Source organism: Sus scrofa, chromosome 8 (assembly GCF_000003025.6).
Source record: "Sus scrofa isolate TJ Tabasco breed Duroc chromosome 8, Sscrofa11.1, whole genome shotgun sequence".
NCBI classification, from domain to species: domain Eukaryota; kingdom Metazoa; phylum Chordata; class Mammalia; order Artiodactyla; family Suidae; genus Sus; species Sus scrofa.
The window spans coordinates 130670433-130814611 of NC_010450.4; the positions used below are offsets into that span (position 1 = coordinate 130670433).

General features: G+C 43.5%; 2 protein-coding genes and 1 long non-coding RNA gene across 9 annotated transcripts; 2 read left to right on the top strand and 1 right to left on the bottom strand.

The window, feature by feature from the left end:
- LOC110262191 lies at positions 5522-77645 on the bottom strand. The gene is made up of 4 exons (XR_002346875.1): positions 77184-77645; positions 70101-70177; positions 19735-19840; positions 5522-5669 (listed from the first exon to the last, which is right to left on the bottom strand). It is a non-coding gene; the product is annotated as an uncharacterized LOC110262191 (long non-coding RNA).
- On the top strand, positions 77775-102504 carry PPM1K (protein phosphatase, Mg2+/Mn2+ dependent 1K). Of its 7 annotated transcripts, none has more exons than XM_021101768.1 (7): positions 77775-77993; positions 84791-85305; positions 85966-86066; positions 93875-94040; positions 94197-94341; positions 95662-95796; positions 98389-102504. In XM_021101768.1, exons 2-7 carry the CDS (start codon positions 84863-84865, stop codon positions 98518-98520), a joined length of 1122 nt encoding a protein of 373 aa, XP_020957427.1. In that variant the 5' UTR covers positions 77775-77993; positions 84791-84862; the 3' UTR covers positions 98521-102504. The 7 variants fall into 7 exon arrangements, 4 of the variants coding, with proteins under 4 accessions (XP_020957427.1, XP_020957425.1, XP_020957426.1 ...); XR_002346874.1 differs by lacking the exon at positions 77775-77993 and adding an exon at positions 78007-78692 and having other exon boundaries at positions 93618-94040; XM_021101765.1 differs by lacking the exon at positions 77775-77993 and adding an exon at positions 78237-78692.
- On the top strand, positions 104595-120037 carry LOC110261965 (junctophilin-2-like). The gene is made up of 3 exons (XM_021100554.1): positions 104595-104603; positions 104886-105546; positions 119677-120037. Exons 1-3 carry the CDS (start codon positions 104595-104597, stop codon positions 119799-119801), a joined length of 795 nt encoding a protein of 264 aa, XP_020956213.1. The 3' UTR covers positions 119802-120037.

Consider the following 144179-nt stretch of genomic DNA (forward strand, 5'->3'; position numbering starts at 1 on the left):
TATTCTCCTATGTTAGTATATTATTACTATGTTACTTCGTAATGCATACATTATAACTCTACATTTATCTGGAGTCCACCTGCAAGCTCATTGTCCTGAACTGAGGAGAAAGAAGAAAAATGCTTCTGAATCCTAGAAACTGTTGCCGTTCAAACCAAGGGCTTCTAAACTTGTTACCCAATAACAAATTGAGGATGACCCACAGTTTGTACTTAAAACATTGCTTCACTTGTTTCGTTAACCTATGTGACACAGGTTATACCTACAACTGAGTAAGCAGGGACACTAAAGAGCCTCTAGAGACTACACTTTCTTTTTGAACTAGAAGTGGACTTCCAACAGAGAAAGAAGGCAGTGGCATTCTGAAAAACACAAAGGAGCAGAAACAGCATCATTTCTTATTCTTGTTCTCATTGTTAAGCAACTGCTTATGCTTGAAAATGATGATATAGAAGAAACAGAAAGTGCAGGCAACCCGTACTTCCTTTTCCTTTCAGTCCTTCCTTATCATTAGGCCAAATGTTAGAGTGTTGGTAGAACACGCAGGAATCAAGAAATGGAATAAAACAAAACAATTGGGTTCCTTTTGGGCGGTATTTCCGCTATTTTGATAAGAACAAAATACATTTGCATATAAGAGATACATAATATAAACGGCATAATTTCGACAATTTTACATAGGAATCAAATGCTTCTTTTGCCTTTATTCATTTTTGTTTTATTTTATTTTTCAGCCACACCCACGGTACATGGATGTTCCTGGGCCAGGGATCAAATCTGAGCCATCGCTTCGAGCTATACCACAGCTGTGGCAATGCTGGATCTTTCACCTACTTTGCCACATTGGGGATCAAACCCACACCTCCCGAGACAATGCTGGCTTCTTAACCCACTCTGTCGAAGTGGGAACCCTCTTGTTTTGCATTTAAAACTTGTATTGCGCAATGTAAAGATGAATGGTAAAATTCATGCAGATAATTTAAAATTCTATTTTTTCACACCTAGAATAACATTAAATAGCAAATAAAACACCATGACAAACTGAAAAAGAGACTGTGGAAGATGACCTTACTAAAGCCAAAGACATATCCAAGCAACAAAGGGGAAGACAAATCACCAAGATGTGAACACCAGAATGTTTACTGCTATTCTTTACAAAACAAACAACTGCAAAAGGAAGATGTCAGCAAACTTTTCTAGCAAACTGAGATCCCAGGAGTGCATGAACAGAGCCAGAGAGCGACCTCTCCGGTTTCAGCAAAAACCACTAGGTTTATTATTTTTTTTCTGGGATTTTACTGTTTTGGTAATATGAACCAAAGAAGAAGTATTAATACCACATGTGGAGACCCGTCAAATAAAGAAATCTGAAATATGTACTAAATGCTTTTTCCCCCTCTTTTGTTCACTTTGGATGCTGGGGGTAGACTTCCAAGTTTCATGATTTTAAAAAAGAAAATTATGCCCTTCTTATTAATTTCTAGACTGAAGCGAGGATAATATTTTGCTTTCTTATATGACCCTGAAAATGAGCAGCATGAGTTCCTCAAAAATAAAAATTTTTACCCTTGAAATGAAAAGATGGGGAAAAAATATTGTGAAAGAAAGGACTTCATATTTTAGCATCTTTAACTGCCCCTTTTTTGCATTTTTTGAACAAGTGGCTCAGAATTTTCATTTTTCCTTGGGCCCCACAAATTATGAAGTTGGCGCTAATAACTCAGGAGAACATTTTCTGGAGCCTATCCAGACTTATTCTCCAGCCTTTGTGCTAGGGGTGGGCAAAGATCTGATGTTTATCATCTAACTATCTCGATTTCTTCTTGCTTGAACTTTCGTTTTTCAGGCAAATACTCCATATTTAGACACTTTCTTCCTTTCCACCGCCCCCAGCCATGTGTCAATATAGGAACGACAGTGAAAGGTGGGAGGGAAAAGGTAAAGCAATGGATTCAAATTGAAATAGAAGGCGTTTCTCTTTGTAGTGTTCACCAGAAGAGTTTTATCTTCGTATCATGAAGTTTTGTGAGATTTTTTTTCCCGCTCTTGTAACCCTTAACCATGAGTAGTTTGTAATATGTGGGAAAAGTCAAATCAGAATATAGAAATTCAGTAAAATGATGTCAAAAACAGTAATCACAAGAGAAGGGTAAAATGCAAGATTGTTAAAAATAATGTTAGAAATTATGAGATCAGGAGTTCCCATTGTGGCTCAGTGGTGAATGAATCCGACTAGGAACCATGAGGTTGCGGGTTCGGTCCCTGCCCTTGCTCAGTGGGTTAACGATCCGGCGTTGCCGTGAGCTGTGGTGTAGGTGGCAGACGCGGCTCGGATCCCGCGTTGCTGTGGCTCTGGCGTAGGCCGGTGGCTACAGCTCCGATTCAACCCCTAGCCTGGGAACCTCCATATGCCGTGGGAGCAGCCCAAAGAAATAGCAAAAAGACAAAAACAAAAACAAAAACAAACAAACAACAACAACAAAAAAAAAAAACTCAAAAAAAAAAAGAAATTATGAGATCAGCAGCTTAAATAATCATGTATATATAGAGATTGCTACATATAAGTTCAGGGTAACCACCAAACAAAAATCTATAATAGATGCACATGCAGAAAATGGAAAGAAAAAGAGAGAGAAATCCAAGCGTAGCACAAAAATGGTCATCAAGGAGTTCCCACTGCGGTGCAGCAGGTTAAGGATTTGATGTTGCCTCTGTAGTGGTGTGGGTTTGAATCCCCAGACTGGCATAGTGGGTTAAGGATACAGCATTGCTGTAGCCGTGGACTATGCCAAGCTGTGGCTCGGAATCCACTCTTGGCCAGAACTTCCATATGCCATGGGTGTGGCCAAAAAAAAGATAGTTATCACATCACAAAGAAGAGAACAAAAGTAGTTGAAAGAAAGAAAAAAGAAGTACAAAAACAATTAACAGGAAGTTCCCATTGTGGCTCAGTGGTAATGAACCCAACTAGTATCTGAGGAGGTGGGTGTGATCTCTGGCCTCCCTCAGTGGATTAAGGATCTGGCATTGCTGTGAGGTGTAGGTTGCAGACACTGGGTCCAGATCCTGAGTTGCTGTGGCTGTGGCATAGGCTGGTAGCTGAAACTCTGATTCAACTCTAGTCTGGGAACTTGCACATGCCACAGGTGCATCCCTTAAAAAAAAAAAAAAAAATCTAATTAAGGAGGTAAAAGACCCATACCTAGAAAACTATAAGACTGTTGAAAGAAACTGAAGAGAACACAAACAGATGGAAAGATATAATGTATTCATGGTTTGGAAGAGTTAATATGGTTAAAATAACTCTGCCACCCAAGGCAAACTACAGATTCAACACAATCCCTATCAAAATACCAAAATCATTTTTCAAAGTAGAAAAAATAATTCTAAAATTTGTATAGAAACAGAAAATACCCATAAGAGCCAAAGCAATTTCAAGAAAGAACAGGAGTTCCCGTCGTGGCGTAGGGGTTAACGAATCCGACTAGGAACCATGAGGTTGCGGGTTCGATCCCTGCCCTTGCTCAGTGGGTTAAGGATCCGGCGTTGCCGTGAGCTGTGGTGTAGGTTACAGACGCGGCTCGGATCCCGCGTTGCTGTGGCTCTGGCGTAGGCTGGTGGCTACAGCTCCGATTCAACCCCTAGCCTGGGAACCTCCATATGCCGCGGGAGCAGCCCAAGAAATAGCAACAACAACAACAAAAAGACAAAAGACAAAAAAAAAAAAAAAAAAAAAAAGAAAGAACAGAGCTGGAGGAATCCTACTCCTTGATTTCAAACTACACTACAAAGCTGCAGACTATAGCACTATAGTATGTAGTACAGCACAGACTGTACTACAGTCATCACAACAGCATGGTACTGGCACAAAAACAGATACATAGTTCAACAAAGCAGAGTAGAGAGTCCAGAAATAAACCTGTGCCCTTATGTTCAATTAATCTATGACAGGAGTTCCACTGTGGCGCAGCAGAAACAAATCCAGCTAGTAACCAAGAGGTTGCAGGTTTGATCCCTGGCCTTGATCAGTGGGTTAAGGATCTGATTGCTGTGAGCTGTGGTATAGGTTGCAGACTCGGCTTGGATCCTTCATTGCCGTGGCTGTGGTGTAGGCCCACAGCTGTAGCCCTGGCCTGGGAACCTCCATATGCTGAGGGAGCAGCCCTAAAAAAAAAAATAAAAATAAAATAATTCTATGACAAAGAGGCAAGAATATACAATGGAGAAAAGACAGTCTCTTCAATAAGCAGTGCTGGGAATACAGACAGCTGCCTGTAAAAGATTGAAATTAGAACATTTTCTATCACCATGTACGAAAATAAACTCAGAGATCAAAGACCTAAATATAAAACCAGACACCATAAAACATCTAGAAGAAAATACAGGCAAAGCACTCTTTGGCATAAATTGTACCATATTCTCTTTTTGATCTGTCTCCTAAGGCAAAAGAAACAAAAGCAAAAATAAACAAATTGGACCTAGTTAAATTTAAAAGCTTTTGCATGGCAAAGGAAACCATCAACAGAACAGAAAGACAACTACTGAATGGGAGAAGATATTTGCAAATAATATATCTGATAAGAGATTATTGACCTGGGGGTTGGGGGATGCGCTGGGGGTGTGGGATGGAAATCCTATAAAACTGGATTGTGATGATCGTTGTACAACTACAAATGTAACAGATTCATTGAGCAATAAAAAAAATAAAATAAATGCAAAAAAAAGAGATTATGACCTAAAATATACAAACACATAGACCCCAACATAAACAAACTGATTTAAAAAATGAGCAGAGGGTTGGAATAGATATTTCCGAGGAAGACACACATGTGGCCACCAGGCACATGAAAAGATGCTCGACATCCCTAATCATCAGGGAAATGCAAGTCAAAACCACAATTTTATATCACCTCTCACCTATCAGAATGGCTGTTCCCCAAAAAAATAACAAATAGCAAGTGCTGGTGAGGATGTGGAGAAAGGGAGGTCTTGTGTAATGTTGGTAGGAATGCGAGTGGCAGAGCCGCTGTGGAAAACGGTACGGAGATATTACCAAAAAATTAAAAACATAACTACCGTATAATCTGACAAGTCCACTCCTTGGTATTTTTCTGAAGAAGTAGAAGGGCTAATTCAGAGAGTTCCCATTGTGGCCCAGCAGAAATGAATCCGACTAGAATCCATGAGGATGTGGATTCAATCCCTGCCCTCACTCAGTGGGTTAAGGATCCAGCATTGCTGTGAGCTGAGGTGTAGGTCGCAGACCCAGATAGGATCTGACGTTGCTGTGGCTGTGGCATAGGCCGGCAGCTGTAGCTCCGATTCGACCCCTAGCCTGGGAACCTCCATATGCCGCAGGGGTGGCCTAAAAAGAAAAAAACAAAAAACAAAAACAAAAACAAAAAAAACACTAATTCAAAAATATACATGCACCCCTAAGTTCACGACAGCGTTATTTACAATAGCCCAGATATGGAAGCAACCACAGTGCCCATCGATCCGAGCCTTGATTAAGATCATGTGGCAGGGAAGAGCTCCAGGATGCGGTGCTCACCTTCTCCCACAAACACATAAACAACTCACCTCCATGTAGAACAATTTGCACAGAAGTACTGAACACTGGCGAAAGATCTTAAACCTCCAAAGAGGCCAGGAAATCGTCCACATTACTGGTCGGAACAAAAGGAAAAAAAGAGAGAAAAAAAGAATCAGGATAGGACTAGCACTCCTGAGGAAAGGAACCCACATCCTGGGAAGCCGCCTAACTGACAGGGAGCTCTGCCGAGAGGGAGGGACCTCAAATCTCCGAGAAAAGGTCAGCAGCTGGACCGAGGAGGGCAGAGCAGAGTGAGAGCCGCACGGGTCCTCTGCAGCACCGGCTGGACACCACAGCCTGAGACGCTCAGGCAGCCCGGGCTGGGTGCTGAGACTCAGGCTCTGGGGCTAAGCGCGGGGGAGAGAACTAGGGCTGGCTGTGTGGAGACGGCCTGAGGGGCTGGGGAGAGGTGCCCCAGGGGAGGGAAGCTGGGAGGAGGTCTGGGCCCACAGGAGAAGCAAGGGGCCACTGCTGGGGAGGGGAGAGGAGGAGGCGGAGGCGTGGACCAGCACGGGAATGTCTCTCCCTGCACACACGCAGACTCCCAGAGAGTGGAAAGGCACCAACTGTGCAGGCTACAGGTAGCTCGGCATCTCTTACGTGGGTTAAGGGCAACGGGAGCTGAGTGTGAAGCAGCGCCTCTTGAGTGGTATACAGGTGGCAAACCACAGCAGTCATCTCAGTCACCTGGGCGGTGTGGCCAGCCACCACTAGGGGTTTGTGAACAGGCACCACTCTCGGCCCCAGTCACTTAGAAGTCAGCAAAAAACAGGGCGCTGCAACCGAGCACCACGTGTCCTTGCTCTCACTCCCTGGGAATGCACCTGCCTTGCTGCTGCCGCTGCCAAATTCTCCAGGTTCCACCTATATCTGCCTGATCACTGTCGCCTCCTAGGCCCTGCCACTAGGAGCAGCCTGTGCCACCTTCCCACAGGTCATTGCCACTCTCAAGGGCCCAGCAACCAGGCCCTGGCTACTACCCCTGCCCACTGCCTCTGTCTCCCTGGAAGCATGCACAGCACCCTAAAAATAAAAAAATAAGCTCTCACAAAATACCCAGGGGTGCTCTTGCATATAAATAGCCCTCTAAGACTACAGTAGTTGTTTTCCTGAGACTCACAGAATAAGAAAACTATAAGCCAAATTAAGAAGCTCAGGTACCATTTCCAGTTAAAAGAACTGGAGACTTCATCTGAAGGCGCAAACAATGAAACAGACCTCTGCAGTCTAACAGACACTGAGTTCGCAAAGGAGATAGTAATTGACAGAACATTGTAAATCAGCTATAATGGAAAAAATAAAAATCATCATTAAAAAAAAAAAACAAAAAGGAGATAGTGAGAATACTGAAGGAATTAAGAGTGAATATAAAGGAATTAAGAACAGATATGAACAGTAGTGCAGATTATTTTAGAAAGGAACTAGAAAATATTGGGAAGAGTCAAGAAAAATTATAAAATTCATTTTCAGAGACACAAGCTGAGTTAAAGGCCTTAAAGAGCAGAAGAATAATGCAGAGGAATGAATTAGTGACTTGGAAGATAGAATAATGGAAATCACCCAATCAGGACAGCAGGCAGAAAATCAACTGAAAACACTTGAAAGCCATATAGGAAATCTATGGGATGATATAAAGCAGGCCAATCTATGCATAATAGAGATTCCAGAAGGAGAAGAAAAAGAAAAGGGGATCGAAAATATATTTGAAGAAAATATGTCTGAAAACGTTCCAAACCTAAAAGAAACAGATATTAAGATATAGGGAGCACAGAGGGACCAAACAAGTTGAGCCCAAATGGGCCCACACGAAGACATATTATAATAAAAATGGCCAAAGTTAAAGAGAGGATTCTAAAGGCAGCAAGAGAGGAGTTCCCATCGTGGTGCAGAGGAAACGAATCCGACTAGGAACCATGAGGTGGCAGGTTCGATCCCTGGCCTTGCTCAGTGGGTTAAGGATCCAGTGTTGCTGTGGCTCTGGTGTAGGCCGGCGGCTACAGCTCCAATTAGACCCCTAGCTTGGGAACCTCCATATGCCATGGGTGCGGCCCTAAAAGACAAAAAAATAAATAAATAAAAAATAAAGGCAGCAAGAGAAAAACACAGAGTTAATTATAAGGGAACCCACATAAGGCTATCGGCTGATTTCTCTACAGAAAAACACAGGCCAGAAGAGAGTGGCAAGATATATTCAAATTAAAGGAAAAATTTTAAGCCTAGAATAATCTACCAAGCAAGAATATTATTTAACATAGAAGGAGAAATAAAGAATTTCTCCAACAAACAAAAACTAAAAGAGTACAGTAATACGAAACACATTATAAAAGAAATACTGAAAGGACTTCTCCAAATAAAAAAGAAGTAAGAAGAAATAGGATGGAGGAAACCACAATTGGAAAGCAATCACTTAAATAAGCCAGTATACAAATCTAAAAGGAAAAAAAAAAATCCTACTGTAAAAGTGACGATAAACACAAGGAGCAGCAAAAGAACAAACATGAAGATGTTAAAAAAGGACTTCAAAATCATAAAAGGTGGGGAAGAAAAGTAAAAAAAATCTAGACTTTGTTTTTAGAATGTGTTTGAGCCTATGACTCTCAGGCTAAAGCAAGCATATATAGGAAGGGGTTAACATACTTGGAAAATAGGGCAACCACAAATCAAAACCAAACATACCAGATATCACTTATATATGGAATCTAATAGATGGCACAAATGAACCCATTTACAGAAAGGAAACAAACTCATGGACTTGGAGAACAGACACGTGGTTTCCAAGGGGGAGGGGGAGCGAGGGGGATGGACCGGGAGTTTGGGATTAGTTGATGCAAACTATTGCATTTGGAGTGGCTAAGCAAGGAGACCGTGCTGAATAGCATAAGGAATTACAGTCACTTGTGAGAAACACGATGGAGGATAATGTGAGAAAAAGAATGTGTGTGTGTGTGTGTGTGCACGAGCACGCGCATGACTGGGTCACTTTGCTGTATGGCAGGTATTGACAGAAAATTGTAAATCAACTCTAATAGAAAAAATTAACATCTTTAAAAAAGAAGAACATGTGGTAATATTGGAATATAACTGAACCATTACTCAACCGTAACAAAGAATAAAACCTTGCCATTTGTGACAACACAGATGTCACGACATGGACATAATACCCTAGAGGGTATTAGGCTAAGTGAAATAATTCAGGCAGAGAAAAAAAATACAGCATGATTTCACTTGTAAGCGGAATCTAAAAAGCGAAACAAAGGAGCAGACATAACAAAACCAAAACAGAGTTATAAATACAGAAAACAAACAGGTGGAGGAGCCAAGAAATAGGCGAGGGAGATGAAAAGGTTCAAACTTTTAGCCACAAAATAAATGAGCAGGAGTTGCTGTTGTGGCGCAGCAGAAACAAATCCAGCTAGGAACCATGAGGTTGTGGGTTCAATCCCTGGCCTCACTCAGTGGGTTAAGGATCTGGCATTGCTGTGGCTGTGGCTGTGGTGTAGGCTGGAGGCTACAGTTCAGTGTCGACCCCCTAGCCTGGGAGCCTCCATATGCCGCGGGTGTGGCCCTAGAAAAGAACAAAAATAAAATAAAATAAAATAAATAAATGAGTAATAGGTATCAAATATGCGGTGTGGGGACCGTAGTCAGTAACTACATAACATCTTTATATGGTGACATATTAACCAATCTTATTGTGCTGATCAGTTTGAAGTGTATAGAAACATCGAATCGTTGCCTTGTACACCAGGAACTAACATAGTGGTGTATGTAGGTCAACTGTACTTCAAAAAACAAACATATAAACAAACTTATACAAAAAGAGATCAGATTTGCGGTTACCCAGAGGCAGGGAGTGGGCAAGAAAGAAGAGGATGAAAGCAGGCAAATGGTACAAACTTCCAGACGTTATATACGTAAGAACTAGGAATGTGCCTACTCACATGTACAACATGGTAAATATTGTCAACGCTGTTGTGTATTATACATGAAAATTCTTTTTTTTTCTTTGCTTTTTAGGGCCACACTAGTGGCATATGGAGGTTCCCAGACTAGGGGTTGAATAGGAACTGCAGCTGCCGGCCTCCACCACAGTCACAGCAACTCAGGATCCAAGCCGAGTCTGTGACCTACACCACAGGGCACGGCAACACCGGATCCTTAACACACTGAGTGAGGCCAGTGATGGAACCCACAACCTCATGGTTCCTAGTCGGGTTCGTTAACTGCTGAGCCATGAAGGGAACTCCCCTATACATGAAAATTCGTAAGACAGTAAGTCCTAAGAGTTCTCAGCACAAGAGAAAAAAAATTTTTTAATTTAAATTAAAAATTTAAACATTTTTTTAGGGAGTTCCCGTCGTGGCGCAGTGGATAACAAATCCGACTAGGAACCATGAGTTGCGGGTTCGGTCCCTGTGCTTGCTCGGTGGGTTAACGATCCGGCGTTGCCGTGAGCTGTGGTGTAGGTTGCAGACTCGGCTCGGATCCCGAGTTGCTGTGGCTCTGGCGTAGGCCGGCGGCTACAGCTCCGATTGGACCCCTAGCCTGGGAACCTCCATATGCCATGGGTACGGCCCAAGAAATAGCAAAAAAAGACAAAAAAAACCCACAACATTTTCTTAATTTCCTTAATTTGGTATCTACATGAGATGAAGGATGTTTTCTAAACTTCTTGTGATAATCACTTCATGATGTATATAAGTCGAATTATTATGCTGTACTACACCTTAAACTTACACAGCGCTATATGTCAACTATATCTCAATACAAGAGAAAAAATGAATAAACGCTTTTAAAAACTGTTTTATGAAAGTAAAACAAATCCTAGTCAGATTTGTTCCTGCTGCTTCATGACGGGAACACTCCCATTCATTTACTTACTTTCCATTTACTGAGTAACCCGCTTGTACAAGGTACCGCTTGAGAAATGTCACGGAATTTCCATTTCGAGGTGATTACATCTCACAGATCAGATGAGATATGTAGACCAGTAACCACAGGAAAGGCTGTGTATGAAGAGGCTCATGGATAGGAACGAACAAAGGATTACAGACACTCAGAGAGGCAAAGCCTCTCTCATTTTGGCCAAGGAGGTCAGGGTAAGTTTCCTGGAGGATGTATGTTGCCGCTGCGAAGTACCATCAAGAAGGTGGAGAGGGAGTTCCCTTCGTGGCGCAGCGGAAATGAATCTGACTAGGAAGCGTGAGATTGCAGGTTCAATCCCTGGCCTTGCTCAGCGGGTTCAAGATCTGGTGTTGCTGTGGCTGTGCCGTAGGCCGGTGGCTGCAGCTCCGATTAGACCCCTAGCCTGGGGACCTCCATATGCTGAAGGTGTGGCCCTAAAAGGACAAAAGACAAAAACAAACAAACAAAAAAAAAAGGAAGGTGGAGAATTTGAGACCTTCTTGGTGGCTCATGGGGTTAAGGATCCAGTGTTGTCACCGCTGTGGCTTGGGTCCCTGTTGTGGTGTGGTTTGATCCCTGGCCCAGGAACTTTTGTGTGCCTGGGGTGTGGCAAAAAAAGAAAAAAAAAAAAAAAGAGAGAGAGAGAGAGAGAGAGAGAGAGAAAATGAGAGAATGTGGAGAATTGAGAATTTTAATTTACAGAAATGGATGCAAAGGAATTGGACATGGAGAATTGGCATGAGCAAAGAAACATAGGTAGGGTGAGATATGTAGAGTGGGTTCCTAAATAACATTCAGATTTTAAAGTCAAAATGCCAAGGATCTTTAAACCCCCTCCTCTGAGGAGGTTGACTAGGCCAATTCACCTGGGGCCTGGCGTGGACATGTTAGTACAGTAACCAGATGGAGAGAGATAGGAGGCCTGGTAGGTTTGGGGGGTCAGGCCCTCCAGATGGAGTCTATTAAGCAACACTGCGAGGAATGGAACACTGCGCACCAAGATTTCTATTAAGCAACACTGCGAGGAATGGAACAGAGGCGCACCAAGATTTCAGTCAAATGTGGGACCTGATTATTTTCTATTTCAATCTAGAGAAATTTCTCAAATGCCAATTTAGCTCAACAAGAATTAGCAGAGCGCCAACCACGAATACCAGGTCCAAGGTTACATGCTCAGGAGCTTATACGTTTAAATAGTTACCCTTCGGATTTCCTACTTTAATGTAATTTTATTTGTCGTCATTCAGTTACAATTTAGGTATAGATTTTAAATAGCCATTCAGTGTTAAAGAGGTTGGGAGACAGAAGTAGAAGAGATTTAAGAGGAAGGAAACAGGACACCTTTGGAGCGAGTGTCGTGTGTCAGACTGCCATGAGCTTTACAGACTGTCTCATCAATGCAGCATGAATATTGGACAGTTTGGTAGAAATGGGGTGGGGGGAAGATATGGAGATGAGGCCAATTCAGAACGAAAGCTGATGCCTCAGTCTTATCGGTGAGATTAAACGTCTATAAATTCTTTACATTTGCCTCCCAAGTGTTTCATTGCATTTCACCACTGAGGCTCGGATGAGTTAGTGAACTTTGCTGAACTCCTGTCCTCTCATCTGAAAACCAGGAATAATTCCCTACCTTATGTCAAATCCCCAGCAGACTGCTTGCTGCCTAAGCAGGTGTTTAATAACGACTTCCTTTTTCCTGTTCCACTAACTGAAAGTGGCCCAACAGGTCTCTGTTTAACCTGAGGGTTTCTTTTAGTAAATTGATGAATCAGGAAAAAGTAGAGGCTATGACAGAAATACATCGGAAGGCAATGAGATAGCAATCTTAGCGATCCCAAAGCACAAATATGCCACTAAGCACAGGGTAAAGCATAGGGAATCTCTACATCCCATCTGAACATTGCCCCCTCAGGTTCAGAAGGCATGTCCGGAAGAATTTCATCAGTCCCATTTGACCATTTGTTTGTTTTGAGGTTTTTTGTTGCTGTTGTTTGTTTGTTTGTTTTTGCTTTTTAGGGCCGCGCCCATGGCATATGGAGGTTCCTGGGCTAGGGGTCTAATTGGAGCTGTAGCTGCCAGCCTACACCACAGCCACAGCAACGCCAGATCTGAGCCACATCGGCAACCTACACCACAGCTCACGGCAACGCCGGATCCTTAACCCACTGAGCGAGGCCAGGGATCAAACCTGCAACCTCGTGGTTCCTAGTCGGATTCGTTGCCACTGTGCCACAATGGGAGCTCCCCATTTGACTATTTGAAGGTTGATTTTAAGAGAAGATATAACACTAGGTAGAGTTGGTCGGTTTCTGAGTGTCAAGCCTCCACCCTATGCTCAGCCCTAGATCAGGTGCGCCGAAGGATTCACAGGGGATACAATCTCTTCCGAAACACAGTACAGACACACATAACACAGAGAAAAGAAGGATGTGCTAGAGTTAAGGGCTAAATGGAGCATTACTGGCAACTGCAGCAGGAATTCAGAGAAAAAGAGGAGGCCACTCCTGGTCAGTGGGGTTAGAAAAGAATGGCCTTGCAGGGATGCTAAAGAGAGAAGGGAGGGAGGATCCTAGGCAGAAAAAGCAAAAAGGTTAAAAGCAGGTAGCCAACAACTAACCTCGTGTGTCGAGGGGACAGTGAGTCTGGTTCCACACAAAGTTTGTATTTGGAGCAGAAGAAAACAAGTTTCAGTAGAAAGTGTGGGCCAAACACAGAGGCCCGGTAGTAAACCGGAGGTGCTGAGCCACCACAAGAGGTGAGAACACAGCACTTTTAAAAGAGCATCCTTGTGGAGTTCCCAATGTGGCTCAGTGGGTTAAAAACCTGACTAGTATCCATGAGGATGTGGATCCCTGGCCTTGCTCAGTGGGTTAAGGATCCGGCGTTGCCATGAGCTGTGGTGTAGGTCGCAGACGTGGCTCGGATCCTGTGCCGCTGTGGCTGTGCCATAGGCCAGCAGCAACAGCTCTGATTAGACCCCTAGCCTGAGAACCTCCACATGCCGCGGGTATGGCCCTAAAAAGACAAAAGACAGGAGTTCCCGTCGAGGCTCAGTGATTAACGAATCTGACTAGGAACCATGAGGTTTCGGGTTTGATCCTTGGCCTTGCACAGTGGGTTAGGGATCTGGTGTTGCCGTGAACTGTGGTGTAGGTCACAGATGTGGCTTGGATCCCGAGTGCTGTGGCTGTGGCGTAGGCCGGCGGCTGTGGCTCTGATTTGACCCCTAGCCTGGGAACCTCCATATGCCTTGTGTGCGGCCCAAGAAATGGCAAAAAGACAAAAAAATAAAATAAAAATAAAAATAAAACAAAATAAAAAGACAAAATAAATAAAATAATGTAATAAATGAGGAAGACAATTTCATCCACAGTAAAAGCCAAAGCCTCAGAGGGTCTACAGTCCAGCCACCAGCTCAGCTCTCCAATCCCAGTCCCAGATGCTCCCTTGCTTTCCTCCCTGGAGCCGCCCAGACCCCTTATAGTCCCTTCATCATGCCAAGCGTGTGTCATCTCAGAACCTTTGCACTCTCACCCCTTCTGCCTGGAAACTTCATCCCTGACATGCACGGGGCTGACCTCTCACCTCCTTCAAGTTTTTGCTCACATGTCACCTTCTCAGAGTGGCCTCTCCGGACCACACTATTTAAGGTTAGACACCACCCTCTTAGTCTTCTATTTTTCATTTTATTTTATTTTTTTGTCTTTTTGCCATTTCTTGGGCTGTTCTTGCAGCATATGGAGGTCAGGGATCGAACCCATAACCTCATGGTTCCTAGTCAGATTCGTTAACCACTGAGCCACGACAGGAACTCCCTGTTTTATTTTTTACATTGCACCTCTCAGCCTCTAAATACTATAGAATATACTGATTTACTGGGTTTATGTTGTCCTCTTCTTCTGCCCAACAGCATACTCCACGAAGGCAGGATTTCTGTCTGCTTTGCCATTAAGGATACCCAATGCCTCGGTATCTAGCACCCTCTCCCAACCCAACCGTTGACTGAACAGATCCGGTAGAACTCATGGTACAAACAGATGATTGCTCTGTTTTAGGGTCTAGGCATCACTGCCACTAACAGTGAGCAAAGAGGCTTCTCACTTAAAAAAAAAAAAAAATGACAGTGTCCAAAATGTGAAAATTCTCACAGCTGCCACCTTGACCTGTTGACTGGTTTTCCAGACACTCAGTTTTTCTTCCTCTTGAAATTGGTAACTTTCTGCAAAATCCTAACTTCACTGCTTTCTTTTTTCCAAGAGTCCCTTTAATCACAATAGCCAACTTGAGAGCTACTTCTACAGAAAAGGAAAATCAGTCATTTCTGTGTTCTTTAGCTATAAAAAATGTCTTTTTTTCTTCTTTGACATTTTCCTTGGCTCCATTATCATGTGTGCCTCTCTGCTCTGGGCTGAGGTGATCCATCTGCAAGCCAGAATTCTCGTGCTGATTCTGCCCAGAATCACCCATAAGTCAGTCAGCTTGTGCACTCACACTTTTTAATCCTCCTTCTCACATTAAGCCCCTGCTTATTTTAGCCTGGCAGGCAAAGGAGCAGCTGCTTGCCTGGAACCCCCTAGGTAGCTAAAGGCCTTATGTGTAGGGGCATGTGAAGAAGGAAGGAGTAAGCTGAACCTGACCCTAAAGTTTCCATCCTTAGCCTTTTTTTTTTTTTTTTTCCTTTTCTAGGGCTGCACCCACGCATATGGAGGTTCCCAGGCTAGGGGTCAAATCGGAGCTGTAGCCCGCGGCCTATGCCACAGCCTCAGCAATGCCAGATCCAAGCCATGTCTGCAATCTACACCACAGCTCACGGCAATACTGGATCCTTAACCCAACAAGGGAGGCCAGGGATTGAACCCACAACCTCATGGTTCCTAGTCGGATTCGTTAACCACTGAGCCACGACCAGAACTCCTCCATCCTTAGTCTTAGTTACAGAAACAAAGGTCTTTTTTCCTACTTGCAACCTGTCCAAAGAATGTATCTTCCCATCACCCCACGTATTGTACCTATGCTGATAATTATTAAATATGTAAACATCTAAGTTATTTTTATGTGGAAGGCATAATCAATATATATACTTTTCCAATATGGCCTTAAATATTCCCCCAATTTTCTTCGCTACTGATTTTTTTCCCTCTCTTTCCCTAAGTTATATATGTATTTTCCAAGTAGTTTTTTGTCCATTTAATAGCAGTAAGAGAAGTACAACTGCCTATGTCAGGTGTCAATAAGCTTCTGTATCTTGAAGGACTAGATATAGGGCCCTTAGGCTTTGCAGGCCATACAGAGGTCCTATGATGGAAAGAAGAATGACACCTTTGAGGAAAAACTATCAGTATTTGAAGAGAGCTCAAACACGCTAATGAGCAGATCCCGTTGTGGCTCAGCAGGAACTGACTGGTACCCATGAGAACGAGGGTTTGACCCCTGACCCAGTGGGTTAAGAATCTGGCGTTTCCTTGAGCTGGGGTGTAGGCCAGCAGCTGAAGCTCTGATTCGACTTCCATATGCTGCAGGTGTGGGCCTTAAAAAAAAGCAAAACCAAACAGACCAAAAACGTGCTAATGAGGGCTCACATTTGTGGAGTACCTACTAGTACTGCTAAGTACTTTACACGGATCCTCATGACAATCCTAAGTGGAAGATGTGTTGTTATTCCCTTTCTAAAGATTGAAAAAAAAAAAAAATGAGGCAGTTGGAAGTTCCCTGGTGGCACAGCTGGTTAAGGAGCCAGCACTGTCACTGCCATAGTGCAGTTTCAATCCCTGGCCCAGGAACTTCTGCATGCCCTAGGTATAGCCAAAAAGAAAAAAAAAAGAGAGAGAGAGAGACAGAGAGAGGTAACCTATCCAAAGTGATATAGTAAGTGGTAGAGCAGAAATGAGAATTGTTTGGAGTAGGATAGGACCAGGATATGCAGTGGTTCATAGACCATCAAAATTAAACATTTGGATTTTGAGGTTTTTTTGTTTTTTTTTTTTTTTGGCTTTTTAGAGCCACACCCTCAGCACATGGAGGTTCCCAAGCTAGGGGTCGAATTGGAGCTGCAGTTGCCGACCTACACCACAGCCACAGCAATGCAGGATCTGAGCCAAGTCTGCAACCTACACCACAGCTCATGACAATGCCAGATCCCCCACCCACTGAATGAGGCCAGGGATCAAACATGCATCATCATGGATACTAATTGGATTCATTTCCACTGCACCAGAATGGAACTCCGTGATTTTGATCTTTTCTTGGCCATGACCATGGCCTGTGAAAATTCTCAGGGCAGGGATCAAACCTGAGGCACAGCAGTGACTCAAGCCACAGCCGTGACAACACTGGATTCTTAACCCACTGCACCACAAAGGAACTCTAACATTTTGATTTTATGGTAAGAGAAAAAGGAAGCCACTAATGTGTTAATGAGGTAGGAAAGCCCTGTGTGCGTGCATGTGTGTGTGTGTTAACACAAATGTATTTGCATATGTTCATCTGAGCTGTAGCATGAAAACTAGGCGAAAGGGTGGGAACAGTGGATACTGAGACACCGGGAGGTAACTGCTATCGTGTGGGCAAAAGCCAATGGTGATATTAACAGGACCAGGGGCTTGGCCCTGGAGAAGGACAGAGTGGACGTGTTTGAGACACATCTTGGAGGGACAGCGGATGAGGAGTATGAAGAGACAACAAGAGGGAGGTGTCAAGAATGATCCCTCGGTGTCTGCTTGTCTACCTGGACAGAGGACAACGTCTCTCGCTGTCGTAGAGGACACAGCAAAAGGAGCAAACCCGGGCACAGGGAACAAGGTCATGACTTTGAGCAACGTGGAGACATTTCCAGTGGACAAGCTCAAGAAGACAGCTGTAGCTTTGCCTCATGGCCCAGCAGGTTAAGGATCCCATGTTACGCAGCAGCTGGACTTGCGGCTGTGGCCCAGTTTTGATCCCTGGCCCAGGAACTTCCACAGGCCGTGAATGCAACCGAAAAAAGAAAGAAAGAAAGAGGAGAGGTGTATTCGTGGGTCTGCAGCTCAGAGAAGTCTGGGTGAGAGATGTGGATCTGGGAGCCAGCGGTGGTAAGTGGCCACTGGGAACGGATGAAATGGAGCAAAGGAGAGGGAGGAGTGAGGTTACCTAACAGCCGGGGAGGAAACCCATATTTTCCTTGGCCTTGATTCAGCCCTTCACCCCTTTTCTCACTCATTGATCCACATCCCCGCTTCTGTGAGAGCAAAACAAGTCCAACTGGAGAATCACACCAAGAAAACGATAATGGAGTTAACACTGGGGACACCTTTTATCCAGCTTGAGGCAGTCCTTCTCAAAGGAAATAGCTAACCCAGCAGTTCTATTGTGTCTTAAGCCCTTAGTATCTCAGGCTTCAAAATGCATTTTTTTTTTTTTTTTTTTTTGGTCTTTTGTCCTTTTAGGGCCAAACCCTCGGCGTGTGAAGGTTCCCAGGCTGCTGCCGGCCTACTCCAGAGACACAGCAACGTGGGATCCGAGCCACCTCTGCGACCTACACCACAGCTCACAGCAATGCCGCCAGATCCTCAACCCACTGAGCAAAGCCAGGGATCGAACCTGCAACCTCATGGTTCCTAGTCGGATTCATTAACCACTGAGCCAAAATGGGAACTCCAAAATGCATTTTTCTTATACAATGAAAACTTAGAAATGAACACGCAGAAAGTAACTTGCCAAATAAGGCTCCCCAAAGCTTGGAAGAATTACTGCAGTTTCTGCAGGAGCTTGTGTTACAGATATGGAATAACTTGAGCACCCAGAAAGGTCGATTGTTCTTTATTTGATCTTAGTTTCTTTTATTTAATTAATTAACTTTTTTGGACATACCTGCAACATGTGGAAGTTCCTAGGTCAGGGATTGAACGTGAGCCCCAGCAGTGACACCACCAGCTCCTTAACTGCTAGCGCATCAGGGAACTCCAAACTCTTTTTTATTTTAAAGGTGTGATTACCAGAGCCATGATTTCATCCATAGCCTGCTGGGCATTGAAAATGCACCAAGGAGAAATACACATCTAGCTCTTACGCCATCTACTTACACTATTTTTTTTGTAATGGCCTCACCTGCAGCATATAGGAGTTCCCAGGCCAGAGACTACATCTGAGCCAGAGCTGTGACCAACACTGCAGCTGCAGCAACCTTTAACCCACTGTGGGATCTTTTAACCCACCGCACAAGCCAGTCATCAAACCTGCGCCTCCGTGGTGACCCGAGCACCTGCAGTTGGATTCCTAACCTACTGTGCCGCAGTGGGAACGCCAGCCCATGCTGTTATTAAAAATAGCTTTGGCACAGACGCTTATTTAACATGAGGGTTTTTGTGAGATACAAATCTGAACTTTAAAAGCAAGCAAGCAAACTGTTTCAGTTCGTAAGCCCCTGAGGATGACTGTTCCCCTAAGTTCATCCGTGAAGTTTCTTTTTCCTTGGGATGGGGAATTGAGAGGCTGCTGGGCCATGTGGTGATGAAAACAGGAGCAGTGAGCCTGTCAGCCAGACCAGTATATCTGGGCTGTTCAGCCACCAGGATCAACAGAGCAAATCATTCCAACTACAGTCTGGTGACAATCTGGTTGCCTCTATTAAGAGTGTGTGTCGAGTTGAGTCAGACACATCGCAGCAGGAAACAGGAAACAGATGGCTCGCTCCAATTAGGAGAGTCCCAACAGATTAAGTAAAGATTCTGTACCAAAGTGAGGGACGGACAGAGGAAGAGGTCAGGAGGGCGCGGTGGCCTGGGCCTTAAGAGGTGAGTGAGAGAATGGTTAACAAAACCCAGAGAGAGGAACTCAAAAAAAGCTGCCTGGCGAAGCTCTCCTGGAGAGGAGTTGGGATCTTGTATGCAGGGATCCTGCCAGCTTTAAGAGACCCAGTAGGGGAGTTCCCGTCATGGCGAAGTGGTTAACGAATCCGACTAGGAACCATGAGGTTGCGGGTTCAGTCCCTGCCCTTGCTCGGTGGGTTAACGATCCGGCGTTGCCGTGAGCTGTGGTGTAGGTTGCAGACGCGGCTCGGATCCCGTGTTGCTGTGGCTCTGACGTAGGCTGGTGGCTACAGCTCCGATTGGACCCCTAGCCTGGGAACCTCCATATGCCGCGGGAGCGGCCCAAGAAATGGCAACAACAACAACAAAAAGACAAAAAAAGACAAAAAAAAAAAAAAAAAAAAAAAAAAGAGACCCAGTAGGGAAGCCACAAGCAAAGACCCTCACCTCACATTCCTTGCCCCTTCCTGGAGCCCCATCAGCCAAGAGCTGATTCAGGCCGCTCAGGTCAGCCTCCCAGGTCAGAAGGCAGGTGGAGACGGACAGGGAGGACCTGGAGAAGCAAAGCACAGCAGCGTGAAGAGGAGGACAGGCAAGTCAGTGACCCAAATCCATGGACAGAAGTCATGGAGGAGAGGGAGGGTGGGGCAGTGGTTTCATATAAGGAAGCCCAAGAGGTTGATTCGAAAAGTTACACATTCGTTTTATTGTATTGTATTGTACTTTTTCTTTTTAGGGCTGTACCCACCGCATATGGAGGTTCCCAGGCTATGGGTCTAATCAGAGCTGTAGCCATCGGCCTACACCACAGCTCACGGCAACGCCAGATCCTTAACCCACTGAGCGAGGCCAGGGATCGAACTCGCCACCTCATGGTACCTAGTCGGATTCGTTTCCACTGCGCCACGACAGGAACTCCACACGTTAGTTTTATATGTCCATCATAATATGGCAATAGCAATCCTCAAACCAGTAGAAATGATCAAATTAAAGTGGATGACTAGCTCTTGGAAATTTTATAGAGATTAGGCAGGAGCAAATTATTTCTAAGGTCTCTTTCAGACTTGTGCACAATGATCCTGTTATTTGTTGAATAGAAAGTCAAGTAAAGTTAGCTTCTTGGCAAAGGTATGAAAAAAAGGTGGATTTTCTTTGTTTTTAGTAAAATGAATATTTGAAAACCCACTACTAAACTGAAAAATCCCTATACACAAAAATCTTCATCACAGCAAAGAGCAAGATGCTAGACCAAACTTCATTTTTAATAGTTGGGAAATAGTTAAGAAAATTATAATACTCTGCTCACAATTATTTATTTTTTATTTTTTGGCCACCCTGGGGCATGTGGTGTCCCCGGGCTAGGGATCAGATCCAAGCTGCAGTTGCGACCTGCACCAGGTCGCAGCAACACCAAGTCCTTAATCCACTGTGCTGGGCTGGGGATTGAACCTGTGTCCAGGTGCTGAAGAGACACCACTGATCCCACTGCACCACAGTGGGAACTTCCTTTGCTCACAATTTTAAAAAAATGCAAAAAAAGTCTTGAATGAAATTATCAAAAATTAGTTTTATTAAGATGGTAAAACAATGGACTCTTTTCTCCTTATTTTTCAAGTTTTCTGTAATGCGTGATCACATTTAATTAAAAAACTTTATTATTTACTTACTTATCAGTATTATTATTTATGTCAATCACAGTGTTTCATTTATTTTAATTGTAATTTAAACATATTACTTTAAAATGCAATAAACATTCTATCTTTGGGAGGGTTGAAATTTTTCTACATCTTTATTTGGATGAAGGTTATAAATGTATACATAATAAAAATACTTGTATTATTTATGATTAACACAAGTTATGCATATTTACATATGTACATTTATATATGTTATACCTCAGTACAAGTTTTTAAAATTGTAATCCATAATACATTATCTAAAGTCTACTGGATAAGTGAGGCCAACTGTAATTCTTTCTATCTTTACTTTCTGCATTTTTTTTTTAGGCCTTCCCTAGGGGAGGTGAACGTTGCCCAGTCAGGGATCAAACCCGCACCACAGCAGTAAGCCTAGCTACTGCAGTGACAATGCTGAATTCTTAACTCGCTGTACCACAAGGAAACTCCTACCTCCTGCATTTTATCAACACGATACAGCATGATATTCCTGAATTTAATCTCAAAGACAAAAAAAATCTTATAGCATTCCTCTTTATCAGTGCCTGTTTACTGGAAAACCCTTGTCTCTGGATATAGTATCAGACCATCTTCATTGACAAATTGGAAGCCGTTGACAACTGCCCTCAGCCCATGAAATTTTTAGTAGTAGCACTAAAAATAAAGAGAGGAAATACAGACAGAGACTGGGGACAAACTGCTATTTGAAAACACAAGAAAAGCTATCTTTATTCATACTTGTTATTTTCATAGTACTTTTTATTTGGGAATTCTTCACAGTGGAAACTACCTGTGGGGCACAGACAGCAATGAATACAATGCCATTATTTAGTTCACAGGAAGTGGAGATGCAGTAAGGTCAAATCTTTCTCAGAAATTAGCAGTCAGAGCCAAGCCAGAGCTAAAACAAGAGAGCTTCTGAAACAGTCCTGAGATTCAGATGTGCTAGTTATTCTGTGCTTTTAAAAGACCGGGTCTCAAGAATGTCATTCTTCTCGATGGAAGTTTTCATTAAAGGTGTGTACGTTGCGATTTAAATTTTTTAGTCATTATTGGAAAGAGTATGTCTAATATCTCAGATTATGGGAAGCTCTCCCCCACACTGCCTGACTGGACATATTTCCTGTTGAACAGGGATATTCTAATTCAAACAAAATGTAAATTTCAGGAATTGCTTTGAAGCACAGCTTAGCTTCCTCTCTATGACCTGGAACAAGGCCCATTTGGAGATGCAACGTGTCAGCGTAAAATCGGAAGTATTAAACAACTTTCCATTGTACCTTGACCTAGTTTCCAATGTAGACATAAGACTTTTTCACTACGAGCTTGTAAAGCAAGTCACTTATTTTCCCATGTTTCTCATTCTTTATGATTATCACACAAGATGTTTGAAAATACTAAGTAATAATATTAAAGACTCTAAATATGTCAAGTGCTCAATTTTTCCCTGACTTCCTTTTTTCCAGCTTTATAAAGATGTTACCCATATATAATAACATATAAGGTCTATAACATGATAATTCGATACATGTGTAAATTGCAACATGAGGGAGTTCCCGTTGTGGCTCAGTGGTGAACAAATCTGACTAGGAACCATGAGGTTGCAAGTTCAATCCCTGGCCTTGCTCAGTGGGTTAAGGATCTGGCATTGCCGTGAGCTGTGGTATAGGTCGTAGATGCAGCTCGGATCCTGTGTTGCTGTGGCTGTGGTGTAGGCTGGCAGCTACAGCTCTGATTCAACCCCTAGCCTGGGAACCTCCATAGGCCATAGGTTCGGCCCTAGAATAGACAAAATAAATAAGTAAATAAATAAATTGCAAAATGATTACCACAGTAAGATTGGTTAACATTTCCACATCCTCACATAATTAGCATATTAGCATTTTGTGTGATACCTGATTTCATTTTTTAAAATATTATTATTATTATTGTTATTGCCTTTTTAGGGCCTCACCTGTGGCATATGGAGGTTCCCAGGCTAGTGTTCGAATCGGAGCTACAACTGCCGGCCACAGCCACAGCAACATCATATCCAAGCAGCGTCTGTGACCTACACCATAGCTCATGGCAATGCTGGATCCTTAACCCATTGAGCGAGGCCAGGGATGGAACCCACAACCTCACAGTTACTAGTCAGATTCATTTCCAATGCACCATACCAGGAACTCCTAAAAAAATATCATTATTCTCTTTTTGTTAGCAGAGTTGTGTTGCATTCCTTTCAGGAGGCCCTCCGGAAGAATCCGTTTTCTTGTCTTTTCAGCTTTAGAAAAGACCTTGCCACAATCAAGTGCTAAGATTGACCCCCTCTCTCAGCTTGTGTTGTATGCACACCTCTGAACAAATCACTGTGCCCAGGAGAACCTGTTATTCTTCCAAGGCTGGCCTGGCTAATGTTCCTACTTCTAGAGCTAATAAGTAGATTTAACTATATCTGAACTGCACAGTGTAATTAATACTTGAAGGGAATAGTGCTCCAGGGCAAACAATTACACAAAAACAAGCAAACACACAGACACAAAAAAAACCCAGTTGTCGAATTCACGGAGATTAAGAGAAAACACATTCTCGTTATTGATAAACAGTCAGCCAGGCTGCTCAGTCCAAGGTTTATTGAGCGCTGAGCACTAGGTGCTGCAAAAGATGCAAAGATAAGCCAGGCAAAGCTCCTCGTCTTTCGGAGCAATTGTCGAAAACTTTGCTTTCAAACTTCAGTGTGCATAATGTTTTTTAGGGACCTTGTTTAAAATGCAGGTTCTGCGCCCTCTTCCAGACTTATTAAATGAATTTTTGGCTCTGGAGTCTGGGAGTCATCATTGTTTTAAAGCAGGTGATCACTGAACGATACTTTGAGAAACAAGTATAAAAGCTTTCAACACATAAACATGAACACACACAAAAAAACGATGCAAGGGATAGGTGGAAATATTAGAGGGTTTCAAATTGTGTGCTCCTGAGTAGAGCAAGCCTGGCTTAGTCTCCACTGTGAGACATTAACAAAGATTTGGTGGTGATAATGAGATGTGTTCTGGGCTTTTATAGGCAGATGAAAAAGAGCAAAGCATCCTAAGTGAAGGAAACAGCTTGAGCCAAAGCACAGACCCCTGGGACCTCTAGGAATCCTTTTTTAAAGAATGGTCTGAATAGGATAAAAATTGCATTATTAGGGAGTTTCCATTGTGTCTCAGCAGTGGTGGACCCAACCAGTATCCATGAAGGCACAGGTAATTTAAAAAAACAAAAAATAAAATAAAAATTGCGTTGGTGATAAGACTATAAAAACTTAATGCCACTGAATTGCTACACTTAAAATGGTGAGGTGATACACTGTGTTAGGTGTATTTTACAACTTTTTAAAAAAGTAAGTTAAGGCCTGTGGGGAGGGATTCTATCCATAATTTTTGTAGAAATTTGGTTTGCATCTGGAAGCCTTGCTAGTTGGAATCCCCTCAACACTTAAAACATGGCAAATGATCAGGGACACGGTCTTTATCAGCAGGAATGTTGTGCAAATATTTGCTCCCCATTCAGGCACAGTCATCAGAAAGGACACCGGCCCCTGGCGCTGGGGCAGGATTCTGGAGACTCCTGCTGTGCCAGCTGGAAACCTTCTTGCAGAGGTCCTGGGGGAGGGGTGGGGCATCCAGGGAAGTGAAAGGGCACGTGGGCATTCAGGGGAGCAACTGGTTTATCAGCTGAAATGCAAGGGTTTTAACATGTCCAGAACTGGTCTGACTGTATCTGCGTAAACTGGCTGAACACCAGCAACATTCCTGGGTGTTTTGAGCACTGTGTTCTATTTCTAGCACCTATTTTGCTGCAGGAAAGCTTATGAGGAAAGCTGGATTTGCCTTTTCCTAGCCCATCTTACAGAAACACATCTCCTCTACAGTTTCACTTTTCCTCCTCTCCAACCTTCCTACCTGCCAGGGATCCCCATACACACACCCCTAGGTGCCCAGTCCCCATGAGTATAGTTCAACAGTCACCTGATTCGTTACTACTGAGCCACAACGGGAACTCCCTAGCCTTTGCTATTCTGTCAGTTTTGCTATAACACTTGTTTTGAAAGTGAGAATTTATTCCAGTGCAATTGATTTATTAGGAAATGATTTGAGCATAATGCAAAATTTGAATTTATGTGCAATTTATCTGTGAAAAGGCTCGGTGGATGTAGGAAACCACACCCAGCTGAATCGTACTCTGAAATTGCCAGTTGACACCGAGACCACGCTTCCCCTGGACTATTCCCAGCCAATGGCTGAGGGCAGAGAGACCTAAGGCAGGCCTGTTCCTAGGAGAAGGGGGAGGACTCACCTGACATGTCACCTTGGCTCAAAAATTCCCCAAAGACTTTGCCGAAGGTTTTTCAAACGTGCACTGAGGTCTAAGACTTTTCTGAGCCACCCTGCCTCCCTTCTCTTCTCCACAGGGGTTAGACCTTGCATTGCCATCTAGCAGCTCTCCTAGCCTCCTCTGGCTCTCTTCCCCTTTCCCCTCAGGTATTCTCCCCAATAAATCTCTTGTTCGTCTTAGAAAGAAAGAAAGAGAGAAAAAGAGAGAGAGAAAGAGAGAAAGAAAGAGAGAAAGAAAGAAAGAAAGAAAGAAAGAAAGAAAGAAAGAAAGAAGCAAGAAAGAAAGAAAGAAGGAAGGAAGGAAGAAAGAAAGCAAGAAAGCAAGAAAGCAAGAAAGAAAGAAAGAGAAAGAAAGAAAGAAAGAAAGAAAGAAAGAAAGAAAAAAAGAAAGAAAGAAGGAAGGAAGGAAGAAAGAAAGAAAGCAAGAAAGCAAGCAAGTAAGCAAGAAAGAAAGAAAGAAAGAAAAAGAAAGAAGGAGGGAGGGAGGGAGGAAGGAAAGAAGGAAGGAAGGAAGGAAGGAAGGAAGGAAGAGAGAGAGAGAGAGAAAGAAAGAAAGGAAGGAACACATTGTACCTAAATGTGTTCCAGGATCTTCCCAAGTCCCGGATCAGCGTCTCCCTTACACACCTACCCAAGCTTTTCCCTTACATCATCTGGCCTGACAACCAGCCAAGAAACAGACCTGATAAATCAAGATGAAGATTTGCGCTTCTCATCAAGACATGTGGAGGCATCTGTTGTCCAGAGTGGTAAACATATCCCTGCTGCTATACTTTTCAAGAGAATGGCTGGTGGGGTGGGGGCTATTTTGGACAGCAGGAGTCATGTGCGACATCACTCATCTCTTAAACCACACCATGGGGATATCCACTCACGAATGACATCTGGTGCAGCCACCCCTCAAGTATCTTCGCCCAAATGAGGTGAGATGACTAAGTAAAATAACATTCACCAAGAATCCAAAAACTCCAATGACTACAACCTCATTTCTTTTTTTTTTTTAATTACTCAAATGAATTTATCACATCTGTAGTTGTATAATGATCAGAACAATCCAATTTCACAGGATTTCTATCCCACAGCCCAAGCATATCCCCCCACCCCCCAAACTGTCTCCTCTGGAGACCATAAGTTTTTCAATGTCTGTGAGTCAGCATCTGTTCTGCATAGAAGATCCGTCTGTCCTTTTTTCAGATTCCACATGTCAGTGAAAGCATTTGACGTTGGTGTCTCATTGTATGGCTGACTTCACTTAGCATGATAATTTCTAGGTCCATCCATGTTGCTAAAAATGCCGGTATTTCATTCCTTTTAATGGCTGAGTAATATTGCATTGTGTATATGTACCACATCTTCTGGATCCACTCCTCTGTCGATGGATATTTAGGTTGTTTCCATGTCTTGGCTATTGAACATAGTGCTGCAATGAACCCTGGAGTACATGTGTCTTTGCGAGTCATGGTTTTGTCTGGATAAATGCCCAGGAGTGGGATTGCTGGATCAAATGGTAGTTCTATTTTTAGTTTTCTGAGGAATCTCCATACTGCTTTCCACAGTGGTTGCACCAATTTACAATCCCACCAATAGGGTTCCTTTTTCTCCACACCCTCTCCAGCACTTCTTGTTTGTAGACTTTTGGATGATGGCCATTCTGGCTGCTGTAAAGTGGTCCCTCATAGTGGTTTTGATTTGCATTTCTCTAATAATGAGTGATGTTGAACATCTTTTCATGTGTTTTTAGGCCATCCATATGTCTTCTTTGGAGAACTGTCTGTTTAGACCTTCTGCCCATTTTTTGATGGAGTTGTTTGGTTTTTTGGTATGGAGCTACAGAAGGTGTTTGTAAATTTTGGAGATTAATCCCTTGTCAGTTGATTCATTTGCAAAGATTTTCTCCCATTCTGTGGATTGTCTTTTCATTTTGTTTAGGGTTTCCTTTGCTGTGCAGAAACTTTGAAGTTTGATTAGATCCCATTTGTTTATTTTTGTTTTTCTGAGAATATGTTGCTGTTGTTTATGTCAGAGAGTGTTTGGCCTATGTTTCAACCTCATTTCACTAACATGATCTCAAATGTGTCAGGATGTGTTCTGTTTCTAACCCCTTTCCTTCCCTACAATCCCTCTTAGTCAATGAAACAATGGAATTAAAGGGGTGAAGTAACTAGACACAGTCAGGTATCCTGGAGGATTCCTGCTGTGCCACAGCAGGTTAAGGATCTGGTATTGCCACAGTTGTGGCATAAATTGCAGCTGCAGCTTGGTTTAGATCCCTGACCCAGCAACTTTGATATGCCATGGGTACAGCCATTTAAAAACAAAAAAAATCAGGTATCCTGAATTGGATACTGGAACAGAAAAAAAAAAAAAAAAAGATATTAGAGGAAAAACTGATAAAATACAAATAGAGCTTTTAGTTAATAGCATTGTACCCATGTTAATTTCTTAGCTTTGACAAACATAGCATTGTTATATAAGATACCAGCATCAGGGGAAGCTGCATGAAGTGTACATAGGAACTCTGTACTAGCTTTGCAACTTTTCTGTAAATAAAATTATTCCCCTCCAAAAAGAAGTTTACAAGTTCTCTGATGTTTCAGCAGGTTAAGGATCTGGCATTGTCACTGCTGTGGCTTGGGTCAATGCAGTGGGACAGGTTTGATCCCTGGCCCAGGAACTTCCTCATGCCCGTGGGCTCGACCAAACAAACAAACAAACGAACAAACAAAAAACAAAAAGAAGTTTATTTTTAGGAAAGGTCAAGAAGGAAGAGAGAATCTAGTCTATAATTACTCTCTATTCAAGGAATGATTGCAGTCCAACGATACCACTAACCTCCTCATTATAAAATCTTCCTCCTGGTCATTCAAAGCAAGGTCAACTGGCATTCCAGGTTGTTTTTCGTTTTTTTTTTTTTTTTTTTTTGGTCTTTTTGCTATTTCTAGGGCCGTTCCCGCGGCATATGAAGGTTCCCAGGCTAGGGGTCTAATCGGAGCTGTAGCTGCCAGCCTACGCCAGAGCCACAGCAACATGGGACCCGAGCCGAGTCTGCAACCTACACCACAGCTCACGGCAACGCCGGATCTTTAACCAAAGATCCGGCGTTGCCGTGAGCTGTGGTGTAGGTTGCAAGGGCAGGGACCAAACCCGCAACCTCATGGTTCCTAGCCGGATTTGTTAACCACTGCGCCACGACGGGAGCTCCGCATTCCAGGGTTTTAGGAACAGTCCATAAGACATAATTGTTAGAAATATTGCACAAAAAAGCAATCAAAAAAATAACTTTTTTTTTCTTTTTAGGGCCATACCTATAGCATGTGGAAGTTCCTAGGCTAGGGGTCGAATCAGAGCTACACCACAGCCACAGCAATGCCAGATCCAATCCGTGTCTGTGACCTACACCACAGCTCATGGCAATGCTGGTCCTTAACCCACTGAGCAAGGCCACATCCTCATGGATACAAACCAGATAGTCAGGCTCATTACTGCTGAGCCACAACAGGAACTCCCAAAACACTAAAACATTTTAGATAAAATATGTTTATAGTGACTTAGATGACAAATATGAAAAGAAAAATTAACCCCAATAATTGTTTTACTTCTGGAAATACCTGTGGATTTCATCAAACTATTGCTTCAAGTACCTCCAGGAATGAGACCAGGGAAAGGAAGGGAAATTTATACATTTGGCTCTATATACTATTTTTTTTTTTTTTTTTTTTTTGTCTTTTTGCCTTTTCTTGAGCCATCTCCTGCGGAGATTCCCAGGCTAGGGGTCCAATCGGAGTTGTAGCCACCAGCCTACACCACAGCCACAGCAATGCCGGATCTGAGCCGCGTCTGCAGCCCACACCACAGCTCATGGCAACGCCGAATCCTTAACCCACTGAGCAAGGCCAGGGATCAAACCTGCAACCTCATGGTTCCTAGTTGGATTGGTTAACCACTGTGCCACGACGGGAACTCCTCTATATACTCTTGTATTGCGTGATGTTTAATTGCTGCTATTTTTTACAATAGGAATATATTATTTTTATAATTTTTTCTTCACCCGAGGGTTCACTCTAATGACGTGAATAGTGTTGCATGTTCTGTGGGTGTGGACATGAGTATGATATGTATCTATCATTATAATGTCATAAGAAGTATTTTCACTGCTCTAAAACACTTCTGTACTCCGTGAATATTCATCTCCCCTTTCCCCCAAACTCCTCGCAACCACTGGTCTTTTTCTTGTCTCCATCATTTTGCCTTTTCCAGGATGGCATGTAGTTGGAATCTATTTTTCTTTTTTTCCTTGAAAAGAGAGGTTCAAAGCCTTTACGTCTATGAGACCACCCATGGCCCACCCATGCACGGACCGTTCAGGCTCTCAGTGGCAAACTCCCCCACTAAATGTTGCAGCTTTTCTTCCAGTTCTGAGCCCTGTCCCTCGGTCCTGCCCAACAGCCATGTGGAGGTTCAGCAGGACACCTGTTGGGTATTTGTTCACAGGAAGGCCACGAGTTTTGTGCCCCTTGTCACCATGAACCCAGATTCCTGTTGGGTGTGTTGTAAACAGAGAGGTCATTTCTTCAGGACCCCTGTTCTGAACACATCCCTGTAACTTTTTGGGGGGGTGGGCGGGAGCATGCCTTTTGAATGTGAAATTTCTCCTGGGCCAGGGATCAAACCTGAGCCAAAGTTGCAACCTGCACCACACCTGGGGCAATATCCAATCTTTAACTCGCCACACCACACAGGAAAGTCCACCCATACAGCTTTTTTTTTTTTTTTTTTTTTTTTGTCTTTTTGACACTTCTAGGGCCACTCCCATGGCATATGGAGGTTCCCAGGCTAGGGGTCGAATCGGAGCTGTAGCTGCCAGCCTATGCCACAGCCAAAGCAACACGGGATCCGAGCTCCATCTGTGACCTACACCACAGCTCACGGCAATGCCGGATCCTTAACCCACCGAGCAAGGCCAGGGATCGAACCTGCAACCTCATGGTTCCTAGTCGGATTCATCAACCACTGAGCCACAACGGGAACTCCCGTACAACTTTTTAAACAAAGATTTTTTTTTCATTAGCATGTTGTTCACCATGTAGACAAGATAGCTGTGTTTGAAATGAAAACACAGCAACTAATTATAACCATAAAATAAAAGAACTGCAGTAGTCAAAAAGAAAGAAAAAGAGGGAAGGTAGTTTTTGTTTTTGTTTTTTGTTTTTCTAGGGCTGTACTCACAGCATATGGAGGTTCCCAGGCTAGGGGTCTAATTGGAGCTGTAGCTACCAGCCTACACCACAGCCACAGCAACGGGGGATCCGAGCGGCGTCTGCGACTTACGCAACAGCTCACGGCAACGCTGTATCCTTAACCCACAGAGCGAGGCCAGAGATCGAACCTGCAACCTCATGGTTCCTAGTCGGATTTGTTAACCACTGAGCCACGATGAGAACTCCCAGGAAGGTAGTTTTCTAGAGAATACTTCCAAGATGTTCATGGCGCTTATCATATTATAAGATGATTTTTTTTTTTTACTTTTGTATTTTATGTTTTCTATGGTTAACATGAATTTTTCCATAATTAGGAAATTTTTAAAATTAAAATTACAATCTATACATACATGATTTATCGACTTTTGTAAGTATATTATGATGCATATTCCTATGTGGGTCTTCAAATTAGAGTAAATGGCAGTTTCAGAATACAGACCATAATCTAACTCCAGAAAAAATTCTATGTAAAAAAAATAGGCCTGGAGTTCCAGTCGTGGCGCAGTGGTTAACGAATCCGACTAGGAACCATGAGGTTGCGGGTTCGGTCCCTGCCCTTGCTCAGTGGGTTAACGATCTGGCGTTGCCGTGAGCTGTGGTGTAGGTTGCAGACGCGGCCTGATAGCCTGGATCCTGCGTTGCTGTGGCTCTGGCGTAGGCCAGTGGCTACAGCTCCGATTCGACCCCGAGCCTGGAAACCTCCATATGTCGTGGGAGCAGCCCAAGAAATAGCAAAAAAGAAGAAAAAAAAAAAAAAAAAAGGCCTGAAGACCCTGGCCATGACCCATAATTGGTTTAGCTTCCTTTTCAAAGTTGTTGGGAAAAAACATTTAGCTGTGTACAAGGTTGCTTTCCAAAATTCTAGAAGTAATGACCAGGCAGATGCTGTTTGACTATTCCAGTGAGGTATCTGAAACCAAACATTTGATCATTTGTTAATTTTTCAAAAGAAGAATTTCAAACCTCTGGTTTTCTTTCCCTGTGGTTTCTTTTCTCATCTCCCCTTGAATATCCTTGAGACACCAACAAAAACTAGCCCAAATCAAATCCAACCTCAGTTCCTTCCCATTCCCAGAATTTTCCTCCTCCTCTCCTTTCACCCTGGAATTAAAAGCTGAGCTTGATTCTCTCCAGGAATATCGGTCAGATCTGGAGGGGATTTCACTGCTTCTAGGAAGGCACTAGACCAAGGTCACATTCGCAGAGCCAAATGGAAGTCAGCCAGGCAAAAGGAGAAAACTCAGGAAGAGCAGGGTGACAATAACGGCGCCGTAGAGCAGAGGAGAGATTAGCAGCTGAGTGTAAATTTGGCAGGGTGTCTAAAGGGGATTTGTAGGAAAGTTTGCCCTGTAAGGTGCTGCATCCCCCAGCCCCACCCCAGTGCAGCCCTCCACCCTTATTCCCAAACCTCCAAAAACCTCAGTCCTCCATTTACTGGCTGTGTGGCTCTGAGCAAATATTGATTTACCTCCCTGTTTATTGACTTCCTCATCTGTAAAACAGGGATGTGGTCACGCCGCTTTTGTTGTCAGGATTAATTGAATCAATCCTGTTCCATCACTGAAACAATGCCCATTGTAAGAGCTACACAGCTATGTATGAGTTAGCTACTGTTTTTCTGAGCCCTCATAGTCCAACTAAAGCTGCTTTTAATGTACCCTGAGCAGACTGGCTCAAAAGTAATCCTGTAGAATTTTTTTTTTTTTGTCTTTTTAGGGCTGCACTTTTGGCACATGGAGGTTCCTGGGTTAGGGGTCTAATCGGAGCTGTAGCTGCCGGCCTAGACCACAGCCACAGCAATGCGGGATCTGAGTCACGTCTGGGACCTACACCACAGCTCAGGGTAATGCTGGATCCTTAATCCCACTGAGCGAGGCCAAGGATTGGACCTGTGTCCTCATGGATGCTAGTCGGGTTCGTTAACCACTGAGCCACGACAAGAACTCCAGTCCTGTAGAATTTGAGCTACTATTTCAAATGAGGTGACCACCATCTCCCAGCCTTAATCAGTCACCAAGTTCTGTCGCTCCATCTTTTAAAATGCTTCCACCCTTTCCTCTCCAATGCCTTAGTTGATTTATTGACTCTTCCACAGGTGGCTGGTAAAGTCACCAATTGCTCTTCCTTTCCTCAGGACCGTCTAGCCCTGAGGTCCTTCAAAATGGTGCTAGAGATTCTCTGGAGTATAGATCTGTATGCCTTACTCCTCAGCTTAAACCCCGTTGAGTATGTCAACAGTCACTGTGTTTAGCCTGCAGCGTATGGAAGATCCCAGGCCAGGGATCAAATCCAAGCCACATCTATGACCTCTGCCAGACCTACGTCACAGCTGCAAATGCTGGATCCTTAACCCACTGCGTCAGGTCACGGATCGAACTGGCAATGCCACAGAGACAAGTGGGAACTCCAGCAGTCCACTCTTTTCAACTCAACCTCTGACCTTTTCAAGGCCTGCTATTTTCCATCAATCTACGTCATCACTATCAGCAAACACTTTGCACTGTTATGACTCCAGGACTTTCCATGCATCGTCTTTCTCTGGATTGATCTTCCTATTATTCTTTAACTAGTAAGTTGCTACTTACCTTCAAGACACTAATAAAAAAAATCTTCCTTCTCTGTAGTTTTTCTCAGCAACTCTAGGCAAAGTTTGTCATTTCTTCCTCTCTCTTTCCATTTTAGTTGGTCCATGGTCCTGCCTTTGCAGTTAACAGGCTATACTGGAATTATGTCTTTATGGGTCTTTCTCAATAGCCTGTGATTTACTCAGTGACAGAGGCTGTGACTACTACTGTGTTTGCCACAACCATGCCCACATGCCTAGCCCATCAAAGATGTTTAGAAACAGTGTGACGAGTGGATGAACGAATAAATGAGTGGATCAGAATAACACCCCAGGTGACACTGACATTGATGGGAGAGTAAATACAGTTTTTAAAAAAGTAGCAAATAGGATTCAAGGTCCACCACTGTGACTTGGGTTTTGTGACTTGGGGCAAATTTCTTATTCTTTGTGCCTCAGTTTCCTCATCTACAAAATGGCAACAATAAACCCTTATGGTTGTGTGATGATTAAATTTATTTATAAATGTAAAGTGCTTAGAAGAGTACCTGCCATATAGCAAGAACTCTGTATATATTAGCTGTTGTTTGGAGAGAGAGAATCACTGTAAACTCCACAAGAGCGAGACTAAGCCTTGCGTTTCCAGTTCATTCCTTACATCTGCTACAGTGCTCCATGGAGAAGAGCCACTCAGTAAAGACTTTTGAATGAATATCAAAGTAATAAAAAAAAAAAAGAACAAAAGGGAAGAGAATGAAAAACTAAAAAGGCCACATGGGAATGCATTCGGCACAAAGAACACCGATGTGGCCAAGTCACCTCAGGTCCTCAACACTGGGCTGGGTGATGAGGTGTACTTAGAGGTCCTGAACCTTTTATTCAATCCTCATGGGAACTTTGCACGCCTCGGTCAAAGTGTTCATTTTAAAGACAGTGAGGAGGAAAGATGTACTGTATACAAGGAGGGATTTATTTTAATTTTATTTTTAAGGATTTTTATTTTTTCCATGATAGTTTACAGTGTTCTGTCAATTCGCAACTGTACAGCAAAGTGATCCAGTCACACACACACATACATTCTTTTTTCTCACATGATCCTACATCAGGCTCCATCACAAGTGACTAGATAGAGTTCCCAGGGCTATACAGCAGGATCTCTTTGCTTATCCATTCCAAAGGCAATAGTTTGCATCTATTAACCCCAGATTCTCAGTCCATCCCACTCCCTCACCCTCCCCCTTGGCAACCGCAAATCTGTTCTCCTAGTTCATGAATTTCTTTTCTGTGAAAACGTTCATTTGTGTCGTATATCAGATTCCAGATATAAGTATCACATGGTATTTATCTTTTTCTTTCTGACTTACTTCACTCAGTATGAGAGTCTCAAGTTCCATCCACATTGCTGCAAATGGCATTATTTTGTTCTTTTTATGACCGAGTAGTATTCCATTGTGTATATATACCACATTTTTTTTCCCCACTGTACAGCACGGGGACCAAGTTACACATATATATGTATACATAATTTTTCCTCCCATTGTCGTGTTGTGATGTGAATATCTAGACATAGTTCTCAGTGCTACACAGCAGGATCTCATTGTAAATCCATTCCAAGAGCAATAGTTTGCATTTGTTAACCCCAAGCTCCCGATCCCTCCCACTCCCTCCCTCTTTGTATGGTATTTGTCTTTCTCTGACCTATTTCACTCAGTATGAGTCTCTAGTTCCATCCATATTGCTGCAAATGGCATTATGTTGTTTTTTTTATGGCTGAGTAGTATTCCATTGTGTATATATACCACACCTTCCTAATCCAATCATCTGTTGATGGACATTTGGGTTATTTCCATGTCTTGGCTATTGTGAATAGAGCTGCAATGAACATGCAGGTACATGTGTCTTTTTTAAGGAAAGTTTTGTTCAGATATATTCCCAAGAGTGGGACTGCTGGGTCATATGGTAGTTCTATGTAGAGATTTCTAAGGTACCTCCACACTGTTCTCCACAGTGGCTATACTGGCTTAAATTCCCACCAACAGTGCAAGAGGGTTCCCTTTTCTCCATAACCCTTCTAGCATTTGTTATTTGTGGACTTATTAATGATGGCCATTCTGACTCGGGGGTGGGGTGGTATCTCATGGTAGTTTTGATTTGCATTTCTCTAATAATCAGTGATATTGAGCATTTTTTCATGTGCTCGTTGGCCATCTGTATATCTTCCTCGGAGAAATGTCTATTCAGGTCCTTTGCCCATTTTTCCATTGAGTGGTTGGCTTTTTTGCTGTTGAGTTGTGTAAATTGCTTGTATATTCTAGAGATTAAGTCCTTGTCCATTGCATCGTTTGAAACTATTTTCTCCCATTCTGTGAGTTGTCTTTTTGTTTTCTTTTAGGTTTCCTTTGCTGCGCAAAAGCTTGTCAGTTTGATTAGGTCCCATTAGTTTATTTTTGCTCTTATTTTTGTTGCTTTGTGAGACTGACCTGAGAAAATACTCATAAGGTTGATGTCAGAGAATGTTTTGCCTATGTTCTCTTCTGGGAGTTTGATGGTGTCTTGTCTTATATTTAAGTCTTTCAGCCATTTTGAGTTTATTCTCATACAAGGTGTGAGGGTGTGTTCTAGTTTCACTGTGTTCTAGTTTCACAGCATGCAGCTGTCCAGGTTTCCCAGCATCACTTGCTGAAGAGACTGTCTTTGTCCCATTTTATAATCTTGCCTCCTTTGTCAAAGATCAGTTGACCATAGGTGTCAGGGTTTATTTCTGGGTGCTCTATTCTGTTCCATTGGTCTGTCTCTCTGTTTTGGTACCAGTACCACACTGTCTTGATGACTGTAGCTTTGTAATATTTTTTGAAGTCTGGGAGAGTTATGCCTCCTGCTTGGTTTTTGTTCTTCAGAATTTCTTTGGCAATTCTGGGTCTTTTGTGGTTCCATATACATTTTTGGATTGTTTGTTCTAGTTCTGTGAAAAATGTCATGGGTAATTTGATAGGGATTGCATTGAATCTGTAGATTGCTTTGGGTAGTATGGCCATTTTTACAATATTAATCTTTCTAATCCAGGAACATAGAATATCTTTCCATTTCTTTACATCTTCTTTAATTTCCTTGATTAATGTTTTATAGTTCTTGGCATGTAAGTCCTTTTCCTCCTTGGTCAGGTGTATTCCGAGGTATTTGATTTTTGTGGTGCAATTTTAAAAATACCACATTTTCTTAATCCATTCATATGTCAATGGACATTTATATTGTTTCCATGTCTTGGCTATTGTGAATAATGCTGCAGTGAACATACAGGGGCATGTATCTTTTCCAAGGAAAGTTTTGTCCAGATATACGCCCAAGAGTGGGATTGCTGGGTCATATGGCATTTCCATATTTAGTTTTCTGAGGTACCTCCATACTGCTTTCTGTAGTGGTTGTACCAATTTACATTCCCACCAATAGTGTAGGAGGAGTCCAGGAGGGATTTAATAATAAGACATTAAGAACCAGTGAAGCTTGTGTTTTCTTCTTCAGTCCATGGACTCATGACCTGCCAAAGTCACCTTTTCTGGTCCTTAGTTTGATCTGGAAAAAAATCAAACTCTAAGTACTTGCATGCCTACCTGCAACCTATATAATCATGTCTTCAGCAATCACCTGTCATCTGCATCTCAGGGCCAGAGTCAAAATGAGATGTGTAAGGGTGATGTCTTGCTTTAACACTGTCATACCATAGTACCACAGACTGAGTGGTTTATCAGCCACAGAAATTTACCTTGCACAGTTCTGGAGGCTGGAAGTCTGAGATCAGACCAGCATGTTTTTTTTTCTTTTTCTTTTTTGGCTGCACCCATGGCAGATGTAAGTTCCCGGGCCAGGTTTCAAATCCTAGCCAAAGATGCAGCAATGCTGAATCCTTAACCCATTGTGCCACAGTGGTAACTCTAAGTAAGGTTCTAATGAGAACCCTTTCTGGGTTCTAGTTGGCTGACCTCTCATTTTATCTTCACAAGGCAGAAAGAGAGTTAACTCTCTGGCCTTTTCTTATAAGGGCACAGATCTCATCACGAGGACTCCACCCTCATGATCTAATTACTTCCCAAAGGCTCCACCTCCAAACACTATCACACTGTGATTAGGGTTTCAACCTATGAGTTTGGGAGGCGGAGCAGGGGGAGGGGGTATAAACTTTCAGTTCTTTGCAAGTGATTTGTTTCTTTATGTATGAGGAGAAGGGGCAAAGCTTCATCTCTCCCTCTCTTAGGTTTTTAGGTTTTCTGCTGGGGCTCTTTAACAAAAAAGACACATTAATAAGAGAAAAACAGTTTATTAATGCATACAGTGCACATCATGTGCGGAAAATTTTAAAATGAAGAGTAGCTCAAAGTGGGTGGCTCCTGTTGTGGTGAAGTAGAAACGAATCCAACTAGAATCCATGAGGATGAGGGTTCGATCCCTGGCCTCACTCCATGGGGCAGGGATCCCATGTTGCTGTGGCTGTGCTGTAGGCCAGCGGCTATAGCTCTGATTGATCCCTAGCCTGGGAACTTCCCTATGCTGTGGGTGTGGCCCTAAAAAGAAAAAGAGTAGCTGGAAGTGGAGGCTTAGAACTCTGGCTTATATAGCATGTTCAATAAAGAATAATACATTTGTAGAAAAGTCATAGGACAAAGGAAAATAGTTTTAGGATTCCAAGTGCACCAAACTGTGGGAAGGTAGATATATGGGAGCAAAGTAACGAAGTAAGGTTTGTTTGCAGATTCCTTTGCTTCCATCTCAGGGCTCATAGAGTTTATATCCACAAAAATGGAGAATTTATATCCTGTCTGCAGGCAGAAAAAGGGTCAGGTAGGGAGAGCCTTTCCTGTTCACTGTTTTTAACTGCTTTAATCTCCAAATAATTTTTAGGTCAAAGAGGCATTTTGGGGGTAACATATTCTGGTCCCTTTCATTTACTATGAAAAAAGGCTAAGAGAAGGAGAAAAATGAATGGAAAGAATTAATCCATCTCAGTCCACCAGTTTGAAACCCAAACTAGAAAAATAAAGAAAAGAGAGACGGCATAACCAGATTATAAACTCCATAAAGAGACTGTCAAAGTATAAGTTTCAAAAAGTTAAAAATATCATTCTCAAATGAATACATAATGAACACATGCCAAAGGTTTTATTCAGTTAATTAATAGGGAGTCCGCAAGATGGTAAAACTGGTTCCATTTAATGAAAGACTGTTAGAATAAGATTGCAACATTAGATACAAAACTGGTTAATGTCCTTCAAGGCAATAATTATAACCTTTGGGGTTATTATTTCTATTGGATAAAAATTATTTGCATCTTTATGGAAAAAAACATTCAACTTCACTAAGATTAGGACCTTTAATCAAGAGTAAATAGTAATTTGAACAAGGTATATCCCATCTAGAATATGAAATATTTCTTGGGTGTGCCTGATAAACAGTGCTCTCCCATGACATTCAAAGGACACGCCACTCACATTTTTGCTTTATTTCCAAGGTTCACAAGTTTCTAAATAAAAAATATTTTTTCTACTTTCTTCACTGCTGTGTTACTAGCACCTAGAAGTAGGGCTTGAAATTAGTAGGCTCATAAAAAAGAATGAAATAATGCCATTTACAGCCACATGGATGGGCTTAGAGGTTATCATACTAAGTGAAGTAAGTCAGCCAGAGAAAGACAAATACCCCATGATATCACTTATATATGGAATCTAAAATGTGACACAAATGAACTTATCTACAAAACAGAAACAGACTCACAGACATAGAAAACAGGCTTGTGGTTGCCAAGAGGGAGGGGTATGGGGGAGGGATGGATTAGGACTTTGGCATTAACAGATGCAAACTATTATATATACAATGGATAAACAACACAGTCCTATTGTATAGCACAGGGAACTACATTCAATAACTGATAAAACATAACAGAAAAGAATATGAAAGAGAAAATATATGCATATATATGTATAACTGAATCACTGTGCCGTACACTGGAAACTAACACGGCAATACAGTAACAGTTCTAAGTCAACTATACCTTAATTTTTTTTTTTTTTTTTGTCTTTTTGCCATTTCTTGGGCTGTTACCTCGGCATATGGAGGTTCCCAGGCTAGGGGGTCTAATCAGAGCTGTAGCCCCTGGCCTACGCCAGAGCCACAGCAACGCGGGATCCGAGCTGCGTCTGCAACCTACACCACAGCTCATGGCAACGTCGGATCCTTAACCCACTGAGCAAGGGCAGGGATCGTACCTGCAACCTCATGGTTCCTGGTCAGATTCGTTAACCACTGAGCCACAACAGGAACTCCAACTATACCTTAATATTTTTATTACAAACAAAAAAAGAAACTAGTAAGCTCTTGGTAAATAGCTGTGGAATGAATTGTTATGTTCCTTTCTTGGTTGTTTCTAACTCTGCATGCATTTTCCTTAAAAGTCATGTTAGGAGTTATGGTAGTTAGTTCACTGGTCAGCCCACAAATCTTTCCATCCTGCAATGGCACCAAGAGGGTCTGGCAGTCAAGGGCGAGATGTTTTCAAGAGAAATACATTCATTAATTCAAAATGGAGAGCCAGGGCCACATCTTCTCTCCCACCTCTGCACTTACATCCCCTCAGCCCCACCTGCCACTTCTACTCCAAGGACTTTTTCTCCTGAAAGGTCGCTGTTGCTGGGGAGTGGTACTGGTCACTGCTGCTGGGCAGTGGTACTGGTGTCTGTTGCTAAGCCGTGGTACTCCCCCTGGAAATGCTGGGAGCTTTATGTGAGAGCCCACAGCAGGCTGAGGGTGCAGAGAAAGAAGGAGCAGGAGCAGGCGGTCTTGGGTTTGAAGATGAGGTGCTGTGGGGCCTGGAACTCTGATGGTGTAACTCCAAGCATTACCCTCAGTCTAAGGCTTTTAACTACCCACCCTTTCCCCTGTAAGTCCCAGCAAGGACCTGCTGCTTCCCTTAGAATATCACCATCTCAGGTTCTGACCGGAGTCTGTCTCTTCTGTAAACCACTGAAGGACACAAGCAGGTCACAGGTGGGCCTAAAACTTTCCACCCTCTAATCATGCCTTGGTCTTTAGGATGATCAGCCTCTATCCCGAAGTCCCCAAGAGTGGCCTCATTAGAACAAAAGATGCTCCTATCACTCAAGGGACTTAGAAGCTGTATACCAGGAACCAAGGATTAAAGACCAAGTATAGATTCATCATAGCCAGCTTCAACACACAAAAACACCTCTTGCTTCTTCCATACCTCTGCCCACTTTTCCCACTCCTCACCAGACTTTTTTTTTTTAATCTTTTTAGGGCCATACCCGTGGCATATGGAGGTTCCCAGGCTAGGGGTGGAATTGGAACTACAGATGCCGGCCTATACCACAGCCACAGCAGTGCAGGATCCGAGCTGTGTCTGCGACCTACACCACAGCTCACGGCAATGCCAGATCCTTAACCCACTGAGCAAGGCCAGGGATCGAACCTGCCACCTCATGGTTCCTGGTTGCATTCGTTTCGGATGCACCATGACAGGAACTCCTCACCAGACTATGTTTTGAAGCAATCCACCTTACAAAATTTCATTCATATTTCAATATTTGTCTCTAATAGATAAGAACTATTTAACATAGCAATAATACTATTACCACAGATTTTAAAAAGTTAAAAATAATTGAAAAGCTTTGTCTCTTACGACTATTGTTACATATTTCTAATTTGCCCTCTTTGAAGGTGCAACAATTTACCCTCCCACCTTCAGTTTATAGCAGGGCAGCCCAGATATTATCAATCTTTTTCATCTCTACCAATCTATGTCTCTCAAAAATGATGTCTTTTTCTAAATCTCATTTCTTTGATTGTTAATGAGATTGAGTGACTTCTCATTTTGTATTATCCATTTATGTGTCTTCTTTTATAAAATGCCTATTCAGAGTTCCCATTGTAGCTCAGTGCGTTAAGAACCTGACTTAATGTCCTTGAAGGTGTGGGTTCAATTCCTGGCCTTGCTCCGTAGGTTAAGGATCTGCATTGCCTGTAAGCTGTGGTGTAGGTCACAGATGTGGCTCAGGTCTGGTGTTGCTGTGGCTGTGGGATAGGTTGGCAGCTTCAGTTCCAGTTTGACCCCTCGCCTGGGAACTTCCATATGCCACAGGCGTGGCTGTGAAAAAAGAAAATAAATAAATAAATAAGATGCCTACTATGCTACTTCCATAAAAACAGACTAAGAGCAGATTTTGGTGCACCTCAAAATTGAGTGGAAAGTACAGAGATTTCCCATTTGCCCCGCCACTTGCAAGGGAGCTACTGTCATCAATCTATCTATTGACACGGAAAGCTATTCATTACATATACATGTGTATGTGTCTGTTATATACATGTGTATATATGTATATATGTTCATATATACATAATAGTAAAAACAAAATTAACAGAATATGCATAATAAATAGGATATCATTTGAGCTTTAATATGTATATTTATAATTGCATAGAAAATACTTAGAAAGGATATGTAACACACTTTACTATCATCCCCACTGTATGTGGAAAAACAGATGCTCTGAGAAGTTAAATGACTTAACCCAAAACGACCAGCTGTAAATGGTGCAGCCAGGAGAGTGAAAACCAAGTCCATCTGGCATGGAACCTGGCTTATTAGTCCATCTTAACATTAAGTAGGACAGTCTGCGAGGAAATGCCAGGAGCCATTGGCAGAATGATGCAAAAGCTGGGGTTGTGGGTACACTGGTTTTAAGGAAACTGTGTACAGAGCTGAGCTAGTAGAAACGCTGGGGAAAAACAAAACAAAACAAAACAAAGGAAACGCTGGGGGAGGGGACACTGTGGAATCAACAGTTCAACCTCAGTAAAGAGCAAAGTCAACCATTTTCCATATCAGACAGCCAAGGTTAAAATCCTGTTTTGGAAAAAGGACGCCAGCTACTGACCTTCAAAATAGTCAGTAAATTGGGTCATTTCAAGATCTGGCCATAATCTTGCAAACTTTGTTATCTATGGAGTTGTTTTGGCTTCTCCAGCGCTAGACTATTGGACACTACCTCTTAGCCAAGGCAGAAATCCCACCTAGAGATTTATTTGTGGATATTTTTTCATCTGTACTAGCTCTATAAATCCTGACCTTTTATGAATCATTGGTGGAGGAGCCTGCAGGCATAGGGATAATTGCCATTTTATTTGAGGGGGCTGACTTTTTATTTGAACAGTTTATTGCAGGCTATATTGTTTTATGCATGCTTATTTTAAATTTACGGAAATGGTGTTATATATCTCCAACCAGTGTTTATATTTTCCCACTCAGCACCATGTATTTAGGAGTCAACACGCAGCTTTACCTACATCTAACCTGACGTCACTAACAGAGCCATTAGACCTCGGCATGGACAGCGCATCTTACCTCTCTGCTAGCCCACGGCTTGAGTGCCCAGAGAGACTCCAATTCCTTTCACCCCGGGGCTGCAGTGCAGGGAACATCTTTGCACAGGTCCCCACATAGACCCATGTAAAAAAATGTTTTAATACATATACCAGGAGCTGCATTGCTGGGTCATAGGTTATGCGTCCTCTTGATCAGACTACATCATGCCAGATTAGTCTCCAGAATGGCAGAAAGATGAGTGAGGAGAGATGCCCACCAGCAGAGAAGGACAGTGTGGCCTTCTTTTCCCACATGTCTTCCGACCCTTGGCAGGATCCACATTTCTAATTTTTTGTCAGCCTGAAAAGTGCGAAGTGATATCCCTGTGCATGTTTCAGTTTGTACTTCTCTGACGACTAGTGATTCTTGTTAGTGTGGGTTACAGCGACCAACCCATAGCAAAGCAGATGAACCGAGAAGGGTCAGATTGATCCTGCTGTTGCAGGTACATACCTTGTCCTGTTCCCTGGGTGGGCTGATCCCATTTTTTAAACAAGCTGATTGAGACATAATTCACATACTGTAAAATTTATCCATTGAAAGTGCACGATTCAGTGGTTTCTAACATACTCACAGGGTTGTGCCACCATCACCACAATCACCCTTAGGACACTTTAATCAACCCCCTAAGGAACCCTGGACCCATCAGCATTCATTCTCCACTGCTCCCCAAAACTCACACCTGTCAGCTCTCAGCAACCATGAAGCTTCTTTCTTTCCCTTTCTGTCTGTCTGTCTTTTTAGAACCACACCTGTGGCACATGGAGATTCCCAGGCTAGGGGTCAAATCAGAGCTGCAGCTGCCAGCCTTCACCACAGCCACAGCAACGTGGGATCCGAGCCATGTCTGCGACCTACACCACAGCTCACGGCAATGCGGGATCCTTAACCCACTGAGCGAGGCCAGGGATCGAACCCGCATCCTCAAGGATACTAGTCGGGTTCGTTAACTGCCGAGCCACCCTGGGAACTTCCATGAAGCTAATTTCAATCTACATAGATTTGCCTGTTCTGGCCATTTCATATAAATGGAATCACACAACGCATGGTCTTTTTAGACCGGCTTCCCTCATTTAGCAGAATGGTTTCCAGGACCATCTATGTCATAGCATGTACGGCGCATGTGCTTTTATTGCTGAGTAATACTCCAGTGTGTGGCTACGGTATTTTCTTTATACACTTATCAGCTGATGGACATTTGGGCTATTTCTGCTTTTTGGCTGTTATGAAAAACGCTGCTGTGTACATGCATATACCTGCTTTTGTGAGGATGCATCTTAATTTCTCGTGGGTATATACCTAGGAATGGCTAGGTCAAAGGTAACTATGTTTAACACTTTCAGCAATTGCCAAATTGTTCTCCACAGTGGCTGCACAATTTTATATTCTCACCAGCAATGCATGAAGGTTCAAATTTCTCCAAATGCTTATAGACACTTTTTTATTTAATGATTGTTATTTTTTCATTATAGCTGGTTTACATGTCCATCTTTCTTATGATGGCTCTCCTTGTGGGTGGAAAGTAGCATTTTATTGTGGCTTTGATTTGCGTTTCCCTAATGCAATGTATATTGTCTTTGGAGAAATATCTACTCAGATCTTTGCTCACTTTTTTTTGGCTTTTTTTCTTTTTTTTTTTTTTTTGCTATTTCTTTGGGCCGCTCCCGCTGCATATGGAGATTCCCAGGCTAGAGGTCGAATCGGAGCTGTAGCCACCGGCCTATGCTAGAGCCACAGCAACGTGGGATCCGAGCCGCGTCTGCAACCTACACCACAGCTCACGGCAACGCCGGATCCTTAACCCACTGAGCAAGGGCAGGGACAGAACCCGCAACCTCATGGTTCCTAGTCGGATTCATTAACCATTGCGCCACGACGGAAACTCCCACTTTTTATTTATTTATTTATTTATTTATTTATTTAATTTAGCTTTTTAAGGCCACAACTGCATCATATGGAAGTTCCCATGCTAGGGGTCGAATCAGAACTACAGCTGCCTATGCCACAGCCACAGCAACACTGGATCCAAGTGTCTGTGACCTACACCACAGCTCATGGCAAAGCTGGATCCCCGACCCATTGAGTGAGGCCGGGTTCGAACTCTCATCCTCATGGATACTAGTCAGCTTCATTTCCACTGCACCACAATGGGAACTCCCTTTGTCCAGTCTTTTTTTTTTTTTTTTTTTTTTCTTTTTAGGGTTACATCTGAGTCATAGAGAAGTTCCCAGGCTAGGGTTGAATCAGAGCTGCAGCTGCTGGCCTACACCACAGCCACAGCAATGCCAGATCCGAGCCACATCTGTGACCTACACCACAGCTTATGGCAATGCCGGATCCATAACCCACTGAGCAAGGCCAGGGATCAAACCTGCGTCCTCATGGATGCTAGTCAGATTGGTTAACCGCTGAGCCATGACAGGAACACCCCCTTTTCCCACTTTTAAAATGGGTTATCTTTCCATTATTGAATTACTAGAGTTCTTTATATATTCTGAATGCAAATGATCCAACAGTTCCTAGGTATATACTCAAGACATTTTCCTCACAATACTTCTGACACCAAATGTGAGGGTTTTTTTTTTTCACCAACCAGTTCTCCCTGGGCACCAAATAGGTGTTCTACAACTCAATTCCATTCTGATACTAATTAACCTGGAGTTAGCAAAGTCCCATGAGCTTGCCCTTACTTCATGCTACCACTGTACTTCTTACCAACCAGCTACAAATCAAGGTTCCCATGACCGTACAGGTTTGTAATTTGCTAGAATGGCTTATGGAACCCAGGAAAATAGTTTAGTTTCTGCTACTGATTTATTATAAGGTTACAATGCAGGAATGGCCAAGTAGAAGAGATTCACAGAGCAAAGCAGGGGGGAAAGGGTGCAAGCTTTCACGCCACCCTTCTAGAACCTCACATGTTCATCAACCTAGAAGCTTCCAGAACCTCACTGTTTAAGGGTGTTCATGGAGATTTTGATTGTGGAGGCATGACTGATTAAATCATGGCCATTGGTGATAAGCTCAATCTCTAGTCCTCTTCCCTCTCTGGAGGTTGGAAGTGGGATTGAAAGTTCTAAGCCTCTGGAGTTCCTGTCGTGGCACAGTGGAAACAAATCCAGTTAGGAACCACGAGGTTGTGGGTTCAATCCCTGGTCTTTCTCAGTGGCTTAAGGATCTGGCGTTGCTGTGAGCTGTGGTGTAGGTTGAAGACACGGCTCGGATCTGGCCTTGCTATGGCTGTGGTATAGGCTGGTGTCTGTAGCTCCCATTCGACCCCTAGCCTGGAAATCTCCATATCCCATGAGTTCAGCCCTAAAAGGAAAAAAAAAAAAGAAAGAAAGAAAGAAAATTCTAAGCCTGTAATCAAGTCTTGGTCTTTCTGGCAACCAGCCCAAATTATGAAGCTATCTTTGTGGCCAGCAAGAGTCACCCCATTAGAACAAAAGATATTCCTATCACTCATGAAATTCCAAGGGATGTAGGAGCTCTGTGTCAGGAACTGGGGACAAAGACCAAATATGTATTTCTTATTGTATCACAGGTAGACATAATTAGATTAAACAGGAGTAGAAGAAAGAAAACAAATTCCAGGTTCATTACTAATTCTGTTTAATTCATTTCCCATATGAATAAACATTACATATGTGTAAGCTATTCTTTTTTTTTTTCTTTTTTTCTTTTTACCATGGTTCTTGCTGTATACGGAAGTTCCCAGGCTAGGGGTTGAATTGGAGCTGCAGCTACTGGCCTATATCACAGCCACAGCAACACCAGATCCAAGCCACAATTGCAACCTTTGCCACAGCTTGCAACAACGATGGATCCTTAACCCACTGAGCAAGGCCAGGGATCAAAAACCACATCCTTGTGGATACTAGTCAGGTTCTTAAATTGCTGGGCCACAATGGCAACTCCTGTGTAAGCTATTCTAAACCCATAGAGAAACTTCAAGAAGCTTACAATCCTAACACAAATGAGTGAGATGGAGACTGCTAAAACTGCAAAATACCAGAAGCAGGAATTGTTTGATAATTTCAGTGTTGCCAAGGCCTAGAAAGTGTCTGACACAGTAGCTACTTCACAAACATTGGCTCAATATAACTGAACTGAGATAAGAAAGTAACTAAAAGATGTGGAAGAAATTATAAAGGGACACAAAAGTATAGGCATCTCCTGCTCCAGCTGTTCCACCAGTCCATGAATTCAAATAGGGGCAGAAGATGGGGAAAGTGGGGGCAAATGAAAAACATGAAAAGAGATGAAAAGGAGGACTTTAAAAACAGATCAAAGATACCAGTGTTCACACAAAGAAGACATGGAGGGGAAAGCCAGGTAGACACTTGCCCGTGGGGATTTGGAAATTTTCAAAGAATTGTGGTTGAAATAATCAGGCTGAACTCTTTTTTGCGCCGATAATTAAGGCTTTGGTGGATCTGAGGGTTGTTTTACTAATTTTTTTAATCAGCCCTTCTGTTTTGTGCCATACAAGGTGTGAAGTAAAGAACAGCAAACGTTGAAAGGTCTAAAAAGTCAAAACTGCTGAAGAAGAAAGGAACCAAAACCATGTTCTCAAATGAGAACAGAATTATTTAGGTTAATTTTAAGTTCTGTTTTCTTTTCTGCCTCCATGACTCAGAGGTGAACTAACTAGTATGCCTAGGAATTTTTTGATAGGGGCCAATTTCACATGGTATTTCCTTGATGCAGTTTCCCAGAGCACAGTTCTTGTTTTTTTTTTTGTTTTGTTTTGTTTTGTTTTGTTTTGTTTTGTTTTGTCTTTTTAGGGCTGCATCCGCAGCCAGGCTAGGGGTCAAATCGGAGTTCCAGCTGCCAGCCTATACCACAGCCAAGAGCAATGCCAGATCCAAGCTGCAACCTACACCACAGCTCATGTCAGCACCAGAACCTTAATCCACTGAGCAAGGCCAAGGATAGAACCCATGTCCTCATGGTTACTAGCCAGGTTTGTTACCACTGAGCCACAGCAGGAACTCCCCACGGCACAGTTCTTGATGCAGCAAAGACTTTGCAAGGAAAGGAAGGATTCACTCATTCATCCATTCATCCATTCACCCATTTATTTAATAAATATATTTTGAGAAATTGGCTCTGTTCTAGGTGTAGGGGATATTACATTGCTATAACTTTCCTCTTAGAATGGCTTTTGCTGCATCCCACAGGTTTTGGAGTGTCATATCTTTGTTGTTATTTGCTTCTAGGTATTTTTTAATTTCTGCTTTGATTTCTTCAGTGATCCATTTGTTGTTTAGTCTCCATGTGTTTGTGTTTTTTGCAGTTTTTTCCATGTTGATCTCCAGTTGCATAGTGTGGTGGTCGGAAAAGATACTTGATGCGATTTCGATTTTCTTAAAAGTTACCAAGGCTTGATCTGTAGCCCCGGATGTGATCAATCTTAAGAGAATGTTCCATGTGCACTTGAGAAGAATGTGTGTTCTGCTGCTTTTGGATGGAATATCCTATAAATATCTATTAAGTCCATCTGGTCTAATGCTTCATTCAGGGCCTGTGTTTCCTTATTGATTTTCTGTCTGGATGATTTGTCCATTGCTGTAAGTGGGGTGTTAAAGTCCCCCACTATGGTTGTGTTATTGTCGATTTCTCCTTTTAAGGTTGTTAGCAATTGCCTTATATATTGTGGTGCCTTATATATTGGGTTGCCTTATTTATATATTGGGTGCGTAGATATTTTAAAATGTTCTATCTTCTTCTTGGATTGATCCTCTGATCATTAGGTAGTGACCTTCCTTGTCCCTTAAGATATTCTTCATTTTAAAGTCTATTTTGTCTGATACGAATATTGCTACTTGAGCTTTCTTTTGATTCCCGTTTGCATGGACAATTTTCTTCTATCCTCTCACTTTCAATTTGTATGTGTCCCTAGAAGTGAAGTGGGTCTCTTGAAGACAGCATATATATGGATCTTGTTTTTGTATACATTCAGCCAGTCTGTGTCTTTTGGTTGGGGTATTTAGTCCATTAACATTGAAGGTAATTATTGATATGTATGTTCTTATTGCCATTTTATGAATTGCTTTGGATTTGTTTTTGTTGCTCTTTTTTCTTCCCTCCTTCTCTTGTTCTCTCCTCTTCTGGTTTGATGACTATCTTTAATGCTGTATTGGAGTTGATTTTTCTTACTTGTTTGTTTATCAATTGTAGATTTTTGGTTTGCAGTTATTCTGAAGTTTTGATGTAAGAGTCTATGTATATGTGAGGTTGTTTTAAGTGTCCTGCATTTGTACCCTTCTCTTCTCATGATTTCTGATTTTGGTGGCATAATTGTGCATGGATGATTTTGTATCTTTACTGTATATATACCTTTACTGGTGAGCCATGTCATTTGTGGTATTTTTGTTTCTGGTTGCGGCCTTTTCTTTTCTGCCTAGAGAAGTTCCTTTAGTATTTGTTGTAAAGCTGATTTAGTGTTGCTGACTTCTCTCAGCTTTTGCTTATCGGTAAAGCTTTTGATTTCTCCTTCAAATCTGAATGAGAGCCTTGCTGGGTAAAGTAATCTTGGTTGGAGGTTTTTTCCTTTCATCACATTAAGAATATCATGCCACTCCCTTCTGGCCTGCAGAGTTTCCGCTGAAAAATCTGCCAATAACCTTATCGGGGTTCCCTTGTATGTTATTTGTTTCTTTTCCCTAGCTGCTTTCAAGAGTTTCTCTTTGTCTTTAATTTTGGTCAGTTTGATTATTATGTGTCTCGGTGTGTTCCTCCTGGGGTTTATTTTATATGGTCCTTGTTGTGCTTCCTGGATTTAAATGAGTGGTTCCTTTCCCATGTTAGGGGAGTTTTCGGCTATTATCTCTTGGAATATTTTTTCTGTCCCCTTCTCTCTCTCTTCTCCTTCTGGCACCCCTATAATATGGATGTTAGTGCATTTAATGTTGTCCCAGAGTTCTCTGAGACTCTCTTCATTTGTTTTCAATCTTTTTTCTCCTTTCTGTTCCACATCTATAATTTCCACTAATCTGTCCTCCACCTCGCTTATTTGTTCTTCTGCCTCCTGTATTCTGCTGTTGGCTGCTTCTAGTGACTTTTTTATTTCAGTTATTGTATTTTGCATCTTTTCTTATTTAAGTTTTATATCTTGTATCTCTTTGCTCAGTGTTTCCTGTAAGTTATCCATCTTTGCCTCCAGTTTATTTCCAATGTCTTACATCATCTTCAGCATCAACACTCTAAAGTCTTTTTTCTGGAGGCTGAGAATCTCCTGATAACTTAGCTGATTTTTTAGGGTTTTTTCTTTCTCCCTCATCTGAGTTATAGTTCTCTGTCTTTTCATTTTTATAGGTTTTTGGTGTGGTGACCTTTTTACAGATAATAGTTGTAGCCTCTCTTACTTCTGGTGTCTGCCCCCGCTGTGGCTGAAGTTGGTATGGGGGCTTGCTGTAGGCTTTCTGATGGGAGGGACTGATGCCTGCCCACTGGTAGGTGGAGCTGATTCCTATCCCTCTGGTGGGTGGGGCTTTGTCTCTGGATGGGATTAGAGGTGGCTGTGTGCCTGGGGGGGGTCTTTAGGCAGCCTGTTTACTGAGGGGCAGGGCTGTGATCCCACCTGGATTGTTGTTTGCCCTGGAGCTTCTCAGCACTGATGGGTGGGATCTGAGCCCATCTGCAACCTACACCACAGCTCACAGCAATGCCAGATCCTCAACCCACTGAGCAAGGCCAGGGATCAAACAGGCTACCTCATGATTCCTAGTTGGATTTGTTAACCGCTGAGCCACAATGGGAACTCCCTATGTTGGGTTCTTAACCTGAGGAACTCCCATAGGGCAATTTTAAGAGCAAATATTTTGTAAATATTTGTGAATAAAATCTATAGCCTTACTTATATTTGCTTACATATATAAATGTGAGCAAATATATATGTAATATATATATGTATATATACTTATATTTGTATAAATAAATATAAGCATATATATATCACTTTCAGAGGCTCCTTTGGTTACAGACAATAGAAAAAACTGCTATAACTTGGGAAACATCATCAAAATTTCCACTAAAAGCAGCACTTTTAGAAGCAAAATCACCATCACAAATGATGGTATTGAGTCATCAAATATTTACTGAATGACTAATACTTGTAAAATATTATGCTAGAGACCGTGGTAGCTACAATGACAAATGTGTGTGTGTGTTATGATCAGATTTGGCAGCTCATGACAGAAAATCCCCAAATTAAAATAACTTAAAGGCTATCGAGGTTTATCTCTCATATGAAAGAAGTCCAGAGCTGAGCCTTCCAGGGCTGTCATGGTTGCTCTATGTTCACCAAAGATCTGACCTCCTACCCTACTGCTCTGCCATCTATACCATGTCGTGTCACGATTCAAGATGACTCTTAAGCTCTAGTCATCATGTCCTTAGTCCAGGAAAGGAGAATAACAGAAGGGCGTGCCTCTGTCCTTTGTATTGTAACTTTCTGCAAGTCCACATGTTTCCAATTACATCTTATGGCATGAATTTAACAGCACAACCACACTAATTATAAGGGAGGCCTGGAAACAATACTTTTTTTTTTTGGCCAGCAGTATGTCCAAATAAAAACCAGAGGTCTGGAGTTCCCATTGTGGTGCAGCAGAAACAAACCCGACTAGGAATCATGAGGTTGCGTGTTCCATCCCTGGCCTCACTCAGTGGGTTAAGAAACCAGTGTTGCTGTGAGCTGTGGTGGAGGTCACAGATGTGGCTTGGAGCCCAAGTTGCTGTGGCTGTGGTGTAGGCCTGCAGCTGTAGCTCCGATTTGACCCCTATCCTGGGAACCTCCACATGACCCTAAATAAAACAAAAAAACAAAACCATGGAGTTCCCACTGTGGCTCAGTGGTTAACGAATCTGACTAGGAACTATGAGCTTGCAAGTTTGATCCCTGGCCTCTCTCAGTGGGTTAAGGATCTGGCTTAACCATGAGCTGTGGTGTAGGTTGCAGATGTGGCTTGGATCTGGCATTGCTGTGGCTCTGGCGTAGGCCAGCAGCTACAGCTCTGATTAGACCCCTAGCCTGGGAACCTTCATATGCCATGGGTGTGGCCCTAGAGAAGACAAAAAAGATACACACACACACACACACACACACACACACACAAACCAAAACCAGAGGTCTGTACTCATAGACTTCAAAAACAAACTTATGTTACCAAAGGGGAAAGGGGGGAGTTGCTTTTGGCACATGCACGCTATTGTATTTAGAATGGATGGTCATTGGAGACCTGCTGAGTAGCACAGGAAACTCAGTGTTCTGTCATGGCCTACGTGGGAGAAGAATCTAAAAAAGAATGGATACGTGTATATGTATAACTGAATCAATTTGCTGTATGGCAGAAATTAACACAGCATCGCAAGTCAGCTATATTTCAGTAAAATTAAAAAAAAATCAGGGTCTGTTACTAAGAAGGAAGGTAGCGTAGACATGGAATTAGGCATTTGGCTGTCTCTACCACAATACATAATGGAGCTTATCTTCTGGGAGCAACTATGTTAGTTTCTCAATAATGGCTATACTAGTAAATCTGTTAATTTTTTTAGTAGTCTATTCCTATTGTCATCACTTTGATTAATTGTTTGGTATTTCTTATGTATATATATGTATATATCATCATTTTTCATGTTCATTCATATTTAGTTCCTATACGCTTAGGATTTACAAATTCCTTGAAGGCAGAGAACATCTCTCTCTCTCTCTCTCTCTCTATATATATATATATGTACAAACACACACATATATGTATGTTTATATATCTGTATCTATATATCCACAGAACTCACTACATCTAAATGGTGATTGAAGTCAACTATTAAGACAGTCCACCTTTCCTCATGTTCGTTCTTTGGAAAATATACGAATAAAGAAGTTCATAATAGAAATTCCAGTTCCTATATTGTGTGTATAACCCGTCTTGACCTTTCAGGATCAGGTGGATCTCCACTTCACCTTGTTAGACTTCTGGTTTATGAATAACTCCCTCCTGGTACAAAGAAAGCAATGGGTCACCATGTATTCTGGACCCCAAGGAATACTGTCGGCCTTACACTTAGGTCAAGTGAAAAGTTCTTAAATAGTATTATCAAGGTTCTTTTCTTCTCTAGTCCTCCATTATTCTGTCAGATACCCCTAGAATTCTCTTATTACAAATTCATTTTTTTGTGTTAATAAGCATCTATCTTCTCATTAAATGCATGGAGGGAGTATCTTTATATGCTATTCACTGGTCATTCACGTTTTAGAGTATTTTGGGGAAAAAAAGACACTGTCGTGGGTTTGTACAATGGCCAGTATCTCCAATCTATTGATCTTGCCAGCTTTTTAATTAAATTATTTATTTATTCATTTATTGTCTTTTTGCCTTTTCCGGGGCCGCTCTCACAGCACATGGAAGTTCCCAGGCTAGGGGTCTAATCGGAGCTATTGCCACCGGCCTACGCAAGAGCCACAGCAAGGTGGGATCTGAGTGGCATCTGTGACCTACATCACAGCTCACAGCAAGGATCCTTATCCCACTGAGCAAGGCCAGGGATTGAACCTGAAACCTCATGGTTCCTAGTTGGATTCGTTAACCACTGAGCCACGACAGGAACTCCTTGCCAGCTTTTTAATTTCCATGGCACCACCCATGCCCTCTCTTCTCTGTTTATCCAGCTTGGATTCCAGGTCCCATTGTTATAATTTCTCACCTTCCTTGCCCCTCTCCTGCTTTGTCATACCCATGTCGCTAAATCCGAACCTGGTCAAATCTAACTCTTCATCTAAATCAGCAGCTGCATGCAAGTAGCTGAATATGGCCCGAGGAGGACATAAACGCGTGCTAGCAGGTCTCACAGCAAATTCATGAACCTAACCTCAAGTGGGTCCTTAGAGCTGTCTGGCTATGCTGCTCTCTCACCTGAGTGTCCTAAATTCTCCACTATCCTAGATGACTAATTTGCTCCTTTTTTTCTTCTTTGCTTTTCTTGCAAGTCAGTCACTCATTGGCTTCAAAATTATCCTCATCTGCATGTATACATGCGGCCATGTTCCACATCTTCAACAAACACTCCTGTGTTACTAGTTCATTCCTATTCCACCTTAAAACCTTAAAATGGGAGGGTTTTATTTATTTTTATTGCCTTTTCTGGGGCTGCTCCTGTGGCATATGGAGGTTCTCAGGCTAGGGGGTCTGATCGGAGCTGTAGCCACCAGCCGAAGCCACAGCCGAAGCAAGGTGGGATCCAAGTGGCATCTGCAACCTACACCATAGCCCAAGGCAATGCTGGATCCCTAATCTGCTGAGTGAGGCCAGGGATCAAACCCGCAACCTCATGGTTCCTAGTCGGATTTGTTAACCACTGTGCCACGAAGGAAACTCCCAGAACGGGAGGGTTTTAATTTGTTCCCTTATTCCTCATTCTCTCTTGAACTCATGCCAATTGGGTTTATGTGCCCCACCACACGGACACAAGTCTTGACTGGGTTTTCAATGACCTCTATGCAGTCAGGTTTAATCAGTTCATTGGCCTCAATCTACTTAATCTCTAACTACATTTGAGACAGCTGCTTACATCTACCTTCTTGAAATTTTCTCTATTGCTTTCCTCTCACTTTTTATTGGCTTTCCTCCTACCTCATTGCTACTCCTTCTTGGTCTCCTTTGCCCAAAACTCTTCCTTTTGCCAGCTTCTAAATTCTGCAAAATCCGGAGTTCCTGTCGTGGCACAGTGGAAACAAATCCGACGAGGAACCATGAAGTTGCCGGTTCGATTCCTGGCCTCACCCAGTGGGTTAAGGATCAGGCATTGCAGAGAGCTGTGGTGTAGGTCACAGACACGGCTCAGATCTGATGTGGCTGTGGTGTAGGCCGGCAGCTGTAGCTCCAATTAGATTAGATCCCTAGCCTGGAAACCTTCGTATGCTGCCTGGGTATGGCCCTAAAAAGCAAAATAAATACATAAATTAATTAATTCTGCAGAAATCCCAGGGCTCTGACTTCCAGGCTCCTCTCTTCTCCATCCTTCTCGCTCCCTGGGTAATCTCATCCACAGGGCTTTAGATTCCATCTACACACTGATGCCTCTTGCCTTGACTTTTCCCTGGAACCACAGATGAATACATCTAAGTCCTATGCAAGACCTTCCTCGTAGATAAGCCAAGCATCACAATTTAACACCCCCAAGGTGAAACTCCTGATTCTCTTCCGGCTCCGCTTGGAGGATTTTGTCTATTTAATCTTCTAGTTGCTACCCCTGCCTGCTCACGGTTCCTTCTCTACACAGCAACGTGAGTGATCCAAACACTTCTCAACACTCACCTACTCTCTCTCCCCAGGTCTTTCCACACTGAGAATAAAGCCCAAATTCCTTTTCTTTTCTATCCTGTCCTTTGTTTTCCTTTTCCTATCTTCTCTTGGTCTTATAGATGCCTTACAGACTCTGCCTTCTCTCTCTTTTTTTTTTTTTTTTTCTTTTTTTTTTTGTCTTTTTGCCTTTTCTAGGGCCTCTCCCTTGGCATATGGAGGTTCCCAGGCTAGGGGTCTAATCAGAGCTGTAGCCATCTGTGACCTACACCTCAGCTCACAGCAACGCTGGATCCTTATCCCACTGAGCAAGGCCAGGGATCAAACTCGCAACCTCATGGTTCCTAGTCGGATTCGTTAACCTCTGAGCCACAACGGGAACTCCGACTCTGCCTTCTCTCTGAGCTCAGTTCTGCATAACTGCACTCGTTATCTCTGTTCCCGTCTTGCTGGCTTCCTTGCCCCTCGGCTGCAGGGCCTCTGTGCTTGCCTTTTCTTCCGCCTGGAATAATTTCCCTCCAAATATACGCAGGGTCTGTTCCCTCCCTTCATTAGGGTTCCTGCCCCCTGAATGCCAGGCTTTCCCTGGCTTGTGCCCCTCAAAGAGCACATATTCCCTTCTCTAGCCCATTATTCATCGTTTATGTTTCTACTGACCATTCGTGGTTATAGCTATTGAAGAATACATTTATCCGTCTTGTTTTCTGTTCCTTTCTCTAGAATGTATGTTCCACGAGAGCATAGACAAAAATTTTGACAAAAATTTTGTCTATTTAGTTCACTGCTATAGCTCCCAGAATAGTTTCTGGTGTATAGAAGGATGGATTAAATAAAAATTATTTGAATGAGTGAACAGCCACTTATTGAACAAACAAAAGAGAGAAGAAAGAAGAGACTTTCTGTGAGCAGGAAACCCTGTCAGAGACAAGCAAGCTCAGAACTAGGTAGAGTGTTCTAGACAAGGTCAGGGAATAATAAAAATTCCTAACATTGATAGATTGTCTAAAGTCAAGAAGGACTCTGATCTCATATGGTGTGAAGAAGTAGGATGAATCCTTGGCTAAGATACTAGAAATCTGGCCTAGATCCCAGCCTGTAGTTACCAGCCCTATGGTGCTGGACACATCTCTTTGCCTCTCAAAGTCTGTATTTAATTTTCTGAAAAATGAAGGAGAGAAGAAGAGGAGAAAAATAGTCCAAAGATATCTCCCAGCTCTAAAATTCTTGGATCATAATGACTTCTGGAATGGTCGAAAAACTTCTGGGGCCTTTCCTCCCCCAAACTGTAAATGCAGTCAGTGAGTTAGGAAGGCAGAGGTGAAAAGTCCATGGTGGGCGAACACGACTCCAGTATGATCCTTATCAACAACCAACAGTGTGCTCTGCCTTCTCCCACCGGGAAAGCAGGCCTCTTCCTGAATGAAACGTTCTCTCTCACTCATTTCCAAACAGGCTCACAGTAAGTTCACCTAATTCCAGGGCCAACAATGCAAAAGGGGCAATTTCTGTTGAATGTTTTCCTTTCCACCGATGATCTTGCCAGCAGACTGAGTTGAAGGGAATTCACTACTCGGGTTCAACGTAAATTCTAGGCTAACTCTTCATTTTCTCCTGCTTGAGTGCCTCAGGGTGATGTGCTTGCTCCTTGCAATTTCTCTAAACGCTGCGGGCCCCTAGCAGCTGATACGTCTAAACCCTAGCTGGTAAAGCAGGAAATGTTCTTTTTTTCTCTTTCCGTTTACTTTAGCTACCACCTACGTTCTTTCCTAGTGCACGAAGGAGTCAGAAATTTATGCTCAAGTGTACAGTGTATTTTACTTGTGGAATGCAGCAAAGCAGAATCAAAGTTTTTGTTAATCGGCAAAGCCAACTCTGGTTAGAGTAAAATCTTCAAAACACAGATAAGTAATTCTAACACTGATGAATTATGTACAGGGAGACAGTGTGGTGAGGGGGGGACAGACTTTGGAAACTGAGAGTCCTGGGTTTGAATCCCTGCTATTCCACTTATTACTGTGTGGCCTGGGGCAAAGTTATTAATGGCTCTGTGCCTCCAAGGTTCCTCAGCTGTAAAATAAAGATAACGCTATCACATCAAAGGGCTATTGTCTGAACTTATGTAAGGTTTCTGTAAAAAGTTGATTTCTAACAGGTAGTAATACAGGCAAAGATATTTATAGGGCAGCAGGAAGAACATATAAGGTATCAATGAGTTCAGCTTTCACTTTCCTATTCTTGAGAGGTAAATAATATAAACTCTGGGACCGGGTCATAAAGATTCAAGTTCCAGGATGCACTTACAAACTGTATGACCTCAGGCCAACTACCTAATCTGTGCCTCATCTTTTTTTTCTTTTTTTAGAATTTTTTTTTTTTTTTTTTTTTGTCCTTTCTAGGGCCGAACCCGTGGCATATGGAGGTTCCCAGGCTAGTCGGAGCTGTAGCCTCTGGCCTACACCACAGCCACAGCAACTTGGGATCTGAGCTGTGTCTTCGACCTACACCACAGCTCACAGCAATGCCGGATCCTTAACCCTCTGAGCGAGACCAGCGATTGAACCCACAACCTTATGGTTCCTAGTTGGATTCGTTAACCACTGAGCCATGACGGGAACTCCATGTGCCTCATCTTTAAAAGAAGAAATAATAATAACCCTATCTCATGTTAGGGGTAGATGGGTTCATACATGTAAAGAATTTAGAACCATGCCCGGAGAGAATAAGCATTTGTAGGGGTTAGTGTGACGGTTAATTTTATGTGTTAATTTGACTAGGCCAAGGTGTTTGGTCGAACCTGAATCTAGATGTCTCTGTGAAGGTATTTTTCGATGGAATTAACATTTATTTATTTATTTTTACAGCCCACACCTGCAGCAGCACACAGAAGTTCCCAGGCTGGGGGTTGAATGGGAGCTGCACCTGCTGGCCTACCCACAGCCACGCAACACAACAGGAACTCCAGATGGGATTAACATTTAAATCAATAGGTTGATTAGAGCAGATTATCCACACAATGTAGGTGGGCCTCAGCCATCCAGTTTACTTTGGCCTTAGGAGAAAGACTGACATCCCCCAAGGAAGAAGGCGTTGCCTCCTTGGGACTTGAGCTGCAACATGAGCTCTTTCTGGGTCTCCAGCCTGTCACTCAGCTGCAGGGCCTCTGTGCTCACCTTTTCTTTGCCTGGAAGACTTTTCCCCGAATAGATGCACTGTCTGTTCTCTCCCTTTGTTGCGGAAACTGCAAAAACTGTGGCAACGGAAGGAGACAAACAGCACTCAGAGATATGGAAGAGCAAGGTTTATTCAGCACCGGTGCGGGCTCAGAGGTGTCACCTCCAGAGTCTGAGCACCAGGTCTTTGTCCTCAGTAACTTTTATACACTACAAGGTCTTGATTTTCCCAGGTAAGCATCCCGGACCTCCCCCATCCCCAAGCAAACAGTGTTCCTCCCTAAGAGACTGAGCCAGCAAGGTTACAGAAGCAGCACTGATCAGCAATGCTGGGTACCTGATTAGCAGGGCTGCTGGCTTGGACAGAGGGCACACAGTTGTTACATTATTACAAGAAGGGTGGCATAGTGATGAGCACAGCTGGAAAGGCTTGCAGCTGCCTTCTTAGCCAAGGGGGGGCTGTTCTTTAGTTAAAACTCCATTTCATTCCCCCTCTTGATGTTCAGGGTGCATCTGCACCCTTTAGAGATCATCATCAGTCATAACCCTTTGGTAGCCTCTGATAAGTAGCAGGTGGGAGGCTGTTTTTCTTTCAACCATGGTTCTTATAAAACCTTTTATAATATTTATCAGGAGAGATACAAGGCAGGGAACAAGTAGGCACCCTGTGAGTATAACCATGACTATTCCGACCATTGTCTTAATTCCTCCCAACCAAGAGAACCATTTACCAAAGAGACTGTCTGCATCCCATCCTTTCCAAGTTTGTACAGGCTGGTTTAGTCATGCGGTCAGCAATTTCTTCTACCACCTTTCCGGTGTCATCTATTTGTAGACAGCAATTACTTAAGTTAAATTTTCCACAAACCCCCTCCTTTAGAAGCAAGTAAACAATCCAAGGCCAAGTGATTTTTGTAGATTGCACTGTGCATTTTAGTTTGTTGTTGGGCCAATATAGTCAAGGCCCTTGCAGTGTCATTTGTTATAAGTTCCAAAACCGCCTGTAGTCTGATGATGTGGTTCAGCATATAGATAGGGGTGCGATATCCCCAAGAGCCATCCTCTGCCCAGGTGGCAGGCCCATAATATTGAATTATCCATTCTGGGAGCCATTTATCATCTTCCCAGTCTCCAATTTGAAGGGCCCTCCGGTCTCTCTGGGCACCCTGTGCCCTATATATAGGAACTCCCAGTTGCTTCCCTAGTGACAGTGGGAGCAGGAAGAAGGAAGGTCTGATTGTTCCCAGTACACATGCCCCAGCCCAAGTTGGGGGGAGTATGGAATAGGCCATTTTTCCACAAATCCAATATAATCCCTTTGGTGCCCGCCACTGGATATTAGTACTGATATCTTCCCATGCTTGTCGAAGGTGGGAAAAGTTAGACAAGGGATTGGACTTGGGCTCTGAGCGATTGTAAGATGACCACCATTGAGTCTCTTGGGCAGTCAGAGTATAATACCTCAGGCCTAAACATGTTAGGCTTCCAACTGAAACATTAAACCATCCTCCCCGCCTCGCAAGACAATTTCTCCCTATAATAGCAGTTCTGAGGAGCCATACCCCATCGGTGAGTTGGGGGTATGCAGTCTCATTATGAGGCTCTAATGGGTCCAGTTCTCTGGCTTGCCAAGGCCAGTGGTCTCCTGTGTTCGTTCCCCCGCTTGCATAACAAGAGGAGACCTTGAGAGTTTGTGCAATAGTTTCTGCCAGGGCTAAGAACAAGTTCTTAGTTGTGGCCGGAATGGGAGGTGGGGTGTTTTTTATCTCTTCATAAAAGGAATGAAAGACACTGTGAGAGGCAGCTTGGAGCGCAAACGTGATTCTCTGGAAATGTAGCACAGCTGCAGGGTCAAGCCCTCTTCCGTCAATGCGAATGCTTATTTTGAAACCCTCCTTCCATTTGGGCTCACAGGCAGCCGATTCCTCAAGCTTCAGCCATGCATTGACTGACCAGCTTCCTGGGTGGTCAGAGCAGGGCTTTGAGATCGTCGTCTCCTTCTCTGTATTGTCAGACAAAGAGGTCTCTCCGGATCGAGGGCAGTCTCCCACTCTCCACGGTCATCAGCTGTGCCAGCCGGTTTTACTCTAGAATGATGGATCCAAGCATCTATTCCTGTTACTTTAAGAGCAGTGGGGGTGGTTAGAATTACAGTATAGGGGCCCTTCCATACCGGCCTCAAAGGCTCCTTTTTCCAGTCCTTTATCCACACCTGGTCCCGCGGCTTGTGGGGGTGTACTGTTATACCTAAGGACACAGGTATTCTGTCTGTGACCCATTTATGTATCTGAGAAATAGTGAGCCCCAGTCCTTGTAGTTGTTTATGTAATTCCAAGTCTCCCAACTCCCGGGTGTTTCCTTTTAAACTGATTAGTGGAGGTGGCCTTCCATATAAGATTTCAAATGGCAAGAATCCTCTTCCCTCTCGGGGTGAGCATCTCACTTTTAGGAGGGCCACTGGCAACATGTCTATCCAGGGCAAGCCAGTTTCCTGACATAACTTTGCCAGGGTCTGTTTAAGTGTTTGGTTCATGCGTTCTACTTTCCCTGAACTTTGAGGGTGGATCTGTAAAGCTTTTGCCACCTGTTGTACTGTTTCGGCCACAAATGCTGGTCCATTATCTGACCCAATGGTCAGAGGCATTCCATATCTGGGAATAATGTCTCTCAGGAGTGCCTTGGTTACTTTCCTTGTCTTTTCAGTTCAGGTAGGGAAGGCCTCTACCCATCCTCCAGGCAGTTATGGTCTGGGGGCCCCTCTTCATCTGGCAGAAAGGTGGCTGGGTTCAGAGTTCGTACAACCTCCAGTTTCACCCGTGGATTTTCACATAGTAACCCTTGATATTGAGTCATTCGTGCATGTGTGAGCCAATGGTGGCCCCTGGTATCCATTAGGGTTACAACTGAGTGCGGGACTTTAACATTGAGGTTTTGTCCCAGAGTCAACTGGTCAGCCTCTCTTACCAACAAGGTGGTAGCTGCCAGTGCTCGGAGGCAGGGAGGCCATCCGGCAGCAACTGAGTCAATTTGTTTAGACAGATATGCCACTGGCCTCTGCCAAGGCCCAAATTCTTGAGTTAAGACTCCCAAAGCCATCCCATTTTTCTCATGAACAAAAAGGTTAAATTCTCTGGTTACATCAGGAAGTCCCAAGGCTGGAGCCTCAGTGAGTTTGGTTTTGATTGTCTGAAACGCTGTCTCCTGGCTTGGTCCCCATTTAAGGGGAGCCTTTTCTTCCCCTTTTAGAGCCTCATACAGAGGCCTGGCCAGGTCTGAAAACCCGGGGATCCATATCCGGCAGAATCCTGCTGCCCCTAGGAACTCACGAACCTTCCGGCGGGTGGTAGGGACAGGAATGGCACAAACTGCCTGCTTTCTTTCAGTCCCCAGCATTCGCCAGCCCTGCATGATGTTGAAGCCCAGATACTTGACTTGTTTTTTACAGAATTGTGCCTTTTTCTTTGATACCCGATACCCTCCATCAGTAGGGAAAGGAGAGCTCTTGTTCCCTCTAGGCACTGAGCCTCCGTGGTGCCAGCTAGTAAGAGGTCGTCAACATACTGTAGCAAAACACAGCCCAGTTTTTGTCCAGGAAATTCAGCCAGGTCAGCAGCTAAGGCGCAGCTAAAAAGAGTGGGAGAGTTTTTGAATCCTTGTGGGAGTCTAGTCCAGGTGAGCTGTTCCTTTGTCCCTGTATGTGGATTCTCCCATTCAAAAGCAAACAAGGGCTGACTGGCAGGTGCCACCCAGAGGGAGAAAAAAGCGTCTTTTAAGTCCAGGCAAGTAAACCACTTAGCAGTGGAGGGGATCGGCCCTAGCAGGGTGTATGGGTTAGGGACGGACGGGTGTAATGTGACTGTTGCTTCATTTATGGCTCTCAAGTCCTGTACTGGGCGGTAGTCCTGTGTTCCCGGTTTTTTCACGGGCAGTAAAGGGGTGTTCCAAGGGGACGGACATTTTATTAACAGTCCATGCTGAAGCAGCCTATCCAGGTGAACCTGGATTCCCAGTCGAGCTTCTCTGGGAATTGAGTATTGCCGTAGCTTTACCGGTTGAGCTCCGGGTTTTAGATCAATCAAGACAGGACCGTGGCATTTTGCCAGTCCTGGTGGGTTTCCTTCAGCCCAAACCAATGGGTATTTAGTCTCTAGTTCCGGGGGAATGGTCCCCATTTCTGAAGGGGAAGAGTACAGCGCTATTCCTCTTCCCTTTCTACAGCAAGAGCCATGATTAAAGGAGAGGGGGGTTCTGTCAATTTAAGTTGGGCCGATCCATCAGTAGAAAAGGAAATCTGTGTCCCCATTTTAGCCAGCAGGTCTCTTCCCATCAGGGGGACTAGGCAGTCAGGCAGGTAAAGAAATTCATGTATTACTTCATGGCCTCCTAACCGACATCGTCGAGGACTGCAGAAGGGCCTGTGGGTTTGGTTACCTGTGGCCCCAACAATGGTGGTTTCTTTCCCCGAGAGGGGAGCCACAGGTTGTGTAACCACAGAAAGTTCGGCACCTGTGTCAACCATAAAGTCTATGGGTGGCCCCCTACTTGAATTCTGACCATAGGCTCTCGGGGGCCCAGTTGGAGAGAGCCTGGTCCCCCCTAATCAGACTCAGCTAGGCCGATCGGGTTGGTGCTGAATGGCTCAGATCGGTACCGGCTAGGTGGGGCCTTGGTCTTTTTCTCAGGACGGTTGGGGCATTCATTTTTCCAATGTCCCTTTTCTTTGCAGTAAGCACATTGGTCATGTTCCAGGGGACTCCTTTTCCCTGGCCTTGTGCCTTGTCCCCTATGGGGTGGTCCCACTGGGGGCACCGGTTTTGACAGGGCGGCTGCCAGAAGGGTCACTTTTTGTTTCATTCTCTTTTCTGCATCACGGCCGGCCACCTGGTCTCGGTTAATAAAAACCTTGTTGGCTATTTCCAACAGTTTAGGGGCATTCTCGCCTGCAAATCCTTCTAATTTCTGTAGCTTTTTACGGATATCTGATTGGGCTTGTCCCACAAAGGCAGCATTTATCATCTGTTGGTTCTCAGGGGCCTCGGGATCAAAAGGGGTGTAGGTTCGGAAAGCCTCACATAGTCTCTCATAGAATTTGGCTGGGCTTTCATTCGGCTCTTGTAGTATCTCATTGATCTTAGCCATGTTAGTAGGCCTTTTAGCCCCAGCTTTTGCCCCCTGTAGTAAGGCCTGCCGGTACCTCTCTAGGTTACGTTTCCCTTCTTCAGTGTCATAGTCCCAGTGGGGGTTTTCTTCTGGGAAGGCTTCCCTCACCCAGTTTGCCAAGTCTGCTCGACCCCCTGCATTGGCCTGAAGCCATTTTTGGGCTTCTGTGACAATTCGCCAGCGCTCTTCAGTGTCAAATAGAGTAAAAAGGAGTTGCCGGCAGTCTATCCAGGTGGGACAGTGTGTCTGGAAAATGAATTCTAAGAGATCAATCAGCCCCTGAGGCTTTTTAGAATATGAGGGAGTATGGTGTTTCCAGTTGAGGAAATTGGCAGTGGAAAAGGGCTGGTAATAATAAAAACGTCCCCCCTCTTGTATGGTCCCATCGGGGGCGACTTGCTGTGGTCCCCGTGTCTCCCGTAAGGGCATTTGTAATGCTGGAGTGGCTGCTCCCTGAGCTGAAGGGAGACGCCTGCTCATAGGTTCTGGAGAATCTGGCTGCGGGGGTAATATCGCCTCGGGAACTTCAGAAGCAGAAGGAGGAGGAGAAACAGAAGGCAGTGGGCTATCTGGCATCTGGGGACCTTCAGCTCCTGGAGGTGGGGCTGGCAGCACATAAGGTGGTGGCATAGGGGGTGAGTCCTCAGGTTCCCCTTGATAAATAGGTGGCACCTTCTTTTGAGACAAGGTTTTCTTCTTGGACTGGGCTACTAGCACCCTACACGGTCCCTGGTCTGTGGTGCAGAACCGAACCCATGGGGGCCTCAAATAGGCAATTTCTAACCATTGATCAATATATGGAAATGGGTCTGGGTGTCCAGGGTCTCCTGTTATAACATTATATACTGCTGCAACTGTGAACACACCTAAGGTCCCTTCTGGAGGCCAGCCAACACCAAAGGAGGGCCACTCTAGGGTACAGAGGGTACCCAGTTTTCCAGGACTCAGCTTAACACCATAATCTCTAGAAAATCCTTTCTTAAAATTCTTAACCATATACTCTAAGACAGTGGGCTTGGAAGCCGATTTACCCATTGTGTAAAGTCCCACCCTGTGACGGTGACGCAGGACAAACAGTGAGGACAAGGCCTCAGGTAACAATCGCTTCGTCCGCCTGACTGCTCCCCCAGAGGAGATATTTCAGGCGCCTCTTAGCATAGGTGGGACTGTATAAACCCCAACGTCAGGATCCCCCCGAAGACGGCCACCATAAGCCGTATGAGGGTCGCCGCGGAACTGCAGCTTAGGACTCACTCTGGTTCCGTAGTCCAAGGACGGTGGAGCACAGGCTCTCATTCTCTCCAGTCAGTCACACACACACACACACACACACACACACACACACACACACACACACACACACACACACACACACACACACACACACACACCAGAATTGACAAGCCTCCGGATGCCAAGGGAGCAAACCCTGACCTGAGTGACCCTTTGGTCACTGAGAGGTGATCAGTCTCTCCTTCCGCCGTATGGCGGGTCCTGACTTGGGCAGATGTCCCCGGGGCACTCACCAGTCTGACGTCCTGTCCAGGAACCTGTTTCCACTCTCCTTCTGAGTCCGTTCGGGAAGCGGTATGGGCCAAGGCCACGGCCCAAGTGAGGGTCTGGGTCCGGCAAAAATGGCCGGTGCGCACTATCCACCTGTCACCGAGGCCGGCGACCGTGGCCTCCCCCGGTTCCCCGACAACGGTGGCACAAGAGGCCAGCTCGGTTGTCGGCTTCCCGGCCAACGCACCAAAATGTTGCAGAAACCGCAAAAACCATGGCAATGGAAGGAGACAAACAGCACTCGGAGATATCGAAAAGCAAGGTTTATTCAGCACCGGTGCGGGCTCAGAGGTGTCACCTCCAGAGTCTGAGCACCAGGTCTTTGTTCTCAGTAAGTTTTATGCACTACAAGGTCTTGATTTTCCTAGGTAAGCATCCCGGACCTCCCCCCATCCCCAAGCAGACAGTGTTCCTCCCTAAGAGACTGAGCCAGCAAGGTTCCAGAAGCAGAACTGATAAGCAATGCTGGGTACCTGATTAGCAGGGCTGCTGGCTTGGACAGAGGGCACACAGTTGTTACATTATTACAAGAAGGGTGGCATAGTGATGAGCACAGCTGGAAAGGCTTGCAGCTGCCTTCTTAGCCAAGGGGGGGTTGTTCTTTAGTTAAAACTCCATTTCACCTTCAGATGTGGACTTGCCAGCCCTCACATCACACAAGACAATTCCTGAAATCTCAGTCTCTATCTGCACACACACACACACACACAAATTGCTTGTTTCTCTGGAAAACCTTAATACAATTACCAATTATTATTTTCGTTTGCAGCACAAAGTGATGCTCTATTCTGACTGAACAAGCAATCAGGAATCACATGTCAAACTTTCACTTTAATCCTTTCATTTCTGAAGGCTTAAGAAAACTGAAAGCTGAAAACTAAGGTTTGCCTTCAACCGAGGCAAGGGAGCAAGGGGGCGGGTTTAGCAATGAGTGTCTCTTTAGGGAAGTAGTGGGTCAGAAGGTTGGGGAAGGGCAGGACCAGCCCATAGACAAGTATGAATTCCAGCCTTAGAAGCTCAGGATTTTTTTTTTTTTTCCTATTGGAAGATTTGTGCAACAGTGTTGTAAGATCAAAAACAGTACCAGTGGGAGTTCCAGTCGTGGCTCAGCAGTAACAAACCTGACTATGAGGATGCAGGTTCGATCCCTGGCCTTGCTCAGTGGGTTAAGGATCTGGTGTTGCTGTGGCTGTGGCATAGGCCGGCAGCTGTAGCTCTGATTCGAACCCTAGCCTGGGAATGTCCATATGCTACAGGTGTGGCCCTAAAAAGACCAAAAAAAAAAAAAAACCAAAAAAACAAAAACAAAAACCCAGTACCAGGGGGTACAGGATGAATTAGGAGGAGGGAGAAACCAGGGAATAAAATAACATGTAGAAAATGTTATATAACTTTGCATCAGGCAGTTACATACAGTTTAACGAACACTAAGCATCTGTGTCCATCTGGTTCTCCTTGGGTCACATTTCAGGCCATCTTTTAGGGATGGAGCAGGATAGTTATACAGGTGGTTGCAGAAGTCCAGTAAGGGACCATAGAGAGGGAAACCTAGGGGACTTTGGGAGATCACTGTAGGTTAATAATTGCTCAAGAGAGCCATCAGAACAAGGCAGGCTTGCTCGACTAGTGGAGGCGTGAGATATGCTTCAGGTCATTGGATGAGGACAGGGTGAGGGCTGCATTCAGGTTCAGTTTCTAGGGCTGGAGTTTAAGGACCATCCTTCTGTTGATTTGGATAAGCACGATGACAGTCCTAGTTTGACCTTATAGGGTCAAATACTCTCTTACCAGATACAAGGAAGAGCAACTACTCAAAGAAAAAGAGGCAGTCTTTTCCGACCCCCACTCCCCGTGGATGATAAAACTGTAGCCCACCTAATCCTGGGGCAGAACCTCCTTGCCTGCCTGCTTGCGTCTCTCACATAGTCCTATCTTAATAAATCTATTTCTTGCCTATCAACTTGTCTCTCACTGAATTCCTTCTGTGCTGAGGCACAAAGAACCCGAACCTCTGTTAAGTCCAGACACTGGGTGAGTGATTCTAATTTAAAAACTTTGGGTTCAAGTCCCAATCTGGGTTTAAACTGGGTCGAGTCGCAGCATATGGGTTCAAATCCCAATCTGTGTTCTAGGTTCAACCCATAAGTGCGGTAGTTTCCCAATGACCATGACTGCCCTTGTGTAGACAGGCTGATGTCTCCCCCTTGGTCTCTTCCATTTTTTCCTTTGCTGCAACTCTGCCCTCTTCCCAGGTCTCAGCTTCCTACCTCTTCCCTGGAGTCTATACAAAGGTGGGGTGGGGGTGGATGACAGTATTTCTGTTGTTGAGACCTGGGGACATCTTATGAGTTTATTTAGATGAAAGTATCTTCAAGAAAACCAATCTCTCTCTCTTCTAATTTGTCATAGTATAATCATTATGGGCTATCAGTTTTTTTGAATCTTCAAAACTTTTTCTGGTGGTTTTTTTTTTTTTTTTTTTTTTTTTGTATATAAAATGTAGAACAGCCAAAGCCAAAGTAACTTTTAAATGGTAAATGCTAAGCTGGTTTTCAAGTCTATATTTAACATAGCCAGCAAAAGAAACATAGTTGGGTACTTTCCCAGAATATGCTAATTAGCTGGGGAAAAAATACTTTCTCTTCTGCCCTTGGAGCAGAAACTGACCAATAGAAAGGCAGTTCAGCACCTACACCCACTCTGTAAAAAATAAGGATGTGTGCTTGTATATGCCAATAACTCCTGTTGTGGGTTGCCTGACAACCAGTGACAGACGTTGCCTTTCAACATCTTTTACGATGTTACCTTGAGATTCTGACTCTAAATGAGACTCAGAAAAGAATGAGTTTAGAAAACTCGATATTTCCAATAGGTTATAAGCTTATACACTTCAGAAATTACAGACTTCAAAGACAATGGCAGTTTTCTTTAAACTTGCCAGCATTTTTCTGTTGTTTATCCACTTGTATGAGACTAGCTTTTTGTATATTCATTTCATTCTACTGTCAAGAAAAGTACTGACTGTTCCTTATGAAGATTGCAAGGGCATTTCTGGCCTCCTTCAACCATATCCTAATAGCAGTACATTAGCAGATGCTACTTGGCAATAAACATTGACTTTTAGATTCTTGAAGATATAATTTTTACCATGTTCCTCTGTACCATTCCCCACGGCTAGAAGGGTATAATCTTAATGTGTTTATATGTTGCTTTATAGGTAGACCAAACATTTTTTTAAATTTCTTTTGTCTTTTGAGGGCCACACCCACAGCATATGGAGGTTCCCAGGCTAGGGGTCTAATTGGAGGTGCAGCTGCCACCCTACGCCACAGCGACAGCAACGCCAGATCTGAGCCTCATCTGCGACCTACACCACAGCTCACAGCAATGCTGGATCCTTAACCTACTGAACAAGGCCAGGGATGGAACCCGAAACCTCATGGTTCCCGGTTGGATTTGTTTCTGCTGTGCCACAACAGGAACTCCAACTTTTTTTTTTTTTTTTTAAACTGGCTATGTATAGGTTCCTCTAATGCACTTCAAGTAAAATCATCAAAGAATAACACTTTATTTTTATGGGACACTTAATTCTCTGCTTAATTTAATTCTTGTAGCAATTACGAAAGTGGGCCAAGACAGGTTATATTTAGTGCTATTTTACGTCTGATGAAACAGAGGCACAGCCAAGCTAGCTACTTGTTGAGACTGTCCATTGGTCAAAAGCAATGTTGGAACCCAGGCTTCAGACTCAAGCAGTTTATGTTCTACGATTCTAAGACATTTCTCAAGAGTTAGAAATTTTTTTTTTCTTTCTCATTCTTTCTAGCCTTGTATAATATTCAGTAACTCAATAATCCTTAAGAGAGACAGAGACAGAAATGGGATGATGGAAACACAAGGCTCCTAGGATAAACCTTAGAGAAAGCCACACTTTTCCAGTTATAGCGTTCATCATGCTTAGATGTATGCCCACTGTTTCCTCTGCCCCTTCTCAATTTTCATGAGAACAGAGACATATTGTTTGTTCATTGCTTTAAGCCCAGTAAGGGAACTTCATGAATATTATTGAAAAAAAATGAAAATTTCTTTTTGACTAAAATTGCCTCAGAAAAACTCAACCAAATGATCTAAATTTTTTTATTTTTTAAATTTATTTTTATTTATTTATTTATTTATTTATTTATTTATTGCATGGCGGCCCCTGTGGCATACAGAAGTTCCCGGACCAGGGGTCAAATTGCAGCTGCAGCTGGGGCCTTCGCCACAGCCATGGGAACACTGGATCCACATCACATCTGCGAACTATGCCACAACTTGTGGCAATGCCAGATGCTTAACCCACAGGGCGAGACCAGTGTCAAACCTGCATTCTCACAGAGACAACATCAGGTCTTTAAGCCACTGGGCCACCACAGGGACTCTTCAACCAAATGATCTTAAGTTGGAGCTATTACCTGTATTAGTCAAGACAGTCTAGGTTGAGTTGGCTCAAGATGCAGTAACAAACAGTATCAGTGGCTCAAAACAACCAAGGTTTATTTCGTGCTCAAGCTATGTGGCCATGATGGGTCGGCAGAGGAATTCTGCCCTTCAGACTTAGTCAGGAACCCAGATTGAAGGAGCAATCTTGTCTGGAAATTTGCTGGCTGCAATGGCAGAGGGAAGTAAGCCTTGCAGGGCTTGCAGAGGAACGTTCAACTCTCCAACTCAGAAACCCTGTCACCGCCACTCAGAATTCATTGACCTAAAGTAGTCATGGGTGCTCTGCCTTCCTGTAGCACCAGCCACTAGGGGACCAGAAACTGCCTGGGAGGCAGAGAGCAGGGAATACTTAGCAAATGGTGCTAATGAAGGACCACATTTCATTTCCTTGCTTTTGAGCTTTTGCAATTTAAGTAACAAAATGCAATTGTTTGTAACCTTCCCTACAATATATATACATGTATAAAATACAGTTTTGCTTATGACAGCACTCTCTGGGAATGATGCACAGTGAAATTAAATATATGAATAAAGTCAAGTATTTGATTAAAATCAGAGGCGGAATGGAAAGATAAGTCCAATCTCTATAACACGAGTACTGGATGAAGCTCATTTATTCCACATTTGTGGAAAAAATTAACAGTTATATTCTAAAATAAAATCACTCCAACAACCTTTAATAGGGGCCAAAGACAAGATGTAAAAACTCTTTGTGTCGGTGCTTTGGCAATTATTCTGGTGACATAGAAAAGTGACAGCTGGGCTAGCAACTCCAGATAGAATGGCCTGAAGGAAAAAATACACCCTGGCATCCCATGTTTTAGGCATGCGGCCCGAAATAGCATACAGATTCTTACCTGGAAAGCTGCTGATTCTAATTCAGGAAAAGAAAAAAATGTTTCCCTCTCCCCTGCAAGATTCTCCTGTTGGGGCCCTGGAAATTAAAGTGAGAAAAGACAAATTAACAACCAAAAAAAAAAAAAAAACACCTGGTCGGTTTTCATTACCTAAGTATGCATAGAAATTCTATGAAGAAATGAGACCCTAGGAGTTGCCGTTTTGGCTCAGGAGTAAAGAACCTAACTAGTATCCATGAGGAGGCTGGTTCTATCCCTGGCCTCGCTCAGTGGCTTAAGGATCTGGCATTGCCCTGAGCTTTTTTCCATGTTTGGTGGTGTAGGTTGCAGACACGGCTCAGAGCTATGGCCCAGATTCACCCCCTAGCCGGGGAACTTCCATATGCTGAGGGTGAGGTCCTAAAAAAAAAAAAAAGCCAAAAATAGACTTAAAAAAAAAAAATGAGATCCTAGGAGACCAGATGATAGAGGTTTATATACTATTTTATTTTTATTTTATTTTATGTACTATTTTAGGCTAAACAAAAGGAAAAAAGGATTTGGGCTTCTGAGTGGGGGAGGCAAGTTATGGGAATGAGAGGAAGAAGTGGGCAGTAAATAAGGGTTGTCTTGTTATGTAGATAAAGAGTCTCTCAGGTGATAAAAGTTATCTCTGGGAGTAGCCCTCTTCCTGGTACCACCATTAAAGTTGGAAATGTCCCTTATAAATGTAAATTTCTTTTACTAAAGGGGAAATTAATACTCTCTTTTCTGGCAGGGGAGGTGAAGCCTTTTTTTTTCACCTTCCCTGGTTCTCAGTTGCCTTTAGCTCAAAATCCTCCCAAGGGGCATATTTTAGGAGTTGCAAGCTCTGGTGCACTTCTCTGAGTATACAAAAATATCCACCTCTAACGTTTTAACAAGAAAAGTGTTGATGGTTCATTAGTGAATATTAATGAAATGATCAGTTCATTATCACAAAGCATTTGGCTCCCAGAGCATTGGTAACTAATTAGGAAAATGTGTAGTGTTAAATTAATCAAACAAGGAGGCCATGGGACTGAGATGGTTTTAAGGCCGCAGTAGCCTAAGTAAGCAAACCAGAACCTGAGCCTGCAGTGCCCTACGGCTAAGAAACAGAAAGGGGGAGTTCCGGTCCTGGCGCAGAGGAAACAAATCCAACTAGGAACCATGAGTTTGCGGGTTCGATCCCTGGCCTCACTCAGTGGGTTAAGGATCCAGCGTTGCCATGATCTGTGGTATAGGTCCCAAATGTGGCTCGGATCTAGCGTAGACCCCTAGCCTGGGAACCTCTATGTGCCATGGGTAGGGCTCTAAAAAGACAAGAAATGGAAAAGGGAACTAGCAATGGACAATCACAAAGCCAAATAGACTTTCCCGAATGAAGTCATTGCTTAAGCTGTAGCCAATCAAATCATTTTCTTGCTTGGCTTTCACATCTCTATAAAATCCTGCCTCTAGGTGTATTCCTAACCACTTCTGGTTTGGTGCTGACCAATTCTTATCAATTTTTGCTCAAATTCTTAAAATGTGTACTATGCCTCAGTTTATGTTGTAACAGTTCTGAAAGGGATGGAGTAGGCACAGGTAGTTGTAGGAGCCCCAACAAGGGACCACAGATAAAGAGGGAAACTTAGGGGACTTGGGGAGATGACTGTAACTGTAAGTTCGTAATTGCTCAAGAAAGTCATCAGCACAAGGCAGGTTTGCTCGACCAGTGCAGGTGGGGGATGGGATGAGGCCTGCATTCAGGTTCAGAGGACTGCCCTTTTGCTCATTTGAATACACACCTTACCAGATACCAAGGAGCAGCTACTACTCCCAGAAAGGAAGAGGCGGGCCTTTCCAACCCCCAGGGCCCTTGGATGATAAAACTGTAGCCCACCTAATTCTCAGGCCAGAGCCTTTGTGCCTGCCTCCTTGCATCTCTCGAAATTGTCCTATCTACAGCTGCATGCAAAGCAATGAAACTAGAACACACCCTCACACCATGCACAAAAATAAACTCAAAATGGCTGAAAGACTTAAATATACGACAGGACACCATCAAACTCCTAGAAGAAAACACAGGCAAAACACTCTCTGACATCAACATCATGAATATTTTCTCAGGTCAGTCTCCCAAAGCAATAGAAATTAGAGCAAAAATAAACCCATGGGACCTCATCAAACTGAAAAGCTTTTGCACAGCAAAGGAAACCCAAAAGAAAACAAAAAGACAACTTTCAGAATGGGAGAAAATAGTTTCAAATGACGCAACCGACAAGGGCTTAATCTCTAGAATATATAAACAACTTATACAACCCAACAGCAAAAAAGCCAATCAATCAATGGAAAAATGGGCAAAAGACCTGAATAGACATTTCTCCAAAGAAGATATACAGATGGCCAACAAACACATGAAAAAATGCTCAACATCGCTGATTATAAGAGAAATGCAAATCAAAACTACCATGAGATATCACCTCACACCAGTCAGAATGGCCATCATTAATAAATCCACAAATAACAAGTGCTGGAGGGGCCGAGGAGAAAAGGGAACCCTCCTGCACTGCTGGTGGGAATGTAAACTGGTACAGCCACTATGGAGAACAGTTTGGAGATACCTTAGAAATCTATACATAGAACTTCCATATGACAATCCCACTCCTGGGCATCTATCTGGGCAAAACTCTACTTAAAAGAGACGCATGCACCCACATGTTCATTGCAGCACTATTCACAATAGCCAGGACATGGAAACAACCCAAATGTCCATCGACAGATGATTGGATTTGGAAGAGGTGGTATATATACACAATGGAATACTACTCAGCCATAAAAAAGAATGACATAATGCCATTTGCAGCAACATGGATGCAACTAGAGAATCTCATCCTGAGTGAAATGAGCCAGAAAGACAAAGACAAATACCATATGATATCACTTATAACTGGAATCTAATATCCAGCACAAATGAACATCTCCTCAGAAAAGAAAATCATGGACTTGGAGAAAAGACTTGTGGCTGCCCGATGGGAGGGGGAGGGAGTGGGAGGGATCGGGAGCTTGGGCTTATCAGACACAACCTAGAATAGATATACAAGGAGATCCTGCTGAATAGCATTGAGAACTTTGTTTAGATATTCATGTTGCAACAGAACAAAGGGTGGGAGAAAAAAAAATGTAATTGTAATGTATACACGTAAGGATTCCCTGACCCCCTTGCTGTACAGTGGGAAAATTAAAAAAAAAAAAAAATTAAAGCTGTCAAAGGATCATTAAAAAAAAAAAAAAAAGAAAGTGTCCTATCTTTTTTTTGTGTGTGTGTGGTGTGTCTTTTTGCCATTTCTTGGGCCTCTCCTGCGGCATACGGAGGTTCCCAGGCTAGGGGTCAAATTGGAGCTGTAGCCACCGGCCTACACCAGAGCCACAGCAACTCGGGATCTGAGCTGAGTCTGCGACCTACACCACAGACCTACACCACAGCTCACAGCAATGCCGGATCTTTAACCCGCTGAGCAAGGCCAGGGATCGAACCCGCAACCTCATGGTTCCTAGTCAGATTCGTTAGCCACTAAGCCACGACTGGAACTCCACAAGTGTCCTGTCTTAATAAAAATATTTCTTGCTTATCACATTGTCTTCTGCTGAATTCCTTGTGTGGAAGTATGAAGAACTTGAACCTCAGTGAACCCAAACACCGGGTGAGTGATTCTAACTTAAAACTGTGGGTTTAAGTCCCAATCTGGGTTTAGGCTGGGTTCGAGTCCCAGCACATGAGTTCAAGCCCCAGTCTGTGTTCTGGCTGGGTTCATGCCGTTAGTGCTGTCAGTTTCAGTTTCATTCAAGTGGTTCATTAGCCTAAATCTCAAATGGTTTATGTTCTCACTTGACAGTTTATAAAGCTCCATGCTACCTACCCACCCACATCCTTATGACCTGTCCCAGATGTAATTTCCTGACAGTCACCACTATCAAATAGCTCAATTCTTTAAAGTATAAAGTGAAATAAAAAGAAGCTCAAGTTAACGAAGGTACTGAGCGTTGCATCCACATCATTCTTTTGGATATTATGCAGTGATTTCCCCCATGCCGAGTACCTTTATACCACCTTTAGCCACGATTTAGAGATTCAAAAGCAGAAGTATAAAATTCAGAAGATGGCAACTGCTGGCTTTATTCTTATTCACCTGTGATTGGATGTGGAATGGTATGGTTTTCAAATATAAGACCAAGGACTGTACTAGCACCAAACATAGGCCTATTTTTCAGGACAGTGTAACTGACCTTGCTTATTATAGGACTGTGGATTATTGTCTATTATAGTAAAAGGATGTAGCAAAGTCATAGTATCAAATGCTGGACATGTAGTCTGCAACTGCTTAAAGGAAAGTCAAAACAACCAGACATAATTCAAAATGTTTTAGATTTCCAAACTTAAAATTTCCCATGTCAACAGTTCCTTGTGGCCAAAAGTTTTCGCATTTGTGAGAGCAAAGCCCTTCATTATCTGGTCCAAATGTTTGAGGTAGTGCAATCATGATGAATAGCTTTAAAAATAACTTCGTTGTATTTAAAACTCAGCCACCAAAATGCTCTACCAAAGAAAAGGCCATCGCCAAAAGATATTGGAATGTTCATAATAGAACTATCTGTAATAGCGCCAAACTGAAAACTACCCCAACTTCCATCCGGATGAGTTCAAAATTGTGGTATAGTCACAGAATGAAGTAAAATGAATAATCTACAACTACCTGCAACAATATGGAAGGATCTCACAAGCATTAAGAAGCCAAACAAAAGAACGCATTCAGTTATGATCATTATACAACTACAGATGTAATAAATTCATATGAGTAATAATTAAAAAAAAAAAAGAATGCATTCAGCGGATTAAAGATCCCACGTTGCCTTTGTGAGGATTCGGGTTCCATCCTTGGCCTTGCTCGGTGGGTTAAGGATGCCACGTTGCTCTAATCCAAGGCATAGGTCAAAGATGAGGCTTGCATTTGGTGTTGCCAAGGCTGCGGTGTAAGCCTCAGCTGCAGCTCAGATTCGAGCCCTAGCCCAGGAACTTACATGTGCCACAGGTGCGGCTGTAAAAAGAAAAAAGAATGCTTACTTTATGCTATTGTTAGGGGACCATTGACTGAAAGGGCCCACCTTGCCCAGGCCACAGTAATAGCTACTTCCTTGAGTTGTCTCACTATAGGAGGCCCTGATAAGGAACTCCTATATTATATATATTATATTATATTATAATATATATCATAATATATTATATATATATTATATTATATATTATATTATATTATATATATTATATATATTATATTATAATTATATTATATATATTATATTTTATATATATATTATATAATATAATATATATAATATATATATAATTATATTATAATTATATTATAATATATATTATAATATATTATAATATATATTATATTATAATGCATTGCGGCATTGCGCTGAAGACCAAAGGGAGGCTTAGGGAGGGGTCAGTGGGAGGGAGGAGACAACCAACCTCCCAGAATCCTTGGTGCTGGACCAAGTCTCGGCTGAGGGAGGTAGGTGCCCACCACCAAGAAGGTCCCTGCGCCAGACCAAGTATGGACTGAGCAAGACGACTGGCCAGAGACAGCTGGGAAACTAAACCCATTCCCATAAAACCTGAGACTGTGAGCCACTTGGCAGAGCGCTTCTCCTGGGTTCCCTCACCCTGCAGCTCTCCCTTCTCAATAAAGTCTTTTTCCTTGTCAGCTCATGTGTCTCCTCGAACAATTCATTTCCAAGTGTTAGACAAGAGCTCATTCTTGGGCTCTGGAAGGCCTCCCTCTTCCTGAAACAATTCTATAAAAACCAAGTCAAAGATTTGGCAAAACTAAGCTATGTTGTTGAAAGTCAGGTTAGGCAACAACCGGAAAGCAGTATTATAAGGTTCTTTGTTGTTAATGATTTTTTTCCTGATTTAGGTGGCAGATACAGAGATGTGCTCAAATTGTAAAAATTCATAGAGCTATAAACAGCTTGGGATATGTGCACTTTTCTCTGTGTGTGTGTGTGTGTGTGTGTGTGTGTATAATTCAATAAAGTTAAAAAAAAGTCCAGGAGTTCCCACTGTGACTCAGCAGTAATGAACCTGACTAGTATCCATGAGGACACAGGTTCTATCCCTGGCCTTGATCAGTGGGTAAGGATCTGGCGTTGCCATGATCTGTGGTGCAGGTTGCCGACGTGGCTTGGCTCCCACTTTGCAATGGCTGTGTTGTAGGCGGGCAGCTGTGGCTCTGATTTGACCCCTAGCCTGGGAACTTCCATGTGCCGTGAGTGTGGCCCTCAAAGACAGAAAATTCCAGGAAGCCCATGAAAACTGAATTTCAACCCAACACAATCTTCAATCTCATTACTAGAACTTGGGGGCCGTCAAGGTGAGAATCACTCTGTAAATAGAGTACTCAATGAACAGGATTCCAAACAGTTGTGCCAGGACCAGGATACCGAATGGGTCAAAACAAGCCAGTGATTTATCTTTAAAGTCTCCAGTCTCTCTGCTTTTCTCTATCTCCAGTGGTATTGCCAGTGTAAACCAGGTCGTCTTCCACCTTGAATCCCCTCTGATCCTATCTCCTAACCTGTCTCCCAGTAACCTCTTCTACCAACCAAAGTGATTTAAAGTCTGAACCCCATCCTTTTACTCCTTTTCTTAAAATGCCTTGAGAGTCTCATTAAATTTAAAATGTAATGCAAATTCCAAATCTTGGCTACACTGTCAGGCCTGATGACCACAGAGCCTCTAGTCCTTGGGCTCAGCGCTCTCCTTCCCTCTTAAACTACAACCACACTGGCCTTCTGTTTTTCCAAAATGTCAAGCTGTCCCACTTAAACACCTTTGCTCTGCCGTCTCCTCTGCCCAGGACAATCATTACCTTCCAGGTTCCAAGGCTTCTGATCTCCCCACTCTTTGTTTAAATGTTATAACGTTCTTATATAACGACCCTCCATATTGAACCTCAACCTCCTATTATTTTCTATATTTACACCTTGTCTACTTCCTTCTTTGATTTATTATGTTATTTGCTTATTTACCTCTTTGTTTTCTCCCTCTTCCGCCTCATTAGACTGGGAGCTTTATGAAGGTAGCTATCAAGTCTGCTTGGGTCAAAATCGCATGCCTGGTATGCAAAAGGTCCTCCACACACGTGGAAACACCTGTCGAATGATGAATCGACTCTCTCGAGGGATCCCGAGATGTCTGTTCAGTCACGAAGAACGTCGCACGGTGAGTTTTTCAAAGAACAGCAATGGCACCAGAGGCCTTTCAACCTTTTTGCCTGGCATAGTGTTGGCATTCCGTTCTTGCTTTCCTGGTCGTCACACTAGGGCCTTATTGCCTCAGGCGGCACACCCCCTCTCCGCGAGCCGCCGGTTTGGTACCACATGTCTCGACCCCACCCATCGCGGGGGCGCTTTCTCATTGGCCAGCTCACCAACGCCTTCGGGAGGGCGGATATCTTCCCTCGGCAGCTACTGGTCCAAGTCTGCGTCGCTCTACCGTGAGGGGCTGAAAGGCAGCCAAGTCAAACGGCACTCGCGGGGAGGCTCGGTCCCATCGGAACCGGTGATTGGTTGAGACTGAGGGCGGGCGCCCCGCCTTGCCAAACGCGGATTGGCCAGAGCGGCGGTCAGAAAGCAGGAACAGCCTTTCCCCCCCTCCCACTAGCCCAAAACCGGGGACAAATTCTCGAGGTTTTCCAGCTGAGGAGCCAGTCGGTGGCTGTTCTAACTGCTTGCTCCAGAGATTGGAAACAACGGAGAAGGCAGTCGTATTGACGGAAAGCCCATCTCCAGCCGTCCGCTGGCTCATTAAAAATTTCCCAGGGACATTACCATCACGAGGTAAGAGCCTGGAGCGTGTCCTTCATTTATTTGTTAACCGTTTATGGTATTATTTACAGGCGGGGTCGCATCCCACCGCTCTGGATCCGCGGAATGGAGAGTAAACGGAGGAGGGTTCCCCGGGGAGGGGAGAGGAACGCGTCCGAGCCCGGCTGTCAGTCTGGGTGCTCTGTGCGCCGCTTTTTTCCCTTTCGAGGTCTGGAGCAGCGTGTCGGGGCGGGGCTCAGCCTCACCCTGGCTGAGCCTCGGGCTGCAGGCCTTTCCTGCACAGACTCTGCGCTCGGCCTGAACTTGACCGCAGGCTGGAGGCGCCTGCGGAGCGAATGTGGTGGGCTGGGTCGGAAGGAGGAAGAGACCTCGGAAGGGACGACGGACGCGAGAAGACAGCACCTGCCTGCTCGTGTTTCCCTTTCGCGCGGCCCAGAGTCGCCCAGCAGCAAACCCCGGACGCGAGGATGCCGCGGGGCTCGAGCTCCGCGCCGTCGCTGCTGCCGCGGCAGGGCTGAGGGCGACGGGGCGACAGCCGGAATCTGTACGCGGAGCGGGTGGTTGGCAGGCGAGACCGCGCGGCGGAAAGTGCGGTACCCCAGCCGCCTGCAGTGCCGCGCGGTCCGGACGCGGTGCTTCCTGCGCGTGTTGCCCTGGCCACTCATCTGTCTGAGCCCGGGAGCCGCGCCCAGGATCGCCAACTGTCCAAAGGTGAGCTTTTCAGGGGATCAGAATAGAGAAGGATGCAGAGCCCTGGGTGGTGTCGATCTGAGGACGTGGGGTTTGCTTTGCCAGAAGAGCACTGTAATCTCAAGGCCTCGTGGCTGTTGTCTCTTTTAGCAGCCGTTTTCGGTAGGGATTTCACAGGGCGTGACAAAGACGAGACTCCGGGTTGCAGCAGCCAAGGAATTTGGAGTCTCTGAAGCTCCACTGGCTTTTCTGGGCTTCAGACTGGGAATGTGCAGCAAGGCCCCTTCAGTCCTCGGCACCATCCTCCGGGGCGGGGGAGGAAGGAGGCTGTCGGTGGTTTCGGACTGAGCAACTAAGGTGACAGATGATGATGGTTTTGAAAAACAGCTATGGTGTCGTAGACTAGGAGAAAAATAAATGTACCATTGCGTATAAAAGATCTCGGTTATAATTGTTCGGTAGTGCGTTCTCGCTGATTTTTTTTTTTTTTTTCCCCACCTTAGTCATTTTCTACAGACCACCGAGGTAGGCACCTCCCTTGACTGGACTCTTAGAGAAGAGGAGGGAGGTGCTGGTGATGTAGTGTAGAATGTACAGGAAAATTCTTCTTAAATGATGGTTTGGAGTGTGATCTGTGAGTTGGATCCACCTTTACTGAAATGTTTTAAAAGATATTTGTGGAATTAGAATTAATGAATATTTTTCACTGCTCCCCTGTTCGTTTCTCTATTCCCACATCTAAATATATATCCACAACAAACCTAAGGGGATTCATTTGGGATCCTTTTTTTTTTTTTCACCTCCTGTAGACTAATATATCTCTTCCTCTTGCTAATAAAGAGGATAGTGGAGTCCACGTTTCCTGAAGTGCATTTGGGAGATTTCCAGAGCATTTGAATTTATCGGGGTGGATTTGTTATTTTTTTATAGTGTCGTTAGGAAATATTTTCAGAATATTAAAACTGCCTGTGTTTTCATTGTGGAAGTTACTGATGTAAAGATACCCGAGTGGCACTTTATAATGGACAGATATGAACACTTCCTAAAATGTCTTTGCTCAAGGGATAGATGTAAGCAGTTTTCAGTAGTACTGGTCTTCATAACTCTTGGATAATTTTGGCATGTGCTTAACATGATGGCAGTAAGCTGTCCTTTTGACCTGATTTCAACAGTCAAGGGCAGTTTAACTCAGATCCCAAGTGCCTCCTGCCAGAAACCATGAGTGCCTCCCTTGTCCAAAAATACATTTGGATAGCTCTGTGTTGTTGAAAGCATTGTGGGATTATAAAGTTGGCATAGATATCTTGTAGATACATAAATGGCTTTTCTGCACGACTCCCTCCCCCAATTTTATTTTTACATCAAGGGTATACCTCAAAGTTTGCTACAAACCAAACGTATTTTTTTCCCTTCCCAATGCTCTTCACCTGAGAGTTCCTACTCTCAGAATGTGGCTTTTCACCAGTGCGCTTACGTAGACTCACAACGTATTGCATTTAACCCTCTTTGCTGAGAATCCCATGTTGGTCATTATTTCAATCAGGGGTCAGCCAATCAGGGGTCAGCTTTGTTCAGTAGTCCTCATTCTGTGTCAGAACTTTAGCGTATCATTAACCAAAGCACTGAGGAAGAGGAAGATGCAGGCCTGGTCAGACAGATGGATGTTAAAATGATGACAAAGGAAAGTATTTTCGGCATGTATATATTGAGAGTATGTAGCATATAGGCACTCACACATTTAAAAAAAAAATCATGTGGATTTCCCATCGTGGTGCAGTGATTAATGAATCCGACTGGGAACCATGAGGTTGCGGGTTCGATCCCTGGCCTTGCTCAGTGGGTTAAGGATCCGGTGTTGCCATGAGCTGTGGTGTAGGTCGAAGACTCGGCTCCGATCCTGCGTTGCTGTCACTGTGGCGTGGGCTGGTGGCTATAGCTCTGATTGGACCCCTAGCCTGGGAACCTCCATATGCCACAGGAGTGGCTCAAGAAAAGGCAAAAAGCCAAAAAAATTAAAAAAAAAAAATCATGTGAGTAAAGTCAATTCTGAGCCACACATTTTGGAAAACGGTTTGGGCAAGGTGACAGATTGTCAATTTTTTTCCCTATGGAATATGACCGCCAGTGTACTACCATTTTTTTTTTTTTTTCCTTTTTTTTTTTGGCTGTCCCAAGGCATATGGAGTCCTGGGGCCAGGGATCAGTTCTGAGCCACAGTCACAACCTAAGCCACAGCTGTGGCAACGAGGGATCGCCAATCAAACCTGCAACCCAGCTCTTCCAAGTCGCCACCATCCCATTTCTCCACAGCGGGAACTCCTAGGTTGCTTATGTAAATAATCTGCTAGGTAGCTAGGATTCCAATAAAGTTATTTATTTTCTTGCTTAGTTTAGTTTTAAAATTTTATTTTTCCTAGTAGAATGTGTTGTGAAGCATAATGTGTTCTTGGGCTCTTTGTTTATTTAACTTTTGCTCTGACATTTGTGTGTCTCCAAATGGTTTTCAAGCAGAATTACTTCCACCTTTGACCCTTTGGGATTACTTTGAAAAATTGGATAAATATGTGAAAAATGAAAATAAACCAGTCTCGGTATCTGATTGAGAGATTGATACACAGGGTTCCTGAATAACGTTTTTTTTTCTTGGTTTTTTTTGATTTGCAGGATGGCAAAAATGGGTGCCAATTTTTAATTGCTGAACTGACATGTAATATTTCTTAAGTGTTTTTTAGTTTGTTCTCTATTTGTTACAAAGAACACTCTTCTTTCTTTCTTCCTTTCTTTCATTTTTCTTTGAAGGCTTTTGTTTTTTCTCCCGCAGTATAATTTTGACCTGCTAGTCAGTGCCTAGTTATTTCCATGGGCATCTGGAAAGCTGGGGGCCTATGGTGGCTGATTCATAGTTTGAAGCTCTGAAGGAAACTTTTCTTGATGCGCAGGTTTTAATTCAAAGTTGTTATTTAGCTTGGGAACACAGGTCGTCTTCGAATTGTTTTCCTGGGGAATATGGAAATTAGTATGATTTAGTGACATTGCATTTGACAGAGGAGATGGAACCACATTTTTAGACACTCCCCTGCTTGCATAAATGATGCTGACCTAAGCTATCTGTCTAACTGGGTTACCTACCTATGCCAATAGCCTTAAAGTATGCCTTAAAGTAAATGTTTCCCTGTGACCATTCTGCTTACTTTCTGAGATGATTATGCAGATAATGAATGAGGAAAGAGGCCCAGCTGGGTACTGATTTCAGTTTTTGCAAACTTAAACTCCTCTTAAACATTCTTTTTTTTTGTCTTTTTGCCTCTTCTAGGGCTGCCTCTCGCGGCATATGGAGGTTCCCAGGCTAGGGGTTTAATCGGAGCTGTAGCCACCAGCCTACACCACAGCCACAGCAACATGAAATCCAAGTTGTGTCTGAAACCTATGCCACAGCTCAGGGCAACGCCGGATCCTTAACCCACTGAGCAAGGCCAGGGACCTAACCTGCCACCTCATGGTTCCTAGTCGGATTTGTTAACCACTGCGCTATGACAGGAACTCCAACTCCTCTTAAACATTCTTAAATAATGTCTCCAGTGGATATATGTTCCATGACAGAAATGCAGCTGTTTCTTTTATTTATTTTACTTTTGGAAGATAGGGAAAAAAGAAGAGCTGCAGAAAAACTTTACTCAATATTTATTTGTTTGTAATTCTACAACTCTTGCTTAGCCTGATAACAAAATGGCCCAAGGCTGAATATGGTATACATGCTTTCAGATTGAAGCCAAAAGAAGCCAACTACTTTCCTAATTTCTGGTGCACTCTTCAAATGTGACTGTTGTCTGATAAACATATTTAAAGTTTTATTTTTTTCTATGTGGTATAAAGCTGCTTTGCGAATTATCTCCAACGGTAATTAATACGTGTTCTCTTACTTGCTAGATTGTATTATATTGTCAAAGTTCTCCACAAGGTCACCCTTCTATGACAGTTTTTGTTTTTGAATAAAATGTGACTTTCAAATTGAAGTCGTTACCACCTTTTTTTTTTTGAATGGAATATGTTGCTTCCCTTTGATATTTGGTAACCAGAGCTGCTATGTCTTCCCTGCCCCCAGTATTGTCATAGAAGAGAATTTCAGTCTTTTTGGTCTTTTAGGGCTGCACCTACATACAGCACGTGGAAGTTCCCAGGGTAGGCTCCAATCAAAGCTGTAACTGCCAGTCTATGCCACAGCCACAGCAACACCAGACCTGAGCCAAGTCTGTGACCTACACCACAGCTCACGGCAACCCCAGATCCTTAACCCACTGAGAGAGGCCAGGGATCAAACCCTTGTCCTCAGGGATCCTAGCGGGGTTCGTTAAGGGCTGAGCCACGCTGGAAACTCCCAAGTTTCAGTCTTTAGTACATGTTATCTAAAAGATATGTATCCAAGAAGGAGTGACCTCCTAAGTCTTTTGTGATCCATTAATTGTTTGGGAGGCCATCTTCATTCTAAATTTTGAGAAGACAGGCCTCAGACGTCTTCCATTGCTTAGGTGTCTAAGGGTGTTCTCAAATTTTAATACTGCTTTATTTACTGAAAGGAGTGATGGCTTTTCCTACACCATCGCTCGTCTGATGTCCAAAAACTTACTTGAAAGTGATTGATGTCTGTAATGCATTTTCTTACAGATGCACTCAAGCTGGGCTCTTTATGTGTGTACGTTTGTGCCTTTTGGGGAGATTCTTTTTTTTTTTTTTTCCCCCGGCTGCACCCGCTGCATGTGAAAGTTCCCAAGGCAGGGATGGAAACTGAGCCACAGCAGTGACCCAAGCTGCTACAGTTACAATGCCAGCTCCTTAACCTGCTGAGCCACAAGAAAGCTCTCAGAGGCACATTTTTTTAAGTTCATTTTTTATTGTGAAATAATTCATACGTAATTCAAGTGTTGAATTTAGCATAACACCTGCACACCCTCCACCAGCATTGTCAGATTTACCATCTTCGAGATGGTTTTTTTCCTTTTTTTTTTTTTTTTTGCATTTTAGGGCTGTAGCCTTGGCACATGGAAGGGTTTCTAGTCTAGGGGTCCATTTGGAGCTGCAGTTGCCTGCCCACTCCACAGCCACAGTAACGCAGGATCCGAGCATGTCTGTGACTTACACCATAGCTCATGGCAATGCCAGATCCTTAACCCATTGAGCAAGACCAGGGATCAACCCGTGTCCTCATGGATACTAGTCAGATTTGTTACCTCTGAGCTGTGATAGGAACTCCCAGGATGGTTTTTAATTCCTAAAGTGATAGAACAAAGTCCTGTGGAGATGAACTTCTGACCTTATCTGTATAGCAAACTGCCAGAAATACAGCCCTTCCTGCACGGTTGCAGGAGTTCCCCTGCCAACACCCTGGGGAGGCTTTCAGACGAACTGCAACTGTTAATGTAAATGCATAGATCAGCAGCTCATTCATAAGGGCTGCTTGTCATAAATGTCCTTCCACCCAGTCCCTGAGGTCCCACCTGTCACAAGTGGTTTATCCTTGCATATCTGGGAGTGTTCGCCTGAGCCGGTTTACATAAACCAGAGTTTCAGAATATGTCAAGTTTAGTAAGCTGACATATCTTAAAGCAAACAGCTTAGATCTTAGGTTGTATCTTTGCCAGGACATGGGCCCTCTTTGAGTACAAAATTATCAGAAATATTCCATTAACTAGTTTTTTTTTTTTTTCTTTTTAACTCTCCTAAGAGACTTTGTTCTTGCTAATATCTGCCCACCCTTTCTTTAGAGCAATGGAGTCGATGAAGGGAAGACTTTATCTATCTGTTTTCTATAGTCTCACTACTCAAAAGTCTGGGCCTGCCATCACCAGGGAGCTGGTTTGCATCTGAATCTACAGGTGAACAAGCTCCCCAGGTGATTGCAGGTCAAAGTTGCAGAAGCCCTTGTTCTACATACGGGCACCTGGGCGATTTTTGGATAGAATATAAGCACTGAATCCATCCATTTTTGATCCACTCTTTTTAGAAGTAGGCTGTTAGGTGCCACCTTTACCAGACTTCATTCTTGTTGATATTTGATGATGTAATTTCGAATTTAGATTTGAAATTACTGATGGGAGTTTCTCTCTCCGTCTCTTTCCACTCAGTTGCATCAGTTTTCTGGAAGACAGCCCGTTGTTCCACTGACCTTTTTCTTCATTCCTGAGCCCGCTGGAGTTATGTCCACAGCCGCCTTAATTACTTTGGTTAGACGCGGCGGGACCCAAGTGAGAAGCAGAGCGCTGCTCAGCGGCCGCCTGCTGCAGGACGGCAGGTGGGGGGTGACGCCCACGTGCCCCGGCTCCACGTCGGAGCCCAGGTGTTCACGGTTTGATCCCGATGGTAGCGGCCGGCCGGCCACCTGGGATAATTTCGGCTTCTGGGATAACCGCATAGACGAGCCAATTTTGCTGCCGCCCAGCATCAAGTACGGCAAGCCGATTCCCAAAGTCAGCTTGGCGAACGTGGGCGGCGCCTCGCAGATCGGCAAACGCAAAGAGAACGAAGACCGCTTTGACTTCGCTCAGCTCACGGACCAGATCCTGTACTTTGCGGTGTATGACGGCCACGGCGGGCCCGCCGCTGCCGATTTCTGCCACACCCACATGGAGCAGTGCATCCTGTAGGTACCATGAACACTGACCTGCCCTCTTTGCAGTTGGACTTAGGCTTCCTGCTGAAATTTTCGTCTTTTGGCCAGGATGTTCGCAGTTACCATAATTATCTTAGTAGTTTGCAGAAGCTCAAGCATGCCATTTATTACTGATTATTACCATTTCAGAAAGTTTTTTTTTTTTTTTTTTTTTTTTTTTTTGTCTTTTCTAGGGCCCCTCCCATGGCATATGGAGGTTCCCACGCTAGGGGTCTAATCAGAGCTGTAGCTGCTGACCGACACCACAGCCACAGCCACGCCAGATCCGAGCCGTGTGTGCGACTCACAGCTCAGGGCAACGCCAGATCCTTAACCCACTGAGCAAGGCCGGGGAGCGAACCCACAACCTCTTGGTTCCTAGTTGGATTGTTTCCTCTGCTCCACGATGGGAACTCCAGGATTCATTTTTTTAAAGAATGGAGTCTTGAGCTTTTATTGTTTTTTAAAGGCTTGTCTCTGTGCCTTATTTCTCAATCTGATTGGGTAATATGTGGGTTTTAAACATCAGAGGGGCAAGTCTCAGAGGAGGTCCTTTGTGTGGACTGACTCTGCTAACTGGAGGGACCAAGAGGAAGGCAAGAAATAGATTGTAAAATGGTTTTTTATGATTCTCCTTTCCTCTCCACAAAGGGATTTGCTTCCTAAGGAGCAGGACTTGGAGACTGTGTTGACCTTGGCTTTTCTAGAAATAGATAAAGCCTTTGCAAGGCACGCCCACCTCTCTGCTGATGGTAAGTAAAACAGTGTCATTCCTTAGGGTCCTGGGGAATTTGGGGTGCAAAGGAAACAGTTTAAGCCTTTTAGGGGTGGGGATTTCAATGTCCATGTATTTGTAAGGATGCTTATGTTGAAAATGATTTTTAAAAAATAGTCACTTTAAATGCCGTTTAGAATCCAAACGAATGGTCGTACCTCACTTTTAAATAAAGTATCTTGGAGATTGTTTTAGAAATTGAAGCTCCAAAATGGTTCTGATAATTGCATTTCAATTTTAAAAAGATTTAAAAATTTTTGATCTGTTTGATCACTCATTTTATGGACAAGAGGTCCATACTATGAGAGGGTTTATTGTTTTGGGTTTTTTTCTTTTTTTTTTTTTTTTAGTGGAATCCCATGAGCAAGTACTGAAATACACTACAGGGTAATCTCGGTTAGCCAGGGAGTGATTGCCAGAGAGACAAGAAGAAAATTGCTAATTGGTCCTTGGTAGGAAAGGACAGTGGGTAATATGCACTACTGCGTAAAATTAGAAGGAAGATATTTTTTCTTCCACTTCTTAAAAAAGCTTGATCTTGCAGCTTTTTTTTAACCACAAGGACATGTCAGCTGAGTTTCAGAATTTGTTTACTCTACATCCTTAAATTTTGAAAATAAAATGTTTTGGATTTTGAATAAATGTATCCAAACCGTTTCAGGAAAATGTAGCTCATGGTTTCTAGCTAGCTGGCCTCCCAATTTATTGCTCATTAATGTTAAGATGGGAAACTTCTGTAGCAACCATTTAAATATATGCCTGTAGGCCTCTTAACATTAAGGATTTGAAAATGAATTGTGCAGTAACATAAATCTGTGTCTGCTTCATCCTTTTGTTTAAAGGAGATCAAAGTGGACCACAGCAGTGTTATTTTTATAATTTTCAGTGCGTATTTCAGTGCTAGGGAGCGAAATTCTCCTCTTTACAGATAAGGAACTGAAACTCAGAGAAGTAAAAGGTTAGCTTCAGAAACAGGCCTGGGATTTTCCTGGCACCCACTGAGGCCTCTCTCATGGGCATATTTAATGATTAAGTATAAGAGAAGATGACTGTAGGATGGCCTATTTGCCAGCATCAGGGATTTTTTCTCCTCTTTTTCAAGAACCTTTTCATCACCATACTTCTCTGAAAAGCGTTGGAGTCCACTCTCTTTGTTCAGGGATTTATTTTTTCATTGTACGTTTTTCAGGCTCATTTTCTCTTCCTCATTCCTTTGGACTTTTCCCCTTCCATCTGGCCTCTTACCTTAGGAAAATAAGGGTTGAGAGAAGGTAATTGTTAACAGAAGATTCTGTTCTTAATGAGTAAAACATACGAAGGCGAAGAATACATTAAAACATTTTCTTAGTGTTTTATAGCTGAATATTGGTGTGCTCTTATTTCATCCATAGCCAGGTTGGCCGTATCTCACGCCATGCAGTTGATCGGCTGTAGCGCAGGTGGTGTGCCCCAGCTGTTCTGTAAACAGGTAGAGCTTACTGGGCAAGGTTTTCAGATTCAAGCTTATCATGGGAATGTGGCCAACCGTCAAAAAAACACTACCCCGTTATAAGCGGAGTCAGCCTTTTTGAAAAGGATCTAATTGGCGAAGATGCTTAAGGCAGTGATAAATTTGGTCTAAAGATGTGCGAGGACGCCTTTCATTTATTAAATAATAAATTACAGGGAGAGAATTTACTTGTCTACCTTAAAAGAAACTTTGTAAAGATACCAGTCAGTTGTGCAAAGAAGTCACGTGCTTCATTTCTAAAAATGACATGAAAATGTGTTTATTCAACTTAGCTCCTCTGTCATATACTTCAAAGAGTCAGTGATCTCAGAACTTTCGTAGGATACGCTAGAATTTATTTTTCATTCAATGGCTGTTTGCTTGCAGCTATAACAGGGCATGACAGAATGACGCTTAGTGGGCAACTAAAAGAGAGAGGGTCTTTTATGATGTTCTTAAAGCTTATTTTGCATGTATTCTTATAGATCAATTAGTCTGTGTGGTTTTTTAAAAGTAAGTATTCTGAGAACAACTTTTTTTTTGTCTTTTTAGGGCCGCACTTGCGGCATGTGGAAGCTCCCAGGCTAGGGGTTGAATCGGAGCTGTAGCCACAGGCCTGTGCCACAGCCACAGCCGCCCCAGATCCAAGCCACGTCTGCGACCTACACCACAGCTCACGGCAACTCGGGATCTTTAACCCACTGAGCGAGGCCAGGGATCGAACCCTCGTCCTCATGGATGCTAGTTGGGTTCTCTAACAGCCGAGCCACAACAGGAACTCCATCTGAGAACAACTATAAACTTTTTTAATAAGTTGCCAAGGCTTTCAAAGATGGCGAAGATTGATATTTGGGGCCTATTTTATCAAATCTATTAAAGCCACTAAAAATAGAATGCTGTCTATGTTTAACTTCTCAATTTGTGGATTAAAAAAAAAATAGCACTGCAGGTTTCAAAGTCACTATTTAAATTAAGCAATTTTTTTCTTTCAGTTTTTAGTAAGAACTGAAGCAGTGTCAGTATCATAAGGGTAGATAATATTCTTTTTGGCATAGCTATGAGTAGGATCAGTGCCAGTTAAGCATGATTGTGACGTAAGTGTAGTTGGCCCTCTCCAATTTCTTTCCCCCTTTCTTTTAGCTTCAGCTCCATTTGCCCTCCTCGAACCCTTCCTGTGAGAAGTTTGAGGGTAGGGACCATGGCTTATTCATTTTCAAATCTCTAGTGTTCAGCATCCTGCAGAGAATCTGGAAGGTACTCCATCATCATTATTTGGATTAAACTGATCTCCATTGGCTATTCTTTCTTACCAAAGTTATTACTTATTCCTTGATTATCCAGTAGCTGATGTAACCAAATTATTCATATAATGTATGAGTTATCACTTCTGGGGTTTTGAGTTTTGAGTAAGGAAACCTGAACAGAGATTGGTGAAGCCATAGGAATGAATCACTAATGGTGGAATTTCAGGTAGGGAGAAGTGCCCCACGTATATCAGCTTTCTTAAGAGAAAGTGGAAATAATAAGGGGAAAATAAAACTCTCATCTTTTTAAGACTTTGGTCAAAGCTGTCATATCTGTATAAAATACTTCAAATTATTTCATAAGCATTTAAAGTATTTATTGCTTCAGTTGAAAATGGGGGGTAGTTTGAGGATGATAAAACGAGAATGCCACTTAACAAGAAATGGCCATAAGAAATGGCTGGCTATTTTTATTGATTTGTTGTAGACGCATTTTTGAACTGACCATAATTTACGAGTAGCTAATTTCATCATCTTTAAATATTTCATATTCATTACAGACCAGTCATGTGTGTTTTTACAGTTAATGAAACCAGACAGTAAGGTCAAATGATATCCCTTGAGTCTATGGTTGACGAACAAATGGTCACTTAAACCAGGTGGTAGAAAACTTAGATGATATCCCATATATCCTATAAACTCTTCAAAGTGTTTCTAGATTGCTTAAGATTTGAAAGCAACAAAGCTCCCCAAGAGACAAATGGATCAAAAAGAGAAGACTTACTCTGACGTTCAGAGTGGGAGACGTTGGTGGCAGCCTTGTGAGTCTCATTGGAAACTTCCATGCTCTTCATATGACTTGATCTCTTTATGGAAGAATTAAAGTACAAGATAACCAGTGTGAGAAATGCAGTGTTTTTGATTTCCCTTCTCAGGCTGGAGGCAGCCAAAAAACAAAACAATAGAAACAGTACTGAAGAGATGTTCTTATTGGGCTGTCACTGCTTCAACTCATGAATTTGATTTAGTGTTTCTCTTTCATTCCTGTCTAGAGCAACCGTTTTAATAAATACTGAAACTGTATGGGTTTATACATATTATTGTTTACACAGTTGAATAATTATGGGGGGGTGTTTTAACTTTGAAAAGTACAGCTTTTACTCTTTATGTTGCCATTCAAAATCTTGATGGTTTTTCTTTTGATATGTCAACCTGCAACACTGGGGGAAAGAGAGAGCTGCAGAAATTCCCATTTGATGAATTACATGAAATTGTAAATATTGGTTAGACCTCAAGTCTTACTAGCCTTTATTCAGGCAATTGATTTAGTCATTCTACTCAAAAAAAGAAAAAAAGCCTTCTAGATACTGCAATCCTGCATTAAGCACCATTAACAAATAAGACATTCCTTGTTATCTGGTAAAGGAGGTGCTTTAATTCCTTCTTGATTTATATGTAAGTCCCAGTAATTTGATGGTATATTGTAGTTTGCATTCTTTTTAATATACTTTGTCAGATACAAATTATTTAGTGTTCTACCCACGAATTTTCCCTTTGGTTAGTGGGACAATTGTGATATGGATGCCAAACGAATTGACAGTGCATTTTTTTCCAACTCAGTAAAGGTACTAATTTACTCTTCAAGACTAACTATTTAAGTGAGTGTGAGTATGTAGATGTGTGCCTATGTCACCACACATGGGTCTTAGTGCACATGCACTTGTACATCAGTTTTCCTGCCTTCGGAAGCCACACAACTAAGTGTTACTCCATGATGAAAACGTAGACTCAGCTACAAAATACCATCAACCTGGACAAACTGAGCTTTAGAATCATTGATTTGGCATCTCCTGGAATATGGTACAATTGCTAGTGAAATTCTCACCAGAATAAAAACCCTTGGCCTTATTTTGCAGCTCTTTCTCTACCTTCCCTTGTGTTGCAGGTCTGTAACGTTTGAGCACAATTCCTGGGTGAATTTCCTATTTGCCTCTGTGCGTGTTATTTGTGGCAGAGAACAGTGCCGGGTCAGCAGCTCTAGACCTGGAGCCCGTGGACACTATATGCTGGGCTTCAGTGGCAAGAGAGACCTGCTTAATTTTGTCCCAGGTGATGCAGTCCAGCGGTTCCTAGCCTGGACTACTGGAAGGTTCCCACATCCTCTTTGTCCCATTAGTTGAGATGACTTGCAGTAGAAAATGTCCAGTGAGTGTTCAGAACTTATTGAAAGATGTCTTAGTTTTATAGTTTTGTTGTTAGGGAAAAAAGTGAGAATTTTTACTTCCATGTTAAATGCAAATAAATGCTGATTTAATACTTATATTGTTAGATGCTTAGCAAACCAGAGCCAACGGTTTTAAAAACTTTCCCATAAATCCTGGGATTTTGGAACTGTGAGGTTGGGTTGATTAAAAACTCAAGCTCTTTTAAATTCTTACGTGGCAGAGCTGTGAATTACAATCCTGAGGAGCTAAACTTGAAGTTTTCTCTTATGAAATGTTAACTCTTCTGATGTCGCCAATTAAAACCCACTTGGTAAAAAGCTGCCCCTGACAGTTTAAACAAGGAAGGGGGATACGAAACTCCCTGGACAGGCAGCATCTGGGCAAAAGCCCGTGTTTGCTTGCCTGCCTCTTCTAATCATTTGAAAGGATTACAGTGGTTAAACTGCAAAGATTGCTTTGCATAGGGTTTTCGGGAGCTCAGGCCGACATTTGTAATATAAACTTAACTGATGTACTAAAACATCTGTGTTGTACAATGAAAAAATTTAGCATTGCCAAGATAACGTTCCTTTGACACAACAGTTCCAAAATCAAGAGATGAGTGGGAAGCTAGTGCAACTACAAACGCTCTTTCTCAATAAAGTAAATTCAGCATGGATATAAAAGATTAAGCGAGGTTTATTCCTTTTTTCCTTTCCATTTTACTTATCTGATTAAAGCAGGCATTTCAATATACTGATTGGAAAATGTATGCATGTATATCTTGCCAAAATGCATTACTGCTGTTTTTAAAATTCTCTTAAAAAAAAAAAAAAATTGGGGCGTTCCCTTGTGGCCTAGTGGTTAAAGATCCAGCATCGTCACTGCTGTGGCTCGGGTTTGATCCCTAGCCTGGGAACTTCTCATGCTGTGAGCGAGGCCAAAATAATAAAATTTGTAAAACATTTTAAAAATAAAAATATATTTTAAAAGTATTAAAAAAATTCAGAAAGACAGCCTCAATCAGTCAAATTAATAGCATACTTCGTTTTTCGTAAATCTGCTTTTGTAATCAAAATCATCTTTAGATGATCACCTGAGTATTTTACTTAGATGCTGGAAAGCGTTAACCATGTTACTAAAGACAATACCTGCTTTAAATGTTATCTTTTTCAATTTCTTGAATTTCCTTTACTTTTTAGCCCATAATTTCCAGTATTCTCACTTGGACAAGGCTCAATGCACCCTTAAAAATTTTAAGAAGTAGTAAAGAACTTAGGGCAGACACTGTTAGAATAAACCTACAAAAGAGGAAGAATGTACTTTGTTTTGGTTTTTTTTGTCTTTTCTAGGGCCACACCCGCGGCATATGGAGGTTCCCAGGCTAGGGGTCTAATCGAAGCTGTTGTTGTACCACAGCCACAGCAATGTGGGATCCAATCCGCGCCTGCGACTTACCCCACAGCTCACGGCAACGCCAGAGCCTTAACCCACTGAGCAAGGCCAGGGATTGAATCCGAAACCTCATGGTTCCTAGTCAGATTTGTTAACCACTGAGCCATGAAGGGAACTCCAGGAAGAATGCACTTTGGATGGAGGAAGTAGTGGCGCCTTCAAGCCAACCAACATATAATTTTGTTATTGGTCGGAGGAAATTATTCTTGGAATGCTGTGGGCCCAGGGCGTGACCACAGAAGCAGGCAGTGCTGTCCTGCCTTTGGGTACAGACTGATGGTGTTAGATCCTGCCTGGACCAGAAGTGTGACCTGTAACCTGGCTTATGGGAAACTGGAATGAATTTCCTCCTCTGCCTTGCACATGTTCTCCTAATGTAATGATGGCTGTAACTTTGTTTCAATTTTGGGGAGGACAAAGATAAATAAGAAAAGAATGTGAACCTTTAATCATTTTAGGATTTTTTGTTGAACTTTTAAAATTTTTTTAAAGGCCATACCCACGGCATATGGAGGTTCCCAGGCTAGGGGTCTAATCGGAGCTGTAGCCCTGGGCCTATACCACAGCCACAGCCACAGCCACACCAGATCCCAGCCACATCTGCGACCTACACCACAGCTCACAGCAATGCCAGATCCTTGACCCACTGAGTGAGGCCAGGGATCGAACCTGTGTTCTCATATATACTAGTTGGGTTCATTAACCCCTGAGCAACAACGGGAATTCCATTGTTGAACGTTCGTAAAATTAAAACAGTTGTAGAAGGAAAGAAGATAAAATATAGCACTCGAAGAGCCAGTGGTGTGCACTCGGCATAGCCTGCTTATCCCATTAACGAAGGATACTGTCATAGGATGGGGATGAGAAATGTAAGAGAAAACCGAAGCGCATAGATTACAGAAAAGTGGGCTTTCCTGAATGGGCTCCGCAGAGCTAGAGCATGGTGCCATGTTAGTCAGTCTAATTAACTGTAATACTCTTATTTGTGACACGTGGTATGCACACAAAAGTGTCATAATAATAAACTGAACTTGACTATATAAGTGGAAGCCATTTGAAGACAGTGGTGCATTTTTTTTTTACCAAATTAAGTTAGCAATTTTTTCTTTTTTTTTTTCCTTTTTTGCTTTCCCGAGGCATATAGAGTTCCCAGCCAGGGATTAGTTATCAACTTTTTCTGTTTGCATGGAGCCTTGTTACTGAGTTAAGTACTTCTTTCTCTGCATGCTCTTACTTACATAGTTCATTTGCATTTTATTTGCATAGCTCTAGTTAAATTAGAATGATGCATTTCAGCATTAGTTTGACATGCCTGTGTTTTATTTTGTAATAATAATTCCATTGCCAATCATTTGACTGTCACTGACTGTACTCTTTATCATAATGTTTGCAGCAACCCTTCTGACTTCTGGGACTACTGCAACAGTAGCCCTGTTGAGAGATGGCATTGAACTGGTTGTAGCCAGTGTTGGGGACAGCCGAGCTATTTTGTGTAGAAAAGGAAAACCCATGAAGCTGACCATTGACCATACTCCGGAAAGAAAAGATGAAAAAGAAAGGTACCACTTCAACTCAACAGTCTTTCTAAGAGGGTGGTATTTATGTAGTTCGAGATAGAAATGAAATCTTGCACTTTAAACTGATTTCATGCTTAAGTTTAACCACGTTGGTTTTCTAAGTATCACATGATAGTTTTGAAACTTTTTCTTGAGCAGGATCAAGAAATGCGGAGGTTTTGTAGCTTGGAATAGTTTGGGGCAGCCTCACGTGAATGGCAGGCTTGCGATGACCAGGAGTCTTGGAGATTTGGATCTTAAAACCAGTGGTGTGATAGCAGAACCCGAAACAAGAAGGATTAAGGTAAGGAAGGGCTTGCAAACACTTGTGCACAGGCGAGGAATGAATGCACGGTTGTCTCCAGCTGCAGGCTTTCCCAGAAGCCTCAACTGAAGCCAACATGATTTTTTTTTAAATAAGTAATTAGGAGTTCCCATGTGGCTTAGTGGGTTAAGGATCTGTTACTGTCACTGCAGCGGCTCGGGACACTGCTGTGACGTGACTTTGATCCCTGGCCTGGGAACTTCTGCATGCCGTGGGTGTGGCCCCCACCCCCAAAATGGAAAGATAAACTCTTCAGATAAAGTAAGAAACTACTTTCCTGGCGTAAGTGTTGGTTTTGTTCCACTGAGCTGTGGAATTTGTCTGGAAACGTGGCTCTACTGCCCTTCCTCACCTGCCCCTGGTCATCCAGCGCCACCGTTACGGGGAAGCGGATCCTGACTTCCCTTTTCTACCTACTTCTCCCTCTGTGACATCTTCCGCTTGCTCCTAACCATTATGGTACCCTGACACTTCACCTGTGCGCCCCCCGGCCTGCTCTAGCGCCTGGCATTTTATAGTGTAGCCTCCCAATAATGGCAGCAAAGATGGTTAATTAATTGAATAATTTTGTAGCTATCCCATTTATATTCATTTTGTCTATCAGATACTTCTATAGGGTCTGCTATGTGCCAGGCTCTGTTCAAAATAGCTACTCCTACTCCATTTTACAGAGAAAGCAAATCTAGAGCGTGTAGAACTCAGCTCTGTTTGCCCAGCTGAAAAACAGAGGCAGGTTTCACATCCTGAAAGCCTGGCTCCAGAGATAGCGCTCTCAGCTATCCCATCAGCATTTGGCTATCTGGCTTCTTCCTCTCTGTTGTTAGTAATAAATGGTAGCTTTGTCCTCCATGGTTTATTGCTATTTTGGCCCTAAATACAGGCCTTCCATTTTCACTGTGTTCGCCTACAATCTCTGAAACACAGATGACCACTAAGCAAGCAGATAAAATCTTTGAATTATAAAGATTATTCTAAAGCTGAGTCTAGTTTATTTTATTCTATTTTTTGTCTTCTGTCTTTTTAGGACTGCATCCGCGGCACATGGAGGTTCCCAGGCTAGGGGTCGAATCGGAGCTACAGCTGCCGGCCTACACCACAGCCACAGCAACACCAGATCCCAGCCACGTCCTCGAGCTACACCACAGCTCAGGGCAACACTGGATCGTTAACCCACTGAATGAGGCCAGGGATCGAACCTGCAACCTCATGGTTCCTAGTCGTACTTGTTTCCTCTGCACCACAACGGGAACTCCAAGCTGAATCTAGCTTATAATGCTATGTATTTGGCTCTGATTGCAGCTACATCACGCTGATGACAGCTTCCTGGTCCTCACCACAGATGGAATTAACTTCATGGTGAACAGTCAAGAGATTTGTGACTTTGTCAACCAGTGCCACGACCCCAGTGAAGCAGCCCATGCAGTGACTGAACAGGTGACACAGCAGAGCTTCTGCTAGAAAAGTCCGTCCGAAGTGGGGGAGGAGAGAAGGCCAGAGTCGGCTGCAAGTCTCGGTGCAGCTTAGATGGGCTACCACTGGCCGGAGGTTTCTTTGAAATCTTGGGTTTTAGGAGTTCCCACTGTGGCTCAGCAGTTAACAAACCCAACCAGTATTCATGAGAATGTGGATTTGATCCCTGGCCTCACTCAGTGGGTTAAGGGTCTGGTGTTGCCACGAGCTGTGGTGTAGGTTGCAGACGTGGCTCAGATCCCACACTGCTGTGGCCTTGGTGTAGGCAAAAAAAGGGAAATCTTGGGTTTTAGCTGCAGTATTACAATGAATGCCTTTTTTACACTTGACTCCATATTAGTTCCAATTAAAATTTTTTTTACAATTCTCCCAAGTCATTAAATAAAATTAGCATGTCAAGGAAATGAGCTATGTTTATTTTTTGGCCTTTGTACACATCTTCTTGAGATGACAGTAACTGTGCTGGTAAATTATGACCACAGTAAAGTCTAACGTCACTGACTATGTGTCAGGCACTCTTCTACTCATATCTGTTTAACTCATGTAAGCATCACCATAACTCGCCAAGGCTGGAGCTAGAATTATTCCTCCTTCAGAGGGGAGAAGAGCAGAAGCACAGAGGCTGAGACATTAAATAACTTATTTACGATCACAAAACTGTCCTGTTGCCCAACTGGGCTTCAAACCCAGACAGATGGTCCAATGGTTTAGCCACTGGACCGTTTTAAACTAGACTGCTCCACGGAAGTACCCAATATAGAAACACTATAGCATAGTCAACTTCTAGTTTATAAAAATGGGCGTGTGAAGACAAACAAATATAAAAAGATACATGGATGAGTGGTGTGTCAGCCAGCCAGAGCTAAAATTTGGAAGCTGGATAATATCCAGTAAAAAAAAAAAAAAAAAAAAAAAAAAAAAGGTAAAATTTCCATGTGTTAATACTCTGTGGGATAGGGAGTTCTCTTAAGTTATAACATCACTGATGGTTAGAGGCACCCGTTAATTCATACAGCTCTTTTTGCATCGCCCAATTTTTACATTTGCAAATGGGGAACCAAATTTGGTCCAAACTTTTTTAAGGGCTAATACTTGGAATTACCATATAAGACCTTATTTAAAAAGCATTATTTGCTTGAAAACAAATGGCTAAGCATGAATTATTCACTTGGTTACAGTGCGTGCTCACAGGATTAAGGAAACAGCCCAGTTCCATGTGTGACTACTTCTTTCCTAATTTCTTTTTTTCTTTCTTCTTTTTTTTTTTCGGTCTTTTTAGGGCCACACCAGCCACAGCATATGGAGCTTCCCCGGCGAGGGGTTGAATCGGAGCAGCAACTGAGTGAAACCAGAGATCAAACCCGCTTCCTTAGGTTCATTGCTGAGCCACATTAGTGTTTTATATTTGCATCTTTTTCTTTGTTGGTGGACCTAACCGTTCACACAGATTTATTAGCCATGTATACTTCTTGTCTATGCATAGCTCTTTTTTCTGTTATCTTAGAGACATGTTTGTCTATAAGTTACTGTAAGAACTTTCTGTATATTAAGTATATTGTCTAATAATGCAAATATATATATGTGTTTGTTCTTTCAATGTGTGGTAAAACTTTTTTATTCTTTGAGGCTTTTTATATCACATATTTTTTATTTTTATTTATTTATTTATTGGTCTTTTTGCCTTTTCTAGGGCCGCTCCCGTGGCATATGGAGGTTCCCAGGCTAGGGATCTCATCGGAGCTGTAGCTGCTGGCCTACACCACTGCCACAGCAACTCAGGATCCAAGCCGCATCTGCAACCTACACCACAGCTCACAGCAACGCCGCATCCTTAACCCACTGAGCGAGGCCAGGGATCGAACCCGCAACCTCATGGTTCCTAGTCAGATCCGTTAAGCATTGAGCCATGACAGGAACTCCATCACATATTTTTAAACTATTTATTTGTCCTTTTAGGGCCTTTTTTTTTTTTTTTTTTTTTTTTAATCCTTTCCTTCAGAGTTTTGACCTCAGGCCATGAAGTCTTTTGAAATACTTTGACTATTCAGCACTTGGTAACACTGACATATCATTTACTCTTTGCATTGGTTCCTAAAGTTGATTTACAATTCTACTGGAGGAAGTTTAGTTTATGCCAACTTTCCATTTCGTATGGACCATAGCCAACTTCCTTATTGTTCTGTATCTTTCTATACATCCATTTCCTTAGGTTATTATTTCTTTAAGCTAAATTGCAGAATTGCTATGCTGAATGCTTTACGTGTATTTTCTTCTTCAGGAGCTACGTATCTTGTACCTTAGTCCACTAGTGTATCTCTGGCCAAAACTGCTACAGAGGCCTATAGTTAATGCAGTTGTTTGGGGTCATCAGTTATTCTATCCGCAGTCTAAAAAACTGGGCATTGATAAGGTGGTGAAAGAATCACAAGCCCCTGAGAAATAACTGAGAAGTGACTGTGTGTTCAACCGGTTTGACCTTCCTGAGGAAGACTGACTCCTTTTTGTGCAGACTTTGATTGCCACTGATCTCCTCTTCCTTCCTGCCATACCTTGCAGGCAATCCAGTATGGTACTGAAGATAACACTACCGCAGTAGTGGTGCCCTTTGGCGCTTGGGGAAAATACAAGAACTCTGAAGTCACCTTCTCGTTCAGCAGAAGCTTTGCCTCCAGCGGACGATGGGCCTGACACTTGCTGGGACTTAGAGTTTCTGTGTGACAGCTTTCACTGAGTGTGTCAAGAAACTGATGAGATCACAGAAGTCACCTGTACTGGGGTAACTCTAGGACTGTAGACCAGCACACAGATCAGTGTCAAAGTCGTAACCATTTACGTGGTAGTTTTTCATAAATACTTGTCATATTTATGTTTAGCCAATTGTACATACTTAGTATGAATAGATGTGTAATTCAGCTATGGTGAGTGAGTCTCTGAGTTGAGTGAGCAAATGAAAAATGTTTTTGATACACTTACTGAGTGCTAAATTTCTATTTCTTTCTTTTTTTTTTTTTTTTTCAATGGCCACCACTGCGGCATGTGTGGTTCCCAGCCCAAGGATTGAATCTGAGCCACAGCTGTGGCCCACGCCAGATCCTTTAACACACTGTGCTGGGCCCAGGGATCGAACCCGTGCCTCTGCAGCCTCCCTAGCTGCTGCAGTTGAATTTAGCAACCCCTCAATTTCTAATCTTTACAACTCTTAGGCAGCTATGAGTTTCTCATGATCATTTCTGATCTTTATTCATTTGACCAGTTTCTTGCCAAGTTCTTACAAACTGAGTATTTTGACAGCTACTCAATGTGATATCTGCAAGTGTTTATTTTTAATAACTGTACCAAGGAGTACATATGAAAACAGTTCTCTGTTTGTATTTTGTAGTCCAGATCACTTATTGGTAAATGTACCAATGCAGAAGAAATTAATTCAGCTGATAAGACACCACTAAACTGCATACAAATGTACAACAGTGCACTTAGATATTTCAACCGTGTCACCAGGTCTCCTCTGCCCTCACCCAATTCATTCCTATTTTTCTGTAGCTAAGAATGTTATTATATAGATGTGACTTTTCCTTCATATCAGAAAAGAATATCCAGGCTAAGAGTTCTTTGGTCAAAGTGATACAAATAATATCCAATATTTTGTATCATGTTTCCATTTGTTATCTCTAATTATTTTGTGTTTCATAAATAGTATGTTTATATCGCTTTTTGTATAGAGTCAGCAAGTCAAATAATTTGTCAGTAAAAATAATCCTACACTGACTGATAATTGCTACAAACATAGCTTGAGGGTCCTGTCTCCTAAGAGAGTAAATCTATGAAAAATAATAAAACATTATCTATTTCAGCTTGCTATGTAATTTAGGAGTGTAAAACTATATTTCCTTATATCTGTATGTAAGTTTGCTGTTAAAATGTGAATTTCTAAATGTGCGTATGAGATTGTATCTGCAGCTTATTTCTGCAGGCAATGTGAATTTTTATGTGTATGTACATATGTATATTTTGGATTAATGGAAAATGAAAGGGAACAATTCTGCATAGCTCCTTCACCAGTTAGCTTTAAATTATTGATATGTTTATCTCTAAGCACTCTTGACAAACTGAAGAAAGTTTTATAGTGGAGAACCTGTGGCTACTGTCAGATAAAGGACTATTAAAAATGGCTATAGGAGATATTTTGTGGTGGGTAACTTATGTGGAAGGCCTAGGAACAGAACCAGCGTGTTGACGCTACATTGCTGCATGGTAATTTGCATGTAAAATAACAGGATGTGAGAAAAATAGGGAGTGTTAAGAATGACATGGAAGTTTGTTATGGAAACAAAAGAAAAACCAAAACAGTAAAGGTGATGTACCTTCAACTCTTAGCTTAAGTTTTATTTAGAGGCTTAGTAGAAGAAAGAGGGCAAAATAGCAATATTCACATTTTCTCCTCACCTTTTTTGGGAAGAAAATAAATCTTGAGTTTTCCTGCCGGTATTCATCAGGAAATGTCCTTTGGAAAATAGTGGTAAAGACACATTTCAAGGTTGTTTTGTTTTGTTTTCAAGGAAGTTTGGTAACAGAAAGAAAAACATTATAGGAAAGAACGCAGTCTCCTTTTCATGGCCTGGGAAACGAGGAACCAAAGGTAGGCTAAGAAAGCTGGAGAACGTTCGCCGTCTTTGTGAGTAGGGTCTCGGGACATAAGTATGGAAGCTACATTTAGGAGTATGGCGTTTCCAAACTCACAAGCAAGTGGAAACTCTAGAGCGCAAAATGACCTTCTGAAAATGCAGCTTTTGTTTTTGTTTCGAATTCTTCACATCGCTGTTCTGCTCTTTAACAGCTAGGGAGGGTAGGGACGGTGTGGATTTTTAAGGTCTAAAAGCACGGATGCATTGGGCGGATTGCCAGCTGCGACAAAGAGGAATGTGTAGGGCCTGTAGGTCTTGGTCTGGGCTGGACTTTGCTTTGCCCCCCCCCCCAGAAAGTCTTCAAAACCTGAACTCGTTAGTGTTGACTAAAGCCTAAAAACACAGCAGGGTTTGTTTTTCAAGTTACAATGTTGAAGTACAATGTATAGATTGTTATAATCCAGAAAAGATACCCATACTTGTATTAGGCTTCTAGGTCTGTTAGTGGAAATTATGCAAATAGTGGGGGGAAAAGGACTGTTCTGAATAGTTTTTTCAGTTATAACTGTGAAATTGCCATGTGGCTATGACCATGTGGGTGTGGCGTAAATTATATTAATGTAATTAAACTTAAATCAATTGTATTTGTTTGCCTTTCATTTACATGTAGCATATAAATCACCTTTCTAAAATGTGTTGCCAAAGTTTATTTGCCAACATTGATTTGGCAAAATATTCTTTAAAATCATTGTCATTTTTCACACGTATAAATTCTTAAGTACCTTATATATTCAAGTGTAAATGTAATCCCACTTTCCATCAACCGTTCATTTGTTCCAGACCCTTGTGTTAAATGCTTCAAAGTTTTATCCATTTTTTCTGTGGGGGAAAATTTTTTTTTTGGAGGGATCAGTTTTGAATTCCTATGCTCTGTGCTGGGAACGTGTCTCAAGTTCCATTTTAAAAATGACTTCGGAGAACTGTTAGCATGTAATTTAAACAAGTTATTTTTTCAAAGTGGAATTTAATTTTTTTGAAATGAATCTTGGTGGAGAATGAGTAGGCCTAGGCTAACTCTTCAATATCAGAGGACATTTACTTTCCTTTCTAAGGCTGGACAGGGGTTTAATTTCACGGTAATATGATAATAAGAAAACGCATCAAAGCAGATGGGGGAAGGAATGGTTAAAGTTTACCATTGAGCCCTTTTTGCCTTTTCAGGGCCGCACCCGTGGCATATGGAAGTTCCTGGGCTAGGGGTTGAATTAGACCTACAGCCACTGGTCTATACCCCAGCCACAGCAACTCGGGCTCTGAGCCGAGTCTGTGATCCACACCACAGCTCATGGCAATGCTGGATCCTTAACCCACTGAACAAGGCCAGGGATCGAACCCGTGTCGTCATGGATACTAGTCAGGTTCTTTAACCTCTGAGCCATGATGGGAACTCCACCATTGAACCCTTGAGCACAAATACGTATCTGTATTTTTCTCTAGCTTTTCAGTTGCTCACATACCCATGTCTGTGGAAAGTGACCTAAGTTTTTGGTCGAGTTACATTTTATTGTATTTATTAGATTCACTTATCTGGATGACTGCAACAGAAATAAAAATTCACGTCTTTAGAAGCCAAACTGTGATGACCTGCTTTTGTTGGAATGAGACTGCTTGACTTTTTGGCAGCTCCCCTTGGTTGGTAGATGGTTGAAACGGTTCGTTGATGCTCACAGCTGAGTGTTTCGGGCTGTGGAATCATGGCATTGTCCCATCTTCAAGAATGACTCACCTTCTGCTAGATTTCTGTATAGGATTTAGCAGCTTGCTGTGTCCTAAATTAGCTTCATTTCTGCCGAAGTGCTCTTGTGTACACTGGTTTTGTAATTTGCCAAAGTACTAATTGGGGGTAGAGCACTTCTGCAGCGGGTTGATGTCGTCACTGCTTGGACCATTGTTTTAAATGTATGTATTAGAGTTGCACGCATACTGAAATCACATATCTCGGTGTTCAAAACAACATTCGAATAAAGGAAATGCATTAAACACTTTAAAACTGTGTTTATTTGGCATCCAGACTTTCCAACATTTATCATGTGACCCTGTTAACACTGATACAAAGGAGTCAATGAATGGTTTGGAAATTTTTTGAGCAGCCAAATTTTGGCTGTTTGCAAACACACACACTTATCTAGTCAAATCTTTTTTTTTTTTCCTTTTTTTTTGTCTTTTTGTCTTTTGTCTTTTTAGGGCCATACCCATGACACATGGAGGTTCCCAGGCCAGGGGTAGAATCGGAGAACACCTGCCGGCCTACACCACAGCCACAGCAACGTGGGATCCGAGCCGTGTCTGTGACCCACAGCTCACTGGCAACGCCTGATCCTTAAGCCACTGAGCGAGGCCAGGGATCGAACCTGCCACCTCATAGTTCTAGGCGGATTTGTTTCTGCTGTGCCACGATGGGAGCTCCAAATCTTTTTATTTAAAACTAGCTTTGTCTCATTTCTCTCTTCTAAAATATTGTTGGCATATCAGAAGAAAATGGTTGTGATTTCTACAATATTTTGCCTGTAGTATATTTCACCTCAGTATCTCCATGTCTTAAAAATTAGAAACAAGTGTTTGGCCGCGATACTGTAGAACTCAGCATTATGCATTTAATGAAAGCAATTTTTTTTTGTGTTTTTGGGTGGGGGCTTACTCATGGCATGTGGTAGTTCCCAGGCTAGGGGTAGAATCCGAGCTGCAGCTGCTGGCCTACACCACAGCCGTAGCAACGCAGGATACAAGTCGCTCCTGTGGCCTACACCACAGCTCACTACGATGCCAGATCCCCGACCCACTGAGCAAGGCCAGGGACTGAACTTGCATCCTCATGGATACTAACTAGTCGGATTTATTTCCGCACTACCACAATGGGAACTCCCCGTAAGCAATTTTTAATGTCCTGTCATTGACTGAATAAAATGTCATAGTTGGAATTTCTTGGCACAAGGATCTCTTCTAGAATATCCACTGAAGGTAACTCTGTCACCTCCACAGTGGCGGAGATCTATTTACATTTATTCAAACTCCTGACCTAGCGCTTTCTATACATTTAGGAATGAGGATAAAATGTTTGCTGAATCGTTAATATTCATTGAATGAGTGAGTTAATGCATTAAATGATACTTATTAATTTTATGTTAGTGGGGAAATGGGTATTAAATATTTTAAACATAAAGCCAAACAGAGTATTTAATGGTGAAGGAAGAGTATTTCACCTCTTGGTGTTTTCTAAGACAATGACCAGTTATGCCTTGTAAAGAACAAGTTAGTATAAATATGATTCAGAACTTAGTTTTGAACAAAACCTAAAGAGCAGTGTTGCATGGAATGACTGACCTTGCTTCTTTAGAAGGTGGAGAAAGGGAAATAAACATAAGGGGTCTCTTATGTGCTTTGCCCTTTGTAGATATCATTTAATCTCAACTGTATGCAGGGAAGCCTTTTTAGTTATTGTTTTTATAGATGAGAAAATTGGAGCCTTTCAGTAGCTAATAATAGCAAGATCCAATTCAGACCCTTTGACCTAAAAGTCTATGTTGCTATCTTGCCACACCTCCCTTATGTAACAGCAAAAGCAACTCATTGCTATTGAATATCATCTATTAATATCCATCTATTAATATTCATGTCTACCAGAAGGCTCTCTGGTAGACATGAAAAAGGAGTCATTCGGAGTCATTTGGATATGATCCAGGAACTGAGCAGAGGATTAAACATAGTAACCAAGCATTTGTCACCTAAAACTAGAGTCGTGAAACTAAAATTATGTCCAAGCAAAAAGTGTAACTGGGGATCAAGTGTGAATCAATGAAGAGAGATGTTTTCAACAGTACAGGGGTTAGAGGATCCCTTACGGACGCCCCTGAGGTCAGTTTACCAACGATAAGCATTTTTGGAGAACTTTATGCATGTCTGTAAAGGACACTAGGGTGGGTCTAGCGGGGCACGGGGTAGTGGTTAATATCTCCCTAGAACTTTGCCAGGAGACAGAGGAAAGTGAGTCATACCAGGTATCAGTATTCACCTGGACGAGTGAGCAACGACGTTTGGGACCAGAAGAGATCGAACCAGTGAAGTCCCTGAGCCTTTGTTTACATGGCAAGGGTAGGTTCCTATCAAGGACCAGAAGACCTATGTCATGTCTCAGGAAGCAGACAGCCAAAGGCAGGACTCGTTACATACGGTGCCAAACGAAAATGCCAGGACCTTATTCAAGACAGCAACTGCTGAGCACTAAACCAAATACTGGGCCTCTAAGAGCTGGGGCCTGGGCAGCTTTGCAGGTCTTGCACCCCTACCCAGGGGGAAGACACTCTCAGAGCAAACGCTGCAAGTTAATGCAGCGCACAGAAAAAAGAAGGGGGCCCATCCCCCGCCCTGCTAAAGCCTCTCCCCCGTGCTGGCCGCACATCTGGAATAAGATGCAGCCTGGCGCTGGGTCTCCCAGCCGCCTGGCGCCCCCGCCCCACTGGCCTCGGTGGGGAAAGCGGGGGGCGGAGCCCTCCGCGCTCTCGGGAGGGGGCGGGGGCGGGGCTGCGCCGAGACCCTGCGGCCCCCGCCCGGCGACCCCGCGCCGTTCGCGCGGCTGCTGCGCCTCCGGAGGAGCCGCCGGAGACCCGGCGCTGTGGCACCCGAAAGCAGGTCCGCGCGGCTCCTTGCCCTCGCGTCCCTCTTTCTCGCTTATTTTCCTTATTTTCCTCTCTCGTTCCTTCCTCCCGCCCCCCAACCGCGGCGGCGGCGGCGGCGGCGGCAGAAACGTCTGGAACACCCGGGCTGAGAGCACTGCCCGCCGAGCCGCCGCGGGCCCCGCCGCCGCTGGGCTCCTCTGGGCTCGTCTTCCTCTGTGCGCCCGCGGTGGGCTCGGGGCACCGGCCTTGGCCACCCACCCCCGCCCCCAGAGCCCGGCGGTCGTTGGAGGCCGGCTGTCCTTGGACAGAGGAAGTCGCTCTTCTGCTCGGAGAGATCCTGGCGAGGAGAGCAGATGGGCGCTGTCCCCTGGCAATGTCCCCGCAGCCGGGAGGATGCTGTAGTTCCTTCCGTCCTGGAGGTAGGTTCTGGGCAGCACAACGCAGCCTTGCTAGGAGTTAATCCTCTCTTTCTTTCCTTTTTCTTTTTTTAGGGCCGCCCCGGTGGCATATGGAGGTTCCCAGGCTAGGATGCGAATTGGAGCTGTAGTCACCGGTCTACACCACAGCCACAGCAACGCTGGATCCAAGCCGGGCCTGTGACCCACAGCACAGCTCACGGGAACGCTGCATCTGTAACCCACGGAGCAAGGCCAGGGATGGAACCTGCCACCTCATGGATACTAGTCAGGTTTAACCGCTGAGCCACGAGGGGAACTCCTAGGAGTTAATTCTTAATTCCCCTTTGCAGACAAGACTGAAAAGATCGAGCGATTTGTCTGAGGTCCCAGCTCGGACCCTCCTTCCCAGGAACTGCCCTGGTTGTGGCTTAAATATTCGCCCTTGGTGGCCACGTGTGTCCCAGATGCCCTGGTTGGACGACAGAAATTGAGCCAACCTCGTAAACAACCAGGTTTTTCTCTTAAATATCCCTGCTCAGGGATGAAGGGGCGCGCCTGTTGTATAATGGGAGGAGCCAAGTTGGAGCGATCAGGTCAGCCGGCAAGGCCATTTCTATATAATGTGCACACTTTTGACTTTGCAGAGTGGAGCTAGGTCCCAGAGAGTAACAGAAAAGTGGAGGGAAGAGCTGCCTCCATCCCCGTAGCTCGAGAGAATTTTGGTACAGACCCAAACGCTTGCAGATTGACGACATGCAAAGAGCCTGGATGTGCTGCTGGCTAGAGATTCAACCCCAGCCTTGTTTCATCCCAAAGCTGATTCATTTCCATTGCAGGGGTCAGGTAAGGTTAATGAGTACTTATACATTAATAGTTAGGTGGGGAAAAAAATACTAGCGGGAAACTGAGAACACGGCAGCTATTGGTTGGAAACCAGAGAATAATTGCAAAATGTGATGGGGGAAGGAAAGGAGGTAGTAAAAGCACCTCGGGACTAAGATCCAGACGAAGACAGAAGGTAACCAAACTCCTAGACCACATTCCTGACCACGTTTGAGGCTCCTGCTTCCCCATCTCTCATGTATTGCATTCTGCCACTCGACTACACCACACCAGCACAACAGGTAGCTCAGAGATGCACCACGACCTGTTGGCAAAACATAGTGATTCTTTTTAGTTTTTATCTTACTTGACCTCTCTTCTGCATTCAAGATTCCTGGCTACTTCTCTCTCTTTGAAACAATCTCTTCAGGCTTTCCTGTCACCTCTTTTCTGGTTTTCTGTCTAACTATTCAGCACCTGCTTATTAGTCTCCAGCCTTTTGATTGTTGGTGTTTCCTGGGTCTGTTATGATCCACTAAACCTCTGGGGGGAAAAACCCAACTAATTCAGCTTGCAGCTGAAGCAATAACCACCTCCCCCCTTTCCACTCCTTTAGGTGTTTTTCCTAACAACAACCATGGTATAAAGTTGGAGACAAGTATAAAAAAGAAAGAAACAAAAGAAACAACCATCAAACTCAGGCAGCAGCAAAGTGCTTTCATTTCCTCACGTGGAATATTGAAAAACATGTACTCTGGAGTCCACATTTAATCAAATCAGTAATTTGTACTTCTTCATCAAAGACAAACCAAACAAAAACCCAACCCTCCTCTCTCTGTACGGTCCTCGCTGAAGCCACTGCATGCTCATGACTTCACCCATCAGCTTTATACTGATGACTTCTGACTGTCCTGAGTCCAGATTTCTCTCCTGAGCTCCACACTCAAATCTCCAAATGTGGGCTGGAAGTGACCACTCAGAGGTCCCGTAGGCACCTCAACTCAAGTGGATATATCCCAAGTGGGATTTCCACCCAAACCAGTCTTTCTAGTCCACGTTTGGTTTTTTTGTTTGTTTTTTGCGTTTTAGGGCTGCATGCGTGGCATATTCAACCCCAGGCTGGGGTTGAACCGGAGCTACAGCTGTTGGCCTATGCCACAGCCACAGCAACACCAGATCCAAGCTGTGTCTGTGACCTACACCACGACTCACGGCAATGGCAGATCCTTAATCCACTGAGCCAGGCCAGGGATGGAACCTGCAACTTCATGGTTCCTAGTCGGATTCATTTCCGCTGCACCACGACGGGAACTCCGAGCATCTTGATGGATGGCAGTGCCTCCCACTCAGACCCCTTTCCTCCTTCACGTCTGCAGTTTTCTTCTCTGCTCCATCCTCACTGCCATTTCCTTAGATCCAACTGATGCTGCGGCTTCCCGACTGCTTTCCTTGCTTTCAGGGTCACCCCTCGTCCCTTCCGCACTTGCTGATCACACACTCATGTTTGTGTTCTTTGAATCTCCCCGCCTAGATGAGGTGAACTCTCGCATTGCATAAAAGACCCTTCCTTCCTGGTCTCTTCCCTGTCTCTACTCCAGGGTCATTTTCCCCACGTGTAACGTTCCTTCTTAAGCTCTCTCCCAGCCTGGGTACGTTTTTCTCTCCCTGTAACACGTCTCCCCATTTCTTTCCCAGGCAGACTTTAAAGCTCAGGTGTCACTTCTCACAGGATTTTATTATTATTATTTCTTTATATATATATTTTTTCCATTGCACAGCATGGTGACCCAGTTACACATACATGTATACATTCTTTTGTTGTTGTTGTTGTTGTTGCTATTTCTTGGGCCGCTCCCGCGGCATATGGAGGTTCCCAGGCTAGGGGTCGAATTGGAGCTGTAGCCACCAGCCTACGCCAGAGCCACAGCAACGCGGGATCCGAGCCGCGTCTGCAACCTACACCACAGCTCACGGCAACGCCGGATCGTTCACCCACTGAGCAAGGCCAGGGACCGAACCCACAACCTCATGGTTCCTAGTCGGATTCGTTAACCACTGCGCCACGACGGGAACTCCCATGTATACATTCTTTTTTCTCACGTTATGTGTTCTGTCATAATCGACTAGACAGAGTTCCCAGTGCCACACAGCTGGATCCCATTGCGAATCCATCCCGAAGGCAACATTCTTCCTCTGTTTACCCCAAGCTTCTCATGGGATGTTTATTCTGACATTCCTCCAGGCTAGGTTAAGTCTCCCTTGTATTTATTCCTGTGATGTTCAATACTTCCTTCTCTGCTAACACTTATCACCCTGTATCATAACGTGCTGTTTCTTTCCCTTTCTTCACCTTAAACTGTGAATTCCTTGAGGGCAGGGATTAGGGCTTTTTTTTTTCTAGGTAATTCGAACACAGCGGTGGGCATTCAGTAAAGTTTGGAATGCATGAATGATGTGCTTAAAATAGAGACGTGATTATCTCGTTCCTGAGCCTTGTCCAGCCCTTGAAAGTACACCCGTCCCAGATGATAAATCATAGAATAAGAGTCACTGTGTTACTAAGAGAAATGAAGCCCCAGATTTTTTAGTTACAACCAAAGTGGGCAGGTGGGCCCAGCATCACTGTGTTAAGATCTTGTTCAGTCGGTTCTAGCAAGTTAGGCTGGCACTGCTGAGAAAGCGTGACAGTGATCTCGAAGTAGGAAACGATGATAACGTTGTAAGAAGGTCCAAGTGTGAGGGTCTCTCTAGGTCCTGCCACAAACATCTTTACACTGTGATGTTTCCCTAACGTGAAACATACTCATAAGGACCAAAGACAAGGGAAAGGTTGTCCCCTGCCAAAGCCTGAAGCCAAGTTCATGAAAGGGAATCTTTGCCCCAGAGTTTGTTTGCGAAGAGTGGCTTCGGGTTTCTAACAGTAAAAGCTCGTTTCCGAGGTCACACCGTTTGTTAGATGTCAAGCCGGGAGTTGTTCCACGCGCTGCACGCCATAGGTCGCTGTGTGGTTTTTGAGGACAGGGCCTGGTGGTTTTACTTAGTCTCACACACACAGCACGGGTCGTGGTCCTGCCACAGTGGGCAATGAGCATTAGAATGAAGGAAGGAGGGCACCTGCTTTACCACAGGGGGGTCAGTGAGAGGGGAGGACGTGCATTTCTCCGAGGATGGAATGCTTTAGAATTTCTTGGGGGAATCTGTATTTACTTCGGAAGTAAACCTTATCAACAACAACAACAAAAAGCCAAAAAAATGTTTTGGATATCAGAAAGATCTCTGTCGAGTTGCTGAATCAGCAGTCGCTGTTTCGGAGGACGATGGCGCATTTTTTTCTGAAATGTTGGCATAAGAGGTGTTAGGGCAGAATGGTTCCGTGTGGAGTTTGGAGTTGCCCTTCCTACCCGAATAGCTGAGCAAAGTATTTGACCCAGTCATTTAACAAATGACTCAGTTTTGCCATCTGTAAAATGGGGGTGATAATACAACTAGGGTTGTTGAGAGACATGAATAGTTAATATACAACCTTCAAAGTAGTATATCTCTTTTCTTGCCACCAATTACTATCTCTCTAGGTGTCAATTTACTTTTTGGTAAATATTTTTTTCTGTGTTTTTTTCCCCTCCTCTTCCGTGCCTTTTTCCCTCTTTTGTCTTTCTCTACTTTTTTTTAACTCTCTCTCTCTCCCTGCCTGACTGAATTTCTTCTTAATATTCTCATACTTCTTCCTCACATGCTTAAAAATGACTAATGACTATGAATTTAGTAAATTTACAAATGTAGCAAAAATTACAAAATAAACTTAATAGTAACTACTAAAACCCTGTTTTCCTTTTTCCAAACTGATTTCTGGCCTCTGCCATATTTTTGCATATTTTAAAAAATATTTATAGATCAGTGAATATATTCATGTTGATTTAGTTCTGCTTTTCTTCCCCATCATCTAACTTTATACTGAAGGGGTTCAGAAGGTCCCCCCTACCCCGCCCCCGTATGCTCTTTTGGCATGAGGACTATTTTAAGCTGAAGGCAATTAAGAATCAACAGATGTAGAAAGTAGCCTTCTTGGCATTTCCCTTTATCTGACTGAGAGCAGAGACTTCTGAGAAATGAGGCTGTCATAAATTCTCTCCTCAGCATGGGCTTAACTCTTAGACAAGAGACCAAAAGCAAAGGGAGCGTAAATCCCCTCTCTGGGAGTTTCATGGCCATGAAGAAGACAGCAAAGATCACTTGCATATTTATAAACTAATATTATCACAAACTTTTACAAAAATTCCACTGGAGGAGTTCTCGACATGGCACAGCGGAAACGAATCTGGCTAGTATCCATGAGGACGCAGGTTCAATTCTTGGCCTCGCTCAGTGGGTTAAGGATCCAGGGTTGCCAAGAGCTGTGGAGTAGGTCAAAGACTTGGCTCGGATCCCGTGTTGCTGTGGCTCTGGTGTAGGCCGGTGGCTACAGCTCCGATTGGACCCCTAGCCTGGGAACCTCCGTAAGTGGTAGGTGAGGCCCTAAAAAGACAAAAAAAAAGAAAAATAAATTCCACTGGAGTATTGGAGTGTAGGTGGTTTACAATGCAGTGTTCGTTTCAGGTGTACAGCAAAGCAATTCAGTTATGCTTATATACGTATGTCCATTCTTTTTCAGATTCTTCTCCCATATAGGTTATTACACAGTACTGAGTAGATTTCCCTGTGCTATACAGTAGGTCCTTAGTTTTATATACAGTGGTGTGGATATGTTAATCCCAAGCCCCAGCATTTCCCCTTTGGCAACCATAAATTTGGTTTCGAAATCTTTGAGTCTGTTTCTATTTTTACATACTTTTTTTCATATCAAGTTTATTCTCCTAAAAATGTGTTTGTTTTTCCTAAAGAAGCTTACTTGTTCTTTCCATAGAAGGCTTTTTTTTTTTTTTTTTTTTTTTTTGTCTTTTTTTGTCTTTTTTAAGGGCACGCCCGAGGCTTATGGAGGTTCCCAGGCTAGGCGTCTAATCGGAGCCGTAGCCTCCAGCCTTACACCACAGCCACAGCAACGCGAGATCCGAGTCACAGCAATGCCTGCTCCTTAACCCAATGAGCGAGGCCAGGGATCAAACCCGCAACCTCATGGTTCCTAGTTGGATTTGTTTCTGCTGCGTCACAACGGGAACTCCATAGAAGGCTTTTCTCATCTCCCTCTTTCCCCTAATAAGTTAGGTAGATAAGCCTCTAACCTCTTAGGAACCAGTTAGCTACTAGCTACTTCCTAAGTATGAATAAGGCTTTTTTCTTGTGTTAATTTGTCTTTTGTCACTTTAATCCCCAGGAACTAAACCTAAGAGGGTGGAGCAAAAGTTTTTTTCCTTCCCACGTAGTTCATAAGCCATGATCAAGGTAGACCATATGCTTGTTAATTTTTTTTTTTTTTTTTTTTTTTTGTCTTTTTGCTATTTCTTTGGGCCGCTCCCTCGGCATATGGAGGTTCCCAGGCTAGGGGGTCTAATTGGAGCTGTAGCCCCTGGCTTACGCCAGAGCCACAGCAGTGCGGGATCCGAGCTGGATCCGAGCCGTGTCTGCAACCTACAGCACAGCTCACGGCAACGCTGGATCCTTAACCCACTGAGCAAGGCCAGGGACTGAACCCACAACCTCATGATTCCTAGTTGGATTCGTTAACCACTGCACCACGATGGGAACTCCAGTGCTTGTTAATTTTTACGATGATGGTGTCATGTACCACAGTTTGTCACCTTCCCTCCTTGTATCTAATATTTTACTCTTAAAATATCTCCTTCCTTCATGACACTTTGCTTTACCTTCCCTGCTCCATAAGGTATATACAAACACGTGCAAGCATAATCATGTAAATATATGAAATTTGCTGCATTTGTTGTCTCGATCTTCAGTCTTGTGGAAAAAAAGTAAAACCAGGCAGTGCTGCTCTCCTGAGAGTCTCTTTTCTCTAAAGAGCTGATCGAGGTACCAGTCATAAACTATTGTACTTGGAGTTCTTAAACTCTAATCATTTCTTAACAGCCACGGAAACCGGCAGGGCAGTAAAGAGAGGTGGGGTTGGGGTTGGTCTGACCAGTAAAAAATGCTCGCTTTGATTTGAGTTTCCCTCTCCTGGAGCTTCTTTTGTCACTGGTTCAGTACATACAGAATCCAGAAGAATTTATAAGGAAAATCTGTCACCATTACTTTGTTTCTGTTGTGGTGTTTGGCTTTTAAATTTTGGAAGCAGCCAAATTTTAAAGGAGATTTAGCATTTCAGAGTTTTTCCATTAAGTGTGGTTCCATAAGCTAATGTTTATTGGATCAGTTTATATTATCATTTGGTTCGTAATGATGGTTATAAACCTTGGCTCAATAATTACCATGTGAGCAGCACTGGACCATGGGGCTACAAAAGCCCAAGGTGTGGCCCTCAACTCTGAGAAATTTATAACACAGTTAGTTAAGTGAGAAACCCAAACCGTGAGTGCTGAGGGACTTGTAAATCATAGTGTGCCTTTTTTTTTTTTTTTTGTCTTTTTGCCTTTTCTAGGGCCGTTCCCATGGCATATGGAGGTTCCCAGGCTAGGGGTCCAGTTGGAGCTGTAGCCACTGGCCTACACCAGAGCCACAGCAACGAGGGATCCGAGCGGCGTCTGCGACCTACGCCACAGGTCACGGCAACGCCGGATCCTTAACCCACTGAGCAAGGCCAGGGATCAAACCTGCAACCTCATGGTTCCTAGCCGGATTTGTTTCCGCTGCGCCACGACGGGAACTCTGAAACAATCCAATTTTTAATTTACCTATTCTGTTCCAAGCACATGGCTCTAGCTGAGGAAGACACGTAGTCTTAATAGTAAAGAAATGCAACATAAAATTTTTGACTCTTTGTAGACAATTGCTAAGCCTTGAGTTTGCTTCTAAACCTAAAAGAAAATTTGGAGCCACTTTTCCATACTCTGGAGCATAAGAATATATTATAATAAATTTTCCTAAGTTCATTCTAGAGAATTCTGAAGATTCCATTATAAACCAGTACAGGCTGGAAAACAAGTTGGGGATAATATCAGAGGCCCTCCCATCATTTTTTAGATGGCTAAGCTAAGAAGTAAAGTCAGGGAGAAAGCAGGACTGGTAACATATATGCCTGAGGACCGTCCTCCCCACCCCCCGACCTTGAGAGGTTGGATTGGCATCCTCCTAACTCCATGCTGTGGGTTCCGATAAAAGTTAGGGATCCAACCCATATCCTCATAGATCCTAGTCGGGTTCATTACCGCTGAGCCACAACAGGAGCTCCTCTGTTTTATTTTTTAATTGAAGTACAGTTGATTTACAATGTTGTGTTAGTTGGGAGGTGTTTTTTTTTGTTTGTTTGTTTTTTTGTTTTTTTTTTGTCTTTTTAGGCCTGCACCCACAGCATCTCGAAGTTCCCAGGGTCGCTTTGGAGCTGTCGCTGCTGGTCTACACCACAGCCACAGCAACGCCAGATCCGAGCTATGTCTATAACCTACACTGCAGCTCACGGCAATGCCAGATCCTTAACCCACTGAGCGAGGCCAGGGATGGAACCTGTGTCCTCATGGATACTAATCGGGTTCCTTACTGCTGAGCCACAGTGGAAACTCCGGGACATATTTGAAAAGCAAAGTTTGAGACCTCTAAGAATTAATAAACATGAGTTTTGCTACAACTCTTTACTCAGGCACAAGCTTCCCTTATAAGAAATAAGGGATCTTCACTGGCTCTTTTCCTTTGTAAAGAAGTAGCTAGGGATTTCACAGAATTTCTTTGGTTTATTCCTAGTGGTTTGAAACTTAGATGTTTCAGGATAAGATAATATGCATTGTTAGTTAACATGCCTAAGTTAGTAGAAAGGCTTCCAGTCAAAAAGCTTCCTTCCGGGAGTTCTCGTCGTGGCTCAGCAGTAATGAACCTGATTAGTATCCATGAGGATGTGGGTTCGATCTCTGGCCTTGCTCAGTGGGCTAAGGATCTGGTGTTGCCGTGAGCTGTGGTGTAGGTTAAGATGAGGCTTGGATCCTCTGTTGCTGTGGCTGTGGTGTAGGCTGGCAGCTGTAGCTCTGATTCCACCGCTAGCCTGGGAACTTCCATATGCTACAGGTGTAGCCCTAAAAAAACCAACCCCCCCCAAACCATGAACATATTTTTATGAAGATTTGTTAATTAATACATTTTATCAAGTACCTACTGGTATATCAGATGTAATTCTAAGGTCTAAGATTATATCAGTGAACAAAGCAAATAAAAATTTGTGCCCTTTTATAGCTTATATTCTACTGGAAGGAGAAAAACAAACCTAATAAGGACATTGCATACTATATTATAACGTGATAGTTGCTATCAACAAAAATGAGATGTGGCAGATGAAGAATGCTAGGAGGAGGAGCCGCAGTGTTAAGTTGGGAGGTTCAGTAGGCCTCATAAGAAGTTACCATTTTAGGAAAAACTTGAAGGAACTGAAAGAATGAGCCAAATAGAAAAATAGAGGAAGAACTTTCTAGGCAAAAGGAGCAACTAGGGCAAAGGCCATGAGGTGGGTCAGTGTAGGTATGAGGTATAACACGGAGGTAGATGTTGCTACATCCCAATAGTAAAGGGGGACTTGACATCAGAGAAGTAGGAGTGGGACCTTCAGATTGGAAAGGCCTTGAGCTTTTGCTCTAAGAGAAATACAAAATAGATGAATACATGCTGGGAAGTCTTTAAACATGAGACGTGTATATTTTCAACAGAGTATCCCCACTTCCTGATCCTAGGCTTCCCAGGTATTGCTATCAGTTTGGGTCTCACCTTTCCAAAGGTTTTTCTTTGTGATTTCATACATACATGGGTACGTATAGAAATACATGGTTTTGTTTTATGAGGGCTTGTGTGTCTGTCTGTCTACATGCATGCATGTTAACATAAATGAACTTACATGCCCTGTGTTAATTAGCAACTTGCTTTTTATTATTAATATGTCTTGGATAACTTTCTTTGTCAAGACAGTACATATATTTCTATCTCATTCATTTTAACTATTGCATAATATTTCATTTTATGCATAGGCTACATTTTGTTTAACTATATCCTTATTGATAAGTATTTAGATTCTAATTTCTCTCCTCCCTCCTTTCCATATTGAATTATTATTGTCTTAATCTATATTTAATAACATAAAGTTAAATGTTACATGAGACATGGAAGGAAATTAAAAAATTAAAGTTTAGGAGTTCTCGTTGTGGCTCAGAGGAAACAAATCTGACTAGCATCCATGAGGACACAGGTTCGATCCTTGGCCTTGCTCAGTGGGTTAAAGACCTGGCGTTGCCATGAGCTGTGGGGTAGGTCACAGACGCAGCTCAGATCCTGAGCTCTTGTGGCTGTGGCATGGGCCGGCAGCTGTAGCTCTGAATCCTCCCTTCCCCTGGGAACCTCCATATGCTGCATGTGTGGCCCTAAAAAGACAAAAAGAACCCCCAAAATAAAATAAAGTTTAGGAGTTCCCGTCGTGGTGCAGCGGAAACGAATCCAACTAGGAACCATGAGGTTGCAGATTCCATCCCTGGCCTTGATCAGTGGGTTAAGGATCCGGTGTTGCTGTGGCTGTGGCGTAGGCTGGCCGCTACAGCGCCAATTAGACCCCTAGCCTGGGAACCTCAATGTGCCGCACCCAGTGTGGCCCTAAAAAGGACAAAAGGACAAAAATTAAAGTTTGGAAGTTCCCATTGTGGGTGAGCTGGTTAAGAACCCGACTAGTATCCATGAGGATGCAGGTTCAATCCCTGGCCTTGCTCACAGGGCTAAGGATCTGGTGTAAGCCGCAGACTTGTCCAGATATGGTTGCTGTGGTAGGTAGGTAGGCAGCTGCAGCTGATTTGACCTGTAGCCTGGGAACTTCCATATGCTGCAGGTACAGCCCTACAAAAAAAAAAAAAAAAAAAAAAAAAAAATTGGAGTTCCCATTGTGGCGCAGTGAAAACAAATCTGGCTAATATCCATGAGGATTTGGGTTTGATCCCTGGCCTCACTCAGTGGGTCAGAGATCAGGGGTTGCCATGAGCTATGGTATAGGTCACAGACGTGGCTCTAATCCTGCATTGCTGTGGCTGTGGTGTAGGCTGGCAGCTGTAGGTCTGATTTGACTACTAATCTGGGAATTTCCATATGCAAAAAAAAAAGTTTATATTGCCTTCTGTCAGAAAAGCAATATATGTTTCCTAAATTGGAATCACTTAGATTTATCTCAATGGAAAAGAGGCTTCAATGACTTCCTAGGCAAGGACTTGTCTAACGTTTACTGTTCAGGAATCCATGGGAATCATAAGAGCTGGAGCCCAGTTACTCTGAGCTTTGCTGAGAGTACACTCAGGTCTTTAGCCATAGGTCAATGTCAGTAGAAAGTGAGGAACCAGCATCCGCGATCTGCTTCTTCTATGCTGGGCTCTCTTTTTTATGACTGCCTATAGCCTGCACCTGTACACCGTTCAGCCAGCTCTGTTGCTGGCTCATGTGTGTGAGTCTTGTCTTCCCAACCTTGATGTCTGCCTCTGGGGGCAGGGACCATGTCTTACACTCCTTTTTCTCCCAAAGTGTCCAGCTGATCAGCTGAGCCCTAGGATCATTTTTTTTTTTTTTTTTTTTATCTTTTTCGGGCTGCACCCATGGCATATGGAAGTTCCCAGGCTAGGGGTCTAATCAGAGCTGCAGTTGCCTGCCTACACCACAGCCACAGCAACACCAGATTGGAGCCATTTCTATGACCTACACCACAGCTCAGGGCAACGCCAGATCCTTAACCCACTGATCAAGGCCAGGAATTGAACCCATAACCTCATGGATACTAGTCGGGTTTGTTACCGCTGAGCCGCAGTGGGAACTCACGTTATTTTTAATGTATGTTTTAATTATCTTTAAAATTGTATTTGCCAAGTAAATTTTATTTGGTTTAGAACAAAGCTTGGGTTAAAATTTCTGCCATGGAATATCGGCACTTCTTTTAAGTTTGCCATTTTTCACTGGTCTGTTTTTTTTCACACCCAGGCTTTGCACTGCTAGCATAGTACACACATGCTTTGTTCACTTAAATACCAGGCAGAAGACAGGTAACCCTGCTTTGCCCATGCTTACATCACAGCAAAATGGTCAACTGTGCAATAACTGGAAAATTATCACGGTAATATCATATAAATAATTTCGCATTTATTTATGTGTATGATAAAGAATGAGATGAGATTTGAATCCTTACTAGTACCCAGTGGCTGTCAGTAAATGCTAGTTGCTGTCCTCTCCCTTTGGAAGGAAATAATTAGGCTTATGAATTTAAAAGGGAGACCAGTTTAAAGAAGTTCGGGTATATTCACAGAGATGGCAGGAATTTTATTCCAGGGTTTGTTCTAAACCTTTTAACTAGCTGGAGTAAAGAATATTCTTACCCAGGAGTTTCCTGCCGTGGTTCAGTGGTAACGAACCTGACTAGTATCCGTGAGGATGCAGGTTGATCCCTGGCCTCACTCAGTGGGTTAAGGATCAGCATTGCCATGAGCTGTGGTGTAGGTTGCAAATGAGGCTTGGATCCCGTGTTGTTGTGGCTGTGGTGTAGGCCGGCAGCTGTAGCTCTGATTTGACCCCTAGCCTGGGAACCTCCATATGCCACAGGTGCAGCCCTCAAAAGCAAAAAAAGAAAAAGAATACTGTCACACTTATTTCAGATGTGCAGAGATTTGTTGTGTTATAAGATTAAAATGCAGATTTATTTTAAAAAGCTATCTATGTTATTCTTGGTGTTATGTATTTTCTCTTCGGGGTACTTAAAGTGCAACCATGAGGGAAAAGGGATCCCCCTAAATTAAAAAGTGATCCTCACATTTTTAAAAAAACCCTGGAGGAGTTACTTCTTAATGATTAGAGTTTCTTTTTGGGGTGACGAAAAAGTTTTAGAAAGGGCTGGTGGTGATGGCCACATAACATTGTGAATATAATTAATGCCACTGAATCAGACACTTAAAAATGACTAAAATCGGAGTTCCCTAGTGGCCTAGCAGGTTAAGAATCTGGCATTGTCACTGCTGTCATGCATGTTTGATCCCAGGCCCGGGAATTTTTGTATGCTGCAGGCACAGCGAAAAAAACAAAAGGCTTAAACGACAAAAGTTATTTTATGTATATTTTACCACAATAAAGAATGATAAAGGCGTTCCCATTGTGGCTCAGTGGTTAACGAACCCGACTAGCATTCATGAGGACGCGGGTTTCATCCCTGGCCTTGCTCAGTGGGTTAAGGATCCGGCATTGCTGTGAGCTGTGGTTTAGGTCTCAGAGGTGGCTCGGATCTTGTGTTGCTGTGGCTGTGGTATAGGCCAGCAGCTACAGCTCTGGTTCAGCCCTTGGGCTGGGAACCTAGATGTGTGCAGCCCTAAAAAGCGCCCCCCCCCCAGAAAAAAGAACTTCTTAACAATGTCCAAATTTTTTCATCTTTCACTTCATTCAATATTGAACGCCTGATACATGCCTCAGTGGGCGTAAGAGGAGGAAGAATCAGGACAGTGATGTGACTGTAAAGAGAACTGAACAGCAAGGCAAGTTCAGTAATCAGCCCTTCAGAGTTACCCTGTGGCACAGTGGGTTAAGGATCCCCCGTTGTCACTGCAGCAGCTCAGGTTGCTGCTGTGTTTCAGGTTCCATCCCTGGCCCAGGAACTTCCACTTGCTGTGGATGTAGCCAAAAAGAAAAGAAAAGTAATGGGCATTTCACTCATCTCGCTTTATCATCATGACAGCTCTGTAAGGAAGGCATTATGGTTGCTTCCGTTGTCTGCTGGGGAGGTTTGGATGAAACAACTTGTCAAGGCTGGTGAAGAGTGGAGCCAGAAGCTCTTAGCAGATGTCCTGTTCTGTCACTTGACATCCTTCATGTTTTCAGACTATAACCTGCCTATTGAATACAGACTTAACTTCCGATTCTACTTCTGGTTTAGCAAAGAGAACATTAGCAGGACAGCATGGTTCAAATACAGCTCCCCCTTCAAATCTCTAGTGGGTCTTTGCACTGAAACCTGATGCTGACTGTACTGGGGATTCTTTCACTTCCTCTCCAAATCTGTGCTGTCTTCCGGCTTGTACTCTTGCTAGAAGGCAGGGCTTGAGAGGAGACCCCTGTTTTGTCATCTCCAGCCCAAGACAGGAAGTTTACACAGAGCAAAACCATTTGCTAGAACTGGTTTTGATCTTTACTGAAGTTGCCGTTAGAGTTGGAGATACTGTGGGTCAGGATTCTGTTGCACTAAGAGAAAGATATAAAAATCTCTCTCCGACATGTGAATGTCTTCCTTTCCCACCCCCTTGCCAGGAGCGCCGGAAAAGGATCCCAGCCGATTTCAGACATTGGTTATCCGTGTGAAGCCCAGTGATCGAGAAGGAAATCTGGTCATAACCAGCTTTTGGTGGAGAAAAAAGGACCCCGGGGAGCTGTGAGACCTGGACATCTCCCCAGGGCCAGCTTGTTTGGAGAGCCTCTGTCTTGCTGGTAGCTGCTGGACTAGGGCCTGGGCCCGAGAAGTTTGCTCTCTGGTGCTTTCTCTGGCGCCTGGAGAGCTGTCATGAAGAGAAGCTCCTGGACCTTAATAGACGTGGATCTTGGTTGATGTCTTTATGGGGAAGCTGGCAAGGTGGGGGCTGTTGTCCTTCCAGTGCCACGGATCATAACTGAGGTGAGTTGTTTTTTCCTAAAGTTCATACTGAGAATCTTGACTCTTTTTTGGTGTGTGCTTTCACAAGTGGGTTGGTTAAATTGGCACATCTCATGCTGGACCATAAGTATGAATCACCTGGAGATCTTGTTAAAAGGCAGCAGAATTCAGGAGGTGTGGGGTGGGCCTGGGGTTCTGCATTTCTGATGAGTTCCAAGGTGACCTCGGTGCTGCAGGTCCGTGACACGCGAGTAACAAGGGCTTAAACCCTCTGGGTTTATGGCTTTATGGGGGGGAAGGGGGCAGGGGATGCTGGCAGAATGAAGGTATTTGGCTGGGCACATGATTTATGTAGTGAGCCTGGGAGAAAAATCAGACGTCATCCCTGCCCTGGTTGTACCTCCTGTGATGGATCATCTTGGAGTTTGGGGTTTGTGTTAACTAGTTCCTAGTTGTGGTAAGCCGCGTCTCGCACGTGAAGAGGATGTCGGGCTGCTCTTAGATCGCGTGGGCCACTTGGAGCGGAGCCAGAAGTATTTTCATCATGTGGGGGGTTAAGGAGCCGTTCATGCCTCAGCTTGAACACAGCTAGTGTAGCCGTGGTCACTTGAACATTTCCGCTTCAGGTGAAAATTATGCATCTAGAAAAATAGCTGGTGTCTGCCTCCTGCCATTTGGGGAAAGATTGTGAGGCATGTGACTCTAAGACACGATTGAAAGTCAGTTCAAGTGAGGAAGGTAGGCCGTCTGTTTACCTTGTGGAAAGAGGGCCGAGAGAGTGCTGCTCTTTCACTTGAGTACGTCCCTGTTCTAGATGCTCCCTGTTTTTCTGAAAGCCACTTTTAATCCAAAAGCGACAAGCAAAGAGGGAAAAAATAAAAGAGTGATGGGAAGTGTATCTGTTCTGTGGGAAAAAACAGCCACGGGAGGAGAAAGGGAGAAGGAGGAGAGAGGTGGCCCAGGAAGTCACAGCTTTGCAAAATGAATAAAAGAAGCCGCAGCCTGATGGGATTCATCAGGCATGGGAGTTTTTCTACAAAAGTAGCTTGTGTCTTCCTCAGCTAGAGCCATGTGCTTGGGACAGAATAAGTCAATTAAAAATTGGGTTGTTTTGGAGTTCCCATCGTGGTGCAACAGAAACGAATCTGATTGAACCTGAGGTTGCAGGTTCAATCTCTGGCCTTGCTCAGTGGGTTAAGGATCTGGCGTTGCTGTGGCTGTGGCGTAGGCCGGTGGCTACAGCTCCGATTAGACCCCTAGCCTGGGAACCTCCATATGCTGTGGGTGCAGCCCTAAAAAGCAAAAATAAATAAATAATAAAAAATAAAAATTGTGTTGTCTCAGTGAACGTACTGAAACTATTTGTGGCTGAGTCAAGGACAATCAGTAATCAAAGGTCAGTGGTGTCAACGAGCCTGGTGAGGCCTTGGGTGAACCCTTTCAGCCATCCCAGACAGAGGGGAGTTCCTTCTGTTTGAAATAAACTTCATATAACATTCTTTTCTGTCATGGAGGATAATAGAGGTGTTACTTAAAATTTTAACAACCTGGAGTTCCTGCTGTGGCGCAGCGGGATCGGTGGCATCGCTGCAGTGCCGGAATACGGGTTCGATCCCTGGCCCAGCACAGTGGGTTAAAGGATCTGGTGTTGCTGAAGCTGCAGTGTAGGTCACAACTGCAGCTGGATCTGATCCCTGGCCCAGGAACTCCATATGCCCTGGGGCAGCCAAAAAAGAAAAAAAAATTTAACAACCGATGTGGCACAAACACTGACCGGTCAGAACAGAAGCTACTGTAAATAGCCCGCGTAACAGCAAACTCCTGGTGGGCTGTAAGAAGTGCTCGGGGCTGAATGTCAGCCTAAACCGTCTCAGGTTTTCATGAACCTTTGTAGGAGCAGAAACCGTAAAGTACAGATGACATGTCATCACATCATCGTATTCCTCTCACTGAAGTCAGCGCTTGGGCCCCTTCTCTCAGGTGAGGCCACTTCGCTGTCTTTTCAGGCCCAGAGCATCCCCTCCTTCTGGCTGTGTAGCTTCTGCAGCCTTCCCTCGAGTTCTCTTACATCACTGCAGGTGACTCGGAATCCTACCTGAGTAGAAGGGCAAATGCGTGTATTCTTTAGAAAAGAATTACAGCAGAAACTGGAACGGTCAACCACTCCATCCTTGCGTGCAAAGCATCGTGACCCTGCTTGATTTTTCTCCCTCATCAAGGGGTACAGGTCAAGAGGAGTATTATTTTAACCCGTCAGTGAAGCACCTGAGGCTCTGGTTAAGCAGCCTGTGAAATGTCAGACTGCTAGTTAGCCGGGTTTAAGTTGCCTGTTTGCGCTAAGTTCAGGTTTCTCCTGTACTTTTCTTCATCCTCTCAAGCATCCTCCTCAGACCTGTGACAACCCTTACTGTTCTCTTCTGGCATTTGTTTGCTTTTTATGTCAAAGTTTGAAACCTTTGTGCATTAAAAAGGATCCTAATTCTGTTTCTTTGGGCAGCATTATTCACGCGTTCGTCATAACCTTTGCATCCATTAAGGCCTTTACTCCCCAAGAATAAATATTTGAGAGCGGGGTTTCTCAAGCTTTGTTATGATTAAAAATCTCCTACGGAGGAGTTTCCTGATGGCCTAGTAGTTAAGGATCCAGCGTTGTCACAGCTGTGGTGTGGGTTTCCATCTGTGACCCGGGAACTTTTATATGCTGTGGGAATGGCGAAAAAAAAAAAAAATCACCTGAGGAACTTACTAAAACTCAGATTTCTGGGCCCCTCTCCAGCAGTCTGATTCAGTAGGCCAGGGCCCAGGCCTGAGAATTTGAGAATCTGACAGCTCCCAGGTAATTTTAATGCTACCATCCAGCAACCATGCCTTTAGACTACAGGCACGGCTTCAGTCAGTATTTTAATATAACGTATTTATGGTTTAGTGAACAGGCTTTGTGGGCTTAATAACGCAGAGTATAGGGGCAGAATTCCTGGGTTTGAGTATTGATGCCATCACACATATAAGCTCTACTCTCCTGAGGAAGTTAAACAGTCTGTGCCTTTGTTTCCTAATCTGTAAAATGGGAACAATGATACCATCTACCTCATGTGGTGTGTGTGAGGATGAAATGACTTAACAGTGCCAGGCACAGACTATCCCTCTCTGTGTTTGCTGTTATTGTTACTGAGCCTTGCTCAATTCATAATTACACTTTAACACCACCATGAAGAATTCACACAGGTATCGAATGTTCTTTTTTGATGTAGATGTTCCCCAGGGCTTAATCATAAGTTAAGCATGTTCCTATGTGTGTGTGAGTAGATGTCCTGGGCTGTGAGCTAGCTCTTTCCACTGAGGGGAGAGACAGTAGATGATGACCTGGTCACGCAGGGCTTTATGTATCATCTTAAAAGCTTGGACTTAATTCTGACAGTGATGAAAGCCATCGACAGAGTTGGAAGCTGCGGAATCCAATCAGATTTGCATTTTGTTTTGTTTTGTTTTGTTTTTCAGGGCTGCACCTATGACATATGGAGGTTCCCAGGCTAGGGGTCAAATTAAAGCTACAGCTGCCAGCCTACACCACAGCCACAGCAATGCAGGATCTGAGCCGAGTCGGCAACCTAAAGCGCAGTTCACTGCAGTGCCGGATCCTTAACCCGCTGAGCGAGGCCAGGGATGGAACCCGCATCCTCATGGATACCAGTGGGGTTTGTTTTCCACTGAGCCACAATGGGAACTCTCGAGATTTTAGAAGTGTCTCCTGCTGCAGTGTGGAGGCCAGTTTGGAAGGTGAGACTAGAGGCAGAGAGCTGTTTGAATAGACAGCTGCAGTCATCCTGAGAGAATTAACAAAGGCTCAAACAAAGGCAGGAGCAGAAAGCTCCGAGCAGGGATACCGTGGTTCAGGTGATGGAAGGGAGCTCACGATGTAACTCAGAAAGGAAAAGTGATATTGTATTCAGACCCCTTACCTTATGCCTCTTCTCTTCATCAAAGCTCCAGGGAGCTGAGGACTGAGCCTTCCTCTGTGGTCCCAGCCCCTAATGCCTAGCAGGTCCGTGATGGATGTTGGGTGAGTCGGGCTGAGGGGGAATAAATCAGGTCCTCCTTGTGGGTACAGGTGCCTATGTGATCTGCCCCCTGTGTCTCTCCCCAACCTCATCCCATCTCTCTCATCTTTGTTCTTATCACACTGGCTTTCCTTTAGGCCTTTGAAAATGTCCAGCTGTCACCTCTAGTCCAGGGGGTGTCGAATTACTGCCCTTAGGCCAAATTTGTCTTGCTACCTATTTTTTATAATTGAATGATTCTTTAAATTCTATAGTGCTTTATAATTTTCAAAAGTTTCACATATGAAACTTTATATATATAATCCCATAATATAATATATAATCCCGTAATAACTCCTTTTAAGAAAAGAATCCTCTCCTTCTATATTGCCCCTCTCTCCTCCCCTCCCCCCACTAGTAATTACGAGTATGTTGTCTATATCTGTGAGTCTGCCTCTTTTTTGGTATATTCACTAGTTTGTTGTAATTTTTACATTCCACATATAAGTGATAGCATACAGTATTTGTCTTTCTCTGTCTGACTTATTTCACTTGGCAGAATGCCCTCCGAGTCCATCCATGTTGCTGCATATGACAAAATTTCATTCTTTTAAAAAATACATTAAAAAATTTTATTAAAATATAATTGATTTACAAATCAACTCTAGCTGTGCCAGAAATTTCATTCTTTTTTATGGCTGAGTAGTAACCATTATATGTATGTGTGTATCACATCTTCTCTACTCATTCATCTGCCGACAGACCCTTAGGTCGTTTTCCTGTCTTGGCAATTACAAATAATGTTGCCATGAACATGAGGCGCATGTATCTGTTTCAGTTAGTGTTCTGTTTTTTTTCAGATATGTATCCAGGAGTAGAATTTTTGGATCATATGGTAGTTCTATTTTTAGTTTTTTGAGCAATCGCCATGCTGTTTTCCACACTAATTTATAGTCCTGCCAACAGAGTAGAGGGATTCTCTTTTTTTCCACATCCTTGCCAACATTTATTATGTGTGTTCTTTTTTTTGGGCTGTACCTGAGGCCTGTGGAAGTTCCCGGGCCAGGGATTGAACCCACACCATAGCAGTGACCCAAGCCACTGCAGTGACAATGCTGGTTACTTAACCCCCTGAGCCACATGGGAACTCTTGTGTTCTTTTTGAGGATGGCCATTCTGCCAGGTGTGAGGTGATATTTCATGTTGGTTTTGATTTGCGTTTCCCTGATGATGTTGAGCATCTCTTGCTGCCTATTTTTATAAAGTTTTATTAGAACACAGGCACGCCCATTTGATTATGTATTATCTATGGCTACTTTAGTGCTTAATACAGGGTAGAGTAACTGACTTATGAAACCCACAATGTTTATTGTCTGACCTTCTACAGAAAAAGTTTGCTAATTCTTTGCTCTCGTTCCTTGGGATTGTTGTGATTGCTGATTTACTGCTCTACCATTGGGAGTTCCCATTGTGGCACAACAGAAACAAATTGACTTGTATCCATGGGGTTTTGGGTTTGATCCCTGGTCTTGCTCAGTGTGTTAAAGATCTGGCATTGCCATGAGCTGTGGTGTAGGTCACAGATGTACTCTGAACCCGTGTTGCTGTGGCTTTGGCATAGCTTGGCAGCTGCAGCTCTGATTTGACCCCTAGCCTGGGAACTTCCATATGCTGCAGGTGTGACCCCGAAAATAAAAAACCAAAAAAATAAACTTCCAAAAACTCTACCATCAACAAAGCTACAGTAATTGAAACTATGGTATTGGCATAAAGACAGACTAATGGAATAGACTAGAAAGCCCAGAATTAAACTCATATATGTATGGCCAGAAGATTTTCTACAAGGGTACTAAAACCATCCAATGAGGAAAAGACATCTTTTCAGCAGATGGTGCTGGGAAAACTGGATATCCGCATGCGAAAGAATTAATAAGTTAGACCCTTATCTTATACCATATACAAAAATGAAGTTAAATTGATCAAAGAGGAGTTCCCTTCATGGCTCAGTGGTTAACAAATCCAACTAGGAACCGTAGGGTTGCGGGTTTGATCCCCGGCCTTGCTCAGTGGGTTAAGGATCCGGCGTTGCCCTGAGCTGTGGTGTAGGTCGCAGATGTTGCTCGGATACTGGGTTGCTGTGGCTGTGGCATAGGCCAATGGCTACAGCTCCTATTCAACTCCTAGCCTGGGAACCTCCATATGCGGTTGGTGCAGCCCTAGAAAAAGGCAAAAAAAAAAAACAAAAACCAAAGACAGAAATGTAAGAGCTTAAAGTATAAAATTCTTAGATGAGTACATTGATGGAAACTCATGAATTAGATTGGCAGTGATTTCTTGGATATGACACCAAAATTATAGGCAACAAAAGAAAAAACTAGATAAACTGGACTTCATCAGCATTTTAAGGTTTTATGCATCAAAAGACATTATTTATTTATTTATTTTGTCTTTTTGCCATTTCTTGGGCCGAACCCGCAGCAAATGGAGGTTCCTAGGTTAGGGGTCAAATCGGAGCTATAGCTGCCAGCCTACGCCAGAGCCACAGCAACACGGGATCTGAGCCACGTCTGCGACCTACACCACAGCTTACAGCAACACTGGATCCTTAACCCACTGAGCAAGGCCAGGGATCGAACCTGCAACCTCATGGTTCCTAGTCGGATTTACTAACCACTGAGCCACGACGGGAACTCCAAAAAGACATTATTATTAAAATTTTGAGTAAAAAGACAACTCACAGAATGGAGAAAATATTTGTAAATCGTATGTGTAATGAGAGGTTAGTATCTAGAATATATAAACAACTCTTATAGCTCAACAACAATAAAAGCCAAACAATCCAGTTAAAAAGGGGCAAAGAACTTGAATAGATATTTTTCCCAAGAGGAGATACAAATGGCCAAGAGGCACCTAAAAAGATGTTCAACATCACTAATCTTTAGAAATGTAAGTTGGAGTTCCCATGGTAGCTCAACGGTTAATGGCTCCAAGTAGGAACCATGAGGTTGCAGGTTTGATCCCTGGCCTTGCTCAGTGGGTTAAGGATCCGGAGTTGCCGGGAGCTGTGGTATGGGTCACAGAAGCGGCTCTGATCCTTCGTTGCTGTGGCTGTGGTGTAGGCCAATGGCTACAGCTCTGATTCGACCCCTAGCCTGGAAACCTCCATGTACCGAGGGAGTGGCCCTAGAAAAGGCAAAAAGACACACACACACACACCAAAAAAAAAAAAAAAAAAAAAAAAAAAAAAAAAAAAAAAAAAAGCAATTCAAAACCGCAGTGAGATACCGCTTCATACCCGCTAGTATGGCCGTAAAAAGAAAGAGAGAGAGAGAAGGAAAACAACAAGTATTGGCATAGATGTGGAAAAACTGGAACCTTTTGTGCTTTCCTGGTAGGACTGTAAAATGGTGTAGCTGCTATGGAAAATAATTTGGTGTTTCCTCAAAAAATTAAACATAGGATTCCTATGTTTAATTCCACTCTGGGTCTATACCAAAAGAATTGAAAGCAGACCCTCAAACCGATATTTGTACACCCATATTCATAGCAGCATTATTCACAGTAGTCGTATTGCTTTCAGTAGAAGCAAACCAAATGTCCATTGACAGATGAAGATTATCAAATGTGGCATAGGCATACGATGGGAGAGTATTCTGCCTTAAAAATTCTGACGTTCTGCAACACGGATGAACTATGATGACATTATGCTAAGTGAAATATACCAGACATCAGAGAACAAATATGGTGTGATTTCACTTATATGCAGTACCCATAGCAGTCAAATTCAGCTATGGCTCAGCTCTGATCCCTGGCCCAGGAACTCTGTATGCCTCAGGGCAGACAAAAAAGAAAAAAAAAAAAAAGAAAGAAAAAGAATATGGGCTAGAGGTGATGGGGGACTTGGCAAGGCCTGGAGACCAAGGTTTGCTCTGCACTCTCTTGTCTCTGTGGGGCGCAGATACGTAGGTAGGTGAGGCTACCAAACCCTTGGTTCTCCATCTCCATGTGAATTGCCTTCTGCCCCTTTGAAGTCCCAACCCTCCCCTTCACCTCTCAGATGACAGAAAGCTTCAATTGCTTGACTTGTCCTTTGGCCTTCTTCTTCTTCTTTTTTTTTTTTTTTTTTTTTGTCTTTTTGCCATTTTCTTGGGCCGCTCCCGTGGCATATGGAGGTTCCCAGGCCAGGGGTTGAATCGGAGCTGCAGCTGCTGGCCTATGCCAGAGCCACAGTAACTCGGGATCCGAGCCGCATCTGTGACCTACACCATAGCTCACGGCAACGCCAGATCCTCAACCCACTGAGCAAGGCCAGGGACCGAACCCGCAACCTCATGGTTCCTAGTCGGATTCGTTAACCACTGAGCCACGATGAGAACTCCAGCCTCATTCTTTTTTTTTTTTTTTTTTTTTTTTTTGTATGGCCACACTTGTGGCACATGGAATTTCCAGGGCCCGAGATTTAATTTGAGCCACAGCTGCGACCTGCGCCCATGGAGCCTGCACCTCCACAGTGACCTGACTGGCTGCAGTTGGATTCTTTTTTTTTTTTTTTTTTGGTCTTTTCTAGGGCCGCACCCACGGCACATGGAGATTCCCAGGCTAGGGGTCCAATCGAAGCTGCAGCTGCTGGCCTACACCACAGCCACAGCAACTCGGGATCCAAGCCACATCTGCGACCTACACCACAGCTCACAGCAATGCCGGATCCCCAACCCACTGAGCAAGGCCAGGGATTGAACCCACAACCTCATGGTTCCTAGTGGGATTCATTAACCACTGAGCCACAACGGGAACTCCTGCAGTTGGAGTCTCAACCCAGTGTGCCATTGCAGAAACTCCCCATATTCTTACATACATAATTAAATTTGATTTTTCTCCTGTTAATCTGTCATGCCAATTTAATACCTAGAAGAACCTAGGACAGTAGAGGAAACTTTTTTCACTCTTCTGCAGTTAAATAAGCTAATAAAAACAGCTTAGTGAGGAGAAGAGACAGGGCTCCACCTGGAGGTTGTATTAGTAATTGTACTCCGTGGAGTGGGAAATACACAATATTCAAAAGCCGAAGTCAGACTAAACATTCAGCGTCAGTAGTATTAGTGGTGATGGTGGAGCGAGAGGAATGAAGGAGAAATCAATGCAACATCCTTGCGCAAAGCATTTCCCTTCGCCGACTTTTCACGTGGACTTCCTTCCATCTGGGACTTCGCTAGCTCCTGTCTCTCCATGTGTCATCCATCATTTACCTGCTGCCTGTGCTGCTTTCGTGCTTCACTGCCAGAGTGGAGCGGTTGTGACAGCAAGGGTATGGCCCACAGCCCCAAATATTTACTATCTAGCCTGTTACGGAAAAAGCCTACCAACCAGTCCCTTGTGTAGATAAAGATGATAGACAAGAGACATTTGTTTACTCTTCTCCACGAACTTTAATGATACTCATTCAAGTGAGTCTAGAAATATGTATTGAGCACCTACTCTGTTTCAGGCAGTATCTTAGGCACTGGAGCTAGAGCAGTGAATGAAATAGAACCCTGCTCTTATAAAATTCACCTTCTAGGAGTTCCTGCTGTGGCATAAAACGGGATTGGCAGTGTCTCCATAGCACCAGGAGGCAGGTTTGATCCCGGACCTGGCATGGTGGGTTAAAGGATCCAGCATTGCTGTATCTGCTGTGTAGGTCGTAGCTTCAGCTTGGATCTGATCCCTGGCCTGGGACGGCCATGAGACCGCCAAATAGAATAGAATAAATGAAATAAATAAAATAAAATAAAGCTCACCTTCTAGTGGGAGAAGACATAATAAACAGTAACTAAATCTGTATAGTATAGTACATTAGAGGGTGAGGAATGCTAGAGAGAAAGGCATGGTGAAGGAAAGGGTTATCAGGAAGGCCAAGGGAGATTTTGCAGTTTTAAAGAGAGCAGGAGAAAGCATTTAGATAGAGAGAATGGACTCAGGAGTAAGTCTAGAATGCTGTGGATGGAGGAATTATTCCTCTCTGAGGTCCCCACACCTATGCTTTCTGGCTCTGTATAATATTGGCTGCTGGTTTAAGGCACATACCCCACGCCGTAGGGTCGCATCCCAGCCTTGCATGATGTCCCAGCTGGCACTGTCATTGAGCTTTCATCACGCCAGTTCACTCTTGTCAAGCCAGCTGCTTCTTCATGGCAGGGGTGTGTAGTGGAGTTTTAGAGCCTAAGCCCATTTCCAAATCTTTGTGACCATAAACACGCCCAGGGTCAGAGTCAGTGTTGTGTGGGACATCATGACCGTGGACGAGACATTCTGTGACGTCGTGAGAGTAGTGTTCTCAGAAGCTCTGCAGGCAGTGAAGCAGACTTACCCAGAATATGCAGCCATCCCTGAAGGCATAAAAAGCTGTTCTCTTTATGGTGGAAGGAGTCCAGCACATCCGCTGCTATTGGAACAGTCACCTGTCACCCTGGACCCTGGTGCCATATCAGTGGCCTAGTACTGGCCTCTGCTGTTGATACATTGGGCACCTAGCAGTAGTTATAGCCAGACCAGCCTTCGGGGAAGTGAAAACTGGGCCGTTAGCTCTCACGTTCTTCTGTGCTGCCACGGCCACTTTGTATATGGACCTGTTGAGCAAGCACTGGCATGCCTGGAGGAGGAGGCTTCCCGACATTCACAAAATAGATCTACTCAATCATCTGATTCTTTTTTCCTTTTTTTTTTTTTTCCCAGTGCTGCACCTGCAGCATATGAAAATTCCCACACTAGAGGTTGCTGGCCACAGCCTTGGAAACACCAGATCCGAGCCGTGTCTGTGATCCATAATGCTGCTCATGGTGAGGCCAGGGATTGAACCTGCATCCTCAGCAGATCCTAGTCAGGTTCGTTGCCACTGAGCCACAGTGGGAACTCCAGTCGTCTGGTTTTTTGACCATCCCCACCGTCATAGATACCCTCTCCTGGGTATGTACATGACACACAGAGATTCTCACACTTCGAGTCCACGCCACGAGGCCCACACATGGTCCATCTTGTCACCGCTTTTTCAGTTCCTTCTAAGTCCCCAACCAGCCAGCCAATCCAGTAGCCCCTGCCCATAAGTCATTATAGATCTTTGTACCCCGGGCCATGGAATAAACACCCAGATATACCCCTCACAGTTCTGTCCACCTGGAGGGTTTCCTTCATCGTGGTCCTTCCTGGTGATGCCTGAGTGGGTTGTTCAGGGGACATCTCCTTTTGTCAGTCTCTCTGAGAGCAAGCCTTGTGCTTTATTCTCTCCATAAACTGCTCATTGGAAATTCTCCAACAGGATACCCTGTAGGTTTGAGAGAAGGGTAGAGAAGTGGTAGGAAAAGGTATCTTGGAAGGTACACACATGTCACTAGTCGTACATATTACTTGTGCCTTCTGCACCTGCTGGGGCTCAGTCTCCTTTATACTGCTTCCGTGTTACAATATAAGTGTTGCTTTTGGAGCTTCTGCTGTAGCACAGTGGAATCGGCAGCATCTTGGGAGCACTGGGACGACAGTTTGATCCCTGGTCTGGCAAAGTAGGTTAAGGATCTAGGGTTGCTGCATCTGTGGCTTGGTTCGAGGCTGTGGCTCAGATCTGATCCTTGGCCTGGGAGCTCCATATGCCACAGGGGGGAAAAATGGTGCTGTTGTGGTTCCTGATGCATGGTCACTTGGTGCCATGTGTTTGGTCTTAAACATTAGGACCAGTAGCAAGCCAGGAGCTGCTTTTCAAGGGGAGAATGTTTGTTATGAGAGGAGAGTTATCAGAGGAGGATGTCTGTGCCGTGATGATCCTGTTGGAGCTTGACTCAAGCCATACACATAATCTCTTTCTGCAACAGACACTTCTAATACCATGTGGTCTGCTGGGTTTCCGGGCCCAAGTATTGGGGCAGCTTCTCTTGAAGCCTGGAAGGCTTTCTTGTATACTTGCCACACTCAAAAAGGATAGCTTTGTAAACTTATCAAATGAATGGGTTGGAGCAGTATACTCAAATACTGCAAATGTCACCTCCAGATTTAACAGAGACCCACAAAGTATGGTGGGGTTTTTTCCTTCATGGCGGGGAGCACAAGGTACAGCAACTTGTATCTCATTTAGAAGGGCTATCCTAACACGCCAGATGACGAAGCCTCTACAAATGGCACAGATGCCATAGACCTATTAAATTTTACAGGGTTTAACTCCCCTCCCCTCGGTACTCATATATGTAAGGTATTTCTTTTTCTTTTTAGGTCCACATGTGTGGCATATGGAAGTTCCCAGGCTAGGAGCTGAATCGGCACTGCAGCTGCAGGCCTGCGCCACAGCCGTAGCAACATGGAATCTGAGCCACGTCTGTGACTTATATCACAGCTCACGGCAACACCAGATCATTAACCCACTGAGCAAGGCCAGGGTTGAATTCGTGTCCTTGTGGATACTAGTCGGGTTGGTTACTACTGAGCCACAACAAAAACTCCATGTTGGATTCTTAACCCACTGAGCTGCAGGTATTTTTGATGCTTTTTTCCTGTAAGGTATTTTTGCTTACCAGAGCCAGTTGGTATAGCAACATTAATATACAAGACCAGTATGATGTCTTGTGAAACAGCAAGATGATCAAGTTCCTCCTAACTGTTTTTATGATGGCAGGAGACAGAACGTGGCCCTGGGACATGAACATAAACATACATACAGCCTTCTGTATCTGTGGATTCAGCACCTGTTCAACCAATCTCAGATAAAAAAAATATTTGGAAGAAAAATTTCAGAAATTTCCGAAAGCCTGTTGTTGAGTTGCAGAAAAAGGGATGGGATTTTCTTCAAAGTGGAGATGATGCCTTAGGCCTTAGATAGGCGCATGGAACATTCGTCAAGGCCAGAGTAAGAGAAGGGAAGGCAGAATGTGCTGGTAGGTAGGCAGGTGTGGTGGAAGGAATCTAGAAGTTTCTTTTTTGATTGCTGTAGTTTTTCTTTTTTCTTTCTTTCTTTCTTTTTTTTTTTGTCTTTTCTAGGGCCGCACCTGCAGCATAAGGAGGTTCCCAGGCTAGGGGTCTGATCAGAGCTGTAGCCACTGGCCTACACCAGAGCCACAGCAACTCAGGATCTGAGCTGTGCCTGTGACCTACACCACAGCTCAGGGCAACGCCGGTCCTTAACCCACTGAGCAAGGCCAGGGATCGAGCCCTCAACCTCATGGTTCTTAGTTGGATTCGCCAACCACTGAGCCATGATGGGAACTCCTTTTCTTTTCTTTTTTGAATTCACTTAACTTTGACTTGTAAAAGTTTCATGTGTACAACAGTATATTTTTACTTCTATACACTCTACAACATGCTCACCACCAAAAATACAGTTTCTGACCATCACTGTGCAGCTGATCCTCTTTACCCGTTTCTCCCTCCCCCTCAGCCTTTCCCCCTGGGAACTTCTACTCTGGACCCTGTATGTGTGTTTTGTCTGTTGCGCTTATCTTGTTTTGGGGCATTTATTAGCTTTTTATATTCCAGTATATTTTTAGGATATTCTATATAAGTTTTATGTCATCTCTAAGTAGTGACAGTTTTATGTCTTCCTTTCCAAACTGACTACCTGTTATCACTTTTTAATTGCTCTGGCTGTGACTTCCACTACTACGTTGAATAGGGGTCCAAAGAGTGGGCATCCTTTGCTTATTCCTGATGTTAGAGGGATAGCTTTCAATTTTTCAGCATGGAATATGATGTTAGCTATGGGTTTGTCATATGTGGCCTGTGTTATATTAAGGTATGTCCCTTCTATACCAATTTTATTGAGAGGTTTTTTTAAAATCATAAATAGGTATTGTCTTGTCAAAAGCTTTTTCTGTATCCGTTGAGATGATCATATGGTTTAATCCTTCATTTGGTTAATGTGGTATATTGCATTGATTGATTTGCAAATGTTGAATCATCCTCGAGTCCCTAGAACCCCATTTCGTCATGATGTATGATCCTTTTGATATATTGTTGAATTTGGTTTGCTAACTTATTTTTGTCTTTTTAGGGCCCCACCTGTGGCATATGGAAGTCCCCAGGCTAGTGGTTGAATCTGAGCTATAGCTGCTGGCCTACGCCACAGCCAGAGCAAGGCAGGATCCAAGCTGAGTCTGCAACCTATACCACAGTTCATGGCAACACCAGATCCTTAACCCCCTGAGCGAGGCCAGGGATCAAACCAGTGTCCTCCATGGCTACCAGTCCATAACTAGAGTTTGTTACCTCTGAGGCACAGCGGGAACTCCGGGTTTGCTAACATTTTGCTGAGAATTTTTATATCCCTATTCATCAGGGATATTAGCCTTTAATTTTCTCCTTTTGTGGCGTCTTTTCTTTTGCTGTCAGGGTGGTGGGCTCAAGATGAGTTAGGAAGTCTTGCCTTCTCTTCAGTTTGGGGAATATTTTGAAAAAGATAGGTATTAAATCTTCTTTGAATGTTTGATAGAATTAATCTGCCACCTGGCCCTGGACTTTTGTCGTGGGGAGCTTTTTAAGTACTGTCCCGGTCTCTGTACTAGGGATTTGTCTGCGCCTTCATTGTCGCTTCTTGTTGCTCCGGGGTGATTGCTGCCTTGCTTCTGCCGGAGCCATTGTTCCTCGGATGGTGGGCTCTTTCCTTGCGTCCAGGATCCCTGAGACACAGGCTTTGCAGTGGGGGGAGGGGAACAGTGTAGGGGGAGCCAGGGTCCCACAGGCATCTCTGCCATGTGTGGTATAAGGTTTGGGGGCTCTGCCACCGCGGATGGAGGTGGGTCTTGGGAGCTTCAGCAGCTAGAGAAACAGGGTCACAGGTACCACTGTCACTGCTGCCCAGTTACCTGTGGCCATGGGTACCAGTGCTGTTGGGAGGCTGGAGTCACATGTGTCAGGTCCTGTCCTGCTACTCAGTTCTCTGAAGCTGTGGGCTCTGCTGCCACAATCAGAAGACGGGATTGCAGGCATGACCCTTCTGTTCCCTCAGTTATGCCTCTGTTTCCAGCCTACTCAGCTTTAGGTGTGCAAATATGTGGCATCCTCTGGTGTCCTGTTGTGTTGGGCAGAGGCACCTTTGTTGAGTCGTGGGTGTTTTATTGGTTGTAGATTGAAGGGAAGAGACAAATGTTGTTTTTCACTCTACCATGTTTCTGATGTCACTCCTACTTCTCTTTTCTTAGTTAAACAGGAAATAAGGTTACCAGCTGAGAATGACTATAGGTGAGGAGACAGAAGAAACCAGGACTTGTTGAAATAGGAAAATAGAGAAGTGAATGGGCTAGGGAAACATAGTGTGAGCTGCGAGGCACCGCTTGGGCTCCCAGCATTAAGATTTGAGATCATGGACTTCCCGTCATGGCTCAGTGGTTAACAAACCTGACTAGCATCCATGAGGTCACAGGTTTGACCCCTGGCCTTGCTCAGTGGGTTCAGGATCCAGCATTACTGTGAGCCGTGGTGTAGATTGCAGATGTGGCTTGGATCCCACATTGCTGTGGCTGTGATCTAGGCTGGTAGCTGTAGCTCCGATTCGACCCCTAGCCTGGGAACCTCCACATGCCTCGAATGTGGCCCTAAAACACACACACACACAAAAAAGATTTCTGATCATGAATTTAAAAAATCAGATATCTGATTTTTTACCATAATTGTTTTTATGTGTTTTTCTCCACCCACATTCAGCTGCAAGGATGTAGGCGCAGAGTAGGGGAGATTTGAATTTAACTAGAGATTCTGGTTTTGCCCAGCAAGTGGCAATGCAGAAGAGGGGCAAGGGAGTTGAAAGTGTTTGCAAGGGTGTTAGCATAAGAAATGATCATGGAATTTCAGCTGATATGGAGATGAAAGGAAGCAGTAGGGGACAGGGCATAGTGAACTATTAGTCAAGGTAATGGTTATAGGGCTTTGGGGCGGGGGTTGTGGGAGTTGGATTCCCAGAGGTAGCGAGGTGGAAAGATGGGAAAAGGGGGTCAGAGAGCAAGGTCCATGAGATGAGATGGGTGATGACAGCGTCTGTGGCATGAGCTGGGAGGGCATAGCTGAGGCAGAGCGAAGAACAGGAAGATCAGAGGGGAGAAGTTCAAGGTTGGCAGAAGCCAGTGGGCTGGAAAAATAACCTGTGTGTATAGTGAACTCACAAGAAGTGAGACGGGGGAGAGTTAGAGAGAGTGACAGTGTGCCAGCTACTGATAAACGGGAGAAGAGGTCCTGGAGTCCGCAGAAAGCAGCACCCATGAAGAGCAGTCGGCGATCCAGTCTGATGCCACGCGGAGATGAGGAGGCCAGTTGGTAGATGATCCACTTGGGATGTTCGCATCTTGCGGCGGTTTCTTCTCTCAGAATAAGCGACGTGAAATTCCCCAGTGGAACCTGAAGGAAGACTCTTGTTTCTAGAATGGCTTTTCGTACTCTCGTCACAAGAGGGCACCAGCCTCTGGCAAAGGATTGTTTCTGTTTTTCATCTCAAGCGGGGGCAACCGTCTTTACTTCGGAGGATGAGAGGAGCACAATTAAAAGATACTTGGAGCAATACGTTTAAGCTGGGCTCTTCCTCTGCAAACCGGGACACGAGCTCACACGCTGCCTGGCACAATAGAGCACAGCCAGGTTAATTATGATCTAGCTCTACGCCAAAGGCTCTCATTCCCTCAAATCATGACACAGAGTAGAAGGAGAAGTGACCCAGCTGGCTTTTATCTTGGAGATCAAGAAGGACTTTCTCCTCCACCCAGTTCCCTAGTGATTTGTATTGTCTATCCTGTTTTTCCCCTCAGTGCAATCCTGGTTTGACTATATCCTCAAGAGAATTGCTTTATTCCTCAGAATAAGTAATATGTCTTGGTCATTTGAAAGTGGTCTAATACTGTTCTTTGAATTCCCATAGTTCTTTTCTGCCTCTTTTATCTTCTATATTATGTGATAATTATTCCTATGCTTGTTTTATTTCTTCTTTTAGACATGATTTACACGCTGAGGAGATTAAAATACAGATAGTAAAGATGGCTGTTTTTTTTGGCGGGGGTGGGGAGTTCCTGTTGTGCCTCAGCAGGTTAGGAACCTGACCTGGTGTCCATGAGGAGCTGTGTCTGATCCCCCTCCTCACTAAGTGAGTTAAGGATCTGACGTTGCCTTGAGCTGTGATGCAGGTTGCAGATGCAGCTCAGATCTGGCGTTGCTGTGGCTGTGGCGTAGGGTGGCAGCTGCAACTGTGATTTGACCCCTAGCCTGGGAACTTCCATATGCCACAGAGGCAGGCCCCCGCTCCCCCCCCCCCCCCCCGCAAAAAAAGAAAGAAAACGGCTATTTTTTTTTCTTCTTCTAGTTTTATTGAGATATTACTGACATCTAGCACTGTATGTCTGAGGTTTACAGCATAGTGGTTTGATTTACATACATCATGAAGTGTTATGACAAAAAGTTTATCATCTCAAATGGGTACAAGATTCAGGAGTCATCTTATTATCATAAGCTCGAGTATGGTTGAAAGGGGATGGTTGTAAATAACAAAAGATGCTCCTGTCACTCAAGACATTACAAGAGTTTTAGAAGCTGTGTCAGGAACCGAGGACAAAGACCAAATATATATTTCTTACTGTATTTCACATGTCACTCTTGAAAACAGACCATCAGCTTCTAGGCACCTGGAGAATCTGAGGATGGGGGTTGGTTGCCTGAGAAACCAACCATATGATTGGAAGGTTGAACTTTCAGCCTCACCCCCCAACCTCCAGGGAGGGGAGAGGACTAGAAGTTGGGTTCATCAGCAGTGACCAAATATATAATCAATCATGCCTTACATAATGGAACCTCCATAAAACCCTCTAAATGATGGAGTTCAGAGAGTTTCAGGGTTGAACACGTCAGGGTGCTGAGAGGGTGGTGTCCCCAGAGAGGGCATGGAATTCCAAGCCACTTCTTCCATCCTGGCCCTATGTATCTCTTCTATTTGGCTGTACTTGAGTTGTATTCTTTATATTATTATTATTATTATTTTTGTCTTTTTGCCATTTCTAGGGCTGCTTCCCGCAGCATATGGAGGTTCCCAGGCTAGGAGTCGAATCGGAGCTGTAGTCACTGGCCTACGCCAGAGCCACAGCAACACGGGATCTGAGCCTTGTCCGCCACCTACACCACAGCTCACAGCAACACTGGATCCTTAACCCACTGAGCAAGGCCAGGGATTGAACCCCCAACCTCATGGTTCTTAGTCGGATTCGTTAACCACTGAGCCACGACGGGAACTCCAAGTTGTATCCTTTATAATAAACCAGAACTAGTAACTTGTTTGCCCAAGTTCTGTGAGCTGTTCTAGCAAGTTGTCCAACTGGAGGGGACCTTGGGAACACCTGATTTGTAGCTGGTGATGTAGGACTTGCAACTGGTGTCAGAAGTGAGAGCAGTTTTGCAAAATTGACCCTTAACCTGTGCAACCTATGTTAATTCTGGGAAGTTGATATCAGAATTGAATTGAATTGTAGCACCTCCAGTTGGTGTCTGGACTGCTGCCACTTGGAGAATTGGTTGGTGTAAGAAAACCCCCAGGTATTTGGTGTCAGAAGATTGTGAGTAAAAGCAGTTCAGATGTGGTAACAAGCAAGGCGTGCTGTATCTCTGAGCTTCCGTGGGCCACCCAGAGCTTTCCAGTATATCGGGACTGAAGCAGGTGGAGCCTCCTCCTGATCCTTTGGGGCATTCATTCAGATTCTGAAGCCCTGAAAGACAAGCACCCTGCCAGGGAATGTTAGTGTTTCCGTGTAAGTCAGCTGCAGTAACAAAGCAGCATGTCACGTGCCTTGTGGACATCAGACACGGGAGGGGACACAGTGGGAGGGCTTTGGAAGATGTGTGTCAGAGTGCGATCCCAGAAACTAGTTGGAAGCTGGAGGTCCTGCGTCATGGAGAGAGAGGCATCCGTCAGTGAAATTCAGATAATCACCATCCCTGTAGCCTCACACGTACCCCCCCAAGCTGGTGCTTCTTAGAGAAATTTCAAAGTTATACCAATAGCCACGAGTACATGGCCCAAGAGACACAGGTGGTGAGCTGGCTTCTCAGAATTCCGAAATGGATTACTGAGCAAACGGTACGTGGCTGTATGGGCACGTGGAAAGACTGAGGGGCTAGGACAAGGACTGTAAGGACCACTTGTAGCAAACCAGTAGTATTTCTTTTCGGAGTAGTGGTTTTACTTTGTTAAATTAAGAGAGGCTTTAATCTGGAGTATAGTTTCCATAGACTATCAAGGAGACAACCTGTTTAAGAGTGAATTATTTTGGAAATGAAACACAAAGTTATGGGGGTATTTTCTCCCTCCTACTGTAGTTAGAATTTATATAACATTACTGAAAAACACTTGTAGTCAGTCATTAAATGTGTACGTTTATTAATAGTTTCTTCTCTAGAGGGTGCCTTTGAAAAGGCTCAACTTTGAAGAATTACTAGTGCAGGAGTTCCTGTTGTGGCTCGGTGGTTAACAAATCCGACTAGGAGCCCTGAGGTTGCAGGTTCGATCCCTGGCCTTGCTCAGTGGGTTAAGGATCTGGCTTTGCCAAGGGCTGTGGTGTAGGTCACAGATGCGGCTCCGATCCCGCGTTGCTGTCGCTCTGGTGTAGGCCAGTGGCTCCGATTGGACCCCTGGCCTGGGAACCTCCATATGCCGCAGGTGCGGCCCTAGAAAAGACAAAAAAGAAAAAAAAAAGAACTACTAGTGCAAATAGATTCATTTTCATTTCATGCTGGCAAATGCTTTGGAAAATTGCACCTGGATCTTTAGATCTAGCCATAGGCGTACTAACTAGGCCCAAATGAACATGACTCATTAACGGCATCCTAGCAGTTGGCATTCCTCTACCAGTGAAAGCATGGCCTACTGCATTGTTTCTGCTTCCCCCATTCTACCTTTTCCTGACCAATACAGAGATGGTTTTTCTCTTCATTCATTGCAGTTAAGAGGAAGTTTAAATTCTCCTCACTACGTGGGCCACAGATATTCACTATGTAATGTTGAAGTCCTTTTAGGGATGTTAAGGTAACAAGGCCTTACAAAGCAAAGCCAGATACTTTCTTCAGATTAAATTGTGGGTTCATTTGAGCATGGTAAAAGCGGGGAAAGACAAAAATGATCAAATCTATCTTATCTAACCTCAAACACATTGTTCCTCATGTTGACCACAATCCACCTGTGTCAGAGTCAGAATCACCTGGTGATATTTGTTTGAAGTCTAGATTCCTGGCTTCTTATCTACTGAATCAATCTTGTTTGTGTGTGTGTGTTTAGGAAGAGTATTTCTAAAAAGCACCAAGTTATTCTGATGTATCCTAAACAAGCTGTCATGGTTTTGTAATTAGTTGTATCAGCTTAAGTTTATAGTGTATTTATAGGTATATTCAAGACCTGACAAAAGAGCCAAAGAATACACCCCAGGAGATTTTGATCTAGCGATGTTTTTTCCAAGCTGGCTCTGTTAACTTCTGGGTCGATGGAAACAGCTCTATAATGATCTGTTTTAACTTTAATTTAAAACATTGCAGCTTGGTAATGAACTTAAAAACTGAATGATCAGCAAAAGGAATGTATATGAATTCATGTCTAATTAATGTCTACTATATTAGCCATAATTAGTTATTAGATCTAGCTTATTCAGTTACTAGGCAAAAATTAGATTTTTTAGATGTCTAAGATAACAATTTTAATTTTACGACAATATAAGAATTCCTCTCATGGAGCTCCCATTGTGGCTCAGTGGTTTAAGAACCTGACAAGTATATTTGAGGATGCAGGTTTGACCCCTGGCCTTACTCAATGGGTGTTGACCCAAGTTGTGGCATAGGTCGAGGATGCTGCTTGGATCTGGTGTTGCTGTGGCTGTGGCATAGGCCTGCAGCTGCAGCTCCTGATTGAACCACTAGCCTGGTAACCTCCATATGCTGCAAGCATGGCCCTAAAAAGACAAAAAAAAAAAAAAAAAAAATTTCCTCTTTAAATAAGGAGTTAAGACTATGTATATTGATGTCACTCAAAGCAATAAAATTGCCTTCTTTAAAAAAAGAAAAAGGGCTAACAAACAATTGAATAGACCTATATCTTAAAGTATTTGAATCAGTAATTAAAACCTTCCTGGGAGTTCCCATTTTGGCTCAACAGGTTAAGAACCCAAAATAGTGTCTGTAAGGATATGGATTCAATCCCTGGCCTCACTCAGGGCATTAAGGATCTGTCATTGCCACAAGCTGTGGTGTAGGTCGCAGATGCAGCTCAGATCTGGTGCCACCATGGTTATGGCATAGGCTGGCAGCTGCAGCTCTGATTCAACCCTGGAAACTTCCGCATGCTGCAGGTGCGGCCATAAAAAGAATGGAAAGAAAAAAAATAGTTAATCCCCAGGTGAGTTCACTGGGGATTGCCACCAAACATTTAAGGAAAAATTCTACCAGCTCTCTACAGTCTCAGAAGGTAGAAGACAAGGGAATACTTCCATGAGCATTATCCGCATTATCCTTTTTTTTTTTTTTCTTTTTAGGGCCTCACCTGTAGCATATGGAAGTTCCCAGACTAGAGATCAAATTGGAGCTATAGCTGCCAGCCTGTACCACAGCCACAGCAACACCAGGTCCAAACCGCATCTTCGACCTACACCACAGCTCATGGCAATACCAGATCTTTAACCCACTGATCAAGGCCAGGGATAGAACCTGCATTCTCATGGATTCTAGTTGAGTTCATTGCCACTCAGCCACATCGGGAACTCCTATAAGCATTATCCTAATACCAAAACTGGATAAAGGCATTATGAGAAAAGAATAAGCTACAGACCAGTATCTCCTGTAATATAGAGAAATCCTCAATGAAATATTAGCAAATTGAACCCAACAATGCATGAAAAGAATTATATACTATGTGGGATTATACACCAAAAATTGTATACAACATGGCATATTTCAGGTATGCAAGGCTGGTTCAACATTTGTACTAAATTATTGTAACCTATCACATTAAGAGGCTAAAGAAGAAAAATCACATGATCATATATCAATAGATGCTAAAAATTTTTGATAAAATGCAATACTCAATTACGATTTTAAAAAAACCCTCTCATCAAACAAGGAATAGAGGAGAACTCCCTCAACATGTTGTAGAATATCTACAAAAAGCCTGTAGCCAACGTCATACTTAATGGTGAGAAACTAGGAGCTTTCCCATCAAGATCACAAACAAGGCAAGAATGCTCTCTCTCAATATTCCTTTTTGTTTTTTAAAATTTTTAATTTTTTTTTTTTGCTTTTTAGGGCCTCACCTGCGACATACGGAGGGTCCCAGGCTGGAGGTCAAATTGGAGCTACAGCTGCCAGCATAAACCACAGCCACAGCAACATGGGATCCCAGCCACGTCTGTGGCCTACACCACAGCTCATGGCAACGCCTGATCCTTAACCCACTGAGTGAGGCCAGGGATCAAACCCGCAGCCTCATGGTTCCTAGTCGGATTTGTTTCCGCTGCGCCACAACAGGAACTCCCAGTGTTCCTTTTAAATACCACACTAGAAGTCCTAGCAATGCATTAAGCTAAGAAAAGGAAATGAAATAAAAGTCATGCCAGTTGAGGGAGAAATAAAATGGTTTTTGGTTGCAGATGGAATGATTGTCTATATACAAAATCCCAAAGAATCAACAAAAACAACAAAAGCTCCTGGAACTAATGCATGATTTCATGATGCAAGGTTAATATACATTTTCCTATATATTAGCAGTGAGCAAGTGGAATTTGAAATTAAAAACACAATACCATTTGCTATTAAATCCCCAAATGTGAAATATGGTATCAATCTAACAGAACATGAATACATCTGAATGATGAAAGCTATGCAACTCTGATGAAAGAAATCTATGAATAACTAGATAAATGCAGATATTCCATGTTTATAGGAAGATTCATTATTGTCAAGATGTCAGTTTTTATCAACTTGATCTGTAGATTCAATGCAATCCCTATACAAAAATCCAGCACGTTATTTTATGAATATTGACATACTGATTCTAAAGTTTATATGGAGAGGCAAAAGACCTAGAATAGCCAACATACTGTTGAAGGAGAGGGACAACGTTGGAAGACTGAGACTACCTGATGTCAAGACTTGTTGTAAAGCTGCAGGAATCAGCTTTATATTAGTATGATAATAGTGGAAGAATAGGCAAATCATAGAGCAGAATAGAGATCCAAGGGAAAGACCTGCGTAGATCTAGTTCACTGATCTTTGGCCGAGGAGCAAAGGCATACCGTGGAGTAAAGGTGGTCTTGGACAAATGGTGGTAGAACAAATTGACGGCCACATGCAAAAAAAAAAAAAAAAAAAAAAAAAAAAAATCTAAGATGCAAAACTTATATCCCTTAACAAAAATTAATGAATTTCTTTTTTTTCTTTTTGTCTTTTTAGGGCCACACCCATGGCATATGGAGGTTCTCAGCCTGGGGGGCAAATCGGAGCTGGAGCTGCTGGCCCACACCACAGCTATGGCAACGCCAGGTCTTTAACTCACTGAGCAAGGCCAGGACCCCAGTCCTTCATCCTCATGGATACTAGTCAGATTTGTTTCCGCTTGGCCACAACGGAAACTCTGCAATTTTTTTTTTTTTTTTTTTAATGGCCATACCTGCGGCATATGGAAGCTCCTGGGCCAGGGATTGAATCCAAGTGGCAATGCTGGATCCTTTAACCCACTGTGCCAAGCCGGGGATCAAACCTGCACTTTCGCAGCGACCCAGGCCACTATAATCAGATTCTTAACCCACTGCACCACAGCAGGAACTCTTGGAATTTCAAATTAAAACAAGAATGTAGTAGACCAAGCTCTAAAACACTGACAACATGAAAAGTTTTCCGGGAACTTTCATTCATTGCTGGTGGGAATTCAAATTGGTACAGATACTTGGAAAGTCAGTTTCATAGTTTCTTACAAAACTATACATACACTTACCACAGGATTTAGTAGTGACATTTGTCATTTACCCAAATGAGTTGGAACATTACGTCCTTACCAAAACCTGAACACAGATGTTTATGGCAACTCTATTCATAATTGCCAGAACCTTGGAGTTCCCGTCGTGGCGCAGTGGTTAACGAGGAATCCGACTAGGAACCATGAGGTTGCGGGTTCACTC

Excerpts from the sequence above, each read along its gene's own strand:
- PPM1K (XM_021101766.1), top strand. The coding sequence starts at position 78,087 with ATGGAGAGTAAACGGAGGAGGGTTCCCCGGGGAGGGGAGAGGAACGCG. Across the intron at positions 78,693-84,790 it reads GGATCGCCAACTGTCCAAAG|TTGCATCAGTTTTCTGGAAG; the intron begins GTGAGCTTTTCA and ends CTTTCCACTCAG. Across the intron at positions 85,306-85,965 it reads CACATGGAGCAGTGCATCCT|GGATTTGCTTCCTAAGGAGC; the intron begins GTAGGTACCATG and ends CTCTCCACAAAG.
- LOC110261965 (XM_021100554.1), top strand. Across the intron at positions 105,547-119,676 it reads TAGTTCCTTCCGTCCTGGAG|GAGCGCCGGAAAAGGATCCC; the intron begins GTAGGTTCTGGG and ends CCCCCTTGCCAG.